Raw genomic sequence first — 144,179 nt, forward strand, 5'->3', positions numbered from 1 at the left:
AATGTCTGAGATTTAAGAGCCCTGGTGATTTATTCCATACATTTTCTGAAATGTTATCTAGAAAGTGATCTTTTCAATTAAATTAAATTCCGTTTATTTCTATTGTGCCAATTCACAACATGTCATTTTAAGGCTCACCAGATCATACAGTTGACTCAATTGATTCAAAGTTTTCTATCTAAGGAAAACCAGTTGATTGCATCAACTCATTGACCTGAATGCAATCCCTCACACTAAGCATGCTTGTAGCGACATTGGAGAGGAAAAACTCCCTTTTAACCGGAAGAAACCTCCAGCAGAACCAGGTCAGTGTGAGCGGCCATCTGCCGAGTCCGACTGGGGTTTAAGGAGACAGAAACAGAGATACATAAAGCAGCTGTAAAACACGGCCCCTTCCAGGAAACACACAGCCAGGCAGATGAGCTCCGAGCCAGCTCCCATGGCAGAGGATGAAGAGAGCACATCCACTCAGTCACAGTCAGAGAAACAGGACTACACTGGAAAACAGGCCAATCTCCAACATCTATAAACAAAGGTGTTGATGGCAGCAGCACAGCTGATATTTATCTCCAGGATGGAGTCACAGCCAAACAGGAACAGATGAGGCGAAGCTACTATGAGAAAAAGCAGAGAGAGCAGAATGTTACAGATTAAACTAACAGATTCTGCAGAGTGGGAGAATAGAGATAGAATGAAGCGGAATGATGCAATGGGGGGTCCCCATGTCCTCCAGAAATCTAAGCCTATAGCACCTACAATTAAAAGTAGAAAGGGTGTCTGCCTCACGGACTACAACTGGTAGTTGGTTCCACAGGAGAAGAGCCTGATAACTGAAAGATCTGCCTCCCATTCTATTTTTAGAAAATCTAGGAACCACAAGTAAACCTGCAGATTAAGAGAGAAGTGCTCTGTTAGGAACATAAGGAACAATCAGGAACATCATTTAAGGTTTTATATGTGAGAAGGAGGATTTTAAATTCTATTCTGGATTTGACAGGAAGGCAATGAAGAGAAGCCAGGATAAGAAAGATATGATCTTTCTTTTAAATTTTCATCAGAACTCTGGCTGCAGCAATTAGGATCAGCTGAAGGCTTTTAACTACAGTTTGTGGACTTCCTAATAGTAAAGAATTAAATTTAATGAGCAGTTGATTTTTTTTTTATCTGAAAGTTTAATCAAGTCATATTGTTTTCCTTTTTTTTCCTGGTTGCCAGAATTTCAAAATAACATAACATCAGAGCCTGAAAAGTAAACCTGATCTTTATTACCTGTTTCAATTGTTAGAGAAGATAAAAGAATGTTAATGTTCTATGATTTACACTTTGACCTTTCCTACTAGCGCGGAAGTAGCGTGGTAGAACACAGGTCAAAAAGCTATTAACAGAAGGATGATTATAAGAAACACCAATTATACCTTAATATTTAGCTTATAGATCCAAACGGATATGGTATTATTTTATTATTAACTTGTTTCTTGAGTTAGTCACTCATGTTAGTTATATGTTATATATGTTGACAGATCCTCTCTAAAGTTGCTTGATAGCACCGTTGCCAGGGTTATTTAGACTTAAACAGGGTACATCCCAGGTATTTATTCATTTCAATTCAAAGTCTATTTCAAATTGCATATACTGTATAATTTCCATATGTATTTAGGTGTGAACACAGGGCTGACCAGACTGCACGTGTCTCTGGTCAATTTCCTGCAAATTGGGATGGATGAAGGTGAGCTGTGAAGCACCATATGTAAGTGAAATTTCATACATCAGGCATTTTTTTCTGTCTGCCACAAGGTTTGCTTTGCTACAGCCAACTATTAGAAGAAAAAGCTGCAGTCTTTCATGCACGAGGCCCCAGGTCTGCTTAATATGTTCTGTCTTGCACTAAGTGCTTCACAATAAACATAACTCCTAATGGACTACAGACAAAAAATGTTTTCCAGTTTACATAACAGGAGAGCAATTAAAATGTCCCTCTCGTTCTTCAGTGCTGTTATTAAAAAGAGAATATGAATATTTAGATTGGAGGCTGTTAGTTTGACTTTTAGGTAATAACTATTTTATTAAAACCCAGAGGGAGCTATGAACTTCGGGTAAAATTATTTCAGCCCATAAGAACTCTGCAGATCCACTTTCCAAAGTATTTAAATGTCCAACCATTTAAGCTATTTTTAAACTATGTCAAAAACTTAAGATAATCTTCAAAACTGTTTGAAGCATTAAAAGTGTATTACTTAGATAAATTGCATTAAAGTGGTCATAGAATGCAAAGGCGAGTTTACATTGTCATCAGTGGGTGAAATGGACATACAGAGAAGTTCAAACCCCATCGACACCTCCTTTATTTGCAAATCTCACAATTCTAAACTTCCACCATAAAACATGCGAATCCAAACAAAGCCCCGTTTCTGGTTTCTGGTCTGTACTTTTGTCAAGCCCCGAAACTGACATACAGACCAGCCCACTGGGTCACTGACCCAAGGTGGGCGGTGGGGATGAACTGTCGACTGCTGGGCCGCTGACTGGACCGCACCTCAGCAGAGAGCCATGAGCCGCCCGTCGTCAGCCAGAGGAGGGGGGCCTGGGGCCGGTAAGGCAGGCGGGGGGAAGTACGGGGCCGCCTGTGCCTGTCGGGGTTCCCGTACCAGCCACAGAGCTGACAGCTCAGTTCGAATGCCGGTGTGTTTAAACTACGTGCTGCACTGTTGTCAACAAGTTTAAATTCTCCCCGGACATTTTTTTCGGTATGAAAAGGGGGATATATCCAGGAAAAGGAGGACATCTGGTCACCCTTCCATATCAACAATTTGATGTTTCAGTGAGTGAGTGCTTGTTGCTATGATGCTTCTTTGCTCAGCAGCTTTGCTCGTTGTAAACCGACCAATCAGCGCGCAGCTCTTCTAAATATTCATTAACATACCATAAAAGGAAGAGCACCTGTCTTTCCATTCCAGGGATTTAACCAGGCTTGCATTAGGGCTCATAGAACAGCAAATATGCCATTTTCAGCCCAACCAATGTTACACACCCTATTCAGAGACCTTAAGGACCAGCACTAAAACCCTATAGAATCATTTTATGACCCCTTTCATAAATGTTTGACTATACCTTAACAAACGTAGTTTGTTAATCATAATTTAATATACACAAATAATTGCTCTGGAATTTCAATGCTTGACTTGTTTTTTCTGAACTTGGGGGGATTTTCTTTTCAGTTCAAGTTCAGTTCAATTCAGTTTAGCAAGAAAAAACTTTTCACATCTTCATGCTCTGTTTTTGTAGATTTTCTCATACTTTTTACCACTTAGCTCTCCCATAATGCACCATTTAAGAAGGCAAAACTAAACATTTTCTTGTTCCAGGCCTGGAACGTACACAGGGCATATCTTTTTACAGTCATCTTAAAAACCCTGCGGTAATATGATGCTGTTTCCTCATTCCGTCACGCTGTCTGAGTTTCCTTTTCTTTAATTTCTTTGTGGTTTTTCCAAAATTCAAACACACCAAGACAGCAATGGACCAAAACAAACTCAAGCAAGGCGCTGTGTCTGCTGGGAAGGACCGTCAAAGATGCTCAACAGACAAGTTTGTGGAGGAGACCTAACTAGACCGCTGGCAGGACTGGTGGTTTTTACTGAATTTTTTGCTTGAGATATCAAACCTAAAGATTTCCAGAGCAAAATTTCATGCACTTTGATTTTTAACTCTCATTTTATATCATTGCTGTCAGTTTAGGTTGAGATTTTATTTTTCATGTACTGTTTGGATGGCAAATAATGAATAATCCACAGCTGTACATACATATATTCACTGCTAGAAGCAAGAATATAGAATATTTAAAGGAATCCAAGAGGAACTGTTCTCATTAGTTTTTGCCTTCTCTTTGCCTTTACTCAGTAGTTGGAACAGAGATCACAAGGGCTGGTCAATTTCAATCTGCATGATTTTTGCTCTGTGTGACAGTCAGAGTTAATTCCTTGAGAAAGACCTCAGTGGGAGCTAAAATAACGAGTGACCAGAATTTGATTTTGTGAAATGTGGTCGGCTCTGATTGACGCATCCCACAATCAAATCAAAGTGCTGACAGCTGTTGCTGATTTGCCCCAACTGTTGTGGTTTAAGGAGAAAAAACAGGCGACTGGGAAAGTAAAGAAATATTACAGTGAAAACACTGTTCACTAGAGAAAGAGGATCACATGTTTTTACACCCTTGAAATCTCAGAGGAAATATAACTTTACCACTATTTCAAGATAACAAAGGGAACTGTTAATTAGACGAGTTGACAGAAGTCTGTTTGCAAGTGGACCTGTTTTTCTTTCTGATTTCACATTTCCCTGTAATGCATCCAAAAGGTCAAAGGAAGGAAGAGTCCATTGACAAATTCCCACTTAATAAAAGCTTATTTGGCGACTAAAGGCCTTACAAAAGCATTCGGCTGTTGCCAGACACAATAGAACAATGGCACTGATGCTCAAACCTTGTATTTTCTGGAGCATATTTAGCATTCTTACAGGCTTTGGACTGTTTCTCCATAGTCAAAAATCAGACTTTCACATGTCTCAATAGCAGTGATAAAGACTTTGGCAGGAACTGAGAAAAAAATTATGTTTAATGCAACAGATGTACCAGAGACTGGATTTTTCAACTATGAGTGCTCATACCCATAGCATTTTCTTTATATTTCATTGAACCTTATGTATCTGTTTACTTGTCCTAGTGAAAAAAAAATTGGAGTACCATTTACTTAGAAAAAGCTAAGTAACTTTTTCCACATAGAAATTCTTTGTAAATTTCCCTCCGTAAAATCTAAGGAAAGTTGGTTTAACAAACACACTCAAGTATATTTTACTGCCAAATTCTCTTATCAACAAAAGATGGAGTTTTGTTTTGCTTGTAAATTTTACACAGAAAGGCACAGAGACATAAAACCAAGGAGAATGTAATTAATTCACCTAAACTTCATGGTTTTGGACTGTTAGAGGAGGTCGGAGTACCCGGAGGAAACCCACACGTGCATTGGGAGAACATCCAAACTCCATGTAGAAAAACCCTGGACTGAACCAAGAACCGCCTTGCTGCAAAGCCACTGTGCTACACACTGCTCCACCGTGCAGCCAACAAGTAAACAATATTTTCTATGTCTGATCTAAGCACCGTCAGGCAAGGAAAAAAGCACCAAGTTCTCTTTGGGAAATTATTTAAATAGTTAATACTATTTGGCAAGGTGAATCAAATGTACTTATCTTTTGATGGATATGGATTTACAAATGCATACTAAGTAACACATTGAATAAACGGTGTAATTTTGAAGTAAAGGTACTAGCAGGACAAATCTTATATAAAACACAAAGATACTTTCTAAACATTTTCAAATATGGTGTGCACAGTGGTGCAGTGGGTAGCACTTCTGCCTTTCAGCAAGAAGGTTCTTGATTTGATTTCTTCCTGTTAGGTTAATGGCCTACTCTAAATTGTCCTTAGGTATGAGTGTGTGCTTGAATGGTTGTTTGCCCTGTTTGTCTCTGTGTTGCCCTGCAATGGACTGGCGACCTGTCCAGGATGTACCCCGCCTCTCACCTGTAGACAGCTGGAGATAGGCACCATCACCCCTTGTGACCCCGCTTGGATTAAGCTGACAGAAATGGATTAATGTGAAAATATAATGTTGTTGAATGTTATTTTCCAAAGAGTTTATTGTACATATTGTGAAATATTGAACTCTATAATCAAAAAAACAAACCGAGTTTCAGGCACTCCTGGGCCCCATTCTAAAGACGGGCTTAACTTCGTCCAAGTTAAGGACAGATAAGCTCAATAAACGTACTACTTCCATCAAGGAGGTTATCTTTACAGGAGAGTTTGTGTCTCTGTCTGTTTGTGTGTACAGTAAAATGCAAAGTTATGCACAGATTTTATGGACATTTTTGCCAAAGATGCGCCTCAGTCTAAGGAACCATCCATGAAATGTTAGTGATGATCTACAGCATAATCCTGATGCAGGAATTGTTTTTAAGGATTCTTTAACATTATTTGGCAGAACAAGCAGGTTCCCCCCTAAACTATGGCAGCAGTGACTATTGAAAGCTTCAGCATTGGACTCAAAAAATCCAGAAGGATTATAATGAAGACAAAAAAAACAGGAAAGGTGAGCCATGCCTCGATGGAATTCTTGATCTGCTGATCAAACAAGAAAGCAGAGTGAAAGAAAGCGGGTAAAACAGAATATTTGGTAATGATCCAGATCATGGGTGAGCTTTAGCTATAGGTGTACATCACAATATGGGGCAAAATTTGTTGCTTGGTGGAGGTCTGATTTATCCAAGTGCTTTTCTAGTTTAACTGATATTCTGGGTTTTGAGTTTCAGAACAGGTGTTATCAATTAGGTAACCCAACTCTGAGTCAATTCAGACCAGAGTTAAGCTTAAACAGGAGCATAAAGAAACTGTCATCAAGGATAAGTCATATAACACCATACACCATGGAAATGGGAGGAAATAATAATAAGCCTAATTCTTTCCAGTAGAAATGTAATTTCAATCACAAAATTAAGATGATGAAGAACACATCAATACAGAAAAACTCCACAAAATTGCAATAATTGGTGATAATACTTTCACAGAAACTTTCCATATATATATATATATGCATAAAATATATATATATACACACCCTGCGGTGCCAGATTTGCAAGTATGTGTAAGAGTAAATAAACTTAAGTACCTAGTCAAAAATGAACCGCGGGCATGAAAAACAAAGCATTGTCCTAAGTTCTTAGTAGGTCCTTTCTTAATCATTTTAAGAAAACGGCCAATTGTTCTAAAAATACATAAACTATTTTGCTTTGACAACTCGGCCAAAGACAGCTGTAAATACAGAACCCTTTTCTTGTTTTTACATTCAGTACTTATGACCCGGACTAAACAGACCAACATACAGACTAAACAAACTTGTGTGCTATTTTCAACAAGGCTCAACTTTTTGTTGCAAGAATTATATTTTAAATATTTATTTTTTCTTCATAGAGATGGACCAAATGTTATCTGTTTCTGAGTTAAGAAAATCTTATATTTTTGTAAATTTGTATTGGTAGGTTTGTTGTAAAACAGCTGTAGACCGTGTATTCACCTATCCTCTTAATAGCTGTCCCTCCTTGCCAAAAAAAAAAAAAAAAAAAAAAACAGCATCCCCTCAGATATATGGTGTATTCAGTATGAGTTGTAAGTTTTCTTCTGCCCATAAAGTTTACCTTTGATCTGATTGGACCACAGTACCATATTCCTTATATTTACTGTGTTCCCTATATGGCTTTTGACAACTTTCAAACATCCATCATTTTATTCTTATTCATCTCTTATAAAAGGCAGATCTGTGAAGTGCATGACATTCCAGTTGTCCCGTCCGCAGATTGTGGGTTTACAGTTAGGCCATGCTTTCCAAAAAGGCATTGATATTTGTGCATGTTTTATATTCAGGAGTTTCAGAACATGTGCACCACACTTTTCAGATTTCATCTTATTTCCTTTTGTCTTCACGCTTATGTGCTCATCTTTTGATACGTCACATTATTTCCCAATAAATATATTTCAATATATGATGATAAAATGTCAACTACAAAAAAGGTTTGAATGCTTTTTTCAGGGTGGTGTATTTTTCTAACCTCTGTGTTTCCAATCCCAGCATTTCTCCTGCTCTTAAGCCTCTTGTAGACTTTCATTAAAGTATGCTTTTAAGTCAATGTATGATCTTATCACGCATCAATGTTCAGCTCGGCTCCTCTTGCTTCATTTGTTATCACTTCTAATCTTCCTCTTCCCTTCACTGTCTCCCTCTGCCCCTCCGTCGACTCTAAACCCCCTTTTCCACACACACACATTTTTCCTCCCTTCTTTTTTTTTGTTCTCCATCTGCTTCAAGGCACTCATTATCTGCTTGAAGTTATGGAGTTCCTTAAAAGGCAGAAACAGAAGACGAGCAGAAGGAGAGGCCTGGGACTCTAAGACCTCCACCATTACTTGCCTATCCTTTAGTCCATCTTTTGTTCTGCCTTCCATGTCCATCCCTTCAACCAGAGTTAGTATTACACCAGCCCTCCTGTCTGCTTTCCACTCGTCACCTCCTTCAAGTTTTTCTTTTTTCTCCTGGCTCATCCATCATGTGCTGTCGCCGGCGGTGGTAGCCTTGTCGTGTAATTATCTCATATTTATGCGAATATGCTTGTCCTGTACTCACGCTGTGTTGGTTTCGTGCACACTCAGGGTTCCCTTCACTCTGCTTTCAAAAGCTTTCAGTCATAATTCAAGCCAGCGGGAGTTGTTTGGTTGGCCCGCGGGCCTTAACGGTGCTTTGTGATCTTTTTGATTTTATTTTGGTTCACCAACCTAACTGGTCGCTAAACCAGGAATCCTTGTGAAAAAAAGTTCCAAACAAATACAGGAGCTAAACGCTTTAAGGCACTTGAATGGCTCACAGGTTATCAATGCATCATAATAGGATCCTCTTTGGTAGTCCAACCTTTATTTTTTAGGTCACTTAGGGACTTTTATGAAACTTAGCAGATAATATTGCAGAATTAAACAAGTGCTTTGGATTCATTGGACTTTGATTGAACTTATCAAGTCCTTTCCACAATTTTTAATGTCCACAAAAATGCCCTTATTAAATGGAAATAATCAGAAGTTCTGAAAAGTAAATGATGAATAAGTTGAAAGTACTGTAAAAGTACCAAGTAAGGTTAACTATGGAATGTCCTAAAGTTACAAAAAGGTTCTAAAAAAGAACCAGATAAGTTCCAGATTCAAAGACAGATTTCTCATAATAAAGCTTGGTTCCCGAGAGGGACTGAGATATGTTAATGCACCTGATAAATCCCGGGCTGCAAAAATGATTTAAAAATAAGTAAAAATGTCTCAAGTTGAGTGTATTTACCCTTAGTTTGAGAAGGTAAATAAGATGATTTGCTAATGAAATTAGTATTTTTACTCTTAACATAAGATAATTAGATATTATGCCCTTGCAATATGAAAATGCAATTTTTTAAGTGTCAGTTGTCTTGTTCTATGGCCAAAGTGCCACACTTACCTCCTCAATTAAAGAAAAAAGAACTTAAAAATGGCTTAAATAGATTACAATTTTTTTGGAGTGTGGGAACGTTTTTGGAAAGTATCCATACTTTTTATCACATATCTGTGAGTACTGAGTCTACATGTAATTTGAGCTTTAGAAGGCACAGTGGGAGTTTAACTCTCCAACCAGAATAGCTCCAGGTCCTGCTCTGCCCACTGAGCTTTAGAGCAGGAGTATGCAAAGAAACAGCCAGGGATTTATTCACCCTGAGGCCCTTCCAAAGGATAACTCAGGCCAGGTTATAACCCCCTGGACCGCATATCCAAATTATCTTTTAATACTGGCCACTAACTATAACAGATCCCATCTTGTTGTCTTTTCTGCAGGCATGGATTCTCCTCTCTCCAAAATCAGCCTCAAAGCTCCTGGGCTTTGCTCCATCTGATTACATCTTAATCAGATGATAGAACAGCTTGATGGAAATTTCACTACCTCTGCATGGAGTATATAGATAAACACAGCTTTTTGTGCACATTGTTTTCAAAAAGGACTAAAGTTATTATGGATTATTGAGGTTTTGTGGACACAATTTTTATTTTTCAATGCTTTAGCAGCAAAACCTGATCTTATAGGCTCCAGTGGTTTGTTTTCCTGTCATAATGTAGCTAAAACCAAAATGATTATGGAGCCTTGCTCCTAAAAAAAAAAAGAGTAATCTAGTGATATTAACAATTTGAGATGTCTGATCTTTTCACGAGCAGCAAAAGGATTTATTTGTAACTTGAAAATTCAAAGCTGTAAAAACGTTTCTGAATTGTTTAATGACACAAGTTGTGGCAAACATAGCTGAAGTAATTTTTCTATATATAAAAATAGATACTATGCTGCTCCACACAGATACATTTTTAAATAGTACGGACATAAATCAGCTATGTCAATTTTATAAATTATTTCTGTCACTCTATCCGCAAATTAAAGAGACTGCAGAGATACAGTCTCAGCGTTTGTGCATAAGATTTTCTACAGAATGGTTTTCGTTAGCTTTGTGGTTTATCGTGTTTAACTGTGAATCCATTTTGTGCTTGTGTCCATGTATTTAGTATGGTTTTTATTTATATGTAGATATGTATATATTTAGTGCAAGTTTCAGGTACAAAAACCCATTTCACTTTAGCTTTTGGTATATATTTAACAGGGTATCTTTCTTTTGTGTTTTCTTCTACAGTTTTCCCTACGTGGAGCCTGTGCAGTGCTTCACAGCTGCATTTTGTTAATCTGCTCCTCCATCATATACTATAGGTACAATGTTGGATTCAGAAGTGGAGACGGTTGTGGCCACTGAGGTGAAGTAAAATCAGTATCATCTTCAAGAAACCAGTTTGAAACGGTTGGAGCTTTGTGAACTCCAGTTATGGTCCAATTATTGTATCATCAGTTTTTTTTGTTCTCAGTTTGCAAGGAGGTCACCCAGTGTGGTTTTCTGCAACTGAAGCCCATCTGCTTCAAGGTTTGAAATATTCTACACGCATAGATGATATTCTGCACACCTTGCTTGTGATAATTTGGTCAATCTCCTCGGATCTCTGACATAAACAGTAGCAGATGAAGGCCCAGCCGTGCCCCTCGTACAAATCTATTTAAAATAAGCCGCATCATATCCACAATGCTTCATGAAACTGACCTTTAAAGCTTTCCATTTGTAAGCAGCAGGGCTTAGACAAAGTGTCACACAGACTTATGCGGTTAGAGAGTGTTTGGGGCAGAGAGAAGGAATCGGGAACGGCAATCAGGGATCAAATGAAAAACATTTATTTTATGATTTTATCATAGTGGTTACGCTCGAAGAATACACGACTGAAGCGTAAATAAACCCACCAAGCCTCAACAGAACCTTTTTTCTACTTATTGTGAGAGAGCAGCAGGGCTGAAGCAGGCTGAGGTTCTCTATTATTTTACATTAGTTTCATCCAATGCTGTTGAAATAAAATACATTTTAAAAAAAATCTAAATGCAGCTTATATTTCTATTTTTTAAGTAATTTTTAGAATTTTAATAAATATAATGAATTATTTCTGCTCTAACTGCTGCCTGTATTCAACATTCATTTATTTTGCCTGGTTAAAATGAGACCTCTACTCCTGATGAGTAATTTATCATTATATTCATAATAAATCCTCATGAGAAATTTTGTCAGCATATTTGCAGTGTATAATGGTCTATGTAGCATTTATGATAGGGCAACATCTTGAGACCCAATAATAAAAGAAAGCAATTCACAAAACCTGCCCTGAAATTTTTAAAAATAATAATTTTCAGGACACCATTTTAATCACAGTATGCTAATTTTACCAGATAAGCAATTCCACATTTGGAGATTTGTGTAGATGGTGTGTTTAGTTCAGCATAACTCTGATTAGACTTGGTCATTTATTCAGTTCAACAGGTTCAGAGTAAAGCAAACACAGAGTTCCAAAAACTCAGTTCCAAAACTACAAAAGAAGTCTCCCCCAAAAGCTGATGAATGTTTATAGTCTCCTCAGTTAAAGCGAAGCTGGTAACCTGTCAAAGAAAAAAAGATTGGTTTAATGAAACACCTTAGTTTGAAATAGGTTTGTCTGAAAGTAAAAAAAACCAAGGTAAAGTTCATAAGATATTATTGTGTAAAAATTCAGAACGAAGGAGCAGAATTATGGCAGCGTAAAGGTGACCCCGGTTTTCAGAGTTGGTTTGGAAGCAGATTGAGCCTCATTTTTCTGCTGTTTACATTTTCCAGGCACATTCGTTTAGATATTACAACAAAAAAAAACGCAGAAACATATACATACTGTTCCCTTCATCCTTACTTCTATTTCCCCTAGCGTTTATATATTCATACTTAATGCCTGTATGCAGTGAGTGCTGTAATTAAAGTCAGATTCTTTGATTGTGCACAACAACAAAGCTAATAAAGCTGGTTTTATAACATGCATGGATGTACAATCACAAGGACATTTGTGTCATTTTTTTGAAGCAACAGACCAAAAAGCAAACCATTACTATGTTGGGTTTTTATTTTTAAAAATGTATTCAAATAAGAATAGAAAAACTGCCTTGTTCTATGCAATCCTTGAGTTTTCTTTCCTCTTAGACCATCAGGCATACTATGTATGTCCGCATTTTAATCTGTTACAGCCCATGGATTTACTGATTTTCCAATTAACGGTATTACCTCGCAATAGAAATATATCCCCATGGACAGGGATAAACAGAGGGAGGGGGTGTAAGCTGTGCAGTGAAAAAAACTTGTGAAAACTGTGCAGAATTGATGCACTAACGAATGATGGAATATGTTATGTTCCCAGTTGGAAAGTAAAGCGAAAAGCTGTGGATTCAGCTTCCAAATTACAGGAGGTAACCAGAGTCTGGAACCAAAGCGACGTGTCAGAAAGACGTATTCCTGGTTTGTTTTCTGTGCAAGAAAAGTGCTGGATTCCATTAAGAAGAGCGGCCCTGCTCCACATCCTGCCAGGGGGTAAATAACCCCACTGGAAACTGTTTTTCCTCAACCCACAGTTCTGCTTCCTAAATGATTGGCCAGTAGTTAATGAGGTTAAATAGACTATTCTTGTAAAAGTGAGCTGCACACTGATTTTATGTGGCTCTGTTGCCCTCCTGTGGTGAGCAGAAAGCGTCACTGTGGATGTGGGTGACCCCTCAGGAGCTGTGAATGTGTCTGGCCACCTGTGTGTAGTTTAGAGCTGAGAAGAATGATGTGCTATGTTCTTCAGCTAATGAAATCACAGGATTAGATATGTTTTATGTTTGAAGAACCGTGAGACCGGGCCTCTCCCCCTGCCAACCCACCAGCCATCCTCACGTTAATGAAAATTAAGACCACATTGAATTTGTCTGTGTGTTTATGTGCATTCACTGATTGCCGCCTGGACTTTGTTTAAACAGAAACAGATTGAAGAATGATAATTAGGTCTAATAAGATGGAATTTCCCTTACTATGTCAAACAGCAGCAGCCGAGTCACAGAGCTGCCTTCAGAGGAGGATTCAGGTCAGTAAGAACCGCATCCAATCGAAAACACCAGAAAACCAGGAAAAGTTAAATAACTTTTTCTTATCATAATTATATCACCTTGCTTGTATTCTCAGAGTAATTGTTTAAACAATTTCTTGTTTACACATCTTATTACACTTTTCTTTTTGCAACCTTTTGACTAATTCGGCCTGAATTAAGCTTCAATACGTTTTACAAATGTCTGGATTCAGTCGTTGTGCTCAACTCTAGAAGAATATTTCAACTTGTTTCTTCATCTGATACACATGATATGTTTAGACCATTTGGTTATTATAGGTCTAATACTTGATTACAATATATGTCAAATTATATCCAAGAGGACTTCCAGTTAAAATATTTAAAATCTGATGCTGCTTAGTGAAAACCAATGAGAGGATTTTAAGTCAGAAAAAAGTTGCAGTTGGATTAATTAGAAATGAATGTGCATTACTATAAAGTGAAGAAAAAGATAAGCAGTTTTAATTATTAATAATAATAATAATAACCAACTCATCACTTTCTATTGGCGATCTAAGCTGTATCTTTGCAAGATGAAGCTACAATCAGGTCAGGTCCAATAGGGTGCCCTGATTTGTATCTGATGTAGACTGACGTGGAGGTGTCTGTGAATAAAAAGAAGGTCCTGCTGTAGAAAATCATCTACTAAAGGAAGATTTGTCACACAAGCAGAAGTCTGTAAATAGAAGCCGCTGCAGCATGTATTGGGAGCCAAAAGTGACAAAAATTCAGTGTTGTAAAGTGGGTAAATTATTTGTAGTTATTAGATAAATATTTTCACTTCACAGCCATGTCCAAACGACATCCAGATTTGTCTGAATCTCCCCATTTACAAAGTTACCAGAAAGTTAGTTATTTGAATTTATAAGGTGATCTGCAGCTGACTTTCATTATGTGCTTAAGTACAGGACACCCCCCATGTTAGGCATGACTTGGTCAAATATTCTATTCCCTGTCACTAAATTGATTGATTAATTTATTGATCAAAACTTTTGTTTAGATATATCTTATTGACATATAAGAATTAAATAGACTAAGATTAAAGTTGTTGTGAGGGTTCCATAAAATATGTATGTCACAGGTAGGAGCCTGTATCAAATTATTAATTTATCGTCTCAGCCAATGCTGTCAGCTGCACAGCTAAGATTACAATCAAGGAGATTTTTTTTTTTTTTTTTACATAATTTATGAAAAGAAATACCTTCCCTCCCTGCTATTAGCTCTGCTATATTTCACCCTAGTTTGCCCTTGACAACAAATTATTCCTTTTTGGCTAATATTGTTTACATCTAACAACATTAGCAAAAGACACTTTCAACTCACCTCCCACCTGCTCTGATGCTGTTTGGTCATCTGCTCCTGTTCTGCAACCTGTGAAGCGTCTCCTTGAGACAAACTGTTGGTAAGAGGATTAACCTGCAGGAAAACAATCCAGAGTCATAGAAGGGAATACTGTTATCTGTTGTTATATGTAGTGCAGGGCCTCTAACCAAGGTACAGTGAGAGACAATTTAGTTAGAAATGTGGAGATAATCAAAGTTTAAACTGTATACATAAAAAAGATTAGTATAAAAAGGACTCAATGATGAAATCCTGGACGATTTATGAGCTCTGAATTGAAAGATAAATACATAGCGACTTACTTATGTTATACACTTAAGCTTTATCTCAACTGATGGGACCCGCTCCTGCTGATGTTGAGTTGGATAAGAGGATCCCAGTCTCCACCAGTTCCTGGAGCAGGCTAAAACCATTATAGAGCTATCCCAAGCAACGGTGGCAGATGGTTCATGTTGGTTTTCCAATCAGTTCACTTATGCCGTCAAAATCGCTTAAATGTTAACTCTTCACAGACTGCTTGTCTGTTATTTCTGAAATAATACATCCAGACAGGTGCACTCATAGATTCACCAATCAAGGAGAGGACTCACTTTGCCTTGACACAGCTGACATGTGGAAGGCTCTGAGGAGTCCCCGCCCATCGTCACCACCTTCTATAGAAGCACCATAGAGAGTATTCTGACCAGCTGTCTTACTGTGTGGTGTGGAGGCTGCAGCGCTTCAGACTGAAAGAACGTGAGAAGAGTAGTGAGAACGGCAGAGAGGATCATTGGGGCGCCTCTTCCCTCCATTAAAGACAATTGATTCCAGTACTTGGAAGAGGCTTCGCAGCATCTGCTGCAAGTCCAGCAGATTTTGCAACAGCTTTTACCCAACTGCTATAACTGTAGAAACACAAATCGAGACTCTACATCACACTGATAACACTTTCACTACATGGCGAATTTTCAAAATAGAAGTCAACTAAATCTATGTATTTATTTTTGCACTGCATTGAACATCTGCATCAATGCCTTTTTCCATTATGTCTCTCCCACACTGTTTACATTTTGATCACTGCTGCAATTTATTGTTCTTTTTCACTGCTAAGCTGCTGCTAAACACGAATCATTGTCGGACACCTGTATAATGAAATTTCCTTTTGTATACACTATGGGCCGGATCTATCAAAGGTTTGCGTGTATAAAAACGTGAGCTATTTCACTGCGCACGCTAAAAAATGTACAAACTGATCTATCAACAGCGTGCTAAAAGGATTTGGTCTTTAAAACGTGCTAAATAGCGCCTCTTATCCATTTAGTACTTTTTCTGCAATGAATATGCAATATGGGGCGTTTACACGCAAAAGTGCGTGTTGTGGGAGGTGAACATGTAAATATATTAATTTAGCACTCGCAAAGTGATTTATCAAACCTGAAAGCAATTTTGCTAACGGTATCTGACTCTATATTTAACACGTTTCAAAAGAAGGTGCAAATGGTCTGTATGCGTAATTGCGCACACATGGCAGCGGTTATTGTCGCAAGAAGGAGATATCGAAATGAAGCAAGGAGACGCAGAGAACGCATTTTTTCACTCCGTGTGAATATTTTTGGAATGAACGAGGAAACGATCATCAAAACATATCGTTTATCCAGCATTGCCATTTTGGAGCTGTTGGGGGAACTCTGAATGGATTTGGAGCCAGCCACAAGGAGGACCCACGCAATACCAGATATCACAAAACTCCTTGCAACATTGCACTTTTTTGCATCTGGGATCTCCCAATCTCGTTTTTCAGAAGTGCTGTCCGACGTTCTAAATGCCATGTCGCCCTGACGCCCTACCGGAGAACCCCGACCTCCCCGCTGAGCCTGTGGAGCAAAAATGCCAATGCTGCGGGGATGCATACGCGCAGTAATCTCATCCACAATCACTTCTTGTGAGCCATTTGGTATGTACATTTTTCTACAGGCCAATACAAAACACCTGTTTTATTTTATTTATATATATATATATATATATATATATATATATATATGTATATATATATATAATTTTTTTTTTGGAGGGGGTGGGGGTGTCACTGTAAGATTTAAATTTCTTAATGCACTAGTTTGTATAAACTACAAACTACTTTGCCGCAAACCACAAAACGCGCAAAACCATCATTTAAATAGGACGTCTCCAACAGTTTTGCACCTGCCACCAGTTACGCAATCACTCTTGTTAAATCACCCGCAAACCATGGTTCAGCCCCTCGCGCAAAATTCCAGTTTGCGAGCGCAAATTACTGCACGCAAAATTGGATCTTGATAAATCCGGCCCTATGTGCGTATTGCATCATAGCAATATAACTAAGTAGTACTAGGATTTACTATATCTATGATAACAAACATTTGAAAACAAAAAGATGTAAATAAGCCTTTAATGCTTAAAAAAGTACAAATGTACAGAAAGTCTTACTGGTAAATAAAATTTAAATAAAATGCCTTCATTGATTGATACTGTTCATCATAATGTCATTTGGTGAAATGCTCATTATTATAGGAAGGAAGCTTTGTTAGTTTTAATATGCGTAAATAAAGCAGTCATGACTAAATTGTTTGATAAAGTGATTTAGAAAAACAATAACACTCCTTTTAATTCATTTCTAAGTCATTTTCACATTACACCACTGCACAGTTTCTGGATGAGCATATGAAATAGCAACATAAAAAGAAAATTCTAATTAACATATTTATGGTAAATACATACAAATGTTCAGGGGCAACATATAAAATGAAGATAAAAAATGTTTTCCAGTGTATGTGTCAGCTGCCCATTTACCTTATTTGCACACAGAACAAATGATGTACTCATAGGAAATTTTAAAACAATTATTAAGTTTAGTTTAAAAAAGAATAGAGGGTTGTGAATGTATTTTCAAGCTCTTATCTTGAGATGTCCTTTGATGCTTTTAACTGTTTGGACCACACCTTTTTCTTCTCTGATGCGGAGAACAAGCCTGAGAAATAAAACAGGAGCATGTACCTCTGAGGTTGATTTTATTTATGTTGTCCACTGGGAGACAGGGGTGCTCTAGTAACTTGAGGAGTCCTGTGCAGGAGGAGACAGTCTGGATAGATGTCCAACAAATTCATGAAACACTTTGCTGTCTTTATAGTTTCCTTAATAGTAGTTACAGGAATTTATCTGGTAAAAGATGGACCAATGGCTGCATTTAGAATAGGGTTCAGCTTAAAAATAGAACCTGACTCAGGATTGCATGGTTCTTGTCACTGTTTTGGCTGCCTAGCCTCCTCCTTTCTATGAGCAAAATGTATAACTTGGCAAAACTACAAACAAATATGATGTAGTTATTTCCTTTATTTCCAACAGATAGACATAACTTAATCATTACAAACTAAAAAAATACACTATGCACAAACATTTTACATGTCAAACCTGCTTAATTCTGACAAGGAAGAGCAGAGAGTTAGAAGTGATCTCTGTCTGTCCATTTCGCAGACACATGACAACCAGGCACTCTGGTGTGTATTATATAAACGTGTGTTTGTTTTCGGGTGAGAAGCTGGAGAAAATGGAAAAAAAACAGAAAACTTTGAAAAAAGCAGAATGAACTCAGAGAAAGCCAAGCTGTGATTCAAACCAGAAGTTAAGACATTAAAGTGTTATTTTAAATTCAGTGACATCCCTAAAGAAGCTCTTTTGCCTTTTTATTATTATAGTCATCTGTAATATTCCCACTGGCTTGAGATGCATCTGTTGCCAATATCTTTAAAGTTTGATGATGGAGTCATGATTAATCTTTTTAATTCCAACCTCCTCCAGCCACGTTTCAGTTTTGTTGGCCAGAGCACAGAACCACAGACTGATCTACTGGGGGGCAAAATAACTCTAACTGGATAGTATTATCAGAAAACTGTTCAGTAACTCAGTCATTTGTGAAAAATAAACTGTTCTATACATGCTTACTTTACAAAGGCAATACAACTTTGGCAATAAACATAATATGTAATAAATGAACACAAAGTTGTGCATAAGTGTAGAGTAAAAAAATAGGTAGATGGTTTTCAATGCCTATGGGGAAAAAAGTAAATATCTTTGGCCTGAGTTTGTATACAGCTCCTGCAGTCAATGCTTTTTGGAACCACTTTTACAGCAACTCCAGCTGTCCACTTGACTGCTTGAACATCTAGAAAATGAACTCTATAGCATTTTTTCTTCGCTCATTAGATACATTTCAGATTGGATGGAGAGCTCATGTAAATTTCAGCATTTAAGTTTGTCCTCAGATGTTTGCACTTTGACGAGACCATCATAACTGGTGAATATGCTTTGATCTAAAACAGCAGTCTGAGCCTTTGTCTTGAGGACAGATGTCCTGCAGCTTTTAGATATGTGTCCGCAGCAACACATTTTAAAGTAAATAACTCTATCAGCAGGTGTATGCCATGATCTTGCCGCTGATGACTGGTCTGATTATTCATTTGATTCACATACCTAGCTCTGCCCTGTTCTCATTGCCATTCATCTGATCCACCTGTTTCAGCCTCTATTTAACCAGCCTTCAAACCAGTCATAAGGGCTGGATTATTCTTCAGCTTTTGGTGAGAGTTCTCTTTCTGTCTCTGGACCTCTATGCCATCCTGTCCCAGTTCTGATCTGTTTGCTTGACCTGTCTTCAGAGTCCTGCTGGATCTCTGCCTGTCTGTGTGCAGAACCTGGAACTTTTTCCTGACAGCGTCCATGATTTTCCTTCAGTACCTCTTCGTACCTCTGATCTCCTGGCTCTGACGCCCGCTTGGATTTGATCTCCTTCCTGTCCTCCAACCTCCAAATTCCACTTCTGGGACTCTCCAGAAAGTGTCCACCTTGTCTTGTTTGCCATCTTAAATAAACGTTTTAATAAACCTAACTGTCTTTCCGCCTCAAATACTGGGTCCTTTTGTTCTGAGCCTGACAGTGTATTGATGATAAAGGTCTTTAATACTCAGTCTAGAATCCAAGGACATATTTCATGAGTCTGAATATGCAGTTTGTCAGGACTATACAGTATTTTCTGTGTTTGGTGTAAACTTTTCACCTTTCACCTTTCAGTCAGATTCTATTCTATTATATTATATTTTGAGGCAATTGATTTATTTAAATTCTAGTTTATTTCTTATTATCTTTTCATCAACAATTCCTAATCAGAACGTCATGTGTGTCTATTTCAAAACTGATTAAAAAGTGTTACCTCCAATACTCTTTTTTTAATGAGTGAAAAAAGTAAAGACCATTGATTCATGCAGAGAGGATATACCATTGTTATTACACCACGGCAAAATAAAGGCTTGTGGACTCAAAAAAAGCAAACTCTGGTTTTCATTAGTGTTGCGCCGATGCCATTTTTTGGCCCCGATACCGATACCCAATACCTGGTTGTACAGTATCGGCCGATACCGATACCACAATAATGTAAAATAATTGCCATCATGGCTTTGTCGAGCTGCTGCCTACCTTTGTGAAGCAGGAAAAAATCTAATACAAAGTGAATCCAGTAGAACTTGTTATTGCCTACCAGGAGTGGGTGACAATAGTTGAATAAACTTATGGCTCTCAAAATGGTATCAGTGCCCTATTTGTTGGTACTCGCCGATACCGATACCACCATTTTAGGGCAGTATCGGGGCCCCGTCCGATACTGGTATTGGTATCGGTGCAACATTAGTTTTCATGGTCCATCTATTTCTGCTAGGGTGAAGTAAACAGGTCCCTTTTATGACTGACATCCGCTGTCTATATTTCCGTCCTGTAAATATCTATTTTGTTGTCTTTCCACATGCTCAGATTTAGGCACGAGTCCAAAAAGTTTTTCCTCAAAAGATGACTTCCTAAAATTTTAATTATTTCAATGTGTATTTCCTCAGGTTAGGTTTTTATATTACTGCACTCCCAATATATATGAGAGTAAGTTGCATTAGTAGTGCCACAGTTTTGCCAATATGCTGGTGAAATACCCTCATATCTACACTAATAAGCTATATTAAACTCTTCCAGCCAAATTCCCTCCTTCTTTTTTAGCTACTGAATTTCAAATGGTACCCCCATATTGTTTACAATTCTTTATCTTTTATTCCTTTTCCTTTCTCAATTTCTCATATTATTTTTACATATAGAGTTAGTTGTGTTTTCATATTTTAAAGCCTTTTAAAAACCGGTATCTTAGAAATAATGCTTCTATGTATGTGTGAGCTATAGGCCCAGGGGAAAAGGTCGACTTTATTCTGTTGCAGGTTTTACTCTTTCACTAATAACATGGTCTGATCTGCAGATGATGATAGAAATGTTGTGCTTATAATTATTGTTTCCAAAATGAAAGAAAATGTTGAATAGAAACCCTATTTCCACTAGAATAGAAACGCTATTTCCAGGGATTCCTCTTTGTTTTCCTCTTTCCTCCCATAAGCAGACCATTTATAGTGAACTCTGCACAAATTTTACACCTTTCAAGTTTTAGAGACATCAGAGCAGGATCAAATACAACCTGTACGTTTTACCAGAGGAACGACATTGACGCCTGTCAGTCTGGAAATACCTCTTATGCCTTTCCAAAAGCTCCAGCGGCTTCTCTGAATCTAAGCCAACTTCATGCTGTTCAAGAAGAAAAAAGTCTGGGATGATGCTCACTCTCCCTGCCAAAAACTCTTCAAGAGATGAGTTAAAAAAAATATAAAAAATTCTAGTATAGGAACTTAAAAGAAACCTCCTTTTTCAACATTTGCGTTTACTTTTGACCTTGGCTCCAGTCCGTCTTCCTATGTCCACCTTTGAGAAGAAAAATGAGATCTATGGCAGGATATCAAGCCAGAAAAGGCTTGCGTGGGAGGAAAAAGAACGCTTGTCAGAGATTTGCCAAAGGGCGCCTATGGTGATCCCTGAAAGTGGAAGATTTTTTTGGCAACACTGTGCAGCGATGATAAGAAACACCCAGTTTTCATGGAAGAAAAACAACTATCGCTTTCATTATCAAAGCATTTAAAAGGTCTTAATCACGTATTATTAAACATGTGTTTTCAGATACTTTGTTTTCTGATGAGTAATTTTGACTGATATGGAGGCTGCCTGTGAACCAAAGTCCACTGATTAATGCAGAACGGTTGAAAAGCTTTATAAATACAATAAAATGTGTTCAGTTTGAACCTGTATTACAGGGATGTCAGAATCCAGTCCTCACCTCGAATCCTGCACCAAATAGACGCGTCTCTGCTCTAACATGCCTGAATCAAATGATAATAAGGTCTTTTGCAGGTCTAACTGAAAAGGTAATTAAGCCTTTTGATTCAGGTGTGTTGGACCAGGGGGATTTCTAAACATTGCATGGTGCCATCCCCTTGAGGTTTTTACTTATTCTAATCGAGAGCATCAATGGCTAACCAATCAGGTCACTATAGTGCACAGCAAAAACAATCTAGAAAATAAGTCAACATTCCTTGAATTAAATGTATTTAAGTGAGGATTTGCCAATGGAATGAGTTTTTACTCTTGAAATAAGATAATTAGTTAACATGCACTTGAAATAAGACATTGCAACTGTTTTCTTTATTTTAAATGTAAATTGTCTTGCTCCATCAGCGAAGAGTCTCACTAACCTCCTCAATTCAAGGAAAAAAATGCACTTATTTTAATAAAAAAATATTTATTTAGATTTTGATTTTTTCCAGTGTGGCCACTCCAGCACCTTCCAGAATTTTAAATAAATCCATGCTACTCTCCACAAACTGCAGGTTTCCTCATCCAGAGTAGATTAAGAGGATTGCTGAGTATTTTTGGTAGTTTGTCCTTTTTAATTTAAGCAAGTTCACCAAAAAATAAAAATAAAAAACAAATAAATCTTCACATTTTCCCTCCTTTATGTTGTACAAACACATATTGTGTATAATTTCTCTGCACTTTTGCATTTAGAAATAAGAGTGTTTTTTTAAAACCATCTGATATATTTTTTATTGCTTTGAGCGCTTTTGGGGGGAGTCTTCATTTTGATGTTAACCTCTTTTCATTTTCTTTGCTGAGAAGAAGGACACTGGTTAAACATTCTCTTTACATCTTGACAAAATATTATGTGTAGTAACATATCCCAATTCTATAATCTAAATAGATTTTGTACATCTCTTGATTAAAGAGATGAAAATGTGAAGTATGAGGCAATCCTCTCATTTTTCTCTTAATGGGAATGTTGCTTTAAATTCCAAAGGAGAAGGTGATTCACTTCGTCTTATATCTTGGAAACACTGTGACAGTTTACCTTTTTCACTTTTTTTTCCGAAATATATATATATATATATATATATATATATATATATATATATATATATATATATATATATATATATATATATATATATATATATATATATATATATATATATATATATATATATATGTATATATATACCTTATAATAGTCAAAGATGTTCAAAAACATTTTTGACTCATGATTACAGAGTTAGAAAATGTTATAAAAGAACATGGAGGTTTCAAAATGTAGGTTTTTTTAGGTGCAGATTCTTGTTGGAGCGGAAACATATTTCTTTTTTTATAATGCAGTTTATTTGCTTGATTTTTAAAAAGACACTAAGACAAGCATACAAACACAGAACACCTCACCAACCATCATTAGGCTTATACATTAAGGTGCATTAAGGTACAGTCACCCAGTTGGAAAAGGCAGAACAAGTACAGTCATATTAATGTAGCATTTAGAGAAGACCATAAGTGATCTTCTCATTGGATCCTAGTTTGAACATTGTTGTTAACCATTCCTCGTAGGGTTAAGGTTGTTTTTCATACAGTTTCTCAAAATAATCCATTTTGCTGTTGCGAGAGCGAGTATCATCCAAATTTCAAAGGATGAAAGGTGTGAGTCCAGAAGTTCTGTGGTTGAACCCAAAATGAAGAGTTTGCAGACATGATTAAGCTCTTTTTTAATATAGTAAAAATTATGTCCATAATATATCTTTTCAACAGTCCTGAAGAGCTGGGCAACTCCAAAGTATGTGAAAGATGGATCCACGATGATCATTACATTTCCAACAGCATTCTGTGGGAATCAAGTTCCATTTGTGGAGCTGTTGGTGGTTTTGATGCCATCTGTGGATTATTTTAAACTGAATAATTCTAACAATTTGTCTATACATAGTTGTAATATTATGAAAACATGATTCCCAGTCATCATGAGATATGTCCAAAGCCAAATCCTCACCCCAGTGTTTTTTAATTTTGGAAAATGGATGAGTCAACTGATCAAGTAGGAATTTATAAAGTTCAGAGGTGATTTACGGAGCAATGCTTAAAACCTGAAGGGCGAATGAAAGGGCTTCCCAACCATTTAGATAGTGAGCTGGACAATTGGACATATCTTCAGAATTGACTACGTGAAATATCCTATTTGGCAATCATCTGGTCCAAACTTAGATAACTATAAGTCTGTTCATTAAACAGATTTTGAACAATTGAGATTCCCCTTTTACACCACTGCTGCCAATCAACTAATTCCCCACCGATAGAGATTTTTCTTTATTCCATAAAGAAGCTGATGGCGACTTTAAAAAGTTCCAACAACCTGCTCTATGTCATTTAATCCATTTTAATTTAGCTGCTGTAGTTATAGGATGTTCCATTTTCGTTTTGGACTTCACCCCAATAAGAGACAACCAAGGAGATACAGCAGAAACATATTTCTGTGGGTTCATTTCAACAATGAAGAAATACATAAATAACTTCTATCTGACCGACCTGATAAGTAGACATTCATTTTCTAAACACTGCTGTAACATAAACCAGTATATCTGGGTGACATATTTTTAAAAAGATTTTGATATATCAAAAAATTACATCAAAGATTAACGGATTGAAACTGTTTAGTTTGAAGAAAATTTAACAAAGAGTTACATATGTTTTTTGGGCTTTATCAAAAGTTATCTGTAAAATTAAAGGTATGTTGGTTTGAAGGCGATCTTATTGTTTGATCTAATCAAACTTGTTGGTATTGAAGCTCTGAGTGCAGGCCAGGTAACTAGGTTAATTCAACTCAAAGGGCTAAACAACGTCACAAGCTTACTCACTGCACACAGTGATCTATCTGTGAGCCTGCGTGGAGTAAGAATAAATATTGGTTTGCTGTAAACTCTCATTATGAATTTCCCCCTTTTATTACAGACCTATCATTATACAAAAGCTATTTTCAGATACCAAATAATAATCTCTGATCATATAATGCAATAATCTGATAGTAGCTTGAGATAAACAAGAACATGTAAAATATTACCTTCTGCTTCTAATATGTCAAATGTTCAGCTTTTATGCACCTGAAAATGTCTTAGAGACTAGAACAGGCAAAGGGGAGTGGATAAAAAAAAGTTTACATGTTTTTTGATAGAGAAAACTTGTATTGGGTAAACATCTCATTGATGTTACTTTCTGTCCAGCAGGTGGCGCCCATCATCAGCAGTCGGTAGAATTTGCATCCTGATCTTCAAACATAATTTTACATAAATGTTTTAGTGTAAACTATAATAATGCAACAGGATTCTGATATAAAGTAGTTTATTTTTTCTGAGTAATTTTTTAAAATAAAAATCTTAAAATTTAAAATAAGTTTCACACCCTAAAAGTAAATATAAAGCTTTAAATTTTACCCAGCATTTCTATAACAAAAATAGTCTTTTATGAATTTTTTTTGTCATAAAAAACCCCAAATGTTAAGTCTGTTGTCAAACTCAAATGTTCCTCATTATGTCCACTTTGCTCATAATCGTTTAGCTCGCATACAAAACTTGAGCTTCCCTGCTGTGAAATGAGTCCAGCTCAGCCCTGCCAACCCGAGCAAAGCCTGACATGTTCGTAAGAACATTATAGTTAGCAGGTGAGGTCAGCAGGTGAACTCAGAGGTTATATTACCAGGTGTCACTGCTGGAAAGAGCTCACACAAATTCCAGCAGGATTATTTTATTAACTGGGGACCCTGGAGTTCTCAGATTTACACCTGCAGCTTGAGTAAATGCTCCATGACTTAATGAAAAGCTGAGATTTACCTTCAGAAAAAAAAGAAGAAAAAAAAACAATGCAGCAAATTGTTACAGATTTAAAAATAGAGTGTAGGGTAGTTTCCTTGTAAAGCCCTGCAGAGTGCAAAGTTATAGATTCCAGTGTTGGAGGAGGCAGATCTAAGGCTGTTGGTTGGAAACCAGGATTAGTATAGATCCTGCACAGAGATCATGCTGATTTATTCACTTGATTAAAAATATATATACCATCAGACTTTAACATAATCCGAGCCTTTCATGCTTCCCTTTCCTATTGGCAATCTGCTGGAAAGCACCAAGGCGATTATTGAGCAAATAATACCAAAAAAGAACATTGGATAATATTGACATTATCTTATACATAGTCATGCTTTATGGTTTAGTTTAAGTAAAGAGAACCAAGGAGCATAAGAGAATCTATTAAAATAACAGTTTCAATGCAGCAGTTGACACATGTAAGACTTCCTAAAGGTAAGCAAATACAAATGAATGTAAAAAGATATAAAGATCCAACTATAATTATAATATTTTGACCTTCTGTAATAAAAACTGTAAAGAGTTAATAAACTTTGGTGTGTTCAACTTAGGGAGAGAAAAAGCAAAAACAGAAAAGAGCATGTTTCAGGGGTTAGTGTTTTCTAAACCTTTTAATAAATCTACCGAATCACGGAAAGTTTCTAAAGAAACTCCTCAGATGTCAGCGGTTTCCTGTTCATATCTTTGCATGCTTCGCATAGTTTTTTCAGGCAGTAAAAGTTCAAGCTCAGACAACTAGTTTGAAACCTGTATTACCGCTCTTTTGCTAACCTATTCAAGGCACAAATTAGGTCACTACAACTATGTAGTTCGGCTTATTTAAAGTATTCTAGCAGAATCTGAAGGAGCCATCAAAATTTTCCAGCTCTTATCTTGTCTTCATGGCTTCCAGTTAAATCCAGAATAATTTTCAATTAATGTTCGTACTTATAAAGCCTCAGATGATAAAGCTCTGTTGTCTTAAAAAATTAATAGATCCATATAGGTTCCCAATAAAAGACGTTACATTCACACCTGCAGGATTCTCTCCTTTCCAACTGGATCCAAAACTGGAAAAAAGGGAAACAGGTTTTTAATTATTAGGTAACTTTACTCTATATGGTTAAACTAACAGGAAGTATGGGCTAATAGGGGCTTAGACAACTCTTATTTAAGCTACTTTGACCTTTATCCTATGGAGGACATTCTCACACCTTTTTCTCTTTCTTACTTTATTCTCCTACTATTCTCCATGTTTTTATACTTACTTGTTTTTGCTAAATAAACTTTCTCCTGTTTCTGATGTTTTGTGTCAAACAAATTTTTCTTTTGGGCCACATCTGCATTATCAAGTATTCCAATGGGCCGGTTGCTGCTGTATAACTAAACATTTAATTTTATCATTGTATTTAATAAAGACCTCACTGCTCTATCAAAGCTTTATTGTATTTAGCAGTTTAGACCACTTTGTTTTAAAGAACAAATGCCTCCATTTTCTGACACCATATGCCTTTTTTGGCTCTTAAAGAGCCAGATAAATTGCTGATGGGGCAGTTACAGCCTGCAGGCATTCAGTTTGTGCCATGGATCAGTGTTTCCCAATCTTTTTTGACTTGTGTGCCCCTTTGAGCATTTTTTCTTACCATGAATACCCCCCTCGGTCAAAAGTATTGATGACTGCCAAAGAGTAGAATGTACAACAACTGATTATAAATTAAAAAGTATTCTATTTAATCTTAACTTCAGTATTTAAATCTTTGGCATTTTATTCTTTCAAACTTAAATAAAAAAATATATATATAAATATTCCGCGCTGAAGCTAATTAGTAATAAAAATAAATGCAAAATAAAATCAGATTATAAATCTACCTTTATATAACTTGAGCTCCTCTGAGTAACTCCCCTTTAATCACACATAATCTTGGGATTTTTGAATAAAATACTGAAAAACCAATTATAGTCAGGCTCACTCCATTTGTTTTACATTGTTTTATACATCCATGACACCTGAGCTGCTTTGATGAGCTCCAATAGCTCAGGTGTGGGGAAACAGCTGATCCCAGGCTGTTCTCTACATCCAGTCTGTTCCTCTGCTTGGTTCTGATGTGTGTCGAGGCTGAAGGTGAACTCAAACATATGAGAGAAATATACTTTTGTTTGTTTTATTTTTCAGTTGGGTCTTCACAAAGTAGAACAGATCCCAGCCCTATTTTATTTTATTCCCTGAGAAATAAATGATGTTCATGTATCCTTTTGTCCTGTTTCTCTAACTGGCTGGATGTGATCTCTTCATCCTCTGACATGGGAGCTGGCTCGGAGCTCGTCTGCCTGGCTGTGTGTTTCCTGGATGGGGCCGCATTTTACAGTTGCATTTTACAGTTGCCTTTTATATCTCCTTGAACCCCAGTCAGCCTCGGCAGATGGCTGCTCACACTGAGCCTTGTTCTGCTGCAGGGTTCTTCCTGTTAAAATTGAGTTTTACCTCTCCACTGTTGCTAAAAGCATGCATAGTGTGAGGGATTGCATCAGAGTCAATGAGTCGATGCAATCAACTGGTTTTCCTTAGATAGAAAACTTTGAATCAATTTGACTGTATGATCTAGTGAGCTCTAAAGTGCCTTGGGATGACATGGGTTGTGAATTGGCACTATATAAATAAACTGATTTGAATTGAATTGAATACCCCTTGCAATGTACTCGCTGACCACTAGGGGTAAGCGTACCCCCTTTTGGGAATCACTGCTTAGTGAAGCCTGTGTTTGCTTATGTCTTTTTTTCTAGAGAGGAATTTGTGCTCTTTCCTTGTTCTTTGTTAAGTTATTATCAGAGCTAAAAAGCTGCCGATAATTATTTGCAACCCAGTCTCATAGGTGTTATTTGCCCTCCTTTATTATCAGAGCTACAAACCTGCCGATAATTATTTGCCCTCCTTATCTTGTTTTAATTGAAAAGGATCTCCCGGACTACTGCTTATCTGTTTTTCTTTTTCCCGTGGGTGCTTAAATCCCAGCTGAGGCTGGTAGTTTCTTATATTAGGCCAGGCTCTTCTATTAGAGGAGGTCCGATAACCAGCAGGTTGCTAGTTTAAGCCCCGACTCCATCGTCTCATTGATGTGTCCATGTAGTGAGGGCATAACAGAAAATAAATCTATCGTTTATCGTTTTATCTACATTTCTGTCTTAATTATAATTTTAAAATTATTCCGGATGTTCACAGATACACACTAATACTATAGTACTAAGCTGCAGCTACAGATATATCCTACCCTGACTATCATTGTGTAATCACCGTAGGTTCAGACTCAGACACATGTGGAAGGATACCTGCTGCTCTTGAAGCTTTTTTAAAAAAAAGTTTACTTTGATTGTCTGTTGTCTTCTTTTTGTTGTTATGCTCTCTGTTTTCTATTCCTTGCATCTCATACAGGTATCGATGCAGACTTCTACAAGTTATTGTATATCTTCTGTGTTGTCTATTTTTGTAGTTTTATTTTCTCCCTTTTCCTGCACTCTTTCCTGTCTCTATCACTCCCCCTGTCTTCCCTTAGTTCTTATCTCCTCTTTCTTTCTTACCTCCCTTTCCATATCTGTTGTATATGATTTTACTCCCAGAATAATGTTCAATTAAGTTTAATATACAAATATCAAACAGTACCTAATGGCAACAGTCATACTGGTCTGCTTGTGAAAGCAAAGCTATTGGGCAACCAGTTAGCTGTGGGACATCAACTCCCAGACTTATACTGGATAAAAAAAGACACTCAATAGGTAATAATTACAGTCGTGTTGAGATAGAATCGCAGTTTTCAATTGTTAAAACTATTTTTGAACCAAATTAAGAGATACGCTAATCTATTAAAGTTCAATTTTTAATTTTTACTGTATTTTATTAAAGCTATACATTGTCATTTAAAATAAGTCAAAAATATTTAATGTTCCTGAATCATGAATGTACCGTTATGTACAGGAATATTACATATATTTGATTTATTTTAATTACATTTTATAGCTTAATCAAATCAGAATTAGACCTTCATTAAGAATTATAAACCTTACATTCCAAAGAATAGCTTTATTTTATCTTTTAGAAGATGTTTATTCAGCAACAAATAATTTCAGCTGCTTTGTTTCCAATGGTAAGGGATTTTTAAAATTTTAGGTCAATGAAATTTATATTTTCAAATCAAAACTACAAATGTTCTGTTGGAACAACATTAAATTGTAATAAAACTAAATGAGGTGTAAATTTCTCTTCATTCATTGTAAAGCTACAAGTGGATTTTTGGTTCTGCAGTTCTCTTAATCCATTTAAAGTGTTGATTTATAATCCTGTTTTTTGTTTCCTGTTTCTCTGTCACCACTCACCCCCGTGGTGAGCCTGACATAGTGAAAAAAATTGCAAATCTTCTTTTGGAACCATTTAAACAGAGCATGCACGAGGAGAAAGGGGCTTGTGCATGCACTTGCATGCGTTTATAGGTGTTCCCTCTCTGGGGCAGGTACAGGGTTGTGCATGTGCATTTTCTGGAGAGGGTAGGTCTTTTCAAAAATTAGCGAAAATCTTACATTATACCTGTAATTTCAGCTGCTATCATAGAAATTACAGCAAAGGAAACAAACGGATTCAGTTACCTGGTTTCCATCAGCAATCTGTATTCATAATAAACTAATTTTGGTTATACCATACAGCATGTAAGAGTTATGTATTAGACTCTTATAAATTTAGATGTAACTTTATGATATGATTGTTTTGAAATCAACAGGATTTTTCAAACTGAATACAGTAGGGCTCAACAATGAATCCGATTAGTCGCGATGAATCGATTATTGAAATTTTTTTAAACTGATTTAGTAATCGATTAAACTTTAACTGGAGTATAGAGACTCTAAAAGTCTATAATTGTAGCAAGATTGTAAAAAAAAATATATAAAAATGTTCCATTAAAGATTTAAAAAAAAGAATTTCATCTATCTATATGCTCTATCCAGAACTCCTTGAGTGGAGAAGTTTGAGTTTCACCTGGATTGATTTCCTAAAAATTCTTCTTTGAGGAACCTTTGGCTATCTGATTATCAATTTAAAAAAAATTATCCACAAATTAATACATTTGCTAAATAACCTTTAGTTGCAGCCCTACAATATAAACAGAAAGGGGGCCTCGGTGGGGCCAGTGTTTTTTCATGGGGGCACAGAACAAAAGAATAACAAACATGCAAAATTTGCAGGGCTAGAGAACATCGTTTAGTAGATATGGTAAACAACAAAGCCAAGGTTGTAGACATCTGAAGAACAGATGAAAACTATGATCTTTATATGTCAGAAGCTTATGGCTGACAGTCATTTCTAAATAACTAAAATTGAAGTGGTACAAGGGATGAATCAGTTATAGTTTCTTCTGTCTGTGTAAATAATCCTAAGAAGTTGATATAGTAATACACAGCAGAAAATGATCTAAAAGAATAAACATGGGCAAGTTATTTTGCCCTTAATTTAAGCATGAAATTAAGATGATCTGCCAAAGGAATTAGCATTTCGGCTCTTAAAATAAATAATTACAGTTATTCCCTTGAATTACATTTTTATATTTTATTATTTTAAACATGTGACATTATATTCCAAACTGCAAGAACAATGGCCTTTTATTTTGTTTGCAATACAGGGGCACTGGCCTCTGTTGGCCCCTGTGTAGAACCGCCTGTGCTCATATAGTGCCTTTTGGTGGCATTTTTTTGTCACTTGGCTCAATGCAAAGTAGATTGAACTGAAATCCCTGAAACACTTCTGATACAAATGGCCTAGGGGAGTTTATAAAAAAAAAAAAAAGCAAAACTATGCTTCCATGATCTCACTGGAGTGAATGAGCTTCATCATGAAAATGATCCAATTCATGGTAGAATGTGATGGTTGTTATGATCTGAAAGGGGTTTGTGTCTCCTTCATCTCTAACCCTGTTTGGTATCAGGAGACTCTCACTCTGAGCTCAGTATAAGGAACTTGTTCATCCCCATATCACCCCCACAATGGGGGAAGGGAAATAAATACATAACACCAAAAAACAAATATGGACCATGATAATGTGAAAAAAACATCGTTGAGTTGCCAAATGTTATGAAATGTCCTTACAACTGTGTGTTTACCACAGAGTCTCCTATGTGTTTCCTGTCAGTGTGAGAGCAGGCCATTCGTTGTGGAGGGGGTGGTGGAGAAAGCTCCAGGGTGGTGACTTCTCTCCACCCATTAGTAAACTGTAGAAAGAGGGAGGGAACTGGAAGTCAAATAGGAGAGCAGGAGGTTGATCTAATGAAGGCAGCCAGAAGCAGTGAAATGTCTCTGAAAGAAAGTTAAATCTCAAGAAGAAAGAAAGAGGGGAAAATTTACAACTCATGGGTTCAGGATTAGAAGTTTAAATAACATACCTTCCTGTTGAACTTGATTTAGTTTTAATTAGTAGCCTTTTCCCCTTAAGGTAACTTAACGCATGGTCTGAAGATTTTATTTCCTCTGAGAAGACACACAACTGCAGTAAGTACATAATGTTTTTCATTTAAAATTATCAGGGTTTTTATGTTGTATATGTGTGTTATTGTTTATAACAGTGTAGATGTGTGGTGAGGGGCAGCTGGAAGAACCGGTCAAAGACACGTGGCATTTAACTAAAACAGGCGCTCAATCATTTTAGGTCTCCTCAAACTGGCGCATCTTCAGAAACCCGCGAAAAAAAAAAAAAAAGCACAAAGCTAAAATACATACGAGGAAGTTGGGAAATCAACATTTTATCTCTATGAATAGAGCTGAAATGGTGGTAATGAATGCGTCGGAAATGAGAGTGAGAGCCTGCCATGCTTGAACTGGGTTCCTCATTCCTTCCTTATTGTAGTAAAGCATTGTTTCAGTAATCTACCTGGGTGGATCTTCCTTAGAACAACTATAGCAGGCTGACTAATGATGAAAAAAATGCATATCACAACTTCCAAGATCCGATCTCACCGTATTTGTAACTTTGATCACCTTTTTGAGTGAATGGTTTTTGTCTTTTAAGGATAAAGATCCGCGATGACTTCACTGCCCTCCTCGAAAATTAGAATTTACCAAAACGTAGATTCAGATTCATTTAATTGTGAAGTTAAATGCTTTATGCATATGATTTTTGTTCTACTATTATAGTTATTGGTTTTGTTTAAAATGTTAATAATTATTTTTCAAATAGCTAATAAACGATAAAGGGGTGCTGTTCATCATACCTACTGAGCATGCGTAGTTTTGTCAGCGGCAGGAAAATGTCTCCTAACCGCATTAACAAGATGTTATTTTAATTATTTTCAAAATGAGAGTTATTTGGTTTAATAAGTTCAATAAACAATTTTTGCAGGCAGATATTAATGAGTGGCCAGTATGTATTTATCCCTTAAAAGAGAAATTAAATTACAAGTTTTTTCATGTGATATGTTTATAATCTTAAGTGCAACAACAACAAAAATAAATAAATAAAGTGGTTACAAGCTTGTTTGTTTAGGAAATGTAAGTTAGAAAGGAATAAATTATGTAAAGTTTGTATCACAGGTTGTGTGTCCTGCAGCAAGTTAAACAGATCTGGTTTAATTATCTGTTCCCTTTCAATATTACATTTGGACAAAACAGACAAAAAATACTGCAAACACTCACTGGACATGGTGTGCCTGCATAAAACTTTGAAGATGTTTTATATTGTCACAAATTGTCGACATACATAAAACAATTGCATAGTATTTTTAAAATATTAATTAGGCACTGTTGGTTCATCTTTTAGCTCAAAAGTATGAAACCGAAACATAGTCTTTTTTTTATACCTTGTTTATTGATAGTCAAAAATACTAAAGTTTTCATAAATATCAATATGTGTGCATTTTATGTAGGATATGTGTGTAACTAATACCTAAAGATCTTACTAATTGTTTGGTTCCTTTTGCTTGTTTTAAACGGATAATTACGACTTTTCGTTGAGCAAGTGAACGCAGCATTGTCGCTCCTGCACGGGCCGCCCCCGGGAGTCAGTAACCGGACCCAGGCTGAGGTCACACCCGCAGAGAAACAGCTGCCCGCCCGGCAAGGCGGTGACTGAGGGTCGTTCTGCAGCCTTTGGTTTATTTTCTTGGAAACTTGGGAGGATAAAGAGTTTGTCCTGAGCTTCTTTATGTCCGGCAGAGAATAACAAACACGGAGTGTCGAGGTCAGGATTATTACCCAGCATGGAAAAAAGGAGCATTGGATGTGAGTGGGAAGAGAGGCGGTTAAAAAAAAGGGAAAAAAAGCTGGGAGCAAGATGAATCAAACAGTCATGGCCAACATAAGCACATTCTGTCATTTATATATATAAACAGACCGAGCATGTGTCCCAATTGATTCTGCAGCTTGGATGGACTAAAACATTGGCAATATTGCATCATTCTGGAGCCCAGGTATTTCAGGAAACAGCTTCCAAATATGGTGCTCCTCACAGTGTGCTTCCTACTCTCCCTACACGCCCAACCAACACGCTTCGCAGTGTTGTGTTAGGAGTCACAACTAGCTACCAACACTAAGAACATACTGCTTTCTTGTTTTACTTATTGGTAAGTATTTGTTGTGTTGACTCCTCAACACTATCACAACACAAAGGCCCTCTGTGTTTTCTAAATACAGAGGAGTGCAGCAGGTTTAGTCACACCGCTTAAACTTTTGTCAAACAAAAAAAATATATTTTTTTTTCTTAGCTGGGTTTTATTTCTTTTTTTAGAAATAATAATGTGTGACATTTGGCATGCATTTGTTTGCTGCCCCCCCATCATTTTTTTTTTTTTATGTTGAACTACCCTCCACTGCCATTATAACAGGAACCTCTGGCGTATGTCTCTAAATGGCCTTAAACTTTTATTCATTTTTTGATGGGAAGTATTAGCAGCTCAGTGAATAATTGGTGAATATGAATTCCCACATCTTGCCACAGATTCTCAATTTGATTTTGGTCTGGACTTTGACTGGGGCCACTCTGACCGAGGCGACTGCTTTGTTTATTTCATAGTACCCCTGGTTATATGTGAAGCCCAAAAGATTAGTTGCAAACTTTAAACACAACTTTCTAAAAGTCTGGATTTGTGGAGAGTAGTAACAATCTGTATTCTGCCATCTGTAACCCTTCCAGAGGTACCAGGGGACTCTTGCTATTACTTCTCCAAAGGATGCTCTCCTCCTCCGACCCCTCATTGTAGGTTGACAGCCAGGTCTTGATTGGTCCTTTGGATATGTAATGCTGTTTTATTATCTTCTCTAGCGAACCTGTAAGGCCTTCTGAGAGCTTCTATATGTATACAGTTTGAAGCCCTATTTCCCAAGAAGACTTCCCCTGCTCTGGATTTTTTGGGGGGCATTGGAAAAAAGATGGTTACAAACATACACCAAATGTTCTAGATTTGTATAACAAAAAATGTGTTGAAATCACATTATTTTCATTATATAAATTCACTACTTCGTGTCAGGCTCAGAACAAAAGGACAGCGTTTTCGAGGCAGAGAGACAGTTCGGTTTCACAAAAGGTTTATATAAGACAGAACTGTAGAGAACAGCGTTGGCGTCTTAAGGCAGGAACTTCTGGTCTTGAAGTTCAGTCCATGCCCAGAGGATGAAGTTGGTTCCAGCCGGTTGGCTGCCATCAAGATGAGGTGAGCTCCGCTCCGAGAGTCCCGGATACTGAAGTCCCAGAGGTTGGAGGACAGGTAGGACATCAGAACCGAGCAGATGAAGGAATGCAGGAGAATCTAGAGGGTGAAGCCAAAGGTATCAAGGACATGCTTGGGAGTCAGAGCCAGGAGATCAGAGATCTGAAGAGGTACCGAAGGGAAATCCAGGACGAACTCAGGAAGCAGTTCCAGGTTCGGTACACAGCCAGAAATCAAGCAGGAGTCCGAATACAAGTCAGGCAAACTGATCAGAACGGTAACAGGCAGGCTCAGAGGTCCAAAGGCAGAACGGGTCAGGATCAGGCAATCAGACACATTTAGATACGCTAGAGAACTCTCTTCAAAGGCCTCAAATAATCTGGCATTAATGATTGCTTGAAGGTTAATTAAATAGAGGCTGGAACAGGCGGATCAGATGAACAGTAATGAGAACTGGGCAAAGTTAGGCAGGTGAATGAAGTTAAGTAATCGGGCCAGTCATCAGTGCCAAGATCATGACACTGTTGTGTTATCTATGTTAGTTTCTTCTGTGGAACATGATACAACTATTTAAAAAACTAAGGGACAAGGAACACTTTTGCAAGTCAGCAGATGCTGGCATTATGTCAAAGATCAATAAACAGGATGGAAAAGCTTCAGAAGAGCAGCAGACACATTGCTCAGTTGTGCTGTGTGTCTCATAAAAGTCCACCTGCTCCTATAACCTGAGCCTGGGCACTTGATACCACAGCCAAACACACACGGTTACTCTGATACCTTAGAGCCACGGCTCCTGGTTATTGTCTTCAGAGGACTTGTTCTCTTTGTGTGCGCTGAGTTGCAGCGTTTACCTTGTGATATTTTTGTACAAATCCAGGCCAAGAAAGGAGCCTTTAATTTGTCAACGTTGTTTATATTGGCTCTACTCCTGTCGTTCTACATATAAACTGTAATATTTCTAAGGAGTGTGCAGCCCTAAAGTTTCTCTTAAGTATTTATAAGATGAAGGAATATAAAAATAATCTCAAAACTAAACTATGTTGGATTTGAAGACCTGTATTAAAATATGAAAGTCCTAAGCAGAGAGTTCAGTTTTTCGCTGTTGTTAGCAGCTTCTGTAATGTTTTTTCTGCTTATATTAAAATGAAAAAAGACACAGTGCATGGTTATGGAGACAGTGGTTTTATTTGCTGCTGAAGCATAGTATATTTTGTCTTTAACTAATATTTGTTTGCATTTAACAAACATAATAATTTCTTCTAAGATCAAATATAAAAAAGTCTGCTGCAGTTTTCATGCCAGGTCTTGTGCTGTTTACACATCACATGTTGTTTTCAAGGACTTTCTGATGTTGGTGATAACAAACGATTAGGACCACCTAATTGTTTTTCTCATGAGCATTTTTATAAAGCATATTACTGATTTGGGAACTGCTAGAGAGGTTAACGGAGGACATTTCTAATCATATTATGGTGGATTACCTCAAACTGTAGCAGTCAGTTGTAACATGCACTCCATAGGAACATTGTGAAGGCGTGCAGATCATGCCTTCACAATGTCGTTCTTTGTCAGTTTTGGTCTCTTTATAACTCATTCGTTTCAGGTAAAAAAAATTAGTTGCATACATCAGTTCAGAAGTTCATATAGATTGCTTTCCAGATATTAGGTTGCACTTGTATCACTAAAAAGGGCCAAGCGGTGACAAGGATTTTCAGAGTGATTTTTAAAGAGTATGTCTTAATTTTTTTTTTTTTTTTTTTTTTTTTTTTTTTTTTACATCATTTAATAGTTTAGTTAGACTAAATGTTGCTTTGAGGATAGAGAACATGCTATAAGAAGTTTCATGGGTAGTCTCACAATTGGAAAATATGAATTCAATTCCAGCTTCTTGCCTTGATAAATATTGACTGCATTTAGGCAAGGCTCTTTATCTCAGGTACCAACCATCTCATTCCATACCAACTGTACATGCAGCTCTTGAGTTTAAAGTTGCTTTGATTGGTCGACATGACTTGAAAAAAGCTTCACAAGTTCAGTGCATAAACTGTTATTCATTTAGTCTTAAAAAAGACTTTTGTTGCATATCCCGGTTAAAATAATATTAAAATAAACAGAATCCATCAATAACAGATGGTAGCTCAGACCTTAAAGAACAATGGAAACTTTCACAGAAACAGTAAATTTTGCATTATTAAACTCAAATCAGTTAATTTATATAGTGGCACATAGGGCTGAAACAATTAATTGTGATTGATCGATTATTGAAGTGATTTATTTAATCAATTAATTTAGTAACAAATTAATCATTATCTAGAGTGTAGAGACTCTAAAATATGCCTTTAGCTCACAGAACAAGCCACTTTGACCAGCAATCATTCCTAAATTGAAAAAAAAAAAGTAAATATTTTGTATTTAAGATAAAAATCTTTTCCACCCATCAATATGCTCCATCCAGGACACCGTTAGTGGAAAAATTTTAGTTTAGAACCTTTTGCTATCCAATTATTAATCGATTAATTGAAAAAAATAATCAGCAGATTAATCGATTTGCAAAATGATTGTTAGTTGCAGCCCTAGTGCCTCATCATCATCATGTCACCTTACAGAGTCTATCCAATCAGACAACACAGACAGGCTGGTTAAGCGTTTCTAGCTAAGTAATCCCAGTAGAATGAATGTAGTTCTGTGCTCCTGTGTGAGAAAGTAGCGACACTGGACAGCCGCTTGCATTGCATAGCTGACTTTGCAGCAATTGCTCATTGCATTTAGGGACAGGGGAGAGGAAAACTCAGAACAGAATGAAACGTCCAGCAGAACCAGGCTCAGTGTGAACAGACTTCGACCAACATTGACGGGTTTGAGGAGACAGAGCAGACAGACTAACGGAGCATAAAAACACTGGTCCAAGATTACTTTCTATGTGAGGGAAAAGTAAAAGGTTTGTGGCAGTAGCGGCACCCCTATTAGCTTTATCTAGAAGATGAGCTCTGAGCCACAACTCAAGTCTGGAAGATGGAAAAAGACGACACACAGTTAGCCACAGCCAATAGTTATGACCAAAAAAGGAACAGAGTTGCCACTGAAAGACAAGACCAAGTGTTTGATCTGGACAGGAGAACTTTAAGGTTAAGGTTTTGGCTGCAGTTCTGCTGACGTCCATCTCCAGAATGTCATCAGCTGGATGAAACTATTGGGAAGAGAGGAAGAGAGATTAGATCAGAGGTATAAACTAAAAAGAGATAAAAACTAAGCATGAGAGAAAAATCTGTGGGTTTTGTGTGTGAATGCCACACAGCCATGTTGTTGTTTTACCTGGTTGTATTTGTCTGCCTCCTTAAGAATATGGCGTTTTACTAAAAGAGATGTAGTCGCCACCAGTGGCATTACTGGTGCAATAAATTAAGGATTGTTTAGGATAGATGTCTGTTTAAATATATAATATGATGAGCAGGATTCATTTTGAAGGTAAAAAGATGGGATAGTGTAAAAAAAACAAAAACAATACAGGTTACAAAACAGACTAGATGCCTTCAGACTCCATAAAACCAGTGAAGTTCAGGTGTATTTTGATTCTGACTGCTCGATGTCCCACTCAGAGTCATTCTCACTGTCTTAGTTTATTACCAGGCTCATTTGTGGATTTACATGAGTCAGTGAATGAGAATGGTTTCGCTCTGTTACTTCCATTGTCGTTGCCACATCTATGCTCAGCTCCTCCCTCCTCTCATTCCTGTGGAGCTATGGCACAGCTTACCACCCTGGGTCCTTGGATCTCCGAACCTATTGGGTATTACCTCAAATAGGGAACTACCTCACAGTTCCTACCTTCTTCCTCTTTTCCGTTCCTCATCTGCTTTCTGTGCTAAGACCTTACTAATAACTTTTCAATTCCCTTAAATTATTATAAAAAAAAAAAAAAAGATTACATACTTTGATATAGGTTTCTAAAAGAACTTTAACAGATTATGCACCTTTGGATGCATGCTTTTAAAGGATTACTATATTCGATTATACTTTCATATGGTGCTATTTCTTCTTCATAGACACCCTTGTCTCACCACTGTCTGGGTCATTCGACACCATGTTGAGTACGGGGGGAGTTGGATGTATGCTAGAGGTTTTGATCACGGGGTGTCAGTTTCAGGGAAATCCTCCTTTTTAAAGTCTCTCCTCAGCACAAAGGCTGCTCACTGGGCCATGCGTAATCGAATTATACACATGCCTCACTGGTACATGCAGAGACAGATCTGTCCCTTTAGAGTGTTCACAGTTTGTCCAAGAAGAGATGTCCTCATTAAAAGTTGTTTCCTGTTTGACGTCCTGACTGTAGCCCCCCCGCTGCCTAGCTCACCCCTTTTCTTTTTGTTCACATGGTTGGTTATTTTTGGCTCACTGTGTTTTATTTAGACATTTTCCAGATGAGCGTTATCGGATTTGTTCCACCTTCACTAACGACGGTTAAAGTGACCTGTTCTGGGGGTGTGTCATGTGTCTGTTCTGTGGAGGTGGTCACGACTGGCTTTTCTCTGTTTGTTTTGGCAGTTCAGGCCTATCTGTTTGAACATGGGAGCAATTACGTAAAAGCAATGAAGCAGTTTTATCCCAGTCAGATAAAACCAGGTAAAAACTGTCAACTAAAAGGCTCATTCAACTGAAACTGGTGCTGCTTCCAACGGAAACATGCAATACAATTAAGTGTTTGTTGCTTCTCATCCATATGAATTGAGTATAACTGCTGTTTCAGTACTTTGGCGGAATTACTGTGCATAATGCATGGCAAAGGATCCATTTACAAAACAATGACACCGTTTGAATCCAAGTAGAAGGCAAATTGAGAGAGAGAAAATGCTCCCATTCTCAGAAAGGAAATAGTATAAATACCTTTAATTTCAACTTTGGGTGAATTGCTGGTTCAAATGGAATAAAAACAACTTCTGTGATAAATGATCATTAGAAAGTGGTTTAGATTTTTACATTTTTTGCTGATTTCTAATCAAAGAAGAGTTGAAATTTGCACCAAAGGATTTAGGATGCAATGCTAAAGGTTAGCATTAATAAGGCATTTGTCAGCAAATAAAGATTTTGTTTACACAAGTTAGCCTGGGATTCTTTTTGAGTTATATCTAAATAAATGCTAGTTCAAAGACTATTAACTCTAACAACTTTCCAGAATTGCGAGTCATTGCAGTGTCGAGCTGTGGCATAGTAAATAATCAACGGACATTTACAGAAGGGGACTAGCTAAAGGATTTTTAACTTTATTTCAAATCAAAAACTTAACAAATTCGTGATTCAAATAATATCCTAACATGTAGTCAATGTTTAAAAGCTAGAAACTGTTGAAAATATACCTAAGGAGATTCGTCAACAATCAAGAGCACGGACATTGTTTGCTACAGAAAGCTTGTGGTTGAGATGAAACTCTCTCAGGGACATTTTAAATACTGGTCTTGGGAGAAAGTTGGAGAAAATAACCAGTAGATATCATGTGAGCTTGTTTTCTTTTTTTACACCAGCTTAAATTATTTATTCTAAAGAAAACATACATGAGAAAAGGGTCTTTAAGAGCCACTGTCCTGCAAATCAAACCATCTGATTCCCCAGTCAGCTACCGTTAAGGGCAGCAAAGGCCTGTTAATCAACTATATGTTTAAATCAGCAGTCTGGAGACGGGGAAACACCTAAAACATGCAAGTCATTGGCTCCTGAGGACCAGGATAGATTTTTTAATGGTGGATTAGGTGGATAGAAATAAAAGCACACTGCAGAAAATTGAAGTTTAAATAAGTCATTTTTTTTTCTTTAAATAAGTGCCTTTATTTTTGAATTGAGGTGCTGAGACACTTTGCCAATGGAAAAAGAAGATTTTCAGAAAGACAATTGCAGAAAAACAATTGCATTGTCTTATTTTAAGTGCATGTTATCTAATTTATCTTTTTTAAGAGTAAAAATACTAATTTCATAGGGAAAAAATCTTACTTACCTATTCAAAGTAATAGTAAACACACTTAATTTAATCAATTAATCAATCTCTATTGTCAACTACAATTTGCACCGTAATCGAGATTTCAGTTCCAGGAAAAAAACTGTTTAAGGACTTGCTCATTTCTAGATCGTGCAGCTGGTGGCTAATTTATCTATTTTTGCCTCATTAAGGAAGTAGAACAGTAACTATCTGGACAAAGATGGGTAACAGTTATTGTATTCTGTTGCAGGTCTAAAACCTGTGCTACAGTTTTAAAAGCTTCTGCTATAAATGGGTTTTATTTCATTTCTGCCGTGTTTTTTATTTGGCTGATTTAAAACTTAGGAGCACAACAGACAGCTTTGCACTCTCCAGTATAACGTTGTCCTTGAAAGGTAAAAGTGTATTTTGTTAAATTCACCTGCAGTTTGCATCACAATGTGATGAGTTAAGTCAGCTGCTGGTACATTTACTTTTACGCAATACATGAATATTCCTGCATATTTGGCCAACCCTGCTATACAACCATTGGAGGATAAAGTCATGAAATCTGTGAAAAAGGAGAGATATTGCTGTACTGTACCTCTGCTTATAAGCTTTGCACTAAATGCATACACTGTATAACAGTTTCCCATTCCCTCTTCATTTTTTCCATTACAGAACATCAGCCATGGCGCCTTCTCTCGTTCAGGCCTACAGGCGGCGCTGGTGGATGGCCGTAACAGCTGTGATCGAAAACCTTCTTTGTTCGGCCGTGCTGTTAGGCTGGGGCTCCCTGCTCATCATGCTGAAGAGGGAGGGCTTCTACTCTCACTTGTGCTCGGGTAAAATGAGAATAGTTTTGTCTCGCTGAAATAACTAAACTCTAACCCCTTTCCAACAACAACAAAAAAACCAACAACCAAACAACAACAACAACAATTGCTTAGGTGTCACACTTTATTCTACAGGAAACGACTCAGTGGTCGTGCATATGGGTAATGCCACTGATGGACATGCAGCAGACTGGCTGATCTGCGTGGAACAGGAGGAGATGCTGAATCTTGGATTCACCATTGGCTCCTTTCTGCTCAGTGCCACAACCCTTCCTTTAGGCATCCTAATGGACAAGTTTGGCCCCCGTCCCATTCGGCTGGCTGGCAGGTAAATCCATCCTCACTAGCCCTGAAGCACCAGTGTCTAAAGGAGAGACCTGGATTAGCTAACTGCTGAATATAGGGACCAGGGTCACTCATTTTAAGCACATAGGCTGATAAAGTTTTCAATTATTTCAACAAACAGTCAGATATGCAGATAAACATTACTTACTGTCATTATTACCTCTCCTTAATAATAATAATTTAACTTAATTGATCTCACAATGGAGAAATGTACCTCTGCATTTAACCCATCCCCTTGGGGAGCAGTGGGCTGCCATCATGGGGCACCCGGGGAGCAGTGTGGGGTTAAGGGTCTTGCTCAGAGACCCGAGTGGTGGTCTGTGGGAGTGGGGCTCAAACTCAAAACCTCAGGATTCCAAGCTCTATGCCCTAACAACGAGGTCCCCACTCCCCTCCTTACGGGCAGTATTGCACAGATGTAAAACAGGTGCAACAGAATGATTTCCTTTTCCCAATGTGGATTTATTATTCTCTCTGACTTTTTGACCTTTTTAGTCAAATGGTTTTTCACCTCCATAATCACGTTCCCACTGAAGCAGATATGAGAAAATGAGCTTGATGGACAGCATTCCTTCAAAGGAAGGAATGTAAAATGAGTCAAAATGGGTGGAGTTTTTGTTTGTACACATGGTATTCAAACTTTACTACAGTCAGTCTAAGCATTATAGCCTCTAGATGATGTTGAAATTGCCATTTGCTCTCTGAACCTCTTTAAACAGGCATGAAAAAAGATTACTGGGGTCTGGTTTGGGGGTATTTATGTCGGATTTTGGAGCAATCTGTTGAGATTGTTCTTTGAGATTTTAATGCAAGTATAGCCTTTTCACAACCATGTGAACACATGCACTCTGTTGTTTATGAAGGCTTTGTGTAAATGGTTGAAATGGTCCAAGAGCACATCATCTTTTAATGGGTGTGTGAGAAAGTCCTGCGTTGACAGGATTATTCATTAATTGCAGTAGGATTACGTCTCAATTATTAGCAGGGGATCCTTTCTTAATGTCATAGAGTATCTACATGTTTCTTTTTTGTAATGTTTACCCCTTCTCTCAATGTTTCATTGCAGTTCCTTGTTTGGTCTGTCCTGCATCATCATGGCTGCTTCTGCATACAACCCTAATGGTGAGTAAACAAAACAGGATTTCAATAGGGCTGCTTGATATTAAAAAACCTTGTGGAGACAATAATAATGGTAAAAACTGCTGTGGTGGTCTTAGATGCAATATGTGTTTTCTTATTTCCTCCTTTTTAAGAAAATTAAATTACAGTTTAAAAGTTACATTTTGCTTAAACAGGCAACTGAACATCAATCCACCAATCATATACAGTAGGCCTCTTTATTGGTAGGTAATAAAAGAACAACTGTCTTTTATAATAATGCAGAACATAATGGGTCAAAAAGTCTAATTATATCTCTTTTTTTTTTTACTTGGTAAAGCCCTAGTGGCTTATTTTATTTTTTTTTAACAGTAGGCTGACAGGAAAGGGGATATGAGAGGGGGGGGATGCAGCAAAGGACCACAGGTCGGATTCGAAACTGGGTCGGCCTCGTGAAAAAATAAGGCCTCTGTACATGGGTTGTGCACGCAAACCACTGCGCCACCTGCCAGTGTTAGGAAAGTTCTCTTTCTACGTGAACTAGTTCAAAGTTCAGTTCACACATTTTAAAATGAACTAGTTCAGTTCATAGTTCATAATTCAAAATTTTGAACTAAGTTCACAGTTCCAAAAAGTGAACTAGTTCAGTTCTTTTTTTTTTTTTTTCATATATTGCTCAATTACACCATAGCCTACTGTAGAACCACAGACAGCAATTATTTTATCAGTTGTAACACTGAAACTGTGCGTCAGATTTCATCTTCATATCCAGTTTTGAATCCTTATCCAACCAGGGTTTACATTAGCATTGAGGGGACAGCATTTCCCCATTGCTGCTTTAACGCTTTGTTGCTGTAAATTCACTTCACACTAGTAGCTGCAGCTTTCACCCCTACAGTATATTCTCAAAAACATCAGGAACATCAGGTCTTTTTTATGAGGAATTATTAAAAGAAAAACAGGAAAGTAGTATTTAAGGTGCAAATGTTTTTTTTATTATTTTAATATTTTTTTTCCATTTGAAATTTCATTTCAGTGAATACTAAAAAGGAATCCTGGAAATTTATACCAGGCAGGTTTAACAAACAAGTTACATGAATAGTAAAACCCTCAAGAACATTTTACTAACACAAACTGAGGGACCAGGCTGAGGTAGGAATTTAAGGTTACTGAAGTGCAGATTTTTTTACTGAAAGCCGGCGGGCAAAGTTTGCAGAGAAATGTAAGATTGTTGCCATCATCCTCACCGACCACCTGGTCATAAAAGTGTTTTAAGTGATCATACTGCTGCTTTTTCGCATCCACGGTCGTCTCCATGCTGCTGTGGCTTCCACGCTGAATTATGTTTTGATGACGCACGCAGCTGTAGGCTACGACACTGGTAGCTGGTGTTGCCAGATTGGGTGTTTTTCCCCGCTACATATTAAGGCCTGTTTACGGTGTGATTTAGCCGGGGTTTCGCCTGGAAGGCTCTATAGAAATCTGGCAACCTATTGAACGGAGTTGAACTGAGAGAGCGTGCGGTTCACGGACACCAGAATGAACGAGTTCACAATAACGTTCATCAGGCAGTAATACAGTACGTTCAGTTCACGTTTGCCCAAAATATGAACGAGTTCATGAACTTTCGTTCAATGAACGCGTTCAGGCACAACACTGCCACCTGCACACCCGTCTAATTATATCTTGTATTGCACTACTTCCTTAAATATAAAAATTGAACTCTCTGTTTTTTCCTGTCATCAAATCCATGATCAGAAATGCAATGTTCTATTATTAGTTCTTTTTTTTATTTTATTTTTCCTTTTTACTCTTAAATTATATATGCAATGTTACAACTCATATTACATCCTTCTTTCATCATATCAGCCTCCTGGTAATGCTGCTGTTTTTTACTCTTTTGAATATGATCACTTCTGAACTTTTTGAGTTATTTATTAAGAATAAATATAATATTTTTGTGTGTCTTATCTCTGCAGTGCTCTCAGGGCTCATCTTCTTAGCTCTCTCGCTGAATGGCTTTGGAGGCATCTGCCTGACCTTCACCTCCATCACGGTGAGATGCACAACAGCAAAAACACTGAACAAGACAACAAAAACAAAACACAGTCAGATACCAGAATATATCTGAAAGCAAATCCTTACTGTACAACACATTTTAAAAAATAGGAAAAACTATTCAGATCCCACTTCACTGCTTGCGAAATCAGAAAAGCCTTTAAGGCCAGAACAGCTTGAACATAGTTGTAATATCTAAGTATTTGAAAACAACTGTTTTTATATTTATAGTTTTTCTGGATCACAACCCAATGTGGAAAAGAATAGCAGAGGAACAGAAAGTAATGTCAGCAGGAAGGGAGAAACAGAAAGACTGGTGGGAATGTTTCTGCAGTAGTGATACCAAAAGTAAAGCCGATGAGCTAAAATGCTGAGGCCATCTTTAAAAAAATGAGTCACAAACAGCTTTTTTTGTCTTCTGAAATTAAAAAAGTTGTTTACTTTATAAGTTTCCTTAGAGCCTCCTCAAGCTGCCTAGTTATTACAGAGGGAAGCATGGAGATGGAAGTGTTATGATGGGTTCCCAGATATAGAGATTACTTCCTTTAATTGTTTAGTAAAGCCTCTGTATCTGCCAAATCACAGCCTGGTACATCCAACTAGTTGGGTATCTTTGACTCCTAATATGAATCTGGAACAATAAGTTCCCAGGTTTGATTTTGAAGTTGGCATCTTCAGCTTCCTGTTGCTTTCTGATGGTAGGTATACTATAGTCCAGTGCGAGCATTCGGGAGAATGAAAAAAGAGAGATATGAGACATAAATGTCATCTAATGATAAAACCAAAACAGAAAGATTAAAGAAAAATATTGAACAAGTTCAACCTCAACATCTGTCGACAAAAGGATTTTACAAACAACAGTGCAGAAATTTTCTCAGGAATGGTGCGATGGAGCACAGTGAAATATTAGATCTATCTTTTTTTTTTTCAAATATAAGGTTTTTGTCATTTTCATTTAGTCAGTTCATTTAAAAGATAAACGCTTGACTTGTGACCTATATCACACTTCGGTAAAGTGTCTGCACAGCCCAGAGGCCTTCACTTTTATATTCTCACACGCCTCTGGAGAAATAACAGTGAAGGCTTTCAGTAAAGCACAGCGGTGGTAGTGTAGTAATGCTGAGCTCTGTAACAATGCACATGCAGCAATGTTAACTGGATCTAAAAAACATCCTCTGTTATTTTTTTTACCTTAAAGAAAACATAACAGGATTAAAAAATACACTTAAAAAACACGAAAACAACTTAACTTTTATATTAGCCTCTTTATAACTACATCCATTTCAGTTTACTTGTAATTGTAGATTTATTAAAAAAGAACAAAAATACTAATTTTGATCCCAACTTTTGTCCTAATTAAAAATTTGTCATCTGACAAATGCTTATAAAGGGTAAATAATTCAAACAGTTATTTTGAATAACAAACATTTAGGTCGGCATAAGAGTTATATAAATTTTCTTTCTCATTGACACCAGTTGTGTAAGTTGTATTTAAGTAAAGATCTGATGCAATTCGTACCTGATAGAAATGATTGGGGGAGTTTTTGTTTTTGGCAGCTCCTCAAGTCAGCATTACTCAAGTGCTGAGCGCGCTCTGACTTGACGTGCTGTTGTTACACGCTAGCACAAGGATGGTATATGAAGAGCGATGTGTCAGCTGCTACCAACATCATTAAATGCGTTATATGTTTACAGCTGTCTCTGTTTTCCTGGCCAGTGTTTAGAGTTATTTTGTTTGTGGGTACAGAGCAGCATGTGACCTCTCATAGATGGAAAAGCAGTCATGCTTCCTTAGACCAATGACAGCCTTTATCTGCCCACACACCCTCCCTTAAAGCTCGGCCCACTTACCTCTACCTAAAATACCCAAGGGCGCTTTAAGTCATGTGTTTGCTCTGTTGTCTGACGCCCCCCCCCCCCCCCCCCCCCCGTTGTTATATTCTGTTCTGATCCATAACATGGATGCTACACATTTTGCAGATGTTCTTGACCACTTGACCAAACAGACATGATATATGCACTGTTATATTTGCACATCACCTTCACAGATGTTTGGATGGTGAAGGCTCACTCTTAAAGGGGCAGATAACGTTATTCTACAGCCTTTATTTGATGTCCGCAATGTGGTGATGTGAAAATAACAGCTGCTTCAGTTAAATAAGCAGAGTTTATACTAGAAACAGCTGACATGGCAGTTTTTCTGAAGGGAAACTCAAATACACTTTATTTTAAGCTTAGAGAGCTTGTTTTGCTTTAATTACTAACTAAAGTCGACTTAAATGGGTTAAATCAACGAAAGCAATTTCAAGTTAGTCACTTTTCAGCCTTGAGTTACAGGTGCATTAGGGGACTTTCTATCTAGCATTATATTAGACCTAGTTTATTGGTTTAAATACTTTTTAAATAACATCTATATGTGAACAGGACCAGGCTTACTGCAGCCTCTCTGGTATTAAAATATAGTTTGACTACAGCAGGAAATAAAGGTTCAGTATCTTAACAAGAAAGCACGTCAACAAATGACAGGATCAACAAAACGCTCTACTTTTCTTAAAGATTTAATACTGGAAAAAGGTTAATGTTGCCTTCTATCTCTGCACTTTGTGGTCGTACATTCAGGATATGTTGTTGTTTTTTTTTAACGTAAACTCAAACAATGGTTATGCATGTAGTCTGTCTTTTTTAGGAAAATGAAAAGATTCTTGCAGGTTGCAATCAACTTTCCATGCAGCAGCGTGTTACAACATACCCCTGTTTTTATTTTTTGTTTGTTTTTTATGTTCAAACTGCCAGTGATGTAGGAAAGCATTCGAGGAAACTTGGACATAATTATTTTGAGTTTTAGAAATGGCCTAAAATATTTTGCAAAAATCTCAAATTAGATTTAGTCAAAGCTGAATTAGGTAAAATACTTCATCATCAACTAAAAAGATGTATTTTTTCAAATCCTCATATTTCTGTATAAGGCATAACATCACATTAAAGAACAAACCCTGTCCTAGTTTGACCCCTCAGACATTTTACATGCTGATCATTCTGTTCCACCAATCACACGCACACATTTAACATCAGACCTGCAGTAATGTTAGGGTTTCCTATGGGACCGTTGGTTTTCCCTGTCTGACCTTTGGTTCAACATGTCTGAATGGATTTATCAGTGTCCTCCGAGCTGATGTCATTCTTGTCCTTCGACAGAGTAAAGGGATAATGACACTCAGATATGAACGAAAAAACAGACCAGAGAGTAGTGGGTCAAAAATAGAATCAAGAGATGTCATGCTGACTGGAGTCAAACGGAAACAGAAAAATGTAGGGATTAATAGAAGCATGTTTTTATTGTTATGTTTTTTTTTATTATTATTTTAGTGGGGATTGCTGAACAGAAAAAAATATAAAATAAACAGAAAACTGATTCATATTTGTTAAACTCATTAGCTAAAAATGCAATAATAAACAAAGTAAAAAAAAAAATGTTCACACATCTATTAAGGATAATTCATGTGGCCTTGCTACCTTGTGTGCCACACCCACTTGTGGCATTCACCTTTTCCAGGAACGCATAGCTGACTGGCAGCAAGTTTCTTCCTTTGTTTAGTCCAATGTTCCAGCCAGGAACATGTAAAAATAGTCCTGCTTGTTAGATATACCTTTCATCACTGATTAGAAGCTGCCTCCATCACATCAGCCCCCCCCGCCCCCCTTTTAAAGTCCTCAAAAGCTAAAGTTGCTGCTGGATCTCTGCAGGGAGCTACGACTGGCTGAGACAGTGTTACTCTGGGTCAAAATTTAGGGAAACTTCCAAAGCTTTGATCCACATCTAAACATTTATTTAAGTCCAGTGCAGCTGGTTGTGACAGTTTGGCCAATCTGTGAAGGGTTACTGAGGGCGTAAAGGGGTGGGGGGGGATTATGGTGGTGGTACCACTCAGCGGTGGTTTAGTGTTTCCTGCTGAGAAGGTGCAGCTGTGGTTGAGTGAGGAATCAGTCAATCCTAAAGAAATCTTACTCCCACTAACTTTTCACCTTTTTATATAACCTCTACCCCTGTTCTCCGACTGTTGCACCATCTCCTGCCAAATTCTCTGCATGTAATCTACTGTTCTTCCGCCTGGTTGGAGCTGAAATATATCCTTGAACTCATTAGTCTTTCATTTGGCGCATTCTGGGTGATTAAAGTCCTAATTACAGCTGGTGTTGGCTGCCAAGACCTTGCAGAGCCCAGCTGAGCGAGCACAGCCAGAGGAGAGCCTGAACCGATCGGTGGTGACAAACGAGTGACCCAATAACCCGTGTTAACCATTGCCTTGTTCCATTCAGTAACCTGTTAGCAATGGATTCTGTTAGGAAACATTTATGTGCAACGCTGGTAGAGAACTACCCAAAAGACTTGGAGCTTCAGCTGCAGGGAAAGACGTTTCTACTGATAAAAAAGCAGAAAAGTGGAACAGCAGCCCATTTCTGTGAATGGGAGGCCAAGGGTGTCGCTAATATTGCTTTAACTTTCTTGTGAGATAGAAACTCCTCTGTTTGTCTCTTTCTCATACATTCCTTGATGCTCTGTGGTCAGAAGAGTCCAGCTCCACACATCTAACAGCCCCTCGATTCTCAGAAATCCTAAATGATGAAGAGTGTTCTTCAAGAGGTTTTTTCCCCTTCCTCAGACAGTCAGGCTCACTGCCCCCCCCCCCCACTTTTTTTTTTCACTTTTCCTGGCGACCTCCGGCTCCCTTGGTGCAGCACAGACACACATTACAGCGCGCCGGCCGTTAACTGTCACTATGTTGCGATCTCAATGCAGCTTTTACACAGACATGGAAAATCAAACGTCAACGTTCACAGAAACACATGCTTGACGCCCTCGTACAGAAGCTCCAAAGAAAGCTTGAGAAATTTCGACTCTGAGGTTCCTGGAAGTCTTTTCCTGGAAGGCTCAGCTTCCTGCCTAAAAGTGGGGACCTGGAATAAACATGGACAGGGTTTTTCTTCTGCAGACTTTCTACTCTGTTCACTAAATCAAAGGGTCTTATGTAGGGCTGAAACAATTAATCGGATTAATCAATTATTGAAATAATCGTAAACTGATTTAGTGTAGAGACTCTAAAACATCCCTTTAGCTGACGGAGCGACCCACTTAAAGTAGTAATTATACTAAGATTGTAAAAAATATATGTATATGTAAACATTTTGCATTTAAGATAAACATTTTGGTCTGTCAGTATGCTCTCCCTAGTTTTAGCTTCACCTGGTTTAATTTAGCGAAAAGTAATCTTTTAAGGAAGCTTTTGCTATCTGATCATTATTCGATTAATCAAAAAAAAAAAATCCACTGTTTAATCGATTTGCAATATAATCAGTAGTTGCAGCCCTAGTCTTATGTTCTTATACTTGCAGAAGCATCAGCAAGTATTGATATATATCTAAAAAAAAAGCAAACAATATTTTATTTATTTTGTCTTTTGTTTATCTACCTCCCCTGTATATGTAGCTCCCTCTTTTGAGTTCTGCTAGCTTCCCAGCAAAATGATGCTGCCAGCATCATGCTTCACTGTAGAAAATTGGTGGGGTTTTTTCTGGTAGCATAAAATTCTTCCACATGTTTTCTGTGTATCACACCAGGCAAAGTGCAGGTAGGACTCCTTGTTGCATCCTTTCAAAGACAGCCTTTTTCTTGCTGTTCTCCATAAAGACCGGTGTTGAGCGCATAATAATCGTCCTGTCAACAGATTTATCTCACCTGGGAAATGGATCTCTGCAGCTCCTCCTATGTCTCTTGAATTCTCTGATGAATTAAATTTAGCTCTCTTGCTTTTTTAAAAATTTATATCACATTTCATTTTCAAGTAATAGATCAAACATTGCCCCACTGATCATTCAATGCTTTGGATGTTATTACCTCCGCCAAGGAGGTTATGTTTTAGGAGAGTCTGGGTGTGTATCAAACAGGATATTTTCCTCCCTCTGCAAGGCTAAATTGGCAGAATTTATTTTCTTTAGATGAGATAAGCTGCTTTGTATATACTAACTGTGGGTCATAGAGGATTATATGGGTTCAAGCTACAACGGAAATCTGAATTATCAGAATAATTTTTCTTGGACTGTATTATATCAGCTTAAAAGTGCAACTCCAATCTAAAGTTCTGGTATTTTATATAGCATTGCTTCATAGCAGCTGGCTGTGTATTAAAAAAGCATGACTGCAGGTAGCTTTAAGTTAATGCACCTGTTGCTCTGGCCTCTTTTCTCCCCCAAATAAAGGCTGCGGTATGACTTCAGCTCTAAACTTATCAATGTCTCATGGATGTGTTACAGTGAGATCAGGGTGCAGCAACAACGGGTCACTGACATGGCTCTGTGAACTCTGACCCAGCCGAGGGATTAGGTGACAGCGGCAGAAGGTTGGTCCGTTTGCTTAGGGAAAATAGTGAGTCCGTCATGGAGAACAAGTGCAATCCCTCACATGTGATTTTATAATAATGACTGACCCATTTAAACCTGCAATCAAAGGACACTTAGTGTGGTGCCAGCACAATGGATTGTTATATGTTCTAATCTTCTTACTGCTGTTAATCAGCCGGCCTCATATATGGTTTGTTGGTGCCTGCCACCATGTAGGGTTTGCAAAGTTCCAAGCAGCCGTGTACATTGATTCGAAACTACTATGAAAGGTCATCAGGATTTTAATCTCAAATCTTTCAAACAGGAACATGAAAAAGCTAGAATTTGTGTGGAAGCTTTGTTCATCCCTGAAACTAGAAAGTAATGTTTTTAATCCGTCTGCAGACTGAGGGAACTTTATGTTCAGAATGTTTGGGGAGCATTTAATGGAAGTTTTCTCCCATCCTGATTCCTAAAACTGAAATAAAGTGGGCTCTGCCCCCTGGTGGTGAAGCTTATGCACTGCAAGGTGGTAAATCAACACCTTAAATAAAGGGAAGATTAAAAGTATAATGATAATAATAGTAAATGTTTTTTTTGTGTGTTTTGTGTGTGTTTACAGCTTCCCAACATGTTTGGTTCTCTGAGCTCCACCATCATGTCACTGATGATTGGCTCCTACGCTTCCTCTGCTGTCACCTTCCCCGGCGTCAAGGTAAAGTTTAAATGTTAACCAGTGAGTGCAGCTTTGAGTTTCTGCAGCTGAAGCTCATACCTGCTGGTCAACAGAGGCCTTTCTGTGTGAATGCTCTCCGAGCGCCTGCCTGAGTGAGCTTTTTTTCCCCTCTGTGTTATGCCTTCCTGCTGCAGTCCTGAGTAGGTAGGTTGAAAGTAAACTTGTGGCTGTATGTGCGTCCGTGCATTAGTCCTGAGCAAAAGATTTTGTCAGTGTTCCTATATACAATCTGGAAATGTTCGGAAAAGTGTGAGATTTTATATATATATATATATATATATATACAAACATTCTACTATTCAATTTTCTGTCTTTCTTTTCACCCACCATTGTCGTCAGTTCTTTTTGTCGCCTTTCTTTTTGTCCTTGTTGTCTTTCTTTCATCTTTTCTAACTTCCTAATGTCCCTACTGTAGAAAACAATACCATGTATAGGGTGTGAATTTAAGTATTTTGTATTTTACTGTAAAGACAGAGGATTTAAGGTTGAGTCTTTTTATGTGTGAACTTTTTAAATGAAAGAAATTCTGTTCAACTGCCTCTGATTTCTTTATAACGTTATTTTAATGAGACAATATTTTTTCTTAAGACCAACACACCGATTAGTGTGTATTCGTCTTAATGTGGTCTGGATGGTTTTTGATGATCTTTGAGTTTCAAATTCTATTCAAAACAGTCTTTTATTTTATTTTAGAATATTGATAAAGATTAGATTAGGAGATTATAATGTGTCTCTTTGGATGTATCAGTTCAGTTCAGTCTGCACATGCTATTTAAGTCAATAAGCCTTTAAAGTTTACATCCATCCTTTCTCCTCTTTACAGCTGATCTATGATGAAGGCGTAGATTTCCATATAATCATGTGGATGTGGGCGGGACTTGCCGGCCTTGTGTTTTTTAACTGCTTTTTTAACTGGCCCTCAGAGGGTTTCCCAACCCCAGATGAGGTCGACTACAGGTCAGTGTAACATGCACCTGCCTGCTGAATGGATTATCTGTGATTTTAGTAAAAAAGAAAAGCTGCATTTAAAATGTAACACTCTTATTTTATCTAACGTTTTTACTCAACAGTAAGATCCTGTCAATGCCAGAGGTTCCTTCATCTGAGCAAACAGCTGTAGGGGAGAGACTGAGCCAGAAAAATGGAGATATTCAACACTCCAAAGAGAAGCTTCCAAATGGACCCGATGCTGCAACAAGTGAGTTAGAGTGGGGGTACTGAAAGTAGGGGCCGGGACCCCACAATGGGGTCACCAAATGAATCATAATATAAGAAGATTACTTTTTATCTAAAATTTTCATGTTATTGAAAAATGATTGTATTTATTTTTTGTCAGCAATTGTACCATCATCAATGTAATGTAAATTACATCCCAATATATGTCAATATATGTAAAATCCGGCTTAGTGATCTGTAATCACTAAGACGATCATAGACTGGATCCAAGTCAGTAACTCTTAAAGAAGACCTTTTTTTTTTTTTGGCTTAAACTGAATAATTTATATTAAAAATTAAATAGCTTCTAATTTTTCTGTTTAATTTTGGATGAACCTTTTAAACAACAGAAATTGGTTAAGTTAAATATTTTGCTTATAATGTTATTAATGTATAACATTCTAAGAAGTATTACTTTTTGTTGTGTTGTAGAACTCGGTGCAGTTTGTAGTACAGAACCAATACCAACATTTTTCTTTTTAATATGACTCATGGATAGTTAAGCTGATATACATTACACTCTCTGCAAATTCTGAAACCCGTGGTTCATTATCAGCACTGCTCTGTCTTTACACCATCCCTAAAGCTAAAAAAGAATCCCCTCTCCTCTCTTAGACACTGTTCCTTTCCGACGCTCCGTCTTCTCCCCCATCTTCCTCTGGAGCTTGATCACCATGGGGATGACTCAGCTGAGGATCATCTTCTTCATGGGAGCAATGAATAAGATGCTGGAGTTCATGGTCACCCGTGGGGGACAACACCGTTAGTGTCCAAGCCCTATCAGACACTTTCTTTACTACTGTTTAGATCCTGTTTTAAATATTGTTATTCTTTTTATTTTAGCACCTGATAATGTTGTACGCGAGGCAGAAGAAACTGGTGAGCTTTGTTAGATTATGGCCGGAAAACTTTCGGAATGCACCTGAGTTTCCTTCTCACTCCTATGTTTTCTTGTTAATCTTTCAGTGAGTTTCTACTCATCCATCTTCGGCACGCTGCAGCTGCTGTGCCTGGTGACGTGTCCTCTGATTGGTTATATCATGGACTGGAAGATGAAGGAGTGTCAGGAGGAGACGTGTCCCTTGACAGGCATAGTCCAGAGGTACTTCCAGTATAACAGATTACAGACCGCTCTGTATGCTCATTTCCTATCATGAGCGTAATGCAGGTTAAAGAAAACACCTCCTGTGTCTCCATTAGCCCCAGAAGAGACCGTAAGATCCAGAAGGTAACCAACGCCATGAGAGCGTTCACCTTCACAAACCTCCTGCTGATCTTCTTTGGAATCTGTAACCTCATAGATAACCTGCCCTTACAGGTAACGTACTGCATCACACACTAACATTGAAACATCATTAGAATGGATGCTTCTAACCTTTCTATTTCCTGTCTTAGATCTTAACGTTCATCCTCCACACTATGGTCCGAGGATTCATCCACTCCTGTTGCGGCGGCCTCTATGCTGCAGTGTAAGACCCACATGTCCTTGGGCATGGAAAGTTTGACAGGATTCCTATCTAAACCACAGTGGCATATTTGATCTTTGTTCAGTAAAAGTCACAGCAGTATTAACCATGCAGTATTTAAGTCCAAGCAGACCCTTTTCTGACTCATTTGGAGTTATTTTCTAACACCAAATAAACACCAGAGTAAAATAGAGCTTTACAATGTGATAAAAGCAACCAGATGTGGCAGGAAAACCAGAGCAAGTCAAAATTCCTACAGCAAGATGACGTGCGTAGCAGATATGTGTAAAAGAGGCTGTCACTGGTTGCAACTACCATCTTTTAATATTAGTTTTGCATCAAGACGAAAGAGTTGATATAAAAACATAATCAGCTCATCGACTTTCCATTCATGTTATTATCCTGATGATTTTGGAGCTTATGGCAACATTATGAAGCGTCTAAACTATGGTATTGTTCTTCAACAGCTATCCCTCCAACCACTTTGGAACACTGACAGGCCTCCAGTCTATGATCAGCGCCGTGGTGGCTCTGCTACAGCAGCCGCTCTTCATCGTCATGGTCACGCATCTACATGGGAACGCTTACTCGGTGAGGAAATGCTCCATTACTTGCCAAGCATGCACACTTATCTCACAGGATTACACGTAAAGAACAAAAAAAAAAACGCTAATTAACAAGCCTTTTCTTATTATTTCTGAAATATTAATGAAGCTCACATTTTTTAAGCCTAATCAGCTGAGTGAAAGCAACATTTTACAGCAGCTTCTGATAACTTCACATTTTCCTGATCATAAGAACATTGAAATAAAGCTTTTTTTGTTTGTTTTTGTTATTTATTTTCTACACCATAAATAAAACAATCCTTAGATGGTGAAATGCTGCATTGAATTTCCAAATTATTATGAGTCAATATTATTTAAGGATGCAGTAATTTGAACGAACAAAATGTAAAAAAAAAAATTAAATAATATCAACATAATATTAACTGGAAATTAGAGATCTGCTCTCCAACGCACCCTACATCCATAGACAGCATGTCTTTAAGCTCTGCAGAGGCCCAGTAATTAGCCATTGAATTCATTAAGGTGTTGGACCAGGAAAACATCAAAAAGTTGGGGAATCCCAACAATAAATGGTTGTTTAACACCCCTATATCAAGGCAAAAGTGTTAGATGCGTCTCTGGCTCTACACAACCAAATCAAATTGCTAAAACGGCTCCTTAGGATCTAGTTAAACTCAAAAGAGCTTTGCCAAATATCTAATTGTTTAGGTCAGGTGTTGAAGCAGAGAAACTTCTGGACTCTGCACGACACCAGCTCTCAGTGTGTCAGCCATTTCCCTCCTTTGGATCTAGCAGATCTTTGCATTTGTTTGCACTAATTTTCTAAAGTAGAAGATAAAAATCAGAAGATGTTACAATTAGTGGAAGGGGGTGTTTCCTCAAAGGCTTGCTGTATAGGGGGAAGGAGCTGAAAATGATGACATTTACGGTCCCTTTATCCAGCCGTACGGTATGACTGCTTTGGAAAGAGAATTAGACTCTCTGTAAGTTTTTTAATGGATGGTTGTTTGCTCTCAGTTCAGGTTCATTCATGCTGAGCCTGCCAAGTAATATAAGAGAAAAGAATCAATTAACATCAAAAACTTGAATAAAACTTTCTTTCTGAATAAAATATCCTGTTTTGTTCATCATTGTCCAAGTTGTACAAGCATATCCAGTTTCCTCATCCAAATTCGAACAGCTCTGCTCCTGTCTATCTGCTAGACCTCATTTCACTAAAGTGACAGAAAAAGAAGCCTGACCTATAATATTGCACTTTCTGGGATGTTCAAAAACATTTTAACATACAGATGCGATAATCCTATAAGATATTGTTAGTTATTACTTATTGACAGAGATGGGAAGTAACGAAGTACAAATACTTCGTTACTGTACTCAAGTAGATTTTTCTGATATTTTTTCTTTACTTTACTACTTATTTATATGGCGACTTTTTACTTCTACTCCTTACATTTTTACACAAATATCTGTACTTTCTACTCCTTACATTTTAAAAAATTGGCTCATTACTTTAGTTTTGAATTATTTCAAGGGAGTTACCGTTATTATTTTTCATGTCATCAATACCAAATTCAATCTAATTGGTTGGGAATTTACGTTGCATTTGACGCACCACTACAAGATGAATCGACAGATTCGGCGTATTCATTCGCGGCAAATCATTGCAGCTTGGTGGCGGTGGCGTTAGCATAGTAGTATGGACGACGAGATGATTGAAAATGAACACAACGGAGATCTAGTCCTATTGGCAGACATCCATTTAAAATGTAGACAACTGCAGGAAAAAAGTGGTTTCTACTTTTACTTTTATACTTTAAGTAAATTTACAAGCCTGTACTTTGTTACTTTTACTTGAGTAAAGAAGTTTAATCAGTACTTCCACTTTTACCAGAGTATTTTTTAACACAAGTATCTGTACTTTTACTCAAGTACGGAAAGTGAGTACTTTTGCCATCTCTGCTTATTGATGATCATTTCTGATGGCGATAATTGAAAAAGATACATGCAAGCATTCCAGGTTGTTTTGCTGATTGTAATTATGCACATTTTATAAAGATTCAGATTTCCCATAAATATTACTACAGCTCTCTATTTCAGATGCCTGGTTTTGCTATCAGCTTAGTCTGTCCTCCTTCTGTGTTTCAGATCAACTTGGGCCTGCTCATCGTCTCGTTCACTGGCTTCTTGCTGCCAGGTTATCTATTTTTCCACCGCAGGAACCTGCTGAGGGAATATAAGGCTAGAGTTGGCCAACCTGCCACTCAGGAGATGCAGGCTCTCAAGGCCAGCGAAACAAACGGTTTCAAGCCGCACACCAACGGCAGCGCTGCAACAGAGGCTTAGACCATTGGGGGCCAAATCCAGTCTTCGAAGGCCCGGCGTGCTGCAACTTTTAGATGCTTCTCTGCTTAAGTACACCTGACTACAAGATGAGCTCATCATCAGAGCTATATATAAATCAGTGGTTTAGAAAATTCATTCAGGTGTGTAGGGCAATGGGGTACATCTAAAACAGGCAGGACAGCAGCACTCCAGGATTTGAGTTGAAGACTGCTGGCCGGGGCATTAGCAGGACTGTAAATAGGGGGATATGTTTCAGTATTGGGATTCAGAATGATCACCAGAGGACTGTTTCTCAAAAGCAGAATTAAGAAATGCAAGACAATATATATAAAGCCAGAGGGAGCAGCACATCCTGGTTTTATCTGCTTCACAAATGCCAAGCCAGGTGCAACAATACTGGGTCTGTTAAGCCAGGTTTAAGTTAAATACATGTACAACTGCAGCTTTCTTTAAAAAAAAAAAAAAAAGAAACATGATGTTGATCACAGATTAATTGATGCAGCAAACTGATCCACCAGTCGCTCTGCTGAGTAGAGGATTAAACCTTTAAATGTATTGGGAGGACAAGGGATCTAATCCCAGCTACACCAAGAAGGAAATCTGGCAACAAAAAAAACTATCAGGCAGCAGAAAAATATTTTTTTTTGTTACAAATCCTATCAGTTCAGTGTTCATACAGAACCAATATGACTGGACCAAATAGGACCTGACAGTAGGTCAAGATTTAATATAAAATCTATTTGCATCTGGATAAACTAATAACTTAGAAGGTTCCCACACACATATTTGATCCTCTTAATTTATTTTATGTGTTAAAAAAGGGCTTATGTGTCTGGAGCAGGGTGTGGTCCGCCATCCTTGTGATTCACAGCAGCAGAAAGGTTGGCCCTTTAGTTTGAACAAAGGAAGGACTGTTTTAGAAGAGAGAGACAGGTTCTGGAGTCCTGGACTGAATCAGCCCAGCTCCATGTTGCTGTAAATGCAGTCGGCATCGCTGAAGCTGCTAGATGTGTTCAGGTAGTTTGATGCACCGAATCAATTTGTATAGTTGAAAGGAGGCATAACCATACAGTACCTGAATGTTGGGATTTTCTGTTCACATTATTGCACATTATGGCATTATATCTTAATGTGTGCACAGTCCCGCACCATATCAAAAAGTAAAAAGCAGCAGTCTGCCTTTTCTTAAGTTTATTTTATGATGTGTTGCCTAACTCATGTTACCTTTTAAATGTTGAAGAATCCCACATTGAGGCAGTTCATACTTCTCTGGAGGAAGCATAGATGTGATTCTATCCTCTAATGCCAAATAGTAGTAGATGACTACGGTAAATAGTATTTATTAGTGGTTCTTTAATGTAAGCTGGTTAAAAAAAAAACCTAACACACCAGGATTAACTAAGCTCGGCTGTTAGCCCGGTCTGAAGCAGGCTATCTGTAGATTAAATCACCATGGTAACATATGTGTTGCTGCTTTTGCGAAACTGAATCGAGGTGTAATTAAGCCAGGGAATCTTGGTTTTGTGAAACAGCCCTCAGCTTTCTTCTCATTCACAAAAGTGTTTTTAGTGTTTTGTTTTCATAATAATTTGTTGTTGTTTTTTTCTGTTAGTTATCTCTGGTTCTCTGTCCCAAACCGCATCACAAAGCTTTTTTGTTCAGTCAGACTTTTTTTAATGTGGAGAAATGTGTCATCAGCTTTTGTTGCTGTTTTATTTATTTTGATTTAGATCCTTCAGTAAAATCAGTCTGTTTTAAAACCTAAACCTTAAGATCAAGGGGGGCAAAGGTCAAACTGTGGACATCATCTTACTTGAAGTGCTCTCCTGACAATCAGTACTAACCCGCTGACACCAAAGAAAAAATTTGAGGTTTCTAGCACAGTTACAAGAGCTTATCAATTTTTAAATATGTATATTAAGATGTGCTTTTTCTACTGTATTACCAAAGAATACATGGAATGTGATCAATTCATGATTTTTTTTAGACCAGTAGTTCCAAACCGGAGTCCGCAAGTACTTCTGCGCTGAATATTTCAGAGGTGTCAAACCCAAGTCATGCAAATTGTAGATATGTCCCTGGTACCGTCCTCAGCTTGCAGTCAAGCTAACAGCTAAAATTTGGAGGACACGGGCCCTGGAGGACTTTAGTTTGACACATGTTTTTAAATGCATTTCTGCTTCAGCACCATAAAGGATAGATTAAAGACATGCATGAAAGGGGTAACCTGACAACAGCCAGATGCATGTCTCGCTCGGAGCGAGACATGCATCTGGCTGTTGTCAGGTTATGAAAGGGGGCCCTGATATAGAAAATGCGCCGATTAAACTAGCAGACTCATGATGCATATGAAGAAGATTTGGAGTATTCGCCTATATCTGAGCCCATCTGTAAGTTTTTACACAGAAATGGTTGGATGTTGAGATATTACATCTACCTCCATTTTTCTTGCCCCAGCTTGATCAACAGAAAATCTTTACTTCTATAACTTTCCATTATTTATATATATATATCATTTGTAAAACCTAATTTTTAACTTTGGCAACACACATTTTATTAAGAATACTGAAACCCAAACATTTCTGTAATTTTATATAAATACATAAAGGAATAATTCTGTATAGGAAAATGTGACTGACGGGTGATTGTTACAGTGTCTGAATAATTTTAAAAGTTTTCATTTTTCGCTTTCTGCACATAAATGAACTAGTTTGTGTATAAAATGCGGATACCAGAGTATATTTTATACTTTAGCTTCAGTAGCATTAAGAAGGGAATAATATGTAGATGGCTTGTTATAAAAAGCTTGGATGATTTAATGTGTATTCAGCTTTTATTTTATTGGTCTTGTATTGACTTAGCAAGCAAATGTAAATAGAACTGAGGTGCGATTTGTTACTTTTTTCTAACATTTTCAGCTTGTTTTACAGTATGTGGGTGTGTACAGTATGATAACTTAAGGTTTTAGAGATGCTGGCGGTGCTTTTTCTCCCTGATGTGATTTCACATCTGATTTTCAAATAAAAAGTTTTAGATTGTGTTGTGTGTCAGCCAGCAGGAGAAAAGAAATCTTAAATGAAAACAAAATCTTTGTATTACATAAAAACTGTTTGAAATCAATTGAAAGGTAATTTTTTTGATGCATGTCTGCTTTTTTTTTTTTTTTTCTATAGAAAGTTTTCGATATTGTGCTTTTTTTCCTGTTACCTTCATGGCAGAAGAGGTTTAAGCAACAATAATGCCTCTACCAAATAGGTTCCTCTATGAACCAAAGCCATCTTTCATAAATGTACAGTTTCAACAATAACAGCAACGGACCTCATGACAACAAACTGAAACTTCAATTTTATTCATGAATTCTGATGTAAGCAGAACTTTGTGGCTACATGTGACCTATATGCAGAAACATCTCAGCTTTAAAGATTTGCCTCTACAGTTTGTCCATCTGTATCACTAAGGTTCAGGTTGTAATTTCTTCACACAACTAAGTTGAATTACCAAAAATGTGCTTTATTTGATATATGTCAAATTCCAAATGTGTTGTATATGTCTTTGAATAATAAAGATCCAGACTTGTAATGAAACAAACTTGATAATCAAATTTTATTTGAGTTTGGCATTATGGTCAAAAGAAAAACAAATGAAAGTAATACACAAACAATGGCTGCTCAGTTCATTCACACAGCTTGTTTTTTTACACTTAACTGTAACATCTTAGCATTTTAATCCATCCCATCTGTTTACTCATTGCACACACACACACCCACACAATACAGCCATTCATCTCATTAAGCATACTTTTTTTATAATACATAACCTGTAAAACACACACTTACAAAAATCACACATTCAAACAGACGCACACAGGGGGCCTCCGTTTATCTGAGGCTGTTGCTGCTGGGTTGGGATCCAGCGAGGCCGGGGTGGTCTGGACTGTGGCGGTTCTGGATTAGAGGAAAAAATCAAGTCTGGTTTATGTATTAACACAACAGGTTTATATTTTGAATCTATATTCAGATTAGGGCACGATTCACACAACAGATAAAATAAAAACATGTCTGAAATTGGTTTGCCTATAATCATGCAAATGCTGAATAATCAAAAACTAAAATATTAATAAAAATAGCATCCTCAAAGTCAATTTAACATGTTAATAGAAACATTTGTTAAGATAAGCTGGTTAAACTACTTCACAATGTAATTATTTCATGGTGGCATGCTTTAATAAATCATGATTTTATTTTACTGGTTGGCCTTAGCATGAAGAGAGTGGGGCTTTGAATTTAGCAACCAAGACTTCATCGTTTATGGAGTCCCAGGAACTACAATACATTTAATCTTTTAATTAACTCTGGGTTTAACCTTGAATAAATTAAAAAACTTGATCATTGAATTTCACAATAAAGTGAAACATTTATCATTATCATGTTTAACTATTTATATTGGAAATTTAGAAATGGAGAATTTAAAGCAAATTATAAACAACAGAAGACTATAAATATAAAGCCGGTGCTACAAAAAAGCTGTTGATATGTGTAAAATCCCTTGATCAAATTGAAATGTGATTGGCTTAAAATGAAAAATAATGTTCTGCAAGGACAGTTTGTAAGGCTCGAAAATCAAATTATACGATTGTAATATCTGTGAACGTGCATCACTTTTTATTCAGAGTAGAAGCTCTCAGAATAATTTTTGTACTTATGCCTACACCAGAAAAAAAATAATGGAGGAAATGAACATCCCTCTGCATTCTGCCCTGAACCGTTCTAAAAATAAATGTGTAGTTTACTTTGGTATGATAAACAAGAGGTTGAAAATCGAGTGGCCAAAAAAAACAAAAAAATAACAAAGAGGGATGGAAAGAAATGGCCAAAGTGAAATCTGTTTGGTGAGTTAATACTACTAGGATTTATTACATAGGAAAATATATTAATGATTTTCTTCTAAAAGACGCTGGAATAGGGCTGGGCGATAATTCAATAACGATATATATCGATCGATAGACGTGTGGCGCAATAGAAAAAAAGAGGGTCGATAAAAGTTCGATAAAAAAGAAACGCAGTTTTCCTTCCTTCTCATTGTAGCCTAGCATGTAGGTTTATGCTAGTCACTGCTTCCTCCCAACCAATCACAATTGCGGACCCAGGCACGACGTCACCAAGCGCCGCCCTCTCAAACCTCAACACAGAGCACATGAAGCTGTGCAGCAAGGAGAGGCGGAGGAAATTGTTTCAAAGAAAGGTTTTTGTAGTTCGCCAGTCTGGCAGTATTTCGGTCATGGCAAGTCGGACCAAAAACAAACCACAGTCATCTAGAAAATGTGTTGGGAACCAGTGAAAACCAGTCTGATAACGAAACCAACTTTTTTTTATCATCTCAGCCGCTCACAGCCGCAGGAGTACAAGCTGTGTAGGCCCCGACGCAGCTCTCCTCCGAGGAATCTTCGGAAAATATATATATATTTTCAGTTCTGGGCAGTTTCCCACGTAGTTCTAACAATTGAGATAACAATGCTGAGGGGCCAGAAACTTCAAAGTAATAACTCAGGTTAAAGCAGGAAACGGGGGCGGCGGCGGCGGTGGGGGGGCATTTATTTATTTGTTATATTTATTTCTGGTCACTTAAGTTTATTCTTTGTCAGTATTTAATAACATAACTCAGGTCTCTTAAGTTATTTTTCTTTAAAACAATTCTGTTATGGTTAAAAAAGTTGGTTAAATAAAGATTTAATTCGAAGTCGAAGTGTTTTTTATTAAAATTCAATCATTTAGCAATATTATAAAAAGTCCAGGCAGAGCTGCACATAAAATACGGTATGGTTTCAAATCTTTTCAATAATTATCGATATCGATCAATATGCATTTTTTTTTAATCGATAACCTTTTTTTCTATATCGCCCAGCCCTACGCTGGAATAAAATATTTTTTAGGAGAGGTACTGTACAACAGTTTAAAATAAAAAAAGAAACATTTATTTATATGCAATTGTCTCTTAGGTACCAAAAAAGTACCAAAGTAAGTACAAAAAAGTGCTGGATGTGCTTTTCTCTGTTTGTCTTGTTTAATTTGCTCTCAATCAGGAAAGAATAAGACATAAATAAAAATAATTAAAAAAAAAGTACAGCTGGCATAAAATTGTCACTCACAACATGAACGCCTTCAGAACTACTTCTATATTTATCCGACAGGAAAGGAAAACAGTAAGAAAACAATAATTACCCCATTTAGATTTAATTTTAAATGCTAGAAAGTTCCAAATAAATTAAATTGCAGTCTGTCTGACAGAGGTTAGGCTAACACTAACTAAAGGGAGAAAAGAAATTCTCAAATACTTTCAGCCACTTTTAGATCAACAATAATAAAAGTTACTGCTATGCCCAAAGTGTAGTAATGAGGCCTTTAATTCTGTAGGCTGACAACGTTTACTGAATGTTTAAAGCCCAATATGAGGTTATAAAAAAAGTATTCATTTTATACATAGAGAAAAAGAAAATCACCATGTTGGTATTAAAAGATTATTCTCACCTTCTTCTTTTTCTTGTCTTTCTTCTTTTTCTTTCGATCCGGATCATCATCCCTCTTTTTCTTCTTCTTCTTGGGATCAGAGTCTGAGGGAGTTTCTGAAACATTGAAGAAGCAGCTCGGTAAGTGTTCTGCAGACCAGTCACACTCATTCTAATTTAAACTTTTCATTTGTCATACCTTGAGGTAAAGGGTCCTGTGGTCTGTGGTGCTTGTGTTTGTGTTTGCTTTTCTTCTTTGGAGGCTGTATGTGCATCAGTCTGTACTGTTCTGGGAGCTGGGAAAATGTGCTTGGATTAGTTTACAATGCATAATAATGTTAACTGATCTGTTAAAGATGCTAGCAGAAGGAACAGAATACTGAAATATTACCGGTCCTGTGTGTAGTCTGAAGCCTGTGAGCGAAGCACCAGTCAGCGGGCTGAAGGAGTTCCCACACACTGGAGGCTTATCTATCAGGGAGCGTAACGAGCTGCCGTCCTGAGTACCCGGACAGTCAATCATACCTGCAACAAACAAGACAAATAACTGTCGAAACTCTGGGGTCCATTTTTGGTCAGTGACAAGAAACTGCTAAGAGTAAAATATACATTATTTTAAGCAATTAAGTTCTTTATCTAGAGATTACTTAACAGTAATTCAGCGATTTAGTGTGAGCTGCCTTATCAATACTTCTGCAGCACGGGTCAGAGCAGCCTAAGCTGGATAAGTGTGGCTGCAGGTATGCTTTCAGAAAATATATGTAATTGCTATGTCCATTTACATGAAATGGATGGAGTCTCTGTGACAAAACTGGGTTTATTTCTGTATTTGTGGCACAAATTTACTCAATAATTCTCAATCAACCACTTCAAGTTTTTTTAATTTTTATGTTCAGTAAGAGCAAAAAAAAAAAACCCTACAAAGAGCATTGAGTTTAAGGCTGTCCCAATGTTGGGGTGTGCAATCTAAGTGGAATGTAGTAGGCTTTTATATTCCAAGAGTTTGTCCTGTGCACTGCAATAATAATTGGTCTATTAGATCGGATCTGTTTAGGCAACAGTAGCTAAATTATAAAGCTGACTGATAATTAACAATACAGCCATAGTGACCATCTTTATACTATGTATCCCTAGCTCAAATAACATCCAAATCAAATATCAACAGTTTGTTAATTTCACATAAAAACAAAATGCTTATTATTTCAGAAACTTTTCCTGTGTGTCTCCACAAGAGCGCCAGACCTGTTGGTGGTGTTGTAACATATGAAACATTGAGGGAAATTACAAGCGAAATGGACATCCACAAAACACTGTGTGGCACCACTGTTTTTATTTTTTGACTGAGGTGGGGTTCCATGGAGGTACCGTGCAAACAGTGAAAATAGTTTCACTTTGAGACATGATATTTTAGAAATTTTAGTTTACAGACCTCCAACAGATTGACTTTTTGTGGATCATAGATCAATCCAATCCACTTTTAATTATATAGAACTTTAAAAAACAACAGGAACAAAGTGTTGCAAAAAAAAAAGCAGAATTACCATAGGATTAATCAAAAATATATATAAATAAATAAGTAAAAACAATATAGAAAATAAAAGAGAAAACATTTAAATCAACCAACACCCATGTACTTTTGGGCATTGAATGCCAGGAAATATGAGACTGCAATAGTCAAAGAGGGAGTCTGCCTGCCTGATCAGGTTGATCAAGGAGAACAAAGCAGTACATCAGGATATAGGAGATCAGAGATATATGGTGGGGCAAGGCCACTTAAAGACTTATAACAAAATAAAAGAATTTCAAAATTAACCAGCAGCCAGTCAAGTGAAATTTAAACTGGGGAGATATGTTCAACCTTACATGTCCCAGTTAAAATTTGTGCAACAGCATTTTGAACGGTCTGCAGATGGGCAACTGAAGATGCCAACACCAAATTAAGGGCATTACAGTAAGAGGAGTTTTCAAAAATGTGTTGGTCACTGTCTCAAATTGTGCTTTGCACAGCATGAACTTTATTTTGGCAAGCTGCCGCAGCTGAACAACGATCGATTTGACAACAGCTTTTATCTGGCTGTCAGAGTTAAGATGGCTGTCCTTTTTAAAATCTTTGTTTGTGGCCACTGGCATCACAAACTGACCCAGAGAGCCAAGGTGTAAAGGTAGTGCTGGGATGTTTTTCCATGAGTTTGAGCAATTTTTACTTAAAGCAGGAAACTGAATCACATATTTATATAAAACCACCCAACATATCAAGAAATATTATTAGCCAGATTTAAACCCTAAGAAATCCTCTATTCAGGTCAAAACCGTGCATTCAGCTGAGCTGATGAGAATAAAAATACATTTTGTCCTCAAAGCGAAAAGACCAAAAAAAAAAAAAAAAAGTCATGATTAATCAGGTGAACAAGATGTAGGCAATAAAATATGTCTATTTGGCTTGCAAGTAAGATGAACTGTGGCAAGATTTGTGAACTCACAAACTACCAAAAACATTTTTGCCAGAAGACAACAGTTGTGTTAGCCTTGACACAGAAATGTTTCAGACCAACAACAACAAGCAAAAGGAAAAGATTTTTGACTTTGTGGTTGGGAAAGATGTTTGCATTTTCCTCCCAACCAGATTTAATAAGACTTTGGTTTATCAGTTAACTCTGTTAGTTGTTAAACAGATTAAGAATGTGATACCTCACAGCTGCCACTGTGATTGGCTAAAAGCCCAACATGGGAGGAATGTGTTAATTAATTAACCCAATCAACTTGAAGAATTGCACTGAATGTCCCTCCCAATTGCAAATGCTTTCCATAGGGGCCTTTACAAATGCATACTGCACAGAACAAAAAAATTTACTACAAATATCAATCTTAGTTATGGCAGGTTACTGGCAATTCTAGATGTTCCAGCTCTAAACAATCTGAGACCCTCCCTTGGTACTGATGGAGAGCATTGCCAGTGGAGGAACGTGGAGGGAGGGTATGTGTGTTCGGAAATCCTACTGACCTCTGTTTAGACTGTCCAGCATAATATAAGGCTACTAAGTAACTTTGCATCTCTGTGCCACTTTTAGATCCAAGAATCTCTCAGCTTTTTAGGAGGAGCTGATTGACAGATTGGAGTCACTGTAAGCTGTCTTCATCACAGCCCCATTTTGAAGTTACTCTGATATACATTTCCTGAAAACGTGTTTGAACAGATGCACATCAAATTAGCTTTTATTGAGCTGTATCCAATCTCTTATTGCTATAAGAAAGTATTTTCCTTATAAAACTCTGCTGATACTCATAATGTGCAAAAGTGTCTCACTAATATAGCGGCACGTTCAACGGCTCAACTTAGGATTCCTAATGACAACCATTCTAAATGATAATTGAATCTGGACTGGACAAATCTTCGAAGTTGAAGAAACTCACTGCAATCACCCTAATCTTTAAGCTTTTTTCACTAAACCAAGTTGAGATTTAAAAACTTCAGTCCTACATCAGCTTAAAGGCAAGAGGCTGCTCAAGTTTTTAAGTGAATAAATCTCAATCTAGCAGTGGCCTATGCAAGTTTTAAAAATAAATGTAATGACAGTGTAGTTGCTCAACTTACCTGGTAACTCTGGTAGAAAGTTGCTGAGCTTCTCCTTCACTTTCTTCCCACAGAACTTATTGTAGGCATGTTCCAGGTTGTAGTGTGTGATGAGGTTTGTGTTGCCTGTTAATTCGTTTCCAACTAAAGACACAAATTTATGTCAGCAAAGGTTTCCTCACGAATATATATATATATATATATATATATATATATATATATATATATATATATATATTTATGACAAAGTTATTTGACATACTCTGTAACATTATGTGAACCAGGACTGTTGATGCTACAAGGAAGCACATTCACTCTGGTCTATATTAGGAAAAAGCAAAACTATAAAGTCTATTAAAACAAATCGTTTAAATTTAAGCTTAAATGAGAATGTATTAATGTCAAAATGTACAAAAAGAAACTGTCCTTATGACAAAAGATTGGCTAATAAGTTAGCTTCAACTGTGTAGTTAGCATTGTTAGCACGGTAGTTTACAAAGTGTTTATTAGCCAATAACACGTTATATTTTTATGTTTTGAATACAAATATCACCCAATGTATCCGGGTCGTGTAATAATGGAACTGTACCAGGAAGCTCTCGCAGTAAATAGAAATGTTCGTTCATGACTCCGGACTTTCGCATAGCAGGCCCTTCATCCACGAGCTGTGGTGGAATCTGCCCCGGCATAGAGACCTGATTCTGCGGGATGGGTGGCGGTGGTTTTCCGGCTCCAAAACCTAAAGACGAAGACCCCGGCGGTCCCTGGGCTTCATTTGGCCCAAACAGAGTGGAATACATTTCTGTCATATTTATCAATCAATAGTAATACACAAAACGCATTTAAAGAAAAAAAAAGCCGATATTTTCTAGTTCTCCTATCCGTTTACGGTTAGCGGCTATCCATACGTGCGTCAACTGGCTTCCTTCTCTTCTTTGTGGCTTTATTTTCATGACTAATGTACCGTAATACCGAAAATAAACACGCCAAATACCGTAATACCATGTGCAAACATTAAAAAAAGACCCACAAACATAATAAACTGTATTTGTTTATTTATTTTTTAACATAATGGTTGAGTAAACAAATATTTACATTTAAACAGTTTGCTGTGTTAAAAAAAAAAAAAATCACTCATCAAAAAAATCAACAGGGTTAAGGGAAGAGGCCACTCTTTCAAAGTCGATCACTTTTGCCTGAAAATTACAAAAACAAACAAAAAAGAACCATTAATCAATCAATTTGGATTTTAACTTTTGACCATTTAATATTTTTTTTAATTCACAAAAATATTTAAATCTTTAAAAATGTGTTTATTTTTTCATTTTTGCCTCAAACTTCTTTGCCTAATAAACTAAAAGTTAATTCTTTAAAATTAACCAATGCATGGATCTGCTATACTGATGTCAAGATAATAGGTATTGGCCTGGAAAAGAACATTTAGCGATCAATGTCTAATTTAAGCCCCCAGAGACATTAGACTTATTAAAGCTGCAGCCTGTAAATCTTTAAAGTATGATACAAATTGCTTCGTCTTATTCCTTACATTCCACTCATCCACATCCGTTGAAACGCATTGCTCAGTCTGAGCAATCTTCTCTCTCCCGGCTCGAACCCTCTCTGCCAGCGCGGCGTTTTCAGCTTGAATTTTCTTCAGCTCAAGCTTCATATAAGCTTTTTGCTTCTGATAGTATGGCATCAAAAAGCTGCAGAAGTCCTGTTCAGGAACTCCACTGGGCCGCCTTAGAGAAATGATAAAAAAAGGGAGACCAAAAACCTTACAGCTTTGATAATTATTAAAAGAAAAAGAGTTTGTCTTATTATAAAAGAGCTTGCTCATTTTTTTATTTCGGTGTGATTAATTTAAATCTCCAAATACTACTAAGTTTAATATTTAACCAGTAACTGTTTCCTTATAAAGGCAAAAGAGAACTAAGTCAGCAGTTCCAGAAGACATCTTAATATTCTGCACTCACTTTTATTAAGTGAACAAATAATGGTGATAAAATAGAAGAAAAAAAAAACACAAGCACCTGCGCATGCTTATAAAGCCATTAATTAGCTCTTTTACTTACAGAAAAAATGGTGAGAATGAGAAAGTTTTTTGAAAGTAAAGATTTCTACTGACCATGCAGGTTCAGGGTTGTCCTTTGCCTCATTTTCAAGCTTGTCCAGTTCTTGAAATTTGCTCTCAATCTTGCCTTCTTCCATTAATTTTATGATGTCCTCCTTAATTTGAAGAGAGAAATAAGTGAGAATTTAGTACACAATGTTACTGATGTTCATTATTCACTATAAGGGCTTCTTCTCCAGTCTCCTGCTGAAGGACAGCATCAAATGAAGCACAGAGACCCCAGTTTATACTCCATCATGACACATTTTGTTTCACAAACTATTCTTTCAGACCAAGATTAAAACCACAAAACTTTTGCTAAAACTTTAGTTGAATAATTAATAACACAGCCTGTAAATAATAAAAAAAAATACATCAGTAAAAAACCATTTCCAATGCTGTCTGCAAATGTAAACAATTAAAAAGGCAATTAACTTTACATGCGTTACATATTGTGCTTCTCACCTGTATAGATTTCTGCAGCACCACTGTAAACTGATTGTGAATTTCTTCCATCCTCTTAACGTTCTCCTTGTACAGCGGACGGAACTTACTGGAAAATACCTTAAAACTGTAAGAGAGATGTGTCAGCCCTGTTGTTTTTGCCTCGTTTACAGCTGATTTGTAATTTTTCTGCTTCATCTTTGTGAACAAAAAAAGACATGCAGTTATGGAAAGCAAAGTATTGTTGTGTTTATTGCTTTTTTTTCAGGTCATAAATCTTTAGAAAAACAAATCTGAAGAAAACTGATTTTTTTTTTTTCCAAGACCATGTTAAGATAATTTGCTTTGGAGAAAAAGAGGGCCAGGCTAAGTTAAGACCTTTAGAGATGGACATTTATGGCATTGTTCATCGTTATCATTTCTCAAGTTAAGAAAAAAAAGGTAATGGGTAGCACTGCTGCCATGCAGTAAGAAGGTTCAGGTTCGATTCCCGGCCTTGGGTCTTTCTGCATGGGGTTTGCATGTTCTCCCTGTGCATGCACGGGTTCTCTCCGGGTACTCTGGCTTCCTACCACAGTCCAAAAACGTGTTAAAAAAAAAAGGTGAAAAATTAAAAAGTTCCTAATTCTAGTTAACTATTATATTTAGATGTATAAACTAAAAAAATTAAGTCTCAGTTTCAGCATTAATGCCTCTAAGGTTATGTTGTACCAAAGTTATGCGTTTGTTTCACTCTCAGTGTTTTGCATGAATTTCTTATAGAAGCACTTTTGTCATTTTTCTTAATATATTCGGGAAATTGGCGTTTCTTTTTATTACATTGACATACATTTTTGCCATCAAAGTATCCATATTTTTTTATGTTCCAATAACGTTGATTTTCAAAGTATTTCACTGAGGGCCCTATAAAGGGTTAAATGAAGTTCATTTTCATAGACTACTAACATTTAGTATAGCATGATCGAACTAATTAAAATGTTGTTTCTTTAGCAGATTTACTGACATATTACCTGGCATTCTCTATGAACCTGTTCAGGCTTTTCTGGATCACTTTATCGAACAGCTTCAGCCGGTTGTACCGAGCAGTCGTCTCCTCCGCCGCTTTACCAGAAGCTTCTCCACCGCCTGCTGTATCGCTCTGCTTCTCGGTGGACTCGTTTTCTTTCTGCTTCACATCTTCAGTCTCTCCTGGAGTGTCGTGTTCCTCCATCTTCACCGAGCTTTGTTTACGTTCTTTCGGAAGTACCCGCCAAATCTACGGCAAGCCGCTGTACCCAAAAAGCGCGAAAAAAAAAGAAAAAAAAAAAAGAGTTGTGCTGTGCGCGCATGCGCAGTGTAACCCACGCTTCTCAGCTGTCTTTTCATTTCACCCCTGTAGTGTGTCCTGGTGGACTGTCTCCTCTAACAGCATGGGGTTAATAACGGGAGTGCTCGCCCTTTTGTATCATCTACCTCAGATTTACAAATGGCTACTGAAACCTTACTATATCGTGTCGTTTCTAATGACCGTCGCCTTCTTGGTGGTAAGAAAGACTCCTGGACTGTGCGAGCACCTGGCGACCGACCGGGAGGACGGCAACTCCTGTGACTTCGACTGGGTGAGCATGCTGGGAGAGGAGGGGGTGGTGCTGCATGCAGGGCTGCTCTCTGATAAGATAATAACTTATTAAATATTTATGAGATTGTTTATAAATGTGTTTTTGTTTGTATGTTTTACAGAGAGAAGTTGAGATACTGATGTTTCTGAGTGCAATAGTGATGATGAAGAATAGAAGAGCCAGTAAGTCCAACTCTTATTGTTTGTCTTTAATGTGACATAGAAATGTTCTGTGAATACAAAGTTAATTGTTGTTTGATAGTTTAGATAAGAGAGCAGGACACATCCAGGAAGTCATTCCCTGAAATCCTGCCTTTATTGTGTAAACATTATAGGTGCAGAGTAATCCCACCCTCATTTGACCTTGCTCAGAAGTCTGAAGGTTTTCCCCTACATGCTTAAGTTAATGATTCTTCTTTTCTTTTTCAGTAACCTTGGAGCAGCACATAGGGAACTTGTTCATGTTCAGCAAAGTGGCCAATGTAATCCTCTTCTTCAGGCTGGACATTCGGCTGGGCATCCTCTACCTCGCTCTGTGTGTAGGTCAGTCATTCCTTAGGGTTCCACAGATCAGCACTGCAATCAGTATTTAATTCAACTTTATTGATCTCACATTGGAGAAATGTACCTCTGTATTTAACCCATCCATTTGAGGAGCGGTGGGCTGCCATCGGGGGGGCTCAAACTCAGATCATCAGGATTCAAAGCTCTAAGCCCTAACCACACAGTGTATTGAACAGTGTGAATTCATAAAGCCATGGATGAACACATGTTCTCTTTGCTGCTCCTAAAGCATCCACACTGGGACAGAGAATTTAATTAATAAATAAAAAAGAAACTTTGGTGAAATGGACCCCAAATTCATCCAGTTCTACTGACCAACAAAGTACCGAAGTGTGCAGCATAAGCTATAGGTTTTCTAGTTTCCTTTTAAATAATATAAGATAAGATATAAGATTGGCTCAATAGTCAAAAGAAGGTACCAAAAGGAGAAAAAAAGGTGCATGGGGTGTATATATATATATATATATATATATATATATATATATATATATATATATATATATATATATATATACACCCCATGCACCTTATATATATATACACACACACACACACTGGGTTGAGAAAAAAAGGCAATGAGGCAGAGATTTAAGGTGATATGTACATTTAAGGTGACTTACTGTATACATGTACGGATTTGGCATTGTTTGGTACCAGGTAAAGAACAACAGTGGGGTAATGAGATAACTATAACAGCTGAGTTTTCTTATTTAACAGGATTATTGCACAGGGTATTAAATAGTTATTGCACATTCGTTATTGCAGTTATAGTGCAGCATTGTAAAGTCTGATGGCAGCAGGGATGAATGACCTGCGGTAGCGCTCCTTTTTAAAAACAGGGTGTAAAAGTCTTTAAATACATTTAGTGGAAATTTACTGAAATGTACTTTCATACATTTAATTAACATGCAAATTAAAACTATAAAGGTTTAAACTCTATCTTCAATAGAGTGCTTTTATTGTCCTAATATTATAAATATACCTTATGCTTTCTATAAGTCAACAGTCAAGATTTCTTTGCAACAAAACCTCCCGATAGCTTTGATGTAAAACAAACGATTGTTTTAAAGCATCATCTTGATTATGGGGGAGGATCTATGAAGCTATAGTGTTAGACATCTTTACCTGAGGTAGCAATAGATGGGAGTTTTTGGAAAACTGCTTTTAAATGTTTGTTAATATTGTTATTACTTCCAGGCTTTCCTGATTACTTCCCATCTCTAACAACTAATGCAAAAAATGTATTGTCCTTGCATTTGTATTATTTGAATCATCTTGAATTTCATATAAAATAATCTAATTAATTCAAGCGTCTGCCTTTAATACTCAAATTAGTATTTACATCTGTTTTCTTTATATTTCCTTCTTTGTCTGTAGCATTTGTCATGACGTGCAAGCCTCCTCTCTACATGGGCCCAGAGTACATAAAGTACTTCAGCGACAAAACCATAGATGTAAGTTCTTCTTGTTTTTAATCTAATAAATCATGTTTATACTAGAGGTGAAGCAATGCCTCCACTGGCCGATAGTTTGGGGGTATGTAGTAGAAATGAATTGGATAAATTACCCAGTTTGACAATGTTATTTATATGTTGGTAGTGCCTTTTAAATTCTTTAATACAATAGAATAAACAGTCACATTTAAACTAGTTGGACTTTAAAGTTGGTAGTTTTAGTGATTTAAAGTAGATTGTAGTTCATTTTAATTGGTATTTATGAATCTAATGTTGTTGACTTTTCTTTACGGTAATTGTCGTAAAAGATGGAGCGGGATTAGAGACTGAGAGGATACATTCAGCAGCCATGTCTTAAGATCCAAGTGAAGTGCATTTATTAGCGCTCCGTCCATTGTCAGTGTTTAGTTTGATTTGTTGCCAATTATTATTTTTTGTTGTTTTGTTTAAATTAAGATTTCTGTAACCAGAGGTCGGTAAAGTACCCAAACATTGTACTTAAGAGTAGCAGTACACCATATTTAACTCAAGTGAAAATAAATTACTCCAGAGAAAAAAAGTATTTGGTAAAAATGATACCCAAGTACTAAGTAAATGATTTACAGTACTTACCATGAGCATAACAACTGATTGAATATTTTCCAAAATTATATGAAACTGTACCAAATATTAAGTGATATCCATATTGTGATATTTAAAATAATAAGACACAATGATTACACAATTAAAATTTAGGTGGAATGAATACTCTTCAAAATACATTCAACTTATAAAACCTACAAAATCAACAGCTTGTAAGAAAAGGTTACATTACCATAAACTGTTTACTGTATTTTAACGCTATTTCTTGCATATTTGTATAACACAAGCTTGTTTGGTTCAAGTGAAGAAACTAAAATGCAGTATCCAGGAATTTTAATTAAAAGTGTGGTTTTCACGAATTTTTGAAAAGACCCGCCCTCTCCACTTTAAAAAAAAAAAACACAACCCTGTACCCGCTCCTGAGAGAGAACACCTATTAAACGCGTGCAAGAGCGTGCACGAGCCCATTTCTCCTCGTGCACGCTCTGTTTAAAGTTGCTGTTTGCATCACTCATACAAGCTTACTTTCCAAAAGATTTCCACTGGTAAGTGAACATATCACCAGAATGATTGACATTTAGGAGGACGGCTTATTTTGATGATCCACTCGGAAAATGAACATCCTCCACTATACCTTTAAGACGAGGCCTATTGTATATTTTTACTCAAGTAAAAGTACAATGCTGTAAAACTAATCCTAATATTTTCAGTAAGTTACTGAAGTAAATTGAACTAGTTTCTACCAATGTCAGTTTGTAACATTTGTTCTCGTGTAATTTTTATTAGGTCCCAAAAATATCAGCTATTAGTTAAACTGTTAAAGTCAAAATAATTTCCATAGGCCTTAAAAAACCTGTATATGTCAATTTCTAGTTTAAACGTTGAATAATAGAGCAGTGAAAATGAATTAATTGAATGCAATACATTAAGTATTTCATTTCACATTGGTGGTCTTCTTGTACCAAATCTGTGTCATCATCAGGAGGAGCTGCAGAGGGATGGTCGCATTACCTGGCTTGTTGAGTTCTACGCCAACTGGTCCTCTGACTGCCAGTCCTTCGCTCCCATCTTTGCCAACCTTTCTCTGAAGTGAGCGATTTGTTCTTTATTTGGAGTCTGAGAGCCGCCTAGATTTCTCTGAATGTCTTGAAGGAAAATAGATCAGTAAAAGAAATTGCTGAGTCTTCTGAATTGAATAACTTTTAAGTGCAGGTGGATTTGCTCACAAAGCATTTGGTTACAATTAGAAATATTAAGGCAGGCAGAGGAAATACAGGTGCTGGTCATAAAATTAGAATATCATGAAAAAGTAGATTGATTTCAGTAATTCCATTTAAAAAGTGAAACTTGTATATTATATTCATACATTACATACAAACTCATATATTTCAGATGTTTATTTTGTTTAATTTTGATGATTACAAATGACAACAAATGAAAATCTCAAATTCATCATATCAGAAAATTAGAATATTGTGAAAAGGTTCAAAATTGATGGCCCCTGGTGCCACACTCTAATCAGCTAATTAACTCAAACCACCTGCAAAAGCCTTTAAATGGTCTTTCAGTCTAGTTCTATAGGCTACACAATCATGGGGAAGACTGCTGACTTGACAGTTGTCCAAAAGACGACCATCGACACCTTGCACAAGGAGGGCAAGACACAAAAGGTCATCGCTAAAGAGGCTGGCTGTTCACAGAGCTCAGTGTCCAAGCACATTAATAGAGAGGCGAAGGGAAGGAAAAGATGTGGTCGAAAAAAGTGTACAAGCAAGAGAGATAACCGCACCCTGGAGAGGATTGTGAAACAAAACCCATTCAAAAATGTGGGGGAGATTCACAAAGAGTGGACTGCAGCTGGAGTGAGTGCTTCAAGAACCACCACACACAGACGTATGAAAGACATGGGTTTCTGCTGTCGCATTCCTTGTGTCAAGCCACTCTTGAACCACAGACAGCGTCAGAAGCGTCTTGCCTGGGCTAAAGAGAAACAGAACTGGACTGCTGGTGAGTGGTCCAAAGTCATGTTCTCTGATGAAAGTAAATTTTGCATTTCCTTTGGAAATCAAGGTCCCAGAGTCTGGAGGAAAAGAAGAGAGGCACTTCATCCACGTTGCTTGAAGTCCAGTGTAAAGTTTCCACAGTCAGTGATGGTTTGGGGTGCCATGTCATCTGCTGGTGTTGGTCCATTGTGTTTTCTGAGGTCCAGGGTCAACGCAGCCACATACCAGGAAGTTTTAGAGCACTTCATGCTTCCTGCAGCTGACCAACTTTTTGGAGATGCAGATTTCATTTTCCAACAGGACTTGGCACCTGCACACAGTGCCAAAGCTACCAGTACCTGGTTGAAGGACCATGGTATCCCTGTTCTTAATTGGCCAGCAAACTCTCCTGACCTTAACCCCATAGAAAATCTATGGGGTATTGTGAAGAAGAAGATGCAATACACCAGACCCAACAATTCAGAAGAGCTAAAAGCCACTATTAGAGCAACCTGGGCTATCATAACACCTGAGCAGTGCCACAGACTGATCGACTCCATGCCACGCCGCATTGCTGCAGTAATACAGGCCAAAGGAGGCCCAACTAAATACTGAGTGCTGTACATGCTCATACTTTTCATGTTCATACTTTTCAGTTGGCCAACATTTCTATAAATCCTTTGTTTTTATTGGTCTTCAGTAATATTCTAATTTTCTGATATGATGAATTTGAGATTTTCATTTGTTGTCATTTGTAATCATCAAAATTAAACAAAATAAACATCTGAAATATATGAGTTTGTATGTAATGTATGAATATAATATACAAGTTTCACTTTTTAAATGGAATTACTGAAATCAATCTACTTTTTCATGATATTCTAATTTTATGACCAGCACCTGTACACTGAACTAAAAATATCTTTTGTTTTGATCCAGCTGCAGCTTCCATGGTCTGTACTGCTGATACTCACAGCTTCTCATACATGTCCTCTTGGTGGTGTATAAATGTATCATGAATGACACTTTAGCTTCCCTATTGTAACACAAGTATGGATTCGTTCATGAATCTATATTTTGTATCTTTTTCTTCCATCCTTACAGTTTAAATATTTTAAAATAGTCGTGTGACTTTATGCAGCCAATCAAGTCTCTTTTTTTTTTATTATTAAACACCACCTGACCTTAAGAGGAAATCCATTAAGGAGGCAGGCATAGCGGTTTTTCATTCTAGATATGTGGTGTTGAACCTTTTATCCAATGAATGTCAATTACCTTGTTTTTATTTTTGTTTATTTTAGATACAATTGTGCTGGGCTCCGGTTTGGGAAGGTGGACATTGGTCGGTATGGAGAGGTTTCTCAAAGGTGATTTATTTATTTTTTTGTATTTACTCAAATTTTTTAATTATCAACTTAATGCTACAATATGAATTCTGGGACTTGGTCTTCTTCTTTTTTTTTTAATAAACAGGTACAAGGTAAGCACATCTCCTCTGGCTAAGCAGCTGCCATCTCTGCTGCTTTTTCAAGGAGGACGGGAAGTTATGAGACGTCCAATGGTGGACAACAAGGGCAGAGCTGTGTCTTGGACCTTTAATGAGGTTTGTCTGTTCTGCTTTATCTAATACATTATCTTTACTGTGTTAATTCTTTTTTTTTTTTTTTTTTTTTAAACTCACTAAAGTGAAACAGCTTTATAACTAGAACATTCACTCTCCCCTCCAGGAGAACATTATTCGAGAATTCAACCTGAATGAGCTTTTCCAAAAGTCCAAGAAGCTGAACAAAAAGCAGAACCATCCTCAGACAGAAGAGGGCAGCGAAGAGCTTCATCAGGAATCCAATGGAGCGGAAGAGCCAACAGAAAGCAAGAAAGACCAGTGAGGAGATACAGGATCAGAGCAAGTTTTGTGTGGCATTTTGTTTAAAATTCAGACAATTATGGCTCTTTCAGTCTCAGACAGTCCAAAAAAAAAAAATCCACAAAGCTGAAATATGGAGCAAGTCTTAATGCAACACATGTAACTGTACCAAAACCAAGCAAAAGTAAAGGGATGTTAATTTATTTAAGTTTTTTTAGGGTTTTTGTAAAGAATGGCGGCATAATTTCATAGTTGCATGTCAACGTTTGCTACCTGTGTTTGTGAAACTGCCTGTTTACTTTTGTGTCGGATTACAAAACCAAAATAAAATTACTGTATTAAAAAAAGACTCAATTAAAAAAAAATTAAACAGTTTGACCTTTTATTCTGAGAAGACATCTTCTTAAAAATTCTTTATAAGGCCATTTTGGAAATGTATCTCATATACTGACTACAGCTATTTGTGAAACTCATTCCATCCGTCACAACCATCGATAACAATATGCAATCTCTCAAAGTACTTCCTATGTGCCCACGTTTTCATAGTCCTTCAGTGGCCGTAGTCTTTGTCTGCTGCACTGGGAAGTAACGCAGGTTTGTGCCATCAGTGATGTTGGTTTTTGTCACCCACAGGTGAAGTGGGTTGGAACTGACGATCACAAAAGAATGCACAGAAGTGAAGCAATTGGTGTGACCGAAAATAAACTGAAAGAAAAAAAAAACTAAAACACATGCATGCTAAAGTTATAGCCTGGTTGGGTTGGAAACTCACAACACATTTGTTTGGGTCTGTTACTCATGTGCTTACAGCATTCATCTCCCCTCTACAGATGTGCCACATTCACAAAGCTTTGACATTCTACTGCAAACACTACGTGGGTCTTTAACAAAAGAAAAACCAAAAAAAAAGGGTACAAAGTCTGCAATGCCCAGACCAGAACAAGCTTCTCCCTTTGTCTAAGATCTGTTCTCAACATGGCAGAGGGTGAACAATAAATGGTCAAAATAAACGAGCCAATCAAATAGATTTAGGACACTTTACTTTTCAATAGGGAAAAAAGAAAACTTGATTCACCATTAGGCATGGGCTGGTCAAAGTTTACAAGAATTTCAGCTGCTGAAGTTTCCATCGTCCTCACAGTTTAAAATCCATAGAAAATATGCCAGGATAGAAACATGATGTACTGTTTTCTCTGTTTTAGGCCCTTCCAGTCCTCTGCTGCGCCCTGCTTGTCAGCTGGCTGAAAGGCCATAAAATGTTACTCAGCTTTCTGGAATGGATACAATATACTATTTGGGGACATTTTACCTTAAAAAGAAATTGAGAGGGAACAAAAAAAAAGTTGGCTAGCTAAGAAGGGTACATCTTTAAAGCAGCTGAAATGTGGCTAGCTACTAGAAAAGTTAGCATAAATAAATTATATTAGCTCCAAGTATTAAACTATAAAGAGAACATGGAGAAAATAAGCCATGTTCTCCATCAAATGCAAATATAAAAGAAGGCAGATATATACACAATGCCAATTTAATCAAGCCCTTAGCCTAATTTCTTCTAACTTAGAATATAATTGAAGAGTCCCAGATTATGGCGATGTCAAGGAGGCCTTTAAAACACGGACTTGGAGCTAATCACCAGACATAAATCGGAAAATTACTGTATAAAACAACTCAAAAGCAATTTTAAGAATGGGTTATTGTAAAGATTTGCTGGACTGCAGCAAAGGTTTTCCCTTCATTTTTTAGAAGAGTAAATAATTTTTAGGATGTTGTATGTTATTGTGTAAATAAAAACTGCTTTTCTTTTCTAATGAGGCATTTTAATTACATCCTTTTTTCTTTAAGAGAGCAATTTCCAATTAAAACCTGCCAGGGTACAAACACCTAGGAGCTTAACTGTGTAATAAAACAGAAAAAGTTAAAACATTTTTTTTTATTGTTTCATGTTTTAACATTTTTTATTTCTAATGCAGTTTATTATATTGAGAGAATTTCATACCAGCCCATGCCTAATCTAATTTGATATAAGATATTTTTTTCTTTTTCTGCTGAGCGTAATTAGTGCAGATAACTGTTTTCCTGGTGCAATAAATAAGCCCTTCCCTTTTCTGCCCCTATTTGGCTAAACATAAGTTAAAAAGTATGCGGTCGGTAGCATTTAAAACTAATTTACAATTTACTGAAAAGTAGCGAAAATAAAATGAACAAAAACACCAAAAAGACATACAATGATCTTAAAGCTACAGACAGGTTTTGCATAATGCTTCTAGCATAAACATTACAAGAGTACATTCCACAAAGATGCTTGTGCTGCAACCATAGGGATTCAAATTTCTCTTTTTCTTTCTAAAAAATATTTTGATTATTTGCCACACCTGGTGCCCTGCAAGGATCATATCTGTCTTTGGATGACAAAACAAAGAAACAAAGCTCTAGCAAGAGGTTGCAAGTGGCTGATGCAGCCATCAAATATAGAAAAAAAAATTAAACAGGCAAATGATCTAAAATAGCTTTCATGATTAATTACATACATCTGCCACCATCATCTTCAATATCTGACATTTTTACTATATAATAATCTGATTTTTTTTTACATTTATATAAAATGATATTTAAAAAAATACAAAACTTAAATGATACTGTTAATAGGTTGGACTCATCCATCTGTGTGGTCCATGCAGATGTTACTATTGGTCAAAATTGAACATCGCCTTTTCCTTAAGTGTTTGACACACTTGTCAATACTTTGTCTTAATGAACCAACACATCATAACAGATCATGGAAATAGGTTTATGTGTTTCATAGACATGTTTGTACCCAGCCGTTATGACAGTCACATCAGTCTATGGCTCACAAAGTGGCAAAAATAGAGGCAACTGATCCAGTGAGATGAATCAGCTTCCCCGGTTTCTCTTTGATGAAACCTGAAAGGCTGGTGGAGAAGACTGGCCAGCGCCATCAAGATGAAACGAGTACCGGACAAGCCATCTTCAGGAGTCCACAGCAGAAGAACCGCTTCTCGGAGGCTTTCGGTCATGAATAATCTCCAGCTAAGATAAAGATGCGCAAGTGCGAGTGCAAGATGTGACATTTTTATACGTTTAGTTCCTCCAAACCCATCCTTGTCTTGGATCACTCTGGACTTTCGTCACTCAAACCGAGATCTCGTATGTGGTCCCTCCAACGCCGGTTACCTTCTTCACCCCGCCCACTGGTTTGGATGCGCCGTGATTGGCCAAGACTGGGCGAGAGATTGATCTGATTGGAGGTTGATTTAGGAAATGGAGATGTGGAAAAAAAAAACAAAAGAAAACCAGAGGTGAGAGGTTTGGCGTATACAAACAATATACAAATGACAATTCTTTTTTTCCACCAAAAGCCCTTAGAATATAAGTTAGAATCAAAATGCCTTGTAAAGTATTCATAACACATTGACAACCATAAACTTTAAAGAATTTTACTGAGATTTTAAGTAATGGACCAACAGGAAGTCAGACCCTTAATTTCTGATGCCATTAAATAAATAAAAAGGTTGAAATTGCATAAACAACACAGTTTGTATGTAATTTATTCTCAGTATAAATCCATTTGTGTTTTGAAAGTCTCATAGATTTATTAGATGTGTAAACAGCTTTAAGAAGACCGAGGGAAACAGCAAAACGCTAAGGGCCGCGAAGAAGTCTAAAGCAGGGTTCAGTTTTAGAAAAAGCAAACGGATGAAAAGGGCACATTTATTTTTTTTAGAGGAAACCAAAACGAAACTTTGACTGGCAAAAGGTTACGTGGCACCACCATGTGGTGGAAATGCTTTTCTGACACACTGGAATGCCAGAGTAGATGTTTGATTGAGACTGGGAAAGACATTCACCTTCCATTAGTACAACATCCTAAAGCATACAGACAAGGCTACAAAGTTGGGTTATTTTTTTTTATGAAAAAACAGATTTTTAATCTGTGGCAAGATTAAAAAGTAATGTTAACCGATGCTCTCCAATCTCACAGAATGGAAAAAAAAAAAACTGGCAGAAGTATGAATCCATCTGGTCTGGATGTAGTCTAATTTACTTGCAGCTGTAATTTTGGATCTACAGAATATTGCCTCAAGCGAAATGCTGAAAACTGAAACAATTTCCTTCCACTTCCAATTTCCAAATACAAATACAAATCCTGTAAAGTTCAACAAAGTTTGTGGTTGTAACAGGATACAATAGTTAAAAGTTCAGGGTGTGACTATTATTTTCAAGGCACGGTCTATTTTGTGAGTTAATTCAAGAAAAGGTAACAAAGGTCCACAGAACAGAAACCAAAACCAGCAGAGCAATCCATGCTGTGAGAGCTATAAAAATATACTGGCATGCTTAGAGTACAAATCATTGATTCCAATGTGTGAAAAAAAAAAAAGAACACATTTCCATTAACAAACCCAATTGGTTACTGGTAAACAATAACAGACTGATTGTAAACATATGTAGGAGTAGAAGGAAGACTCACACAGATCAGGAAGGAAGAGACAGGCTGACACAAACCGGGAAAGAAAAACAGTAGAAAAAGGAGAAGAGTGGCAGGCTGACGACTCTGATGACGGTTCACTACTCACTGTGGAGCCTGTAGCCCTCCTCCAGCTCCTCCCCCTCCCAGCACAGTGCCCGCCCCTGCTGGCCGAGGCTTGTGCTGAGGCCCCGTGTCCCCTATGTGAATCGGACACCTGCTGAGGGAGAGGCCGCGAGGTGGCGGGGAGACTGGGGGGTCTAGAGAGCGAGCCCCCGGGGAAGAGGATGAGGAGGAAGGGTTTCGAGGGATTCGGGGAATCTGGTCCTGGTTATGATGGAGCAGGTGCTGGGCCTCGGGAGGCCCGGGGGAGGAGGAAGGGGGTGGGCTGACTGCACGCAGGTAGGCCCTATGGGGGGAGGAGAAAGTGGTGGAGCCCTGGAGTAGCTGCCCCTCCCTCTGCTGAGTGATCTGAGCTGAGAGGAAGGGCGACGTGTAGCCCTGCAGCGGGCTACTGTGCGACACCATCCCGGGTCGGCCCACTCCAGCCAATGGGGGGAACGGAACGTGAGGCTTCTGTGGTGATAGCTCATGGGCAGCAGATTCGAACTCCGGGCTCTCGGATGGCGTCAGAAGGCTGTCGTAGGACAGGCTGCCATTCCGAGGCGTCTGATTGGCTAGGCTTTTGTAGCTGGTGTCTGTGGTGCCCTCTGATTGGAGCGTGGCCAGCGGGTTATGTACAGTCTGTGCTGAGCGCAGGCTGGATGAGTGGGAGCCGCCCGTGGACAGAACCAGCGAGGATGGGTAGGAGGTGTAGGAGCGCCCAGTCAGGGAGTAACCCGACATGCCACCTGACACCACACCAGCGACCCCGCCGGGGCCTCCAGGACCCTCACCCCTGTCCCCTCCCCCTCTGCGCACCCCTACACCTCTTCCCACCACTGTGGCCCCATCCAGGCTGCTCGGCTCCGAGCGGTAGCTAGGCTGGCGGCTGGAATGAAGGATGGAGGGTGGCTGAGAGTCGAGACTCTCCCCACTGGTCATCTGAAGAGAAGAGAGGAGGAGAAAAAGAGCACATGTAGAGAAGGAGAGAGGGCGAGGGAGGAGAGATGAGATAACAGGGGGCAGAATGATGAAAATTTCCATCTGAGCTCAGAAAGAATAAAGAAAGTACAGGAACATCTCAATAAATTTATTCAGGAATTTAATTCAAAAAGTGAAACTACTATAGTCATTACACAGAGCGTGATGGCTTTCATTAATTATGTGTATTACTATCGTTTTGATGTGTACCGCTTAGAGCCAACAAATCCTAAAAGGCAGTTTCTGTGTGAACTAGAAGATCACATAAGACCCATAAAAGATAATATTTTGGTGTCACTAGTGACATTTCCACAGACCATTAAATATATTAATATAAAAACTATTTTTTTTATGATAATAAGTTTATGCCTTAGAAAGAAAACCTCCTAGGCTCGTCATCAGCATCCAGGTGTTACTACTGCTGATAAGGACGGAAACCACAACAGGAAATGGTAGGAGGAGGATGAAGAAGCATAGTTTTTTTCTTTCTTGCTTTTTTCTTTCTCACATGAACATTATTATAAATATTTTTTAAATGTAATGGAAACACCACAATTAGGAAATGTGTTTTTTTTTTAAAGTTCTTTTTAGTTTAGGTTGAAGTTTACCGGTAGGTTACTTTCTCAGCTACTGATAGATGTTCAAAACTTTTACCAAGGTAATTATTAAAAGGAAGTTGAATGAAAGGGCAGGGTGTTAAACAAAGTTGAACCAGCAAAGGTGTTTACCGCAGCCTGGAGATAAATTAGTATTATTATATTTGGTAGAGTTAGACTCTGACGGGAGTTATTTCTCTAGAAGCCGCCAAAGAGATGCTTCTACTGGATCAGACTGTGGCATCTATTCAGTTGAGCATCTCGTAGAACAGAGAGACTGTCAGTGAACTAAAGGAGAAAAAGGACAAGACTGCTTTAAAGTTGTCCAATGTCCTCATTTAGCTAAAAGCAATTTGTGCATTTTATTTAAAATTTAAAGTTATAGAGTGGCTTGGGATATGATCTAAGGATCTGCTGCTGCTGTAGGTCCACTGTGAACTGCTATATCAAAATTAAAAGCCCCTTATTCTTCCCCTCTGGAGACGCAAGCATGGAGACGCTGATTACAATATCTAGCAGGATTTGACCCTTTGCCAGCCATGCAACATGTGCTTATACAGTATTCAATGACCACTGTGTTCCTGAGCTTAAATGGCCTGAAAGGTGCTTGATCTAAGCGCCGCAGAAGATAAACAGCCGGGTTCATTCTCTGATCAGCTCCATGCCACGCTGCATGGAAGCATCGAGTCACTCAAAATGAGTCCAAACTTTTTCTTAAAATTGGTCTTATGTAACATTCCAATTTTCTGATGAATTGAATTGTGCAAGTAATAACCTTTGAACCATAATCAAAACTTAAGAAATACATCACTATATATGTAATGAAGATATCAGCTTCTCTTTTTTTAACTCGCAGCTCCTCAGATGACACTATAATTTATTGAGATGGACTTGTAAAAAGCTTTTGCATAGATTGTAAAAAGACAAGAGTGGTGGGGAGAATTGGATGCTTAACTGGTGCTCTACTCCATCATCACACTACTGACTTGGAAACACTGACTGGTTGGGGACTCCATGGCAAAGACCATGTGTGTAAACACATAAATGGAAGTGCAAATACATATGGAGTAATCAGGATGAACTGCACATTCCAGTCAATGCAGTCTGAAGGGAGAGGGTAGATCCAGTCAAACACACAAACAGTCAGTGGGATAAACACACAGTGAGACTTACTGCTCAACCGTTGGCCACTGAATGATCAATTTAAAGTAAAAACAAAAAGAAAGGCATTTACTTAAAAATGAAAGCAGAAGGCAGACACAGATTCCTCCAGACCACTTCATATAGTAAAACAAAGGATTGTGTGTTTTTTAATACTCTACTTCTTTCCTGCTCATGCAACCATATGAATCTTTTTAAACTAGTTACCAGTTTCCTTTTCACAAATCGCATCCACTTAAAAAGTACTTCAACATGTTCAAATTTTTCTGCCAGTCCTTTTCAGCAGAACAAGAATGACCAAGATCTCAGCTTTGAGATGTGGGCATATTGAAATCAAATGTACCTTATTTGGATGTGTGACAGCAGCGTGGTTTTTCCCTGGGCTGCTGTAGGCTGGTCTGTACTTATACATTGAAGGTGTGGGCGGAGCCTCCGACAACAAGCTGCTGGCTGCAAAACAACGAAGCACAAGGTACACTTAAACAAGCGGCAGTAGGAGAAAAACAGACATGACAAAGCATCTTAGCAAAACTCTTCTTTTACACACATCAGGCCATTTACAAACTGAAGATAATTTTCTCACATGAACTTTGAGGGACAGAATGACAGCAAAGGATTTTGGTACACAGAACACAATTTGAAAGAATTCAGAAATTTTCTAAAAGTGTTCTGGAAACTCAAAAAGCAATATTTAAAATAAATTGTGAAACTCAGCTTCTGAAAGATTTAAATTAATATCTGACATAAAAAAAAAATTCAGTCTTGCGTAAATATATTCTGAAACACAGAACTGTGAAGCTTCTTTAGAAAACCCAGGGGAAAAGATTGTATTAATGAATATCACAACAGTGTTTAGACAAAAATGCCTTAACTGTTTTAAATGGGTTTTTACCTTATAAAAGCAAAACAGGTAAAATAAAAGTGCTGTCTTATCTTGTAGGACGACTTCTGCAAGTTACATAAACTTTGGAAATTACATCTATAAAGTAGATCATCAAAAGGTACCGTTTTTGTCTCAAAATCCACTAATTTCAAGTTTAAAAAAAGGTAAACAAAACAAAAAACAATTAGCAATAAAATATACATAAAATACTTTATTGTAATGAATGTTAGCTGTTGTAGTTTTTTTCTGGAGAGGGGGTGGGGACAGGGTGATTCGGTTCACATAACTACGCTCTAAAATAGTAAAAACAGATAAATAATGGATTAAATTGCACCAAATGTTATGGTCCTGTATATAATGTAGTCCAATTATAAATCTATTTTATTTTGGAGTTAAAAAAAAAACAATAATGAAACAAACGTCCTGGATTGAAAGTGATGCAACCCGACATGTCTGGAAATGACTGCCTCAGAACAGGTTCTATAACGATGTTCTATATACACCACTGAAAAGGCGAGTTCCTCTCATTCCCAAAAATACCAAACATTAACGCTTGAGCAAGAAAAATTTAAACAAGGACATTCAAATGTCCTTGTATAAATTTGCTCTAAAAATCTAAACTTCCGTTTTTGTCAAACTAAAATACCTTTAATTAATGAATCAACCAACTATGGAGATATTCATAAAGCTGCCTGTCTGAGATTTAACTCGAACTGTTTTCTTACAGATCAGTCTGTGCTACTTGTTTAAGAACTCGCAGTCAGTAATATCATACATGAAAGCATAAAGATTTAAAGATCTTTTTAACAGGTGACTCTTCTTATTTGAGCACAAGGGTCCCAGTTATGTTTCAAAGGAAACTCAGACGGCCATCTGTAGCTGAGGTGTGAGGGGGGCCCATAGTGGCTAATTAGGAGGACCTGGATAATTCCCTGAGAACCGATCTTAATTTAGCCATGAGTGGATCACTGGCACTGCTACCGCCATCCCTGGGTTACCTCAGCCTATGATGGCAGCTGTCTTTTCCCTGATGTAACACATAGGTGCACTGAGATGGTCAATGGTGTCTGGAAGTTGGAGAGTAAAAGGAGCAAAGACTGTGCAGAGAACACCAAAATTAAAGAGGAAAGCTCTGGAAAGAGACCCTGCTGAATGTATAAAAATTGGGTGCTTTTTTAGTAAAACAAGATTAAGGATTATAACTTGGGAAGACACTGATAGAATGGGAGAGAAAAGATTTCCTGCAACTCTTCCTGCAAACCATTGAACATGTTAATAATCAAGTCATTGTATTGCGTGGTGCTGTGGAGAATAATTAAATGTTATATAGTTTAAACAGTAACATGATGTAATGCTGCATAAATGGGAATATTTGTCTAGTAGCCTCTCAGGGTCAGAGGTACTATACAGCAGAACCATTACCAGCTATGAGGCAGGTAGGATTACTCATTAAGTGAATATTAAATCTAATGAAGAGTATTGTGCAGTTTTCTATGCTCAGAAGTATGACATTTTTTTTCAAATGTTATTTAGTGTCAGATGTAAAACTAGCAGTGATGATGAGATTGCTCCTTTTAGTATGGAAGAAACAGGTGCTTCTATAGATAAGCTGGTATAAATCAAACAATCATTAATTCTAAATGTTTCGATACCCAGGTCATACAGGTGACCGGTTACATTTTTAGCATACATGTAGAGAGTAGTGAAATGAAATAATATTAAATAAATCTGATCATTCAGTCCTTGACAATCTTAATTGGTTAAGTTCAAACTTGTTTTCCATATTGAATGTGCGAATACATTTTCAAGATGACTATTTTTATTTGATTCAGGTCCAATTATTTTCAGTAATTTTATTTCACTTTGAAGGTTTGGATATCTATGAACACTTATTTGAACAGAAAGTTGATTCTGATGTTGTTGAATAGGATGTTATGAAGAACAATTTTGGGAATTTGCACTAATGTTTGAACAAATCTGAATTAAATTGAATTAAAGCCTTAAGAGAACAAGGCGATGTGGTAAACTTCACCTATAAATTTACGACTACGTGATTTTGATTAATAATAGGTCATTATCTTAAGTGGGCCTGTCTAAGGCATGAAACTCCAGGGCTGAAAGTTAGTCCCACTCCAGCCCAGGTGTCAGATAATATCCATCCCAAATTTCAAAACTGGCAACAGTATAAGCAGAAAAAAGAAAACAAAATTCTGACCTTCTGTGTCGGCCCGGGGTAGACCGGGATAACGAAGGTCCGGCTTCGGAGGGGGAGGAGCCTCTGTATCCTCAGACTGGCTCTCCATCTGATTCAGACTGCTCTTAGACTAGTGGAGATACGGTTAACTGTTAGACACAAACTAGTAGGAGCTGTCATCCAGCAAAGCAGCAGCTAAATAAAACATCAACTGTTGAAGGCATAAAAGGCGATCTGGAAAAGGCTGACATTTAAAGCAAAGCTTTGACTGATCATCTTTCCTTTGACCAAAATGGGTTTAAACCAAAAAAAAAGGTGTTATTTTTTTTCCTCCTGAGAATAGACTGATTGTGGGTTTAGGTGGGAGAACATGAGGACGACCCACCCTGGTGCTGTGTCGGTCATTCTGGATGCCATTGTCCAGAACCTTAGCTTCAAGCTGTGCCTCAGTTAGAGACGGCCTCAAAAACGGGGGCTGCACTTCCACTGTCTGACGGTTCCACCAGCGGCCCATGTACCTATAACAAGTACACACCTGTAAGCCTCATTCCTTAGAGAGCAAAAACAGTGAGAACAGATGGGCGATTCCATGAGAAACGGAATATATGACTGTGGGAATGCCTACGCTCAGATATTCCTAATGAGAGCAGGGACAGAGGGGAGAGGGAGGGAAACACAGAGAAAAGAGCAGTGCAAAAAAGAAAAAGAAAGCCAGGAAGTGAACATGTGCGTGAAGCGAAAAAGGGAGTGCTGACCTCGGGGCCAGGGGGCTGCAGAGAACATGGGAAATATTCCTCAGGCAGCCCTTGGTGAAAGGGTTGACACCTCCTCTGAACTTCCCTGTCACCTACAGTGGAAAACACAAACAAACATGCTCAAAATGGGTTTTAAAAGGAAAAAAATGCATTTCAGGGAGGGGAACAGATGCATAATAAGCTCCAGTTTGTACCTGTTCATTAGTGGTCCGACCACGGGCCACCAGTACTATGTGGAACCCAGTCAGGCCAGCAACTGGGACAAAAAACAGACCAGCTACACACATCACACCCATACTGGGAAGCAAGGTTAAAGAGTTCAAAACGCAGATATAAAAGAATCAAAAAGGTAAAAATAAGAGTCCCATTCTGCAGTTTCATGATTTAGAAATCCCACTGTAAAGGATACGTAACAGCAGCATGCGGCGTGTCCAGCTGGTGGCGGTGATGCAGGACGTAAACCAAGCCGAAGCCGAAAACGTTCACAATGTGGGTGGTTAAAGACAGCAAAAAGAGGAAGAAATAACGATAATTCCTTCGGCCAATACAGTTGTTCACCCAGGGACAGTGGTGGTCGAAATCCTGGGAGAAAGAAAAAAAATAATGAGGATGCATGTCAAAGTAAATAGACAGCTTAGAGGGAATGAGGTTAGATTGCAACCACAAATAAGAAATCTTAGAGGCACACAGCCGTTTTTAATTCCAGCCGAGTCCGACATGTCAGGTGGAATTTCAGATGAAAAACAAAAGGTATGCACGCAAAAAATATTTTGAAAAGCTTTATAGCCCCTTCTTGAAAGTCATGTAGGTTAAAAATGAAATGTCAAAGTGTTTCAGCCATATCTATAAATTAGGGCTGCAACTAACGCATTTCTGCAAATCAGTTCATCTGTTGGTTATTTTTTTGATCGTTTAATAATTGGATGGCAAAATGTTCCTTAAAGATTTTTTTTTACTAAATTAAACCAGGTGAAACTAATACTTTTCCCCTTGAGGAGTTCTGGAAAGAGCATGTTGACAGATGAAAACTTTTTTGTTTATATATAGATTTTTTTTACAATTTTAATTTAATCACTGCTTTAACTGGGTCGCTCTGTAAACTAAAGGTATATTTTATAGTCTCTATACTCCAGTTGATGATTAATCGATTACTAAATTAGTTGGCAATTTTCCAATAATCAATTAATCCGATTAGTTGTTCCAGCCCTACTATAAATAGATCAAAATGCAAATGTATCAGCTGGACCCAGTACCTGGCCCATTGGGCTTAAGAGATACAAAATTTAGCAAAGCACAGCAAACACAGTGGTTTGCAAAAGTATTTGTACCCTCTGAACCTTTCCACATTTTGTCACATTATTTCCATTGGAATTTCATGTAGAAGATCAACACAAAGTGGTTCACAAATGGGAATTTGAAATGAAATTATACTTTCTTTTTTCTTTCACAAATAAATAGTCTGAAATACAATCTGAAAATGAAATTGTGCAGAAGTATTCACCCCTAATGACTGAATGCTTAGCGGAACACAGTTTTGCTGCAGTTATAGCAACCAGTCTTATATCGTGTCTTTTAGCTTTGCACTAGTGAATGAATGTTTTGCCTAGTCTTCTTCGCAAACTCAATCAAACTAGACGGAGTGTTATTGAACAGCAGTTTTCAGATCTTTACAGGTTCACAATTAGGTTTCGGTCTGGACCTTGACTGGGGCCATTGTGTTTAACCATCCCATTATAGCCATGTCTCCATGTTTAGCATCGTTAGAAGGTGAACATACGCCGCAGTTTAAAGTCTTGTGCAGACTTCTGCAGAGTTTCTTCCAAGATTGCCATGTATTTTACCCCATCCATCGTGTCTCAACTCTGATCAAATTCTCCTACCTGCTGAAGAAAAGCACCCCTCAGCATAATGCTGCTACCACTATATTTAACAGTGGGGATGGTGTGTTAACAGGGACAGGCAGAGTTTTGGCCAAAAAGTTCACTAACTGTCCCTTCTGAACAAAACAGTTTCATCCACGTGTTTGCCGTGTCCCCAACATGGCTAGCCTGGTCAAACAGACTGACTTAAGCCTTTTACACAGCATATCAGCCAAGTAGGCAGCAACTAGAGCCCGATTTCATAAGTCTGACTAATTGAGTCAAGGAAAACAGGTTAAAACAAATCAGATCACTAGAAATGTAACACAATCATCTATTCTTTAAAAAAATATATATATATATATATATATATATATAAAAAAAAAAAAAAATATATATATATATATATATATATATATATATATATATATATATATATATATATATATATATATATATATATATATATATATATATATATATATATATATATATATATATATATATATATATATATATATATATATATATATATATCTATCTATCTATCTATCTATATATATATATATATATATATATTAGGGTTGTCACGATACTAAACTTTTCAACTCGATACCGATACTAAGGAAAATATTCGATACTCGATACCATTTTCGATACCACAAGGATAAAATTTCAACTGAAATATTTTGATTAATAATTAAAATACAATAAATAAATAAATACAATAAACAATAAGAACAACATTTTGAGGTTGTTTTCTGTGCACAGTATTTAGCAAGCTTGATAAAAAACTTACAAAATTAAAATTAAGTTTTCCTTCCTTGGCTATGCTTTGCACACATAACAATGACACTAGCCAAACCAGTTAAGAAACAAAAATAATTCTCAGCAGCTGCAACTGTTACAAAAAAAGTCTGAAACTGAAAAGTGCACAGAATTATTCGATCACACAGTGTTCAGAAAGTGCATTTTCCTCTATTCTGCACTTTAGATGAATGACTGTTTAGGTGCGACTGGTACTCGATACTTTTGAAAATGAGTATTGTATCCAGATACAACGTTTCAGTATCGATACTTTTTTGAGTATCGATACTTTTGACAACCCTAATATATATATATATATATATATATATATATATATATATATTTTTTTTTTTTTTTTTTTACAGCAGCCAGTTATTGATATCTACAGGTCTTTCAAGACACAATAAAGGGCATCATTAAAACATCCCTTTGCTGCAGCTGCAATCTTGTGTTGGTCTTTCCCCTAAAATTCCAATAAAAAAGTGAAAATATGCATAAATAGTTTAGCAAGCCACTACATTTAATAGACACGTGTCTGTGGCAGGTTAAGAAGTGTCTTAGCGGTTAGAGCAGAGCGCTTGTATTCTCAGGAGGTTGTAGTACCAAGCTCAAACCACAGAGACTTCCTCCAGGTCCCTTAGCAAGATCTTTAGCCCAGATAGCTGCCTGAGGGCTGCAGACTGCCTAAGCAGTGGCTAAAATGTAGAACACAATTCTGTATTACTGTAGATCTGCAATAACTAATAAAGTTAATTATCAATTTAAAAAAAGAAATCGATCTTGAACGGCTCAGATAGTTTCCCATATTTAGATGATTATTACAGCATGCATATGTCCACGTTAGCATTTATACCTCCACACAGTTGTCGCAGACTGAGCAGTGAGAGCAGCGCGGCGGTCGGTAGAACCGGCAGGTTGAGCACCACTTCATCCGCACCTGGATGGCTCTGATCTCAACAGTCTTGTAGAGAGGAGCACGGAAATCATCCTCCTTATCCTCATCCTCCTCAGCTGCAGACAAAAATAATGCAAAACACACCTTAAACACATCATTTGTTTAAATTAAGGTGTGTTTGGCAGAAGAATCTCTAAAATGGAGAGGACACACACCCGTGAAGACCAGAGAGGCCTACCCCTTTCTATATAAAGCTTATCCATTGGTACGGCAACAACCTATTTTGTCATGCATTTGCATCATTTGCATGTGCACCACATCCTTACCTCTGGGGAAGACTCCAGGATCCATGAATGTAGCCATGCAAAAGTTGGCAAGAGTGAATAGAAAGATTACAGCCATGTAGATGGGGACCACACTTGAGATGTCCTCTGACAACCATGGACAACTGGAAGGGAGATTCATTAAAACAACTTAAAGAATCAGTTTGGTGTAATATGGTAAGATTTCTAGATAAAGATAGAACAAAAAAAAACTAATTTTCACTCCATAGACATCTGAAGAAGAGTATGTGAGAAAGACAAATTAACTCCCGAACGCCTCCATTGAGACTGCAGAGGCTAAATTTATACCACATGCAGAGCTGTAACAGCGTGAAACTGCGGGAGCATTACTGAACAGAAGGCAACAGTGGTCTAGAAATTCTCAGTATGAACAAATAAAAGCTAAGAAAACCACAACAGCAGCAGCTTTTAATTCTACACAATGTTTTAGGACAAAGGGTCATCTTAAAAGAGTATTTTTCGAAAACTTGATCTACTTCAGTAATTCAATACAAAATGTAAACCCTTGAAATATTTCATTACAACATTATTCAACATTATACATGAAACGTTATCTTTATCCATCCAAAAAAAATTACTTGTTTTTCTTTTGAAAACTTGGATTTCCATGCATCTAAAAAATTTTTTTAATTCAGCTACACTATGTATTGGTCATGTTTTACAAAACCGATGCCAACAGACAAACACAAAATCGCTAAAGAGGCTGGCTGTTCACAGACTGCTGACCACAAGTGATGGCAATGTTATTTATTTTTAAAAAAATTAACTAGTTTTACTTACTTCATCAAGTTAGTAACTTAGTAATTGCACGAACTAACTAGTTATAAGCTAAATTAACTAGGTACTCAATCTTTATTAAAACTGGAAAAGAATTTACCTGTAAATACAACTGGAGGTAGGTATGCAATATTTGTTACAAGTGTAAAATGTGTAATAAATGTTGCTAAAGGCAGCAGCTGTCAGGTAGTTTTGAGATGTGAGGAGGACCTTCTTTAGATGACAGCTGTTTCAGTCGTACATTAAGTTTTCTGTTCCTGGATAAAATGATCAAATCAGAGCAACATTTTGGCTTTGACAGCGTTTTTTTTAAATAAATGCTAACATTAAATCAGTGGCTCTTCGCCATCGACTCTCCTCTCAGTCTGTGTTCCAGGCATGCTGAACACTCGCCCACATTACAGCTCCTTATCGTGCTCATCTTGCACTAGCTGCAGTAAAAATCTCCTTCCCATGCAGGGAGTGTGCATATGTAAATGCTAGTGTAAAACTAGAACAGTTATGGAAAGTCAAGTAAAAGAAAAATGTGGGAGAAAGAACAACACGGATAACTAGTGTCTGCGAAGTAGATCCACTGAGGAGCTCAGGGGTCTGGAGTTATTGAGTCAAGAACAAAACAAAGATGTATGCAAAATGCAGTGTACAGCTGTTTGCTCCTTCAGTTGGAAACTCCAGAATCATAAATACTATTAGAAGCATCATGTCTGGGTAACTTTTATTCAATGGCCAACATCATATTTCCTTCAGAAATCAAGGCCCCAGAGTCCCCGGACGAAAAGTTAAAAAAGAGTGTAAATCTAAATTACTTGACATTCAGACAATCAGAGATGATTTGGAGATTCACAACATCTGCAGGAGTTCTCTGTGCTTTATTAAATCAAAGGTCAATACAGCCTACAGCCTATCAGGATATTTTACAGCACTTCATACTTCCTGCTATTGAAAAGCTTTTTGAAGATGCTGGTTTCATTTTCCTGGAGTACTTGGCATCTACCCACAATCTGCACCAACAGTTGGTATCCCAACCAAGCTGGCCAAATGATTTGAATTACTGAAACAAACTTTCGTTACAATTATGCTTTGTGTGCACATTTAAAGGTTCGATATATATTGATACATCTGTAAAAAAAACAAAAATTTTTTTTATCAAGATGGCTTTAACAAAAAGATAATAAAATGAATAAATACTCACGTGAAGCAAAAGAAGAGGGTTGTGGCCCCAACCAGGAAAGTTGTGGCTGCAGACACCGGCACATATCGGCTGGGGCGAAACGGACGGGGAGGAGCAGAAGCTGGGCCCCCTACTCCTCCCCCAACCACCCCACCACTGAAACTGGGCATCAGTGTCAGAGAGGAAGAAGAGAGGAAGGTAGATATTCAACAGTCTACCTACTGTGGAAGTGGGTTTTACAGTTCAAAATGGGAATTTTGGTGTTTAAGAGGGTTCATGGGTAAAGACTGGAAAACTGACGCTATGATAACAAGAACCTGAATGAAAACATGAGGGGTTCTTTGTGCGCAGATTTAAATGTCCCCTGGCACCAATTTAAAACCTTTTTAAACACACAGAACTAGAATGTGCACAGCTTCTTTACATCATTAGATTCTATGCATACTTTTTTATCTTTATACAAGACTAAACGGTACAAAAATATATGTATGCAATTTATAAATATGTTATGGCTTAATGTTACTGTATTTGGTGCAGTAATGCAACAGTATAAATACTGCTGTGCATATACAAAAATGAAAAACAAAAAAACAACATGCACAAAACCTAAAAACTGGGGTAGTATTTCATCAAATGTTCATCACTGTGCTTGATTTCTGATTATCCTGTTAAGATAACAGAATAAAAGGAAAACTAAAGAGGTAGTCCATCAGACAGAACAGAAGCACATGGAGCAGAAGAGGCAGACAGGATTGAGCACAGCAGCTGCTGATGACTTCGTCCCCAGGGGGCTTATTTAGGCACTGGATGGGTGGAAGAAACTCAGGATGGTGACAGGAGATGCAGTTCTGGCATTTCAAACTCGGTCAGGAAGGAGAACCAACTCAAACAAATCCACCTTTAAGTTAGTTGTGGGAAGCTTCACAACATAAAAAAAGTGTACAAATGGGAGTGATTAAAAAAAATACTTTTAAGAGTTCCAAAAAAGGCCTAAAGAGTTTTAAAGAGTTAAACATAAAGTTGTTTGCTTTAAAAGGTTAAAAAAAAAAATTAACATCCACGAGGATTCTGTTCAAGTCTTCAGACAGGACTCTTCAGTCTGAAGCTTCAGACTCTACTTGTACTGTGACAGAATCAACTCCTTCCATAAAGAAGCCCAACATAGCTCAGCAAGGTGCCACTGCTCTTGGCCTGGGATTGGTGCTGCAGGGACCCTTCCCACCTCTTTCTTCGCAGAAAGCCGTCCTCTCTCATTCTGCATCCCTTATGGAAAGTGACCAGCTGCTTGGATATCATGTAGATGGATACATATCAGCCCTCTTTGTTTCTTTGGTTCAAGGTTCTCCTTCCTGCTCTGGCTCTGTAGATGAACAGCAGAATATACCTGAAACAGCAGCAAAATAACATATTAGGAAGTCTGAAAGGATTAAAAATATACATATCATGCATACATATGACTTTAAAAAGTTAAAAGGACAACTTTTAGATTTGTATTTTTCACAAATCTGCCCCTCAAGGTGTAAGCTTTGTTTAAAGAAAAAAAATGCCACAAGTTTTGTTGGTAATAAGTCAGGAGAGATTAAAACTTAACTTTCTGGCCAATGTTTAATAAGCTGTGTGATTAAAATCCTACACCACACATCAACACAGTAAAACATGGTGTTGGTAGCATCAGGCAGCGAGGATGCTTGTAAGCCAATGCTGGTAGACAACATGTCAGATGGTTGAAAAGTACCTTTTAAAGTGGGTTCCTACAGAAGGCGCTGAACGCAGGGATTTCTGCGATCCCCACAGGTAGTTAACTACTCTGCATTTCAGATGCAGTGTTTACACCATGGACCGCATCAATAAATAGGAGGAGCTTCAGCCACATGAAGCTGAAACCTGACCGACTTGAAAAAAAGAACTCAGCAAGTAGACTACGTTGTTATTGGGGTTTTTTGTGCAAGTTTGTGCATTTTAAATGGTCATTTGTAAAAATGAAAAAATAAGTAAAAAAGATAACATGTGCTGCTGTTGCTTCAGAAATATTAAAGATTATTTTTTAGGTCACCCAGAGGTCAACTATGACCCCATTAAGCTCTGAATTGAATCTAATTTATCTATCCTACTTTTTTTCAGTGCTACTTCATTTGTGCAGGTAAAACTATCATTTGTACTGATTTGTTTTTTTAAGATAGAATTATTTTTAATTTTGGCCAATGATGTCAACATCCGAGCAGACGTTTGTGCTTCACTTGTTTCCTGAAATAAATTTATTGAATAACATCACAAGTCATTCCTGTCCTGGTATTGAATAGAACAGTTGGCATGTTTAGCTCATTTAGTGGCTGGAGTGATTGATTAATATTTATTAAATCACCAGCCTCCCAGATCCTTTGCTTTGGACCTGTCATTACCCCTAGAAACTCCATGTAATTTCCTGTAAAGATCTTGAGCTGTCTGTCGGCATTTCACAATAAAAGCACAGGTGAAACTTAACACCATGGACTGATTCTAAATTGTTCCTTATAAAACTTTAAAATCGCCTTGGGGAGACCATAATTTTTTGGATAAGCACCAAAAGCTCTGAGAAAAAGAGTCGACTTTGCTTCATCCAGATACAGGTCTGATTTGGTCGGATTAGGCGGGACTTCCTTATAAATCTACCCGCTCGGATAGCACCGATGCTGGGCTGCGTGCAATGACAGACTGGGCTCTGTGCTGGAGGTGAGTGAGGATGAGCAGTATTTCCAGGACTAGATTAAAATGGCTTTTTTTTAAAGCCACTTCAGACCCCTTCAGCACATTCCTTATTTCTACATTTTTTTAATATAATTTTCTCTGTATTCGTTTTTAAGTGAAAAAAAAGGCTTTGCCTACAACCAGTCCGATTGGCTGCCATGTCACGACTTCATAGGAAAGTGCTCCTCTCACTGCTCCTCTCTCTCCACACGGAGCTGTCGTTTTGAAACACCTCAGTTTTATCTAGCAACACGACAAGAGGGAGGAGCAGTGAGCGCTCTCACTGCGTGGAGTTCACCACTGGTCGCTTCACCGCCCGGTTTGTACAGGAATTCTATGCAAATCCACGGCGTTCACTAAAGCTGCCGCATGTGGCCTGAACGCACCATTAGGCATCAGCTAAAAGTAAACAGTAACAGGCAGGTTAGGGTCCAGACATAAATTCGATTCCATACATTAAAGAAACCTTAATCAGACTTGTAAAATAATGTTCAAAACTTTTTATTTTAGATGTGCACAGCATGAGTATAACATACGATAGTCCAGAAATGGTACGGCAGCACTTACAGAGAAACGTCCTCCTTACTATTCAAGTTAGTGAGTCAAGAGTTAATAGAAGTGTATATGTTGTGGTGGTGAAGGAGCACAATGTGCAACCCATTTTCAGCTGCCTTATTCCTCAAAGTGACGGGCAAAGGCTGAGGACCTTTGTCGCATGTTTTCCCTACGCCATTTCCTCAGCATTAATAAAGACTCAATAAAACAAGGATGAAACTTGGCAACCAATTAAAATATAATTGTCGATGAGCCTTCTCAGAGTCCGGACTGGCTTCAAAGGTTAGTCTGTAATCAAAAGGTAATTACCAGATTCAGTCTCAACATATTTACTAGTGATGGTGGTGGTGCTGTCTTTAATAAGAAATAAAAGCAGTTCCTTTGTCTTGGTGATGTTATACTTTAAAAAAGGAGGACTAACACCACTGAGTCAAATCTCTGACCACTGGCTCATGATCATGGTCACTGCTGCTGAGAGGGGACAGGATGACAGACTCATGAGTCAAGTTTAAAATGTGACATTGTGAATGCTGGGTATTACAATCACTGATAAATGTAAAATAAAAAAGGGAGAGACAACGCAGTAAATGTGATTCGTATGGAACTTAAGTGACACCATTTTAGCTTGGCGTAAATTCAATATAAGCACATTTGGCTATGGAATTATTATCCAATTAATCAAATAAATAAAAGCTTAAATAATTAGACGGTCTGTAAAGTCTGAATACGGTTAAAAGTAGTGTTGCGGAGATGGCATTTTTTTGGCCGCGATACCGATACCTGGCTGTGCAGTATTGGCCGATACCAATACAATCTGATTGAAATTGATGTGTGTGTGTGTATATATATGAAGTACTGCATACTACTTGGATGTAAAATAATTGCCATTGCGGCTTTCTCAAGCTGCTGCCTACGTTTGTAAAGCAGGAAAAAGACGCAAGAGCAGATTTCACTTCGGCAACTGCAAACATCAAATGTAGCCTGGGTCTGGTCACGAATCAGTTTTGCTGGTATGCTTCTGCACCATCGGTTTGGAATTTCTAGGGATGAACAGCAGTTCTCTGCCAAAGCGAAAGCCTATTTGAGAACTCGCAGGAACTTTGACGGATGGTCACGAGGACTTTGGCGACGCCGGCGGGAGTGTTTATCTTCCAAAACAACAATGGCGCATCTGCAAGCTATCACGGTCACGGACATGGATCTAGAGTTGCTAGACGTCGAAGAGGAATAGGTTCTGTTAATGGAGCGATTAACATTTCGTCATAGTTTCGTCATTGTAGTTTTTCCTCGGTTTTTAAAAATGGCGTGCCCCGGCACCGAATCGAGAAGTACGACCACACAGACAGCGGGAAAGGCATACGAAGGACCAATCACAGCTGCTTTTTGTCTGCGAACTTCCGCTTGAAGTCTGCGTGGGTTTACAACCGTCTGAAGCATAGTCAGGATTTTTTTGAGGTGTGCAACGACAGTTGCAAAACCTCTGCGCGGTGACGAGGTCACGCACAGAGATAGATTTGACGACTGCAGAGGCTATGCGTCAGAAGCATAAATTGGCCTTAATTCAAAGTGAATCCAGTAGAACTTTTTATTGCTTATCTGGAATGGGTGACAATAGCTGAATAAACTTTTGGCTCTAAAAATGGTCTCGGTGCTCTATTTGTTGGTACTCACCGATACCCCGCCCGATACTAGTATTGGTGCAACACTAGTTAAAAGCCGACAAGAAAATGTATTGAAAGCAGCCTTACAAGTTTTTTTTTTTTTTTTTTTAGTCCCTTACATGTCTTAGTCATGTTTAAAAGACTTTCTGTTTCATCTTCTACCCCTCTACCAGAACCATATTGACTAAGAGGGGATGAGTACAAACAAAAACTTTGAAAATCGTGTAGCAACACATTTCTAAATCATAAGATTATAATACTGGTTGGTCAGTCACATAAATGTGTTGAAGTTTAAATAATTTTCCAGGACACTGTACAGTCTTTTAAAGTTATTTAACTTTAGCTCTCCAAAGTTGGGTTTCATTCTGATTTCACAACAGGCTAACAGAAAACTGTAGCTCCAACTCTTCTCACCATTACTCATGGACTTATTTAACTGACTGCTGTTAGACAGCCATAACGTCAATGCCCTCAGGCGTAAAATGAAAACACCTCCCAATACTAGAAATGCACATCATCGCGGGGACAAAGATCTGTGACACACACACACGATCACGATGCTTGTTTACTTTAACTGGAAAAGAAAACTGGTGTTGCAGAAACCAAGGGAAAACGGATCCGATGTTAACGGTGTAATCTGATAGTCTGAAAGACACACCCCTCTGTCCAACAATCATCTGCATACGGTAATCAGGAGCTCGGCCAGGGACACTGTAAAAGCTCTCCATGTTAATCATCTCATCTTCCCCACAACAAATCCCCCCCACCACCCAGACTATAATGGATGTTAATCCTAAATCCGTGTCGAGCTCTGCTGCTTGTCGTGTCACTACTACAACCAACACCGCTAAGTGGCCAATATAACACCTTTACCCCGAACTAAAACAGAGGGTTGAACAGATTAATAAATATATGATACAAGTGAATAGGTTAAGATAAGAAAAGGAGCAAGGCCAGGCGAGCGTAACTCAACTATCGTTACCCATAATCTACTCACCGCGGACATTCTCATAAAAACACAAATACCAAGACTAAGAACAACCTTTTATTTATTTTTTTTATTTCAAATAATAAATGAAAAGACAACTATCGATATAGGAATGGCTCACATGATTTGTATCCAGCCTCGAAAGTTTTTTGCGACACTCCTCGGTCTTTTACCACAGCTACAGGAGTGAGCTAGCGTTAGTTACCTGACTAGCATGAAAGCTGCTCGTAGAGAAGCTTTCATGAGGATTCGATGAACAAATGCCGACACTTTTATCCCAATAGTTTAGTAAATGGAAACAACAAAACACGTACCCAAATGTCGACGGTTTGAAGTGTCTTTTCTGTGTCGTGTGGGTCGGTTTAGCCCTACTTCAGTTAGCCACCAACAACCTACTTAGCCGCTCTCTAGGCCGACATCGGAATCCAGGAACTGGCTTGTCTTTTCCCTGCTTGGACGAACAGCCAATCAGAAGTAGGATGGGCGTGGCCTCCAGGAAGAACGACAGGATACCTTTTTATTCCTAAAGCGATGGAAGAGGACGGGTTATTTTTGTTTCAAAACTATTTCTGCATTGTAAGTGTGAATTTGAAGTTGTAGAGAGAGTTACATTCTAGGTTTTGTATGTGTAGAATAAAAGAAAAAAAAAATCACAATGTACATTTTTTTTTAACACCTGTTCAAATTTTAAGTACAAGTACACAAATTCTGTTCCACAAGTTGCACATCAAAAACCTCTTAAATTCTCAGTTTTGCTTCAAATTGTTCAGAACTATTGTTGCAAAATTATTTATGCATTGTAACTTTGGTGTTTTTTTATTTAACTGTAGATTTTTTTTTTATCTAACACAATTACAAAAAAAAGTTACACCTCTTCAAATTCTTGAGTACAAATACACAAATTGTGTTCTGTGAGTTGCACATCCCAGTATAGTAGAATTCTGACTTTTTTCTCAGAATTCTGACTCTTTTTCTCAGAATTCTGACTTTAATCTCAGAATTTTGAATTTTCTTCTCAGAATTCTGACTTTTTTCTTATTTTAAACTGAAATAAATAAAAAAAAAAATAAGTAAACTTTTTTTTTTTTTCAGTGGTCTATTCCTCTTCCGTACGAATCTGCTGCTGTGAGTCACAAATTCAACGCTACAAGTTTTATTTATTTATTTATTTATTTTTATTTCAAAACTTAGAAAGTTACAGATCACGTTTGCATGAAGGGAAAACAAAGACAAAGAAAATAAAGTAAAATACATAAAAGACAATTTTCAACATCAACAAAGTAACAAAAAATAAGTATCAGTAAAATTAATTATAAAGTTAGAGTAGATAAATGTTGTAAACATTTTGATGCTGATTCACGCTTTAATACAGAAATACAGATTATATAATTTTTTAAGTCAACTTTAAAAACACTGAAAAGAGGTTTGTTCTTCATAAATTTTGACTTATGGAGTTACGCCGGTAAAAATGATCAATGACTTGTGGGTAGTACCCTTAATCCAACAGCAGGGGGCGCTACTTCTCGATCACTCTGAACCAACTGGAAATACATACATGGCCTACTGTAATGTTGCCTTCCAAGGACCCAGCCGCCGTATGCCGACACAGGATGCGTTCGAATTTAATGCTCTAATGCAGGGGTCTTCAAGGTTTTCCAGGCCAAGGTCCCCCAAACTGAGGGCGAGATGGAGCGGGACCCCTAATTATACATACTGTATGAAATTGCTTTATATCAAACTGCTCCTATAGTCACTTTATTACAGATGAGGTAATGTGACAAAAGTTATTTCACCCTGGGATTATTAAAGTATTTCTGATTCTGATTCCTGGTTGATGGGACAGGTGTTGTGAATGAAACGGTGCCCAGCATGAAAGAGCTCCTGTGTGTCGCTGAATGTGTGCATTGATGACTGAAAGACATCGTCTGCCACCATTTATCTGTTTACATCAGTGTCTTAAATTCATGTTAATATGTATTTAAAGACATTTCAATTAGTGGAAAAAACTTTTCACGACCCCCATGCAGTACCTCTGCGGACCCCTTAGGGGTCGTGGACCCCCTGTTGAAGACCTCTGCTCTAATGCTTTGAAAAAAAGGAGACCGGAAGAGTTTCGGCTGTGAAGTCAAACAGGTCTAGCCTTCGACGGCTTTTGCCGCCGTAGGCTCTGTCGCTTAGCAACCGTGACAGTTGACACACAAAGCAGGGGAAGAATGAATCCCGAACTTTTCAAAAATTTTTCCTTTCATTTATTTTTTTTTTAGAAATATTTTCCACTGAAACAAACTCAATTGTTGATGTTCTAATTAAATAACTTCTTAATTTGATCAGTTATAAATATTGGGAGTAGATTTTTTGAAAGCAACAGTGAACAGCTGGTTGCATTAAGTTGCTAACCTTGCAAAATTCAGCATGCATATGGTGAAGGTGGCACGAAAAACTCTTAAAAGGAAGGAAATGAGAGAGGCAAAACTTCCAGTGCTTTTAATGCTAAGGATGAAAAGTTAATGTAGCAGATGTTCTTCCAATGGCTTCATCTCTAAAGGAAACATGGTTTAATATATTTGGAGCCTGTAGTGAATTCTCTAAAATGCAGAACGATGCAGCAGCATGAGATCCTTCACCTTTATGGCAAAATGTCAGAAGACACAACCTGCAGAATTACTATGATAGTAAATTGCCAGAAGATGAGCAGGAAATGGTCAACACTTTACAGCAGCATCAACAAGTAAAAGTCAAGTCAGCAGAAAAACACACTTAAACTAAAATCAGAATATTTCTAATTAATTTCAATTTCATATTTAAATACTTGTAACATGCATATTGTGTGCATCCTATTTCTGTAAATAAAGGCGGTTTTGACAAACCCCTCATTTGTGCTGCTCAATATACCTGGAAAAATATCCAAGTTAATGATGAAAAAAATTCAGAACAGTCTGAATATCCACCGAGGTGGATGTTTACACACCAAATATCAAATGAACTCCAAATGCAGTTCTCCTAAACATGAACTGTTATACTGGTAGTGTTGCTACTGGTATACGCTAAACAGGTTGGTGCCATTTGCAGACACCTCTTCTACACCAAACACAAACACCCCAAGACTGGCCTTTAGTTTAAAAGTGAGATTCCCTTAAGCTATAATTCGGGGCAGATTGTGTGACTATAGAATAATTGCAGTGGAAATACAAATGTTTGAGAGTTAAAGCAAACTTAACACTTGGGGCTTCTCAATGTTAAAATTTTATTACACAAAAAGAAAAAAAACATTTTTATAAAACCAGTTACCAAGAGTCAACTATAAAACATATGATTTAATTTGACATACTCTAAATGTTTTCTTTTAAATCTTTGCACAAAAAAAAACCTCAGAACCAGAAAGCATCAGGAATGCTGACTGGTATTACTTCATCCCCAAACATGAGCTTTTATTTCATGTCCATAAATCGGATGTCCATGATGAGCAGAGTGTGTCTGGGCAGAGGTCTGGGTGCAGGCGACAGCACCTTCATTACCTGAGCCTGAGTGTCAACATTCGTCACCACAATGAACCCACACACAGGGCTCTCCACGATGCTCTTTCTGGCATCTTCATCCCCGTCATCGACACTGCTCACACTCAGCACGTGATATGTCAGGTCCCTCCCCGGAGTCACCGGCACCAGCTTCAGCTGCGTGTCGTCCTGAGACATTCCCAGCGGCAAGCACGAGTCCGGGATGGACGGCGCCCCGATCTTATAGATGCGGACATCTGAAAACCGCACCTCGAAGGAGAAAGGGAAGAAGGACAGTCCACGGAAGCCATAGAAATACTCGCGGATCTTTTCATCCCGAGCGTCCCGCCGGCACTCTTTGGAGCGTTCCACCACTCCTCCGGACTTTGGCAGCAGGACAACGCGTACAAAGTGAGGCAGGTCCCTTTTCAGTTCATTGTAGAGTCTTTCGTGGTCAAGCACAAGTACCACATCCACCTGGAAGGTGGAGGCGCAGTGAACCAGAGCCTGGTACCCAGAACCCTTCACCCAGCCGCAAGTGTTGATGATGCAGCCTCCAACGCTGGCCTTCCTGTTTACCTCGCAGCGCTGAGAGAAAACCTCTGCCAGGCATGATGTCAGCTACAATAAGATAAAAAACAGTCAGAGAAAAACAATAGAAACCTTTTATCAGCAAAGTGCGAGATGTTACTACTCACTTTGTTGTAAAGTTTGATGTTGGTTCCGGGAGTAGTAGAACCAAAGTGATACACCAAAGGAGCCTGGACAGAGAAGCCCTCCTCCACATCTGCCGGACGCTCGATACACAGAGCTGATACAGTCCCTGGAACAGAAACCTAAAACAACCAAATAACATTTACTGTTTAGTCCCAAGAACAGCCGGGAGATTTTTCCTTAGTCAGGACATAAATCTAGAACCCAGAAAAAGACATCTTTGCAACACCATCACACCAGCAGATTCTTTAACACACATTCTACATCTACATTTATCTTGTCTTTGTATCAGCTCTGGTAATGAAAAGAATAACATGTTCCATGCATCGAATGGCTCCAAGCATTAACACAAATTTACCTAGATACACATCAGCTAGAGCCGCACTGTGAAAGAACTGATATTAGCAATGACAGGGCTAGGTTAACAGACCTTCACTTTGTTTTTCTGCAACAAATGAAATACCGTGATAGGCAAATTAGCAAAAAAAAAAAAACTTTACCCCACTCTGTCCGACATCCAGCTCCACCAGTGTCGGTCTCCTTCCAACTCTCACAGCGTAGCTGAGAAGCAGTCGGCACACGGTAGACTTCCCAACATCTGTAGGTCCCACCACCATCACCTGGAAAATAGATTGTTTTATTCAGGAAGCAGATTAAGGTTTTTTTCTTTTGTTTCTGATGCTTTTATAAAACAATCCTTATAAGAACTTACTCTGGGACCTCTTTCATTTTCCCGCTCTGCCTGTTTTCTCATCTGTTCCAGGGCAGCATGAGTGTTAAGGTAAAGCAGCATAGGAGTATCCTTGGACACATAGGCCACCTGTGGTGATAACAGTGTGATTAAAACTCTAAAAATTACACTTATTGAAAAATAAATGAATGGGAGGAGCTCTGAGAACAACCTAAGATAATGTTTAAAATGGGCTACTTGAGAAGACATGTTTTTCTTTACACATAAAATTAATACTGGCAAAAATGACATGGTTTATAAGAAGATCACCTCTGGCTTCCCAAAAAGATTCACACTGCAGCCATGCCAGGTGAAAACTGCGATCTTGGATCCTGCTCCAAAGGTGTACTTCCTGTTTCTGTTCAACTCGGACCCAAACACCTCAGCCATCCCCGTCAGGAGCTCCAGCTCCACCTGTTCCGCGGCCTCCCCGGCCTCCACCTCGAAACGAAGTTCGGTCTCCTTCTCCAAGTCGAACCTGGTGCACACCTTCCCAGAAGAGGTAGCATCCTCGCTGGCTTTTTCCACCCCCTCCGCTGCCATCACTACCAGGAGACATCAAACCACTTTCAAGTTTACTACGAACAGTCAGGAAGAAAAACAAAAAAACACCATAGAGCAGAGCTAATAGTTATTAAACCATAGGACTGCATTAAGTAAAGATTTAAACCAGAAAGCGAGCTCACACAGAAAACAAGCTAGCACAGAGTTAGCATACCAATTCTAAACTACAAATTAACAAAACAATAACAGAAGAGATTCCATACAAATGCGCCACATCTCCCCGGCTGTTAATAACGTAGTTAATATGCTGTTTTATTCTCTGTAAAATACTCACACGTTAGATCTGAAGCTTGTATTGAAGATTAAAAAATAGTACACTCCTCATGAGGCCCCCGGTCGCGTAATAATGACGTCACGTAAAGGGGTATCCGTAACTTTGGTAACTAGTGCCCCCTTGTGGCTACAATTAACACTGCAACGTCCACTGAGTATTCAAGGGCTTATTGATGTCAAATAACGAACAGATAAGAGTTTATTACACCACTTGTACAAAGCTTTAAAAAATAGTCATAATACCCACGGCTGGTTGTTATAAACCTCTACAGGCACTTTTTGGAAATGGCTGATTTGGAAGCATTGCCAGAGCTCTTGGACACCATCCCAGATTGTATGCAGAGATATTAAGCAGCAAACATATCAGAGGGGTGGTTCTCTGATTTTTTGTGCACTTTGGGTTCTCGTTACCAAAGTGTACCACTAAAATTGTCTTTTTCAGCATTGCTTCTTCTGAAAGACTAACTGAACTTTTGAGAAAAGATGTTTCCCCACCTTAAGCATCAAATCACAAACATTAGGAACTTCTTTTACTTAGGTTTAGCCCAAATGTAAAATAACTTATTGAAAGTATTTGATTCAGAATTATGTTTTAACTGTGAAGTAGAGTGTAGTGACTCATTGTAAATGCTGCTTTCATAAATTATGAAAATACTTTAATATAAACGTTGGATCAGGCTTTTTTATTCTTGTGCTTTAACAATTTTCTAATATTATCAAAATTTATAAAGTATCAGGCGTGAATGAATGACATTTGATCAAGTTAGAATAAAAGTTTTCATAAAACAAATAGTTGGGGGGGAAAAAAAGAAAAAAAAAAGTAGATTTGTAAAGCACTGGGTAAAAAAAAAAAAAACACTGATTGATTGGCTCCATTTGATCGCTGTAACCACAAAACAAGGGTGTTGATAACTTATTTCAGTTAGTCTTTATAAAAAAGAAAAAAAAAGAAAAACACACCAATAAAATAACTTGTAAACACTTTATTCAGAAACTGCTATATAGAAAAATATTAAAACTTTTGAGAACTGGGCTGTAGCACTAGAAAAATGTCTGCATTAGATCAGAGGATCCACCAGGTGTCGCCGTTTGTCCAGAAGTGTTCAGGTGGAGCTGTGTTCATCAGAGGAGAGACTGAACACTCATTGGTCACACCTCATCATTCTGCTTCCACCAGTCAGGTCCTGGACGTTCAGCTACAAACACAAATCTCTGATCAAGGTTTACTCAAAACGATAAGCTGGAGCAAATATTTTATTAAATACAACGGCGACATGTGCTTTTAAATATAAAAAATAAAACAAATCACATTTAAAAAGATTAACTTTGACTGACCTTCACTTGGGGTTTATTCAGTTTTAAGAGCTTCCTGCAGAGCAGCAACAACATCATCAGGCTGAGGAAACTTCAGCTTACGAGGTGGACCCTTCTTTATTCCCGTCCAAAGAGAGATTTCTTTAAAACACAAAACAGAGGCAGGTCATTTTATATACAGGAAACCAGAAAGCCACATCCATCTTTTCTGGATCAGGCTGTTAAGATGCAGGATTACTGCAAAAACTGGAGTCAATTTTAATCATAACACTTTAGATTTCTGTGCTTGTTTGTGACAGGCCAATTGTTTCCAGCAGCTAAATGATTCAAGACTACCACACTGGAAACTTAAAGGGTTAAGACTTGGCAGGACGTTTGGCCTTTCCTTCAGAGGACCAAACGGCCAAGTTATTCTTGGCACTTCCATCTCACCCCCACCCACCTTTGCCTCCATCCAGCAGAGAGATCTCAAAGCTGTTCCTGCGGGGCTTCTCAGGGTTGAGGACCACAGTCAGATCAGGGCGGGCAGCCAGAAGGGCAGATTTAACCTCCTCGGCATTACGCCCATACACTCGTCAGCTTTTACTGCAGGACAAAGAAGTTAATGAATGAACAACAGCACACTGATGTAGACAAGGACAGTTTTGACAGACCACATAAACAGGGACATTTGAGGAGGGTTAGATGTCATGATCTGTAGTCCAGCTGGAATTCAATAGCATGAAGTCCTTGATGCAATAAGCACATAAATAAAGGTGGAAGGAAACTAAAGATTCATTATTAAATCAGGATTTATAGAAATAGAATAAGTTCACAGAAAAGCTGTTTGAAAAACTGCGGAAAGGCTGCAGATCTGTCTACATAAAAAGCTTCAGTCTGCACCTTCTCATCAGTAGAGATATGCTGACCTGAAGCTGTCAAAGACTTAAATCGCAACCTGTTGTCATTATCACTTAGCTGAGTTTACAATAAAATGCTATCATTCCAGATTTACATTTATGAAAAAAAAAAAAAAAATCATGTAGACTCTAATTTTAGATACATAGCATTTTATTAAATAAGATGAGGTGGCCCCTTCATTCAGTGCAGAGCCATAAGTGGCTTTTTGATTCTACTAGGGCTGCAACTAACGATTATTGTCAATGGTTTTTTTTCCATTAATCAATAAAAAATCAGATGGCAAAAGGTTCCTTAAAGATTTTTTTTTAGGAAATTAAACCAGGTGAAACTAAAATTGTTCAACTGAAGGAGTTCTGGTTAGATCACATTGACAAACTTTTGTTATTTATCTTAAATGCAAAATGTTTTATAATTTTTTTAACAATACTGGTAAGGCACATTTTAGAGTATCTATACTCCAGTAAACATCTGATTACTAAATTAGTTGACGATTATTTCAATCAATTAATCCAATTAATTGTTTCAGACATAGATTCTACTGCCCTCTTCATAAATTTGTCCAGCTTTTTTTTATTGTCATTACACCATCACAAGTACAAAGACACAAAATTCCCTCTCTGCATTTAAACCATCCACTTGGGGAGCAGTGGGCTGCCATTGTGCAGCACCCGGGGAGCAGTGTGGGGTTACGAGTCTTTGCTCAGGGACCCAAAGTGGCATTCTTTGGCTCGAACCCAGAACCTATTCCAAGCTCTATGCCCCGACCACTAGACCCCCCATTATTGCCCAGTTTTCTGTTTTATGCTTTTCTGTGTCCCTATGAAAACATGCTGGCCCCACCCAAACATGGTCAGCCTACTCAGCACACCATTTTCAAACCTTGATGTCTTTAATTTTATATAAATGACAACACTATCAGTGCAAATGAGCCATTATTATACAAAGCTCCATCAGTTTGAAAATTGTTTTCTTTTCCAGTTCAAATTGAAGTATTTTAGGTGTCTGTTCCAGAACCAGGGCTTCAGGTGATGAGATGACCTCTGCATGTTTTACTGAAGAACCAGGGAAACATCAGAAATATGCTGACTAATGGGAGACCTAATGTCTGTTAGAAATTTATTTCAAATCAAAATGATAGTAAATATCTGAAAAGGTGCAAGAGATGAACTGCTTAAGCAATCTAATGAGTTTTTACAGAGGTGCCTACCAGTGTTCAATGACCACCTTTAGGCCATTTAGGCCGCTCTCCTCCTCCTCTGCCTTCTCCTTCTTCTCTGTGGATGCCTGCTCCTCCTCCTCCGCTTTGCGCTTCGTCCCTCTGCGGCCTGAACAAAACACAGCAGGCTCCATGTTTAACCCAGAGAAGCTTAAATCACTGTATTAAATAACGGTTTCCAACAAGGAGACGCCATGTTATAAATCAATTTGGAGTTAGCACAAAAATAAATTATTAAAGGTTCCCCTGGAAGTATTACAACTAACGATGTTTTGACCTTTGAGTGATTGGAAATAGTTCTTTTCGGATGTCACCTTCAAAACATGGTTAAAATAGCCAGTTTTTTTAAATATAATTCGTTTTTGAAAAAAATCACACCTACCTGCTTTGGGCGCCATGTTTGTTAGATAAGTTTCGCGCCCCGAGGGACTGAACCATTCCTGTTATTATGAGAGGGGTGGGGACATTAAATAACATGGACTGAACCATTGACAAGAGGAGAGGGGTTTCCACCCTGCTATGTATGGAGAACCATAGATATCCATAATAAAGGCTAGATGTCTTACGGCGGAGTCTCAAACGTCCGCACGTGGCGGCCATCTTGCCACAGGCAGCTCGCTCATTCGTAACATTGTGTTTTAAAGGCGCATGCACTTAAATAACCATAACTTCCTCAAATGTCTAACGATTCTCAAACTGTTTGGTTTGTTAAACAAAAGTCAGACATGTAGTTATGACACTGCACACTTATGAATAATTATAACCATGGAATTTCATATGAAAAGAACATTGAATAGAACATACAGGTGCAATAAATATACACATGCACAAGGTATTTATGTTAAATCAAAATATGCTATTAAAACTCAGTGTACTGAATGGCAACATGATATATCTATATAGATATAGATATATCTATAGATATCTATATAGATAGATATATATCTATATAGATATCTATATAGATATCTATATCTATCTATATATAGATACCTATATATATATATATATATATATATATATATATATATATATGTACATATATATTTATATATATATATATATATATACATATATATATACATATTTATATATATATATATATATATATATATATATATATATATATATATATATATATATATATATATATATATACATACATATTTATATATATACATATACATATTTATACATATGTGTGACTTTTCATTTGGTTTGTCAACACATCTTACATTATGTAACAGGAATTTGCTGGGTTTATTAAAGGGAAGATGCCAGACTTTTGCTAGACATAATAGTATTACATGATTGTTGTTGACTCAAAGCTTTTATAAGTTTGTATTAGTTTCATTTGGACAACTTAAAGATGGTGTTGTGCCAAACATTTTCAACTTTCCAGCTCATCTTCAAAGGGCATGTGTATCATTGAAATTTAATCACATATTGATATACCAATCTTATACACCGTGCATTGTTGTTTGTCACTTTTGTTTTTGTTTCTGCAGGTTATATAATGTGTAAGCAGGAGGAGAAGATCTTCCATCCCTGTTTGCTGACATTCCTGCACTAGTACATGACCACAGCTACCTTCCTGTCCGCTTTGATGGCCTTGTGGACAACGCTCTCTTGTACATCACACAGAAGCTCAATAAAACCTTCCTTTTCAAAGGGCATTAGCCAAGCTATGTTTTTTGGGTCATTTTTTAAATCTCTGCCTTCCATGTGTATACCATCACAGTAGTGTAGGTGGGGATTTCAACATGCTACATCTATATATACTTGTGAAGGGGACTATTGCACCAATTTTAATAGCAAATAAATGTCACTTTTATAATGGTTTAAAAATAGGAACTTTTGTGTAATTACCCCTGATATATAATCCGAATAGTCTACATGAAACTTCAAAGTGTTACCTTTAGTTTGAAACCTGGATTATGCTTCTACATCAAGAGGTTGCCACACAATAAGCCTTTTTTGTCAGTATTTCATATTTTCTTCTAACAATAATATTCATATTATAAAGTATGTATGTAAATATAAATAAATTCGGACTGTGAAATAATTAATCACACCCAAATTAAAAGTGTCTATTTATATATATATATATATATATATATATATATATATATATATATATATATATATATATATATATATATATATATATATATATTTGTGTATGTATATATATATGTATATATATATATGTATATATATGTATGTATATATATATATAAATATATATATAAATATATATATGCAACATATAATGGCAACATATATCATGTTGCCATTCAGAACACTGAGTTTTAATAGCATATATTGATTTAACATAAATACCTTGTGCATGTGTATATTTATTGCACCTGTATGTTCTATTCAATGTTCTTTTCATATGAAATTCCATGGTTATAATTATTCATAAGTGTGCAGTGTCATAACTACATGTCTGACTTTTGTTTAACAAACCAAACAGTTTGAGAATCGTTAGACATTTGAGGAAGTTATGGTTATTTAAGTGCATGCGCCTTTAAAACACAATGTTACGAATGAGCGAGCTGCCTGTGGCAAGATGGCCGCCACGTGCGGACGTTGACCCCCATTGGCCAGCAGCGCGGACGAGACATCTAGCCTTTATTATGGATATCTATGTGGAGAACCAGCAGAGTTTCTGAAAAAGGAAAAACAGCCATTTAAATCCATTTTGAAAAGTGTTTTCTAATTGAATTGTTAGAGAGAAATAGTAAATCGTATTAATCCATTATTTCAAATCCTATTTCTAAATGGATATTTAAAAACCACAATTCATAAATTTGATTTAGAAATATCTTTCCTGATCACACATTTGATAAGTTAGTTCCATATTCCTCTTCTATTTTCTTTTTTTCTTTACCTTTTCCATTACCCTTTAACATGACAAGATCAGAAGATCCAAACATTTAAATGCAAAAAAGTATTTTAATATTTAGGATTATATTTCATAAATTTCTATTATCATTATTATTATTATTATTATTATTATTATTATCCACGCCTTTGTGTCTTCCTATTTAGACTACTGTAACAGTCTATTCTCATGTCTAAACAAAAAGCAGTTGTCTGATCTTCAGCAGGTTCGGAACTCTGTGGCGAGGTTACTGACTCGTACAAACAGAAGGGCTCATATTACGCCAATTCTAAAAGTTCTTCATTGGCTCCCAGTCTCTTTTCGGTTACACTTTAAAATCCTTGTGCTGACCTTCAGGGCCTTTCACGGTCAGACTCCCTCCTACATTAGAAACTTGTTGTGTCCTTATACCCCCTCTGAGGCTGAGGTCTGAGGACCGAAACCTGCTCATGGTCCCTTGTACTCGTTACAGGACAGGAGGAGATCGCTCTTTTCAGGCGGTTGTGCTCTGGAACGATCTTCCACTTTCCTTGCGCTTACTTGATTCTTGATTCTGTTGATGTTTTTAAGAGGGAACTGAAAACCTTTTTGTTTAAAAAACATTTTAATTCTAATAGATTAAGGGTTGTTTTATGAACATGTCTTTTGTCACTGTAAATGTATTTCGTTTGTATTGTAATTTTTTGAAGCACTTTGTGACCTCTATGTCTGTGAAAGGTGCTATGCAAATGAACATTGCTTATTTACTGTCTTATTTTCCTCCTTTTGCTGAAAAAATCTACCAGACTCACCATATGGCCTGTCTAGCATAGCTTAGGGTGACCAAACGTCCGTATTTCCCGGGACATATCCGTATTTCACGTCCTGTCCCAGGCGTCCCAGGTTTTTTTTAGAAAGTGAGGAAATGTCCGGATTTCACTGCGCACAACGCTCCGTGTGACGTAATCCCTGAGCCACGTCTGTTCGAAAACCTAGGACGCATCCTCCAAGGACGCGGTCTACCTAGACTGGATCATTCGAAGTCCTTGAAAATAAGGAGACCAGAAGAGTTTTGGCTGTAAATTCGAACAGGTCCACCCTTCGGCGGGTTTTACCGCCGTATGCTCTGTTGCTTAGCAACCATGAAAGTTGACACACAAAGCAGGAAAAGAATGAATACCAAGGTTTTCAAAACTGTTTGTTTATTTATTTATTTTTTTTTAAGTTAAAGTGAACAAAGACTGATGAGAATCCAGAGTGGAATAAAGGTTCCAACCAGGAACAAATCAAATCAAATGTAATGATAGAAACCTTAGTCAGTTAAATAACCTGCTGCTGTCATTCTGCACATCTCTGATGTTGCTGCTATTTTCAAATATCCATCACTGTAAAAATGTCCATAGCTGCATATTGGTCATTTATTCTCCAGTTTTATATTGTTAAAACACTTTACAGTGTTTAATTTTTATATTTTAACTCTTCCCTATTATGTTATTCTCATACATTTTTCTAAGGTCCACATTTGTGTGACCATTTTCAATAATCTTTCTGCTGCTGTAAATTTGCCCATTGTGGGACAATAAAGGGATTTTCTATTCTATTCTATAAAAGGGGTAGAAAGATATAAGTAAATCTAAACAATGTATGTATAAAAATGTATCTGCAAAATCTCTAATATTCAACAACAAAAAATACTTAGTTAAGCATATTGTGCAAAACAACAATAAAAAAATGAAACTCCTATCAGATTTATAGTTCCCACTCTGCAGATCTGCTAGAATCTGTCCGCGCACATGAGCGATCACGACGCTACGGAAGCCGGCAGACCAAACCAGATGAAAGTGCGCATTCAGCATCTGCTCTTCCAATAATGCAGGCGTAGAAGAAGAAACGTGCTGTTTACCTGTGCAAAGAAAGAAACAACGAAAGAAAAATGTCTGAGGACTTCAGTGTTGAGGAAGAGCATGAGTTCTTTGCCGACCTATACACTACTGTTTATGCTCTAAAAACATTCTAAATGACTTCGTTTCGAGTAAATTCTGGATGCTACCCACTCAGGAAACTTGGAATACATTGGACGAGCAGGAATATTGAAACGTTTTTTGTGGACTTTTATGGACCTTTCTGCTTCGGGCGCTGAGCACCTCCATTATTTGAATGTCAGCAGACAGCAAGAAGCCTCCCAGATCTCCAGATGCATTTGAGATATCAAAAAAGTACTCCAGAGTGTTGTTCAGCATAGAAAATGAAGGCTAATCATGTTTTGGGTGTACTATTCCTTTAATACTTCAACTTTTACCAGAGTGTTTTCAAAATGCAGTATCTATACTTCTACTTAAGTAACAAATGTGTGTATATTGAAATTCAGTGGCCCTTATAGACTAAGTAACATGGCAGGTGAAAAATTTTTGCAATATATAATTAGGATGGACAATATAATGAAATGGAAAGTTGAACCTTTCTCTGAATGCCGAGGCTGGTCCCAGAATTGCGATATGCTCTAGCTCTGTATATGTTTGTTTTCACAATGCCCTACAGATTCCAACTGTTTATTTCTATCCAAATTATTATGTATTTTAATGATTTGCTATTTATCTTGCTTATTTGTCTGTAAACCACATGTGGTGTTTTGTTTGAGGTGGGTCAATAATTAAAAAAATTAGATCTCCAAAACAAACAGAAAAAACACATGGTGACAATAACATATCATGAGTCTCTCTGGAAGACACCAATGCAGTTGCATTTTGATGTTGACATATTATGTCTGTTGATTTGTTGTGATATTTCAGTTATGTAACTATGTAAACAATCTGGTACAGTTGATATGTCATAATACCGAAATTTCCATATCCGGATTTTAGTGACAGCACATGATTTGAATTCCAAGATGGCAGCACCCGAGAAAATAATTTAAGAAAAATACACTTTTGCTCTATCTAGATGTGCTTTGTTATAAAATTACTAGTGATGATACTTCAGGTTTGCGCTGATATAATGAATGAAACAGAGAATTTTCTAGGTTTTGTTTGACTTGAAGCCTCTTTGTAGCTAATTCTGATAACTTGTTAAGTTTAAAAAGACAGATTCAAAATGTTTTTAAATGTTTTTTTTAAGGAAAACCCTGAGTTCCAGGAGAAAACCTTGTAATAAGATGAACTAGAAAAAAAAATAATTATTGAAAAGAATTTAAAAAAGTATAGAGACTAATATTATAGAACAGAAGAGAATAGAATAAAAAAGAATAGAAAAGAATACCATAGAAAATCCTTATATTATTTTTTTTTTACATTTTAAGTTTGTTAAAAGAAAACTTAAAATGCTCTTTTTATTGATTATCTATGGCTCATCCTGTAATTTAGCTATTGTTTTCCAACAGCTGAAAAAAATGGAGCGGAGATGTTTTTACTCCTTCTGCTTGGTTTCTTTTTGTTGTGGAACATATTCAAGAGTAGGAAACTTTTAACAGATTTCCGTGTTGAGGCGTTAATTTTGGCTGAACTGGTTTCTGCTATTTCTGAAACAGGCTCCTCTGTGATGATCTCTAAATCAGGACTTTCTGGTGCTATCAGGATCATTGGAAGATCCTTGGCCTCTTGGAAATTCTCAGACTGACAAACTTCTCTGATGATGCTATAATCTATGGCATCTTCAAACACCTCGTCTTCACTGTCTGAGTCCTCTTTTTCAGGGAACTGTGCATCACCATCTATGGCGTCTTCAAATACCTCAGAATCACAATTGGGGTTTTCATTGTCAACGATCTGGGCATCACCATCTATGGTATCTTCAAACACCTCATCTTCACAGTCTGAGTCCTCTTTTTCGGTGAATTGTGCATCACAATTTATGGTATCTTCAAACACCTCATCTTCACAGTCTGAGTCCTCTTGTTTGACAAACTGTGAATCACAATCTGGGTTTTCTTTCACCATCTGTGAATCATGATCTGGGCTCTCTTTGATAACATTAGAGCGACCGAAGAACAAAAAAGCGAGCGGATTTTCAGCGTAGTTCTCTGTGGATACACAATCATTTGTTTCACCTGTTTCTGATGATTTCATACCCATTCCACCTTGAGAGTTCTCAGATGCTGCTACGATCTCTGGTTTTAAAACAGATTCTTCTTTGACAATCACAGACTGAGAAGCTGTGGCTTCATTGTCAGTATCAGAATCACTGTCTTCAGAAGAAGAGCCAAGCTGTCCCAAACAATCATTTATTTTTTCCTCAGCTGCTGCGAGTTTCTGTTTTTCTGTTTCTAAGACCCCTGACAGTTGTTGAATGACAGATCTTGCAGACTTTAGCTGCATACAGAGATTTCTTATTTTGACTTTGTCCTCTATCTGCCTGAGAATCAGTTTCTCATTCTCCTTTGTAAGACAGTCCAGCACCTCCCATTGTTCTGCTGCAGTCTGTTGTTGGTCTTGCAGGTTGGGATCATATTTTTCACTTTCTCTCTCTCCCAATATTCTCTTTTCCCTCTCCTGGCGAAGGAGAATGATACTTGCGTCCAGCTTTGATCTAAGGCTTTGATTTTCCTTAAGAAGTTGGTTTATTTCATTAAACAAACTTGATGTTTCTGGGTTGGGCATGATGACTGGATTAGACTGAACCCCCTGAGCATTATCTGCAACACCCTGCTCTCTGCCTGTTTTATACATTTTCCGGAAACTTTGAGAGGTTGAGGGTATTTCTTCATATAACTCCGTAAGATTAGAGGCAGAATGGTGTTTTATGAGCTTAAAAAGAAATTTAGCCATCTTTTCAAATCCTCTTGTTTCTTGTCAAAATGTTTTCTTTTGTATCCTTTTCTAGCTGTTTAAAGACCAGGATATGTTTCTCTACAAATAATTATGTAAGAGTTTTGGGTGTATCTAAAAACAGACTTTCGAAATACCTACTTTTGCTAAGAAACCTGTAAACGCGTCCACCTCTTCCAACGCCTGGAACGAACTGGTGCAAAGCTCAATATAGACGAAATGTGACGTCATCGTCGGGAACGTTCCATCCACGCCCATCCGTGGAACGAACGTTACAGGAAAGGTCAACGCCCACTTTTCAAAAACAAACGCAATTTCTTTCTTTCTTTCTTTCTTTCTTTCTTTCTTTCTTTCTTTCTTTCTTTCTTTCTTTCTTTCTTTCTTTCTTTCTTTCTTTCTTTCTTTCTTTCTTTCTTTCTTTCTTTCTTTCTTTCTTTCTTCTTGTTTAATGGCGGTTGACAAGCAACTTATTGGTGTGCATTACCGCCACCTACTGGTAAGGAGTGTGGATCAGGACGCAACTTAAACGCAATTTCTATTTAATGTTGGTTATTTATCTGAATATGCGAGGTATTTTAAAGTTTTTGAACCTGGTCTCACCTAATATTATAACTCCACTATTAACTATTTCTATATTACTCTTTTTCTAACAACTCTGATCAACTGCTATGAAGAAAAGCAGAAGGAAGCGTAATATGTTTTTTGATCACTAGAGGCCAGAAAAGTATTACATTCTGACCTTAATTAGATTTCATGTGTATAGAAAAGTAAGAGACATAAAAGAAAATAAATCAGTATTTTAAGCTCATTAGTCAAAGGAAATGATCGTTTGATATTTACTGTTTTTTCACCAGATATTAAACTTTATTGGATACATTTTTTTCTTCAAAAAAAATTAAAACAAAGAGAGGAGAAATTCTAATTGATCCAAGTTATATCAAATAGTCATAGGAAGGAGTAAAGTTATTTGAGAAGGGGAGAGGGAAATCTGGTTGTCTCGTCTGAAACTGTTGCCCCTGTGTCCCTGTCCCGGATTAAGTGCTTACTATATAACTTTGGAACAAAAACCTGCCCAAGATTCACTTCAAAGTTGAGAATTCTCCCATTCTGAGAAATAAAAATCAGAATTTTATGGTGTTTGAATAATAACATGGTAGAGTCTTTGCTTTCTGAGCTTGAGGTAAGATTAAATATTCTTTATATGTATGGAAGCCTTATAATTTATTTTACCAGGACTTTAGCTATGCTGCTAAAATAAAAGTTCTTAGTTCTGTCTTTTGAAGCCTGAAACAAAGTTACCTTTAACTCTATTGATTGAGACTCTATGAACATACTGACACTACAGCAAATACAATATTGGAATTAAAGACTATATAATGTCATGTTTATTATTATTCTTCTCACTGTAGTTGTGAATATACAACATGTAGGCCTAAGAATGGAGACATACAGTACTAATTCTGAATTGGTTAGAAATAAACACACACAAAAGCATTTGGTTTTTGAGTCAATCAGATACATTTGGTGATATTCCCTGTAAGAACAGCACAGATAGTACACAGAACAACCTGTCTCCACACGGCTGCTAATGAGTGTGATTAGATCATTTAAGACAAGTTACAGCTACAGATGAAGAACCAGGTGTCAAATAACATTGCACATCAACAGAAACATAAGACATGGAGACTGTCACATAATATACACTGTACAACATCTGTTTGGCACAAGAAAGCAAACATTTTGATTATACTGCTGCAATGGAAACAGCACAAACAAATACATTTATAGAGAACTGAAGATCTGATTTGATCAATGTTTTTGCACCAAGCTTTCACTTTGTATTTTCCAATGATTACAGTATGAGTTTTACAGTATTTTGCTGTCTAAATGTATTATTATTGTTTGCTACAAATTACAGCATTTTACTCAAGCTGAGATGGAGATCTGCAGATAAATCATCACACGTAGATATCTGAACCCATTTCATCTCTGTAGCACATAGAAAGACCTTGAAGCATCACAGTTAGTCAGGTTTTTACAACTACCCAGAGAATTGCAGCAGTAACTAGCTTTTAAAACAGAAAAATATATCCTGAAAGCCTTTTCAGAGTCTAAAAGTTTCAGCTATAATATATGTAACATGTTCCCTAAATATATATTGCCACTATGCAGTTTCTGAAGTGGCAGATCACAGTGTGGAACTGATGGATGGCATGTAGCAGCCAGAGGTCGGTAGGTACTAGTTTCATTTAATTGAGTAACTTTAAAGAAAAGTATTTTTACGAGTGTTAGGAATCCAGTTTGTGTGGGTTGGGTTTTTGTTTGTTTTCCCTCCACCACCAGGTGGCGCCTGGTTCTCGTTGGCCTTCTCACACACCTGCGGATGGTTGCCTCATTACCGGAGGACTCTTAAGCTGCTGACTGCCACTACCTCGACGCAAGAGTGTTTGCCAGTTTAGCGTACTCTAGCCTAGCTGAGTTTTGCGGAGTCAAACTGAGTTTATTGTCACCTGAGTCTTAACTTGTTGTTTTTTTTGTCTTTGCCTCTTGGCAGGAAGTCATCCTGCAAACTGGATGTTTTAGACCTTCTCCCCCTGGAAGGATTGTCTGAGCGTCAAACTGAGCTGAGGATTCAAACAGGTGGTTTGGATCAACTTTTCCCCAAGGATTGTTTGGGCTTCACACTGAGCAGGGGATTCATCTCCACAAGAAACTGTTCAAGTACCATAGGAAATCTAAGTGGCAGTCAGCTCCTCCGTTCCTCAAGGAAACACCTCAACCTGGGTAAACCCTGTCCACCCTCCAACGAGCAAGTCAATTACTGGAACAAACCACACCGACTGGATTCAAAGAAAGACACCTTTTCTGGAAACCTGAGTCCTGTAGCCTTTATTCCCTTTTATAAAACGAAACACAAATTTCCCTCTGAGCCTGAACTAACCGCAGGATCTTCCCCTTCACTTTTCACTCCTGGTTCGCCAGTGTTCAGAGCAGCACTGGACCCTTCTCTACCAGTTTAAAATAAACCTGTTAAACCTTTCCCTGGTCTCTCTGTTTGGTTTTCTGTATGTGGGTCAGATCTTTGGATAAAATCATGACGAGTAGTTTTGCAGCATTCCACTTTTTACTTTTACTTGAGTACATTTTCTGTCTACTCCATCGTTTTCAAGTAACTTCACTTTGTGAAAACAAGCTTGTTTTGAACGAATATGCAACATTGAGAGACACACTTTCATCTTTTTTGTAATCAAGGCTCATTGGTTAAATGTTATTTTCCATCTGCTGAGTTTGCCTAATCATTTGGAAGCTGAATGATAATACAGTATATTTTAATTTAACATATTCTTACATAGTGTAGCTACTGATTTTGTAAGTTAAATAACTCAAAAAATATTGAATTAGTTGTTATGATCATGGGTAGTCAGAATATCAGCTACTCAGTACTTGAGTAGCCTGTTTACCAAATACATATCTTTAAAGGCTACTTATTATTTTTAATTAGGTAAAATTATGATGAAGTAGTGCTACTTGACTTAAGTCCCATTTGTGGGTACTCTACCCACCTCTGGTAGCAGCTTAGTGTCTTTGATTACATAGACATATGCTCAGGCAATACATAGGAGATATCATCCCAGGGGTGGCGATACAGTCCCTGCTTCAGCCTCTTCTGATCGAGGTAGTGTCCTGTAGGAAAGATGAACAAAATGAAGTCATCAAGCTTGAAAGCTTTCTTTGTATTCATGTTAGACTCAGTCTGAATGCAGCAAATGGGTAATCACTCTAGCCAAGCAGAGTGTGTCAGCATGATAAAAGGTGTCTGAATACTGCTTGCGTAAAGAAGAGAGGTAGGAAAAGGAATCTGTATCCTTTCCTATCATAGTTTCTTTAGCATAGGTAACCCACAATATTACAATATCCAGATATAATGAATCCTACAATCCTCTATGTGACATGACATATAAGTATAAACCGCCTTAAAGAACTGAACAATACATTATTGCTTCATCTGTATATGATCCATGCAGATATACTCATCTTTATATGTGTATTGGTTTGTGTAATGTGGAGCATCAGCCCTTTGCTACATTTGTGTTTTTTTAAGTTATTTTTGGAAGTCTTAACTGTAATATAGATACTATAAAACACGCATTTAATGCTAAAACATCTGGTTTAATTCTGTAAAAAAATCTTGAAGGAACCTTTTGCTATCTAAATATTAATCCATTAATCAAAAATCTAATCAACAGATTAATGGATTAGGGAAATAGTCGCTGGCTGTAAGCCTAGTTTGAGCTAAAGGCTGTCCAGAGACGATACAGCATTGCTTTCCTACCCACCGTAACATTCTTACTGTTTTCCTCAAAAGGTAAAGGAACAGGAGCCAGAGGCTACAATTTGCTGTATTGCAAATTAGCTTCCTACATTCACACCGAACACGGTTTGAGCAGCAAAGAAGTGTCTGCCGCTTTGCTGCCTGTGCATATTAAGGTCAGACACTCCTCAAGGACATTGAGGCGTGTCAAATAAGGTTTGTACAGATGCATCTGATGCTTGTTCTGCTCTTGTGTTCAATGGCTGATTGGCTTTGTTAGGCTATATTTTCTGTGATAAGTGGGTAAAATGTGGTTTTAATGTTTTTTAAAGTGAGAAAGTACACCTCAAAACATCATATGTGCAGTCAGTTCATCCAGATTGTGATCCTGCCTTAAAATGTTATTTTCCTGTTGGAGCTACGTACATAGACCCCTACCTACCGGCTAGCTTTAAAGCTGCAGTCTGTAACATTGAGAAGAGAGCAGACTTCGACTGAAAATTTGAAGAAAAACAGGTTTCACGCCACTCCCCCACCCTCTCTGCTTCACTCATGCCACACCTCCAAGCTCAATCCCTCTCACAGCATCTGCGCGGCTACCGCATGCGACCAGAAGGGGGGGGGGGATTTCAGCGCGTGTGAGCTGTGATTGACACTCCATCAGACGCTCCTCTGGCTGTGATTGGTTGTTTTGTCTCGTCCCGAATTATTCTTTCCAGATTGAAATACAGGCAGTATGCGGGACCAATTGAAGCAGTTTTTTTCACAGGTTACATATCACATGTACTGCTGTCTGGGCATAGGGACAGTTTTAGCCAATATGACAAAAAAGTGATTTTTAAAAACTTACAGACTTCAGCTTTAACTGGGAAACCCCAGCAGCAGCTCCCTAAAACTGGCTGCCTCTTGGGGATTTTCCACTACTATTCGTGGTGGCTGGAAGCGGATGTTAAAGCTTTTTCAGGTATCTGGTACAGACTCCAAGCACCAGAATAATAAAAGTAAACATTTTGCTTACAGGTTTCTGCATTTTAAGTTAATTCAGTGAGTGATCATAGCATCACTCACTTTTCTTTCTACATGAAAACAAAATTCTCCTTTCCTTTAATTGAAACCTCAAATTTTACCCCATTTATATATACATAGGCCTATTCTTGTTTTTGTTTGATGGCGTTATGCTGACAGCTCTGCATTAGCAATGCTGTGTCCATCTACCTGCCAGCTCCTAGATCAGCTTCTTTGATTGGTTGATGTGAGGCATCAAGCAGCAAATGTTCAGATTTTCCACCTCCAGCATCAGCCGCTGGTGAAGCGCGCCACACGGATCAGATGCTCATGAGACACTACTTCAAAATGTTCTGCTGCTGCTGCTCGAGATGTCCTGCAAGACCTTTGATGCCCTTTGATGCGTGTCCACCATTAACTTTGCATGTAAACCGGCTGCTTCTTCTGTTCAAATCCCGTTTAGTGTGAACGTATCATAACAACTTCCAAGTCTCCTGAATCTCCAAAAACTACTGAAATTTCAACATGACTGGCCAACCTGCTTTGGGTCAAACTTTAACCGATTAAGCTATAGCGGTAAAAGATGCAACCAGAAGCAACAGAAACAACTCACCAATGAATCCCATGCTGCGTCCCAAGACAAAGATGCCATTAAGGGCACCAATTTCAACAAATTCATCAGCTTCATCTCTGTGGGGTAAATAGGGAAAATATAAAATATATTACATGACTTTGAGAATATTTAAGATTTTTTTATTACGTACAATTGCCTTATTATATGACTTTACTGTGTATTTGCTAAGTTTTCTTTCTTACCTCGTAAATCCTCCACAAGTTCTGAGCAAGTCCACAAAGGCCACACCAATGAAACCATCCACATTCAAGATCAGGTTGGGCTTCTAGTCAACACAGGGAAAACAAGACCTTAGGTACTGTAACGGATAAGTTATGATAATGAGTTAAAACAAATATTTGAAATCCTTACTTTGGAGGTGGTTATCTTCTCCACTTCTAAAGCATAATCCAGTAGTTGTGAGGAAGGAAAGTTCTGCTTCACAAAGTCTTTTAAGATCTGGACCCTCATGTCAGGATTGTTTATCTACAGAAGTAAATCCATGTTTTTAAAAACTGAAAAATAATCAACAGACTTCCCCTTTTTTATTTTTGTTTCATGGGAATCTACATGCATGTTCTTAAAATGAATAAATGTTACTCACAGACTTAACTCTGTGACCAATGCCCATGATCAGCTTTCCATCCTTCTTCATCTTGTTGACGAACTCCATGGGCAGCATACCGCTATCAAATGCATGGCTGAACTGCTTTGCAGCAGCGTCCAGGGCTCCTCCAAATCTGTCCCCCTGAAGAAACAACAAAGGATATTAGAAGTTTCCTCATGCTTTAAGGTGTTCCTAGAAGTGTAATTCTGAAAATAAAACGAAATTCAAAATGTCACACAATGGTGAGGAGGCCAGAGGTGAGGCTGGAGATTAAATCTTTGCCAGCTCGTGCACAGACAATAGTGTTGTGTGCACCCGAAACAGCTGGGCCATGATCCGCCGTGACCATCAGGCACATCTCAATAAATTGGCAGGCGTACTTCGGGAGTCTGTGCATAAAGAGAGGAAATCATATAAATAAACCTATATATTGTTAAGGAATACTTAAGGTTTGCTTAACCCTAAACATAGGTGGATATGTCTGACCTCCGCTGAAACCAAAGCAGCCCCAGAGTTCCTCCCAGGCCAATTTCTGACCTAAAGACCTCAGTGATAGAGAATAGAGAAGCTCCTGGCCTCTTTCATCACAAATACCAGAGATGGCAAAAGTACTCACTTTCCGTACTTGAGTAAAAGTACAGATACTTGTGTTAAAAAATACTCTGGTAAAAGTGGAAGTACTGATTAAACTTCTTTACTCAAGTAAAAGTAACAAAGTACAGGCTTGTAAATTTACTTAAAGTATAAAAGTAAAAGTAGAAACCACTTTTTTCATGCCGTTGCCTCCATTTTAAATGGATGTCTGCCAATAGGACTAGATCTCCGTTGTGTTCATTTTCAATCATCTCGTCATCCATGCTACTATGCTAACGCCACCGCCACCAAGCTGCAATGATTTGCCGCCAATGAATACCGCCAAATCTGTCGATTCATCTTGTAGTGGTGCGTCAAATGCAACGTAGATTCCCATCCAATTAGATTGAATTTGGTATTGATGACGTGAAAAATAATAACGGTAACTCCATTGAAATGATTCAAAACTAAAGTAACGAGACAATTTTTAAAAATGTAAGGAGTAGAAAGTACAGATATTTGTGTAAAAATGTAAGGAGTAGAAGTAAAAAGTCCCCATAAAAATAAGTAGTAAAGTAAAGTAAAAATATCAGAAAAATCTACTTGAGTACAGTAATGAAGTATTTGTACTTCGTTACTTCCCATCTCTGACAAATACTAGTCATAAAGGAAGCTGGTTTGCTGTTAGGTTTAAACACCAAACATTTTATGCAGTAACCTGTACAAAGGAAAACACAGAGAATTTTAGTATGATTCACTTGCAAGGGAGAGTGATCAGAGACTGTTCAGTTACAATTCTCCAAAACACTCTGAAACAGCTCTGCCCCCACCATGCATTTTATTAAGGAAAACGCCCTGGCTACAATGTGGTTCCGACTGCTAAGGGGAGGGGGAAGAGTAAAGCCAGTCAGAACCAGAAGTGAGGGAGTGAAACCCAGTCAGTACCAGAAGTCTGCATCACATCATACAGTATCATGAGATAAGAGCTTTCACTCCTTTCTCTGGTGTACGTGCAGTTCCCCGTGTTCTTCTCCTTGAACTGGCTGCTGACCTTGAGCAGCTAGTTCTCACTCCTTCTGCACAGCTTCTGCACAGACTTAAGACATTAGTACAGAACAAACAAGTAAATACTTCAACACTCTTTATGATATAAGTGAAATAAGGATAACAAAATGTGTGAGCATAATAATATGATCTCAGTGTGTAAGCATAATAATATGATTAAAGTAATATGGTTAAAAGTAGAATAACTTGTACAATTAATCCAACATTTCCCCCCTGTTTATTCACTTTAAGCTATTTATTTTATCATTCAGTAGTCACTTCTTTTCAGATTTTCAACTATGAAATCACGTTTTAGCTGTAAAGGGTACACTCAGAGGTACTTTAAGCTGGTGGGTTACTGTTAATGTCATTAGAATTAGTCAGGAAAATGCAAAGAGATTTCATCCTCTGCGCTGTCTTCATCATCAGATGGGCATTTTTCAGTGGGCATGAGGGCATACATTTCTGCTTTCATGGGTTGTATTGCTGTGGTAATTAGTCTATTTAATAGTGTTCTAATACATGGAATACAACAACATCCACATAAGGTCAAGATGGCGGCAAATACAGCTATAGACATTAAAATAGAAAGCACCAATTGTTTGTATTTACCAAAAATGTCTCCAAATCCATCCCACATTTTTGTGTCAACTCCAGAATGGTCTTTCATTTTGCTGTTAAGAGAGCGAAGGCCTTCAAGGGCCTTTGTGAGGCTGCCATCTGCAGCGGTGTTGTTGGGAATAAAGGTGCAACACTGATCTCCAAAAATAGAGCACACACCACCTTTTTCAGCTAACAACATGTCAACAGCAATACGGTTCTGGAAAGCCATCAGAGAGGTAGCTGACAATTGTTCATGGACGGCGGAGAAGCCTTGTTCTGTTTTATTTCCCAATCTCTGGACGTTATAATGGATGTAGTTGATTCGGTCTACATTTTTATTTAGAGTACACCACCAGCATAAGAAAGATTCAAATCCTGCAGAAACTTGATTGCTAGTTTATACTCATCAGGAACACCTCTGGGTACACCAATGCTATCAATATAAGTAGGGTCATCTCCACTCCATGCATTTTCAGATGCCCTCCTCCTTCTAGTATGCTCTGTGTGAGGTAAAATGCTGTTTGCAGTTGTCAACAATTCATCAGTTGTGAGTGATGTAACAGAAACAGGTAAAATCAAAGTGACAGCAGCACATAATCCAGTGGTGTTATCTGGAAGTTTGTCAAACAATTTGTCATCTCCACACCACCACCAGATGTCGCTGCGGGATTGAGGTTTAAAAAAGGTGGATACCAGTAAAATACTTGCACATTGTGTTTCATTTAGTGTGCCTAGTTTCGGGCCCACTCCGGTCCTTTTTACACAGGTGAAATTTGCCACAGCTACTTTTTTCAAAAAGATTGGTTTCTTTTTCTCAGCTGTGGTCAGGGGATAGATGTTATCCCAATAGGTGCAATTATCAGATGGGACCGTATAATTCATTATATTTAGAAGACATTGAGGAGTTATGGTAGCAGGAACCACACGTAACAGTGGTCTGGCTCCCATACACACAAGACAATCATTAGACACTGTTTTAGCTGCTTGTTCTGCCAGTAAAAGCCAGTTGTTTGTTTGCCCAGAGATTCCAGTGATGGCTTGAAACAATTCATCTGTTTTAAGCGGACCATTAATATTTTGAATTTTTATCTGTTCACCTTGGGCAGAAGTAAGAATCCCTTGTATCTCATCTCCTTCTTGTGTAATATTTACGGGGCACAAATACAAAGGCCAACATGGATCAGTTCCACTAGACCGTGCACATAGAAATGAGGAAGAACAGCCTTCCTTCTCAAGGGGTTCTGCTGTGGAGTTTATTGTCATAGTGAAAACTTTGGAAGCATGGTTAACAGTGAACCCTGATATTCTACTCATCCATTTCTTAGCTAAAGGTGTCCATCCATATGATCCCTTTTTCCACTGTCCAGTGGTTCTAAATACGTCTCCCCAACCATTATGAGTTCTTTGAACTACGCGAGGAAATAGGTAGAAATCATAACCGTGCCAATTTCCGGGGTCATGTTTAAATCTTTGCGAGAATGTTTGAAAAGGAATAGTCACCAAACTGATTACTCTAGTAGAATTATAGCAGAGATAGACGTCCCTTTTACAAATAGCTGGATCTTGAGGGCAACAAGAATCCTTGCTCTGAGCGAGAGCTAAAAACAAAACTAATATGAATAAGTAAAAAAAAAAGAGAACCCAAAGTAACAACAGAAAATTGGACCTGGCAGGCCGGCCAAACAGAACAAAACGGTACAGCAGGGGGCCAACCCTATACAGGGCCGTCGAAGCCCCTACTGGTACCGGACTAAAGACCCAAAAAATATCCTAAGAAAAGAAAAATCGAAAACAGGACTACCGGTCCCGCCAGGCCAAAACTCAAGAAAAAAGTAAGAAAAAACGGTTAACAAAAATACCGCATGGCAAGCTGGATCGTCCGCTGCAGGCCGCAGCAGAAAGACAAGTGCGCACCGCGCACGCTGGAACCAAAAGGAACAGGTGGAAAGCGGCGTCCCAAACGAGGTAGGAAAAAGGAACGCCTTAACGTGCTGAAAGCCAGCCTATTTATAGGCGGACGACAGCACCACAAATTAACATAATTAACTCGCCAAAAGAATCCCAAAATATACTAACAAAAGATCCTTCAACTAAAGTCTATAAGAAAACAAAGAAAAGAAATAGACAAAAATCATAATGTGCCCGAAGCACATAACAACGATGGACTTCCTCTGGAGGTCGGTGAAGGAGACCAAATGTGTATTCTATAACAGGTACCACAGTAGAATTACTAGAGTGCTAAGCAGTACGGTCAGGTTCCAGAGAATAATTAAGAAAGTGATTTTACTTATTACTCATCTGATCTAACTATCACTTTCTTGCAATCCGTTTAGAAAACAAATTTATTATAACCAAACAGAATTGAAAGGATAAATAGGTTTAGGGAAAGCACCTTTTTTAGGTCTTAAATTTCCTTGAAGATTATGTTTAGCACATATTAGACATGCTTTACAAAAGTTTTTTGCATAAAATATAAATCCATATGCTGTATAATGATGCTCAATGCTCAATCAATCCTACAATCCCCCCGTTTGAGACATGAGTAAAATCATGACTCAATATAGCAGCTCATTCAAAGAATTTTTTTTTATTTGGAAGGATTGGTTTATGTTCTGGTCACATATAGGTGCCATCATGGATTTTAAGATAGTTTGGCTGATTAACATGTTTGTTTCGTTGAATGTCATCCCCACTTCACATGTTTTTAATAAGAAATGTTATGTTTAATACAATGTTACGATGAAATTAGGACAGCAACTAACAATTATTTCGTAAATCGATCAGTCTATCGTTAATTCTTTCGATTAATTGGTTAGCCAAAAGTTCTGTAAAGAAGATTACTAATGACATTAAACCAGGTGAAACCAAAACATCTCCTCCTGAAGAGCTCCGGACGGAAAGTATTGACAGACAAAAACATTATATAATCGTATTTGCAAAATGTTTATAAATTTATTTTACAGTTTTGGTATGATTACTGATCCAAGTGGGTTACTCTGTCGGGGAAAGCCAGATTTGACATGTATATTATGTGTTAGAGTCTCTATACTCCATTTAATGATGAATCACTAAAAAATTTTTACGAATATGCAAATAAACAATGAATATGATTCATGTTTTCAGCCACAGATAAAATACATGAGATGGGCAACACAGAGTAACTACAGCCCAGATGTTCAACTTTCATAGTGAAGTTATTATTTTTAATGAAGCATAGTAGGTAAAAATATAAGAGTGGGGTTTAACTCTGCACGATTCTATATATTCAGAAGAAAGTACTGTATTTACCGTCTGTCTCAGTTGTTCAAATAAAATCATTTACAAAGTGGAAAACAGTCCTAATTCCACATTCATCAGAGCCGGTGATACTCCAACATTGATAAACAGCATCTAGTTAGTGTAGTGCTTAAAAATGTTTATTAATGTAACAAAATGCTCCTTTTCTCTTTAAACAATGAATTCCTCTCATCAGTACTGATGCTCATATCAAGCATAAAAAAAGAAAGGCATGCATAATGCATAGTACTAATGACACCAGACCAATAGTGTCCCTACCAAAGTTCAAATCAAACCTACGCCCTCGGGTGCCATCCTTCATTGCAGCGCCCCTTTTTTTTTTTTTTTTTTTTTATTTATTATTTATCCAATTAAGTTTTTTATAGTCTTTATCAGGACCTGGAGAGTCTTTGTGCCACATGGTAATATGTAGGTCATTCGGGTCCATGGACTGCTGTACAATTTGAACAGACTGTCTTCCCTCCTGAAGCAGCGCTTCTCCGATGTTTAAAGGAGGTTTGTTGGGAAAGTCCAGAGTATAATGGTAATGTGGGATGCCCAGCCTCTATCTAAACAAAGCATAGAGCATCCCTGCCTAAGAGGTTAACTGGACATTCAGGTAAAGTCAGTACAGACAGCCGGCAGGAGAGTCCTTCAGGGTCTCTCAACCACACAAGCTGGATCTCCTGCACAGCCTTTAAATGACCTTGAGCTGATCGGACTATGACAGTCTCAGGTCCTTGGAATTTGTTGTTTAACAGTTGTTCTGCATGCACCACTGTCACACAGGAAAACTGTTGGGGTGCTATTCACATGTATAGTTAATACAACTAATCCTTATTTGTGCATATTAATTATGTTTTTGATAAAAATGCTTTGGCTAAAATGCCATCAGAAGGCTGATAAATAGAGAGGAAAAAGGAACAAGAACAGAGGGACAGAACCTAGAACAAATAATGGATGTCTATTCTATTAACATTTCTCTATCTGTAGAATGGGACTGTTTTATAGGTTTTCTTGTCAGGGGGGGGGGGCCCCTGCCCATCCATGCCCAGGGCCCCAAATTTCCTAAATCCGCCCCTGCCTATAGACCATCATGACAGGAAAAAATGGATTTTCAGCTGGCCCCTGACCCGCCAAAGGATTTGGCAGCTCAATTAAAGGAAACACTCAATTTCAGGTTTGGGTTCAGGGGCTGGCTGTGGGGAGATTAAGCCTCCCCCCATATCTTTTGACCAAGCCCCCACAGGTCCCCCAGAATGGGTAACCCTTGTGGAGGTGCAGGGCATAGGAGAATAAGCCGGTGGATTCTCAACTTTAGGAGAAATCATCTTTACTATGGGTATGTGCAAGGGTATGGGTTCTTTTATTGTGGTTCTGCAGGCTTCTGTATCACACAAAATTTACAGGAGTGCCCTGGACCATCAGAACTTTTTCTGGTCTATATTTTTCTTTTAAAAAACAAATCTTCTAGGTTTAAGACATCCATATTTTCACCCTCTATCTCTCTAATAGAAAATGGTTGCTCATCTAGTCATTCTGAGCTTCCTGCATTGTGGTTTACTTTGACAGTGTCTAGCTATGTGGCCTTTTTTTTTCCACATGACCAACACGCTCTGGAATTATCAGTTGAGCGTGATCCAAAATCTCTTCCCCTTACACGGCCTCGGCCCCTACCTCCGGACTGCTGATAAAACACAGTGTCCTCTTCCTCCTGATAAAACACAGTGGATTCTTTATTGTGATTCTTTTTACCTTTTATGACTTTCTCTGCATGCAGGGCGTGATTTATATACTTTTGGAGTGTTGCACCACTCATCTCTATGTGGTGAATTATACATTCTTCCACATCCTTCTTTGGAGAGGGAATTCCTTCTACTGCTTTTCTAACATCTTCCTGTGTCCAGGTTCTGTATACCATTACTGTGGCTGGTTGTTGGGCATTCCCCTCAACCTGGCCTGCTAAGGGGTTTGGTAATTCTATTAAAGGAAGCGTGAGGACTGCTCCTTCACCTTCCAGGTTCACAGGCATCACTCGGGGTGCCCGTGGAGACAGAATGTCATTAAATGTTGTCACTAAAGTTTTTGACCAATCCCCTACAGAACCTTTGGACCTAGTAATATATCCCTGGGAGGTATCAGCTTGTGGAGAAGCTACTTGAGGAGGGGCTATTTTCAATGGTGCTTCTACATGTTGTGGGGGAGTATATCGTGGAGGATCCCCCGTGGGTGAGAGAGCTGAGGGATCGGCTGCAGCGGCAGCACCTCCCATTGGTGGGAGATTATGTATTTGATGTATCAGGTTAGAATAGGGCCCTGCGTACTCATCATCCTCTTTTCTATGAAACATAACTGATCTTTCCTTTTCCTTTTTTCTTTCACTTTCCCTTTCTTCCTCTTCTTTCTCTTTCCTTTGTCTCTCCCCCCTCTCTCTTTTAGCTCTGCGCTCTCCCTCTTCTCTCTGTCCTGCCAATTTCATCCAGACCATGGTTTGCATGTAACCTTCTTTTGCCATCAAAGTGTCTTTATTTTTGCTCTTTGTTTTTATTTTTTGTTGCAAATCTTTTATGTTTGCGGTGCTCAATTTGCCATTAAAACCGTAGTTTTTTATCCAGTAATTTTCGACTGCTTTCCAATCTTTGCACTGGAGTTTCTCTAATAACTTCTGTTTTTCTTTACTTTGCCCTTTTCCCATTTTGAACTAAATTTGGGCCCAGTGGGTTTTTAACACCTGTCGTGTTCTAAACACTGGGGCTTCAGACAAGATGGTGATCAACTACTTTTTGTGGTAAAACTCACTTCAACCTTTACAGGTGGAGTTTTCTTGTCTACAAACATCCACAAAAGCTCACCATTTAACCCTTGTCTTTTTGGTATGAAATACAGATATCTAGTGATATCAATATTTCCTTTCACACACACACTCACACACACACACTGCGCAGTTAACTTTTACCTTATTTTAAACACAGAGGACGCCGCTATCCTATGCAGAATTTAACTAGTTTACAACTCGGGGAACCTGCCCTTACAAACTAGGGGAGCCTGCCCTCCCGCGGACTTTAACTGTTTTAAAATTTCTGTTTTACCTGATAGAGTCTAGAATTGTCAGGGTTTTAGTACAAAAGGGGGACCTCGTTACCCCATGCGGAATTTAACTATTTAAGATAGAGGACACCGCCGTCCTTCACGAGGTTTAAACTGTTTGCAAAGGGGGATCTCGTGACCCCACGCTGAGAGGACTTCGCTGTCCTTCACTTCTATCAAAGGGGGATCTCGTGACCCCACGCTGAGAGGACTTCGCTGTCCTTCACTTCTATCTTTTTTTTTTTTTATATTATTATATTTTTATAAATTTTTATATTTTTATATATTTTTCTTCCAATAACTCACTCACTCCTTATTAAAAGAAAAACTACTCACAATTCTCTGCGTCCTCGAAATGCTTCAACCGTCGGACCCCAGCTTGTAAGGGAGAGACCAGTCCCGTAAAGGGTCTCTTTGCTGCGGCCGCAGGCTTTATCTGGGTCTCACATACCTGCTGGGGGTCGTCGGGTATCTTGCAATCCGGCTCGAAGGACCAATTAATGTTAGGTTTAAACACCAAACATTTTATGCAGTAACCTGTACAAAGGAAAACACAGAGAATTTTAGTATGATTCACTTGCAAGGGAGAGTGATCAGAGACTGTTCAGTTACAATTCTCCAAAACACTCTGAAACAGCTCTGCCCCCACCATGCATTTTATTAAGGAAAACGCCCTGGCTACAATGTGGTTCCGACTGCTAAGGGGAGGGGGAAGAGTAAAGCCAGTCAGAACCAGAAGTGAGGGAGTGAAACCCAGTCAGTACCAGAAGTCTGCATCACATCATACAGTATCATGAGATAAGAGCTTTCACTCCTTTCTCTGGTGTACGTGCAGTTCCCCGTGTTCTTCTCCTTGAACTGGCTGCTGACCTTGAGCAGCTAGTTCTCACTCCTTCTGCACAGCTTCTGCACAGACTTAAGACATTAGTACAGAACAAACAAGTAAATACTTCAACACTCTTTATGATATAAGTGAAATAAGGATAACAAAATGAGTGAATCATACTAAAATTCTCTGTGTTTTCCTTTGTACAGGTTACTGCATAAAATGTTTGGTGTTTAAACCTAACATTTGCGTATCAGACCCAGCTCCTGCAAAGAAGACAGAAAAACAAGCATTTTATCAGTCATAAGCTAATTCACCGTATCCAAAAAAAGTATGGAAAAAGTATTTCTGCCATACTCACTCGAGCCCAGGAATAATCCATTGGTACAGTAGGAGGAGGCACCTCTTCAGCTGGCTGGATTATTCCTTTGGAAACAAGGTCATCATACACAGACCTGCAGAAAGAGCACAAAACAACAGATTGAAGAATCACCAGTAAGCATATTCTGTCAGCTATTCAATCTATCTTGAAAAACTTTACTGGATTGTTTTAAACAAAAATCTATCTGGCACATACAGACAAGACTGAGTGTAGATTATTGTTTTTTGGTTTTTTTTTAGGGGGTTGCTGTTCATTTAATTTTGGAATGTCTCTGTGATATCATAAATGTGGTAAAAGTGAAGTAATATAAATATATTTTCTATATGTGCTGCATTTTCTTATAAGCCACTGGAACAAACAGCTGTGCACTCACTGGATGATCTCTCCCAGCTCATCAAAGCTTTTAGGAACGTAGGCACCAGCCTCTTTCAGAGCCTTGTTCTTGGCCACAGCTGTTTCAGAGGCTTGGTTGGCACAAGCTCCTGCATGGCCAAACTGTACCTGATAGAGAGAAACGTAACAGAAAATACAATTTAAGACACCTTCATTTTGTTAAATGTCACGACATCCAGAAGTATAATTTGACAGAAATTAAGTGAAGCATAAAATTTAGCCTCTTACCTCTGAGGTGAACATGGTAGCACAGGTACCAATGCACCAGCACACAACTGGCTTGGTAATTCTGCCCTGTTTAATAGCCTGGCAAATCTTATACTCCTCTGTCCCACCAATCTAAAGGAAGGTATGTTGGAAGAAATAAAAAAAAGACATAAGTCGGTTACTAGTATTAAAATATAAAAAGCTACACATTTAAAATCGATCTCAGTTCTCATTATGTTGTTTTTATCTTTAAACAATAACATTTTCTCCAGTTGCATAGAGTGACACCAAATTATCCCTTATCTTCTTATTCTTATATCTTATTCTTTATAGCATGAAACCTTGGCATGATTATACAGGTTTGTGAAAACTATGAAAGCATTATTCCTAGACAAGGGTTTTCTCATAATAAAACAAGCTCTCATCAAAGAGGGAAGCCATTTCTCACCTCCCCGAGTACAACGATCATCTTAACTCCTGGGGTGTCTTGGTAACGCAGCACATGGTCAGTAAACACAGAGCCTGGATATCTGGAGATAAGATCAGCAGCAGCTCAAACATACACACTTAAAATAATTCATATACACCGACTGGCAACTTTATTAGGTACATCAATAGATTATTTACACAAAGAGTGAAACATTGTATTTCTGTTATTTTTTAATTATGCACATCCTCCAGCTTTTTATTCTAAAAAATCTATAATATTAAAGCAGCAAATTATCAACTATTTTTTTAAAAGCCTGTTTAAAAGTTCCAAATGACGCTTCAGCTCATACAGTGACAATTGTGCTGTCATTGATTTACAGGCAGAATTTGCATTTGCTGAACCTCGTCCTTTAACTACTGATGGATATACAGGAATACAGTCATACAAGTATCAACTCCTCAACTCCTCTCCTTTATTTTATTTAAAAATTCAGTGTATTACATGAATGCATAAATACCTCATTTTATTTTAGTGTTAAGTTCTGTTTAAAGTAACAGATCATTAAAAATGTCTCTGGACCTTTACGGGTTCATGATTTTCTTTATTCGGACCCCGCTGATTTTTAATTGGTTACCGCTGGTTTAATGATGATAAACATTTATTTCACATCATGTGTGCCATCCAATGCAGATCAATGGCGCCATCCACATCTAATGAAAACTAGTGTAATTGGATGAGTCATATAACAAAAACACTCATTGGTTAGCTATTCGTCAAAGGAAATCATCAGGAGCAAGCAGCTGTTCTTCAAACTGCAAACTCAAATTGTCTATGCCATGCTACAATGTCGGATTCAGAAAAAGATCTTAAAATGTCTGAAAGGTCGGACACAGGCGAGAGCGTATCGGGAGATGGAGACGGAGCCTAACAAGACCTCCCTCATCCTTGGCCCTATCTCAAAGAATTTTTCCAAATAGTCGAAAAATATAGCTTTCAATTCATATAGTGGCATCTGGCTGGTTTTTTTAAAGGTTACTTTATACTTTTATATTTTAAGTAGTTTTTGAGCACATACTTTTCACTTTTACTTGAGTAAAGAGTTAATACTTCAACTTTTACCAGAGTGTTTTCAAAATGCAGTATCTATACTTCTACTTAAGTAACAAATGTGTGTATATTGAAATTCAGTGGCCCTTATAGACTAAGTAACATGGCAGGTGAAACATTTTTGCAATATATAATTAGGATGGACAATATAATGAAATGGAAAGTTGAACCTTTCTCTGAATGCCGAGGCTGGTCCCAGAATTGCGATATGCTCTAGCTCTGTATATGTTTGTTTTCACAATGCCCTACAGATTCCAACTGTTTATTTCTATCCAAATTATTATGTATTTTAATGATTTGCTATTTATCTTGCTTATTTGTCTGTAAACCACATGTGGTGTTTTGTTTGAGGTGGGTCAATAATTAAAAAAATTAGATCTCCAAAACAAACAGAAAAAACACATGGTGACAATAACATATCATGAGTCTCTCTGGAAGACACCAATGCAGTTGCATTTTGATGTTGACATATTATGTCTGTTGATTTGTTGTGATATTTCAGTTATGTAACTATGTAAACAATCTGGTACAGTTGATATGTCATAATACCGAAATTTCCATATCCGGATTTTAGTGACAGCACATGATTTGAATTCCAAGATGGCAGCACCCGAGAAAATAATTTAAGAAAAATACACTTTTGCTCTATCTAGATGTGCTTTGTTATAAAATTACTAGTGATGATACTTCAGGTTTGCGCTGATATAATGAATGAAACAGAGAATTTTCTAGGTTTTGTTTGACTTGAAGCCTCTTTGTAGCTAATTCTGATAACTTGTTAAGTTTAAAAAGACAGATTCAAAATGTTTTTAAATGTTTTTTTAAGGAAAACCCTGAGTTCCAGGAGAAAACCTTGTAATAAGATGAACTAGAAAAGAAAAATAATTATTGAAAAGAATTTAAAAAAAGTATAGAGACTAATATTATAGAACAGAAGAGAATAGAATAAAAAAGAATAGAAAAGAATACCATAGAAAATCCTTATATTATTTTTTTTTTTTACATTTTAAGTTTGTTAAAAGAAAACTTAAAATGCTCTTTTTATTGATTATCTATGGCTCATCCTGTAATTTAGCTATTGTTTTCCAACAGCTGAAAAAAATGGAGCGGAGATGTTTTTACTCCTTCTGCTTGGTTTCTTTTTGTTGTGGAACATATTCAAGAGTAGGAAACTTTTAACAGATTTCCGTGTTGAGGCGTTAATTTTGGCTGAACTGGTTTCTGCTATTTCTGAAACAGGCTCCTCTGTGATGATCTCTAAATCAGGACTTTCTGGTGCTATCAGGATCATTGGAAGATCCTTGGCCTCTTGGAAATTCTCAGACTAACAAACTTCTCTGATGATGCTATAATCTATGGCATCTTCAAACACCTCGTCTTCACTGTCTGAGTCCTCTTTTTCAGGGAACTGTGCATCACCATCTATGGCGTCTTCAAATACCTCAGAATCACAATTGGGGTTTTCATTGTCAAGGATCTGGGCATCACCATCTATGGTATCTTCAAACACCTCATCTTCACAGTCTGAGTCCTCTTTTTCGGTGAATTGTGCATCACAATTTATGGTATCTTCAAACACCTCATCTTCACAGTCTGAGTCCTCTTGTTTGACAAACTGTGAATCACAATCTGGGTTTTCTTTCACCATCTGTGAATCATGATCTGGGCTCTCTTTGATAACATTAGAGCGACCGAAGAACAAAAAAGCGAGCGGATTTTCAGCGTAGTTCTCCGTGGATACACAATCATTTGTTTCACCTGTTTCTGATGATTTCATACCCATTCCACCTTGAGAGTTCTCAGATGCTGCTACGATCTCTGGTTTTAAAACAGATTCCTCTTTGACAATCACAGACTGAGAAGCTGTGGCTTCATTGTCAGTATCAGAATCACTGTCTTCAGAAGAAGAGCCAAGCTGTCCCAAACAATCATTTATTTTTTCCTCAGCTGCTGCGAGTTTCTGTTTTTCTGTTTCTAAGACCCCTGACAGTTGTTGAATGACAGATCTTGCAGACTTTAGCTGCATACAGAGATTTCTTATTTTGACTTTGTCCTCTATCTGCCTGAGAATCAGTTTCTCATTCTCCTTTGTAAGACAGTCCAGCACCTCCCATTGTTCTGCTGCAGTCTGTTGTTGGTCTTGCATGTTGGGATCATATTTTTCACTTTCTCTCTCTCCCAATATTCTCTTTTCCCTCTCCTGGCGAAGGAGAATGATACTTGCGTCCAGCTTTGATCTAAGGCTTTGATTTTCCTTAAGAAGTTGGTTTATTTCATTAAACAAACTTGATGTTTCTGGGTTGGGCATGATGACTGGATTAGACTGAACCCCCTGAGCATTATCTGCAACACCCTGCTCTCTGCCTGTTTTATACATTTTCCCGAAACTTTGAGAGGTTGAGGGTATTTCTTCATATAACTCCGTAAGATTAGAGGCAGAATGGTGTTTTATGAGCTTAAAAAGAAATTTAGCCATCTTTTCAAATCCTCTTGTTTCTTGTCAAAATGGTTTCTTTTGTATCCTTTTCTAGCTGTTTAAAGACCAGGATATGTTTCTCTACAAATAATTATGTAAGAGTTTTGGGTGTATCTAAAAACAGACTTTCGAAATACCTACTTTTGCTAAGAAACCTGTAAACGCGTCCACCTCTTCCAACGCCTGGAGCGAACTGGTGCAAAGCTCAATATAGACGAAATGTGACGTCATCGTCGGGAACGTTCCATGCACGCCCATCCGTGGAACGAACGTTACAGAGAAAGGTCAACGCCCACTTTTCAAAAACAAACGCAATTTCTTTCTTTCTTTCTTTCTTTCTTTCTTTCTTTCTTTCTTTCTTTCTTTCTTTCTTTCTTTCTTTCTTACGAACGTTACAGAGAAAGGTCAACGCCCACTTTTCAAAAACAAACGCAATTAATTTCTTTCTTTCTTTCTTTCTTTCTTTCTTTCTTTCTTTCTTTCTTTCTTTCTTTCTTTCTTTCTTTCTTTCTTTCTTTCTTTCTTTCTTTCTTTCTTTCTTTCAACTTGTTTAATGGCGGTTGACAAGCAACTTATTGGTGTGCATTACCGCCACCTACTGGTAAGGAGTGTGGATCAGGACGCAACTCAAACGCAATTTCTATTTAATGTTGGTTATTTATCTAAATATGCGAGGTATTTTAAAGTTTTTGAACCTGGTCTCACCTAATATTATAACTCCACTATTAACTATATCTATATTACTCTTTTTCTAACAACTCTGATCAACTGCTATGAAGAAAAGCAGAAGGAAGCGTAATATGTTTTTTGATCACTAGAGGCCAGAAAAGTATTACATTCTGACCTTAATTAGATTTCATGTGTATAGAAAAGTAAGAGACATAAAAGAAAATAAATCAGTATTTTAAGCTCATTAGTCAAAGGAAATGATCGTTTGATATTTACTGTTTTTTCACCAGATATTAAACTTTATTGGATACATTTTTTTCCCCAAAAAAATTAAAACAAAGAGAGGAGAAATTCTAATTGATCCAAGTTATATCAAATAGTCATAGGAAGGAGTAAAGTTATTTGAGAAGGGGAGAGGGCAATCTGGTTGTCTCGTCTGAAACTGTTGCCCCTGTGTCCCTGTCCCGGATTGCTTATTATATAACTTTGGAACAAAAACCTGCCCAAGATTCACTTCAAAGTTGAGAATTCTCCCATTCTGAGAAATAAAAATCAGAATTTTATGGTGTTTGAATGATAACATGGTAGAGTCTTTGCTTTCTGAGCTTGAGGTAAGATTAAATATTCTTTATATGTATGGAAGCCTTATAATTTATTTTACCAGGACTTTAGCTATGCTGCTAAAATAAAAGTTCTTAGTTCTGTCTTTTGAAGCCTGAAACAAAGTTACCTTTAACTCTATTGATTGAGACTCTATGAACATACTGACACTACAGCAAATACAATATTGGAATTAAAGACTATATAATGTCATGTTTATTATTATTCTTCTCACTGTAGTTGTGAATATACAACATGTAGGCCTAAGAATGGAGACATACAGTACTAATTCTGAATTGGTTAGAAATAAACACACACAAAAGCATTTGGTTTTTGAGTCAATCAGATACATTTGGTGATATTCCCTGTAAGAACAGCACAGATAGTACACAGAACAACCTGTCTCCACACGGCTGCTAATGAGTGTGATTAGATCATTTAAGACAAGTTACAGCTACAGATGAAGAACCAGGTGTCAAATAACATTGCACATCAACAGAAACATAAGACATGGAGACTGTCACATAATATACACTGTACAACATCTGTTTGGCACAAGAAAGCAAACATTTTGATTATACTGCTGCAATGGAAACAGCACAAACAAATACATTTATAGAGAACTGAAGATCTGATTTGATCAATGTTTTTGCACCAAGCTTTCACTTTGTATTTTCCAATGATTACAGTATGAGTTTTACAGTATTTTGCTGTCTAAATGTATTATTATTGTTTGCAGACAAATTACAGCATTTTACTCAAGCTGAGATGGAGATCTGCAGATAAATCATCACACGTAGATATCTGAACCCATTTCATCTCTGTAGCACATAGAAAGACCTTGAAGCATCACAGTTAGTCAGGTTTTTACAACTACCCAGAGAATTGCAGCAGTAACTAGCTTTTAAAACAGAAAAATATATCCTGAAAGCCTTTTCAGAGTCTAAAAGTTTCAGCTATAATATATGTAACATGTTCCCTAAATATATATTGCCACTATGCAGTTTCTGAAGTGGCAGATCACAGTGTGGAACTGATGGATGGCATGTAGCAGCCAGAGGTCGGTAGGTACTAGTTTCATTTAATTGAGTAACTTTAAAGAAAAGTATTTTTACGAGTGTTAGGAATCCAGTTTGTGTGGGTTGGGTTTTTGTTTGTTTTCCCTCCACCACCAGGTGGCGCCTGGTTCTCGTTGGCCTTCTCACACACCTTGCGGCTGGTTGCCTCATTACCGGAGGACTCTTAAGCTGCTGACTGCCACTACCTCGACGCAAGAGTGTTTGCCAGTTTAGCGTACTCTAGCCTAGCTGAGTTTTGCGGAGTCAAACTGAGTTTATTGTCACCTGAGTCTTAACTTGTTGTTTTTTTTGTCTTTGCCTCTTGGCAGGAAGTCATCCTGCAAACTGGATGTTTTAGACCTTCTCCCCCTGGAAGGATTGTCTGAGCGTCAAACTGAGCTGAGGATTAAAACAGGTGGTTTGGATCAACTTTTCCCCAAGGATTGTTTGGGCTTCACACTGAGCAGGGGATTCATCTCCACAAGAAACTGTTCAAGTACCATAGGAAATCTAAGTGGCAGTCAGCTCCTCCGTTCCTCAAGGAAACACCTCAACCTGGGAAAACCCTGTCCGCCCTCCAACGAGCAAGTCAATTACTGGAACAAACCACACCGACTGGATTCAAAGAAAGACACCTTTTCTGGAAACGTGAGTCCTGTAGCCTTTATTCCCTTTTATAAAACGAAACACAAATTTCCCTCTGAGCCTGAACTAACCGCAGGATCTTCCCCTTCACTTTTCACTCCTGGTTCGCCAGTGTTCAGAGCAGCACTGGACCCTTCTCTACCAGTTTAAAATAAACCTGTTAAACCTTTCCCTGGTCTCTCTGTTTGGTTTTCTGTATGTGGGTCAGATCTTTGGATAAAATCATGACGAGTAGTTTTGCAGCATTCCACTTTTTACTTTTACTTGAGTACATTTTCTGTCTACTCCATCGTTTTCAAGTAACTTCACTTTGTGAAAACAAGCTTGTTTTGAACGAATATGCAACATTGAGAGACACACTTTCATCTTTTTTGTAATCAAGGCTCATTGGTTAAATGTTATTTTCCATCTGCTGAGTTTGCCTAATCATTTGGAAGCTGAATGATAATACAGTATATTTTAATTTAACATATTCTTACATAGTGTAGCTACTGATTTTGTAAGTTAAATAACTCAAAAAATATTGAATTAGTTGTTATGATCATGGGTAGTCAGAATATCAGCTACTCAGTACTTGAGTAGCCTGTTTACCAAATACATATCTTTAAAGGCTACTTATTATTTTTAATTAGGTAAAATTATGATGAAGTAGTGCTACTTGACTTAAGTCCCATTTGTGGGTACTCTACCCAACTCTGGTAGCAGCTTAGTGTCTTTGATTACATAGACATATGCTCAGGCAATACATAGGAGATATCATCCCAGGGGTGGCGATACAGACCCTGCTTCAGCCTCTTCTGATCGAGGTAGTGTCCTGTAGGAAAGATGAACAAAATGAAGTCATCAAGCTTTAAAGCTTTCTTTGTATTCATGTTAGACTCAGTCTGAATGCAGCAAATGGGTAATCTCTCTAGCCAAGCAGAGTGTGTCAGCATAAGAGGTGTCTGAATGCTGCTTGCGTAAAGAAGAGATGTAGGAAAAGGAATCTGTATCCTTTCCTATCATAGTTTCTTTAGTATAGGTAACCCACAATATTACAATATCCAGATATAATGAATCCTACAATCCTCTATGTGACATGACATATAAGTATAAACCGCCTTAAAGAATTGAACAATACATTATTGCTTCATCTGTATATGATCCATGCAGATATACTCCTCTTTATATGTGTATTGGTTTGTGTAATGTGGAGCTTCAGCCCTTTGCTACATTTGTGTTTTTTGAAGTTATTTTTGGAAGTCTTAACTGTAATATAGATACTATAAAACACGCATTTAATGCTAAAACATCTGGTTTAATTCTGTAAAAAAATCTTGAAGGAACCTTTTGCTATCTAAATATTAATCCATTAATCAAAAATCTAATCAACAGATTAATGGATTAGGGAAATAGTCGCTGGCTGTAAGCCTAGTTTGAGCTAAAGGCTGTCCAGAGACGATACAGCATTGCTTTCCTACCCACCGTAACGTTCTAACTGTTTTCCTCAAAAGGTAAAGGAACAGGAGCCAGAGGCTACAATTTGCTGTATTGCAAATTAGCTTCCTACATTCACACCGAACACGGTTTGAGCAGCAAAGAAGTGTCTGCCGCTTTGCTGCCTGTGCATATTAAGGTCAGACACTCCTCAAGG

The 144,179-nt window shown here is 37.7% G+C and overlaps 8 protein-coding genes and 1 long non-coding RNA gene across 10 annotated transcripts in view; 2 read left to right on the forward strand and 7 right to left on the reverse strand.

Annotated features, from left to right (window-relative positions):
• Positions 1-31,761: 31,761 nt before the first annotated feature.
• slc43a1a (solute carrier family 43 member 1a) lies at positions 31,762-58,794 on the forward strand. Its single transcript, XM_038292589.1, has 15 exons — positions 31,762-32,056; positions 41,831-41,994; positions 42,121-42,313; positions 43,397-43,452; positions 45,408-45,484; positions 52,484-52,576; positions 53,421-53,554; positions 53,668-53,795; positions 54,428-54,574; positions 54,656-54,691; positions 54,779-54,914; positions 55,013-55,130; positions 55,208-55,281; positions 55,746-55,869; positions 57,990-58,794. The coding sequence occupies exons 2-15, from the start codon at positions 41,841-41,843 to the stop codon at positions 58,185-58,187; spliced, it is 1,668 nt and encodes a 555-aa protein (XP_038148517.1). The 5' UTR covers positions 31,762-32,056; positions 41,831-41,840; the 3' UTR covers positions 58,188-58,794.
• A 2,972-nt stretch (positions 58,795-61,766) lies between these two features.
• On the reverse strand, positions 61,767-69,203 carry med19a (mediator complex subunit 19a). The gene is made up of 6 exons (XM_038292591.1): positions 68,850-69,203; positions 68,282-68,404; positions 65,081-65,214; positions 64,889-64,985; positions 64,712-64,806; positions 61,767-62,131 (listed from the first exon to the last, which is right to left on the reverse strand). Exons 1-6 carry the CDS (start codon positions 69,067-69,069, stop codon positions 62,066-62,068), a joined length of 735 nt encoding a protein of 244 aa, XP_038148519.1. The 5' UTR covers positions 69,070-69,203; the 3' UTR covers positions 61,767-62,065.
• Positions 69,204-69,293: 90 nt separating this feature from the next.
• Positions 69,294-72,086, reverse strand: si:dkey-6i22.5 (polyamine-modulated factor 1). Its single transcript, XM_038292593.1, has 5 exons — positions 71,828-72,086; positions 70,839-70,944; positions 70,389-70,489; positions 69,807-70,002; positions 69,294-69,456 (listed from the first exon to the last, which is right to left on the reverse strand). The coding sequence occupies exons 1-5, from the start codon at positions 72,025-72,027 to the stop codon at positions 69,391-69,393; spliced, it is 669 nt and encodes a 222-aa protein (XP_038148521.1). The 5' UTR covers positions 72,028-72,086; the 3' UTR covers positions 69,294-69,390.
• Positions 72,087-72,152: 66 nt separating this feature from the next.
• Positions 72,153-79,207, forward strand: tmx2a (thioredoxin-related transmembrane protein 2a). Its single transcript, XM_038292590.1, has 8 exons — positions 72,153-72,415; positions 72,537-72,597; positions 72,844-72,957; positions 74,356-74,432; positions 75,997-76,103; positions 78,298-78,363; positions 78,470-78,599; positions 78,724-79,207. The coding sequence occupies exons 1-8, from the start codon at positions 72,227-72,229 to the stop codon at positions 78,880-78,882; spliced, it is 903 nt and encodes a 300-aa protein (XP_038148518.1). The 5' UTR covers positions 72,153-72,226; the 3' UTR covers positions 78,883-79,207.
• Positions 79,208-80,875: 1,668 nt separating this feature from the next.
• On the reverse strand, positions 80,876-102,266 carry zdhhc5b (zinc finger DHHC-type palmitoyltransferase 5b). 2 transcript variants are annotated; one of them, XM_038292594.1, is made up of 12 exons: positions 102,114-102,266; positions 95,893-97,255; positions 93,906-94,027; positions 93,538-93,695; positions 90,428-90,600; positions 90,213-90,315; positions 90,019-90,110; positions 89,649-89,781; positions 89,285-89,393; positions 86,530-86,636; positions 83,456-84,390; positions 80,876-82,116 (listed from the first exon to the last, which is right to left on the reverse strand). In XM_038292594.1, exons 2-12 carry the CDS (start codon positions 96,039-96,041, stop codon positions 82,011-82,013), a joined length of 2,187 nt encoding a protein of 728 aa, XP_038148522.1. In that variant the 5' UTR covers positions 96,042-97,255; positions 102,114-102,266; the 3' UTR covers positions 80,876-82,010. The 2 variants fall into 2 exon arrangements, 1 of the variants encoding a protein (XP_038148522.1); XR_005281446.1 differs by having other exon boundaries at positions 81,983-82,116; positions 83,350-84,390.
• A 2,758-nt stretch (positions 102,267-105,024) lies between these two features.
• On the reverse strand, positions 105,025-107,724 carry clp1 (cleavage factor polyribonucleotide kinase subunit 1). The gene is made up of 6 exons (XM_038292558.1): positions 107,576-107,724; positions 107,008-107,282; positions 106,720-106,827; positions 106,508-106,627; positions 105,992-106,129; positions 105,025-105,914 (listed from the first exon to the last, which is right to left on the reverse strand). The coding sequence occupies exons 2-6, from the start codon at positions 107,278-107,280 to the stop codon at positions 105,228-105,230; spliced, it is 1,326 nt and encodes a 441-aa protein (XP_038148486.1). The 5' UTR covers positions 107,281-107,282; positions 107,576-107,724; the 3' UTR covers positions 105,025-105,227.
• Positions 107,725-108,542: 818 nt separating this feature from the next.
• selenoh (selenoprotein H) lies at positions 108,543-118,879 on the reverse strand. Its single transcript, XM_038292559.1, has 6 exons — positions 118,775-118,879; positions 111,387-111,444; positions 110,996-111,113; positions 109,331-109,473; positions 108,910-109,029; positions 108,543-108,770 (listed from the first exon to the last, which is right to left on the reverse strand). Exons 1-5 carry the CDS (start codon positions 118,862-118,864, stop codon positions 108,923-108,925), a joined length of 516 nt encoding a protein of 171 aa, XP_038148487.1. The 5' UTR covers positions 118,865-118,879; the 3' UTR covers positions 108,543-108,770; positions 108,910-108,922.
• Positions 118,880-122,182: 3,303 nt separating this feature from the next.
• Positions 122,183-139,953, reverse strand: LOC119788311 (ATP-citrate synthase-like). Its single transcript, XM_038292566.1, is given in 15 exon segments — positions 122,183-122,317; positions 124,564-124,640; positions 124,767-124,849; positions 124,936-125,049; positions 125,168-125,311; positions 125,409-125,559; positions 125,657-125,729; positions 125,732-125,764; positions 126,402-126,421; positions 134,826-134,845; positions 134,941-135,034; positions 135,335-135,462; positions 135,583-135,693; positions 136,010-136,091; positions 139,716-139,953. Coding segments are annotated over 14 exon segments (1,164 nt in total). The 5' UTR covers positions 136,031-136,091; positions 139,716-139,953; the 3' UTR covers positions 122,183-122,222.
• A 3,272-nt stretch (positions 139,954-143,225) lies between these two features.
• Positions 143,226-144,179, reverse strand: part of LOC119788334 — a 1,992-nt gene continuing 1,038 nt past the window's right edge. The window contains exon 2 of the long non-coding RNA XR_005281447.1: positions 143,226-143,360. This is a non-coding gene — a long non-coding RNA (uncharacterized LOC119788334). The remainder of the gene's footprint in view (positions 143,361-144,179) is intronic.

Source organism: Cyprinodon tularosa, unplaced genomic scaffold (genome assembly GCF_016077235.1).
Source record: "Cyprinodon tularosa strain WSP-4 unplaced genomic scaffold, ASM1607723v1 ctg314, whole genome shotgun sequence".
NCBI lineage: Eukaryota > Metazoa > Chordata > Actinopteri > Cyprinodontiformes > Cyprinodontidae > Cyprinodon > Cyprinodon tularosa.

Excerpts from the sequence above, each read along its gene's own strand:
- slc43a1a (XM_038292589.1), top strand. The coding sequence starts at position 41,841 with ATGGCGCCTTCTCTCGTTCAGGCCTACAGGCGGCGCTGGTGGATGGCC. Across the intron at positions 52,577-53,420 it reads TCACCTTCCCCGGCGTCAAG|CTGATCTATGATGAAGGCGT; the intron begins GTAAAGTTTAAA and ends TCCTCTTTACAG. Across the intron at positions 53,796-54,427 it reads TGGACCCGATGCTGCAACAA|ACACTGTTCCTTTCCGACGC; the intron begins GTGAGTTAGAGT and ends CTCCTCTCTTAG.
- med19a (XM_038292591.1), bottom strand. The coding sequence starts at position 69,069 with ATGACAGAAATGTATTCCACTCTGTTTGGGCCAAATGAAGCCCAGGGA. Across the intron at positions 65,215-68,281 it reads CTTTCTACCAGAGTTACCAG|GTATGATTGACTGTCCGGGT; the intron begins GTAAGTTGAGCA and ends TGTTTGTTGCAG. Across the intron at positions 64,807-64,888 it reads ACAGGACCCTTTACCTCAAG|AAACTCCCTCAGACTCTGAT; the intron begins GTATGACAAATG and ends TCAATGTTTCAG.
- si:dkey-6i22.5 (XM_038292593.1), bottom strand. The coding sequence starts at position 72,027 with ATGGAGGAACACGACACTCCAGGAGAGACTGAAGATGTGAAGCAGAAA. Across the intron at positions 70,003-70,388 it reads GACAACCCTGAACCTGCATG|GCGGCCCAGTGGAGTTCCTG; the intron begins GTCAGTAGAAAT and ends CATTTCTCTAAG. Across the intron at positions 69,457-69,806 it reads CGGATGTGGATGAGTGGAAT|GCAAAAGTGATCGACTTTGA; the intron begins GTAAGGAATAAG and ends TGTAATTTTCAG.
- tmx2a (XM_038292590.1), top strand. The coding sequence starts at position 72,227 with ATGGGGTTAATAACGGGAGTGCTCGCCCTTTTGTATCATCTACCTCAG. Across the intron at positions 74,433-75,996 it reads TCAGCGACAAAACCATAGAT|GAGGAGCTGCAGAGGGATGG; the intron begins GTAAGTTCTTCT and ends TGTCATCATCAG. Across the intron at positions 78,600-78,723 it reads TGTCTTGGACCTTTAATGAG|GAGAACATTATTCGAGAATT; the intron begins GTTTGTCTGTTC and ends TCTCCCCTCCAG.
- zdhhc5b (XM_038292594.1), bottom strand. The coding sequence starts at position 96,041 with ATGCCCAGTTTCAGTGGTGGGGTGGTTGGGGGAGGAGTAGGGGGCCCA. Across the intron at positions 86,637-89,284 it reads ACCCCGGGCCGACACAGAAG|CCAGCAGCTTGTTGTCGGAG; the intron begins GTCAGAATTTTG and ends GTTGTTTTGCAG. Across the intron at positions 82,117-83,455 it reads GGAGGGCTACAGGCTCCACA|ATCAATCTCTCGCCCAGTCT; the intron begins GTGAGTAGTGAA and ends ACCTCCAATCAG.
- clp1 (XM_038292558.1), bottom strand. The coding sequence starts at position 107,280 with ATGGCAGCGGAGGGGGTGGAAAAAGCCAGCGAGGATGCTACCTCTTCT. Across the intron at positions 106,828-107,007 it reads ATCTTTTTGGGAAGCCAGAG|GTGGCCTATGTGTCCAAGGA; the intron begins GTGATCTTCTTA and ends TTATCACCACAG. Across the intron at positions 105,915-105,991 it reads ACATCAAACTTTACAACAAA|CTGACATCATGCCTGGCAGA; the intron begins GTGAGTAGTAAC and ends ATCTTATTGTAG.